Genomic DNA, 136290 nt, shown 5'->3' with positions numbered 1-136290 from the left:
TTTCGGTTTACAGACTTCCTTCCACTTAACCCAGGAAATCTTCCGATCCTCTTCAAAGCCTCCCCACAGAAAGTTGCGCATTATTTTATTGCACTCTTTCACCACACTGCAAGGTGCCCTGAAAAAAGAAAAGAGAAAGAGTGGTAATGCAGTTAAGACACTCTTAGTTAAACAGATTCTCCCACCGAATGATACTGATTTATGTTTCCAGGATGACAACTTGTTGCGAAACTTAGTCACAATTGGATCCCACAATGCCACCTTGCTTCCTCTACCTCCCACAGGAATCCCGAGATACACAAACGGACAAGTCATTGTTTACAGTGAAGTAGCTGCTAACTGGCTAAGCAATCCACCATCCACTGAAATTCCAGCCAACCTACTTTTAAAGAAATTTACTTTAAGGCCTGATATTAATTCAAAGCAGCAGAGAATACACTGTAGGACAACTACATTCTGAACCGACGCCTCTCCCATAAATAAAGTATCATCCGCAAATTGGAGAATACTCAAGTCCATCTCCAAATTACCCCCAATACGAAAACCAGAAAATTTCTCGGAATTTACCGCTTGCCTAAAAAAACCATTCAACCCCTCCGCCACAATAAGAAATAAGAAAGGCGCAAGAGGGTCTCCTTGTCGGAGACCTTTCTCCATTTTAAATTCTCCCCCCGGACTACCATTAATCAGAACTGAAATGGAGGATGACTCCAAACAGCCACGGATCCACTGTATCCATTTGTTATGAAACTTCATCATCTGCATCATATAGAATAAGAAATCCCACTGAACCGAGTTGTATGCTTTCTCATAGTCGACTTTGAAGAATAGTGTTGGCTTCTTTGCAATTTTGCCGCATGAATTAATTCATTAACAATAGCAACGTTGTCCAACATATTACGTCCGCCCAAAAAAGCAAATTGACAATCATTAATCACCTTCCCCAACACTTGTTTTAATCTATTTGCTAAAATCTTAGCTACCAATTTGTACATACATCCGATCAATGATATAGGATCATTCTCCAACCCAATATACGATTAGTTACTTTATAATAACATAAAGTACAAAGAAGAAATGACAATTACGAAAGGAAACTAAACAATATAATATATAAATGAGATTCACACTATTAATAACATTGCAACCTCGAGAGAATTGTTTAACCAATTATAATAAACATGAAAAATATATAAATCTGACTTATGACTAACATCATACATAATGCCTTCAATCTGCCTTCAAAGTGTTATTCCTCATTCCCTTGCCTCCACGGCACTCCAAGGTCTTCAGAGCAAGTCTAAGAACTGAGGTATTGAATTCTCTCGAACTCTACCTGACCTATGTCCTCCCCTCTCCCCCCTATATTTATAACTGCTCTAAGATTGTTTTGAACATTGTTTCACGTTTTTAACGCCATGGGAAGAGAACTAAGATGAATGTCATTGAGATAGACTCATACGGGTAACACTATAAGTGGATATTGGATGCATTTAAGTGGTTGTTATTTTGTGTTGCATAATTTTTATTGTTTATTTATTTTTTCAATGTGAAGATGGAGTGTGCTCTTTTTGAAAACTATGTAGATGATCTTAAACTATTTCTTAATGTTGGTGCAATGATAAATGTTGTTATTCTTCTGCAATTTGTGAAGGTCAAGATGTGGCAGGGTGGGTTGCATTTCTAATCTTTTATAATAGGCAAATCATGATGTGGAAAATTTATTATTCTAAATAGCTTTCCTGCTTGTTAGGTAATTTGTCACTCCAAAATGTGCATAGGGCACTAGGATGGTCTTCAATCCTCCTGTTAACCTTGCAGAGACAGTGATGCAAAGGTGATATACACTTGAGGACTTTCAATTGTATATTGTTTAACAATTTACTAAATATTTGTGAACCTGTGTTGATAACAATGTAGGTACAACAAAGCAATGATATCGGTTCACAATCACTAAGCCAACTACAAGATTCAAGCAAGGTGGAGGACGAACAAGACATTTTAATGCTAACCCGTCGGAAGACTGTTGCACAAGTCATTGAGTTGAAGGAAGTATGTTATTCTTTTTTTTGTTCCCTTTATTACATGGAGTGGTTAAGCGTATATCTAATGATTTGTTACGGCAGAACACTGTCTGTGTGGTATACGCCATTGTTAGTTATGTCGAGGAGGGGATTGATTGGTGGTACAACGCATGTAAGTGCAACAAAAAGGTCTATCCTGATGAAAAGATGTATTTCTGTGAGGTTTGCAACCGACATGTTGTTAGTGTTATCCCTAGGTAAGCAACAAATCTTGCTCCCATGCATAGTTTTTAAATATTATTTTGTTTCTAATCGTCGCCTTATAATCTGCAGATTTCGTCTACAGATTATGGTCCATGATGAAATAGCCAGTGCATCTTTAATACTATTTGACAAAGAAGTCAATGTTCTAATTGGAAATTCTGCTGCTGAGTTAGTTGAAATGGTGGACAAGGTGTTTTCAAGACATTTTTTTATAAGATTTCCTACGCACTTTGGTGTTTATACACAAGTATGTTGATTCTTGAAGTTTTTTTATTTTCAGATTGAGTCATTGAACGGCCTTCCACAAGAGATTGCAAGTCTGGTTGACAAGAAATTTCTTTTCAACTATTTCCTTCCCGGTTAAGAACTCTGCTACATCTCAACCATTTCCTTCCCGGTTAGGACCATCTTTTAGGGTGAAACGAATTTGCAAAGATTCATCTATAATTGTAAAGTTCAAGGCTGCGGTTGGTGAAGACTCTATACGTGTTAACTTACCTTATTGTTGTTATTGTTTTTTCCAATATTCAGCCAATGACTTTTATCTTTATGGAGTTAAGGTTAGACCCTCCTCAATTGTCGTGACATCAACACCTTTCACCGGTGCTAATTTTCCTATATAATTTCCAATATTTATTAAATGGATAAAACTTATGTGACGCTGGGTTTGTTTGAGGACTTTGTTGTAGTTTCCAGCGAGAAATCCCCAACAACCCATGGGTTTACTCTTATAGATCTCAATGATAACACACATGATATACTCCATTATAAGAGGTCTTCTTCCCCAAAAACTGAAGGGGTTGCATCATGCAACTTGAAAAAGAAGAGGGCTCCTGCTAAGGTCACTATCAGAAAGCAGTGATTTAGCGACGGACCAAATCGGTCGCTACATGGGCTAAATCGGTCGCTAAAACTATTAGCGACCGATTTCGTTGGTTGGTATTACCTAAGTCTCTAAAATCAGCGACCGATTTAGCGACTGACTTTGCGACTAATGTAGCGACCGATTTGTACAACCGTTTTAGCTACTGATTTAGCGACGGAAATTAGCGACTGATTTAGCAACGAAATTTAACGACGGAATTTAGCGACGGAATGTAGCGGCTGATTTTGCGACAGTTTCAACCATAATATAGCGACGGATTTGGCGACAGATTTAGAAAGTAAGTGATGAGTTCAGTGACGGAAATATATATAAAATTAACAATAATAATCTGTTTTGCGACGAATTTCTTTTACTGTTAAAAATATGAATATAACCATAATCATCAAAATGATAGGAAACAACAAAACACACAATTTTAACATATCCACAAATTCATCACTGAACCATCACAAAAAGTATACCATGAACTACTTAAACTAGTCTAGTAGTTACAAAATAGTCTATTACATTAAACTTAGTCTATTACATTAATATAGAAATAAAGCTTGACAAAGTTTTCATCAAGAACCACCAAGATCCTCCGCATTCTCTGACTCCTCAGTTTCTGACTCCTCTTGATTTGTGGTTGGCATTGGTGGTTGTTGCATCCTTTCTTCCATCATTTGTATTACCATTCTTTGAGTCTCCTCCAATAATGTGTTTCTCAATTGATCAAATTTTGATCTTCTTACCCATTCAGATGATGAAGAACATGAGCCATGATACTGTTTATTGATAATAGTAGACTCCAATCCCAACCCAAATATTCTACCTTTTTTATCCCCAGCCACTTCACGCCACACATTTAGCTCATTCGGGGGAGGAAGATTTTGCTCAGATGTTCTTTGTGTCTTATCTTCCATTTCACGCACAAATGTACCCTGTTAGCAAGAATTAGTTACAATAAAATCAAGGTTTAATACATCATAAGGCCCCTGTAATTGTAAAGGGAATCAAATCCAGGGCCTAGAAAAATTTTGCATCAAATTGGGTCCTTAGAATTTTTTTTTTTTAATTCAATTAAGGCCAAAGTGTGCCAGCCTTCAATTTTATCCCAGTCATCAATTCCACGTGGCTTTTAGAATTTTTTTAATTAAAAAATAAAAAAATTATTTTTAATTCCAACTCAATTATTTAATCAGGAAAAAAAATTAAAAACTTAATAAAAAACCTAATCTAATAATCCTTAACTAAACAATCTAATAATCTAACTAATAAGCTAATCTAATAATCTAATCTAATAATCCTTATAACCAATCCCTAATTAAAACATTTTCACCCCCAAATTGTGGTTGTTTCTGGGTTTATTTCTGGATTTTTTTAGTTGTTTTTTGTGGGGTTGATTTCTTGGTAAAGGGAATAGGTTTTTGGTGGTTTGAACTTTGAGGATGAAGATGAAGATGGTGGTTGATGTTAGATTTATTGTTGATTATGAGGATTTTTTCTTTCTGAATTTGTTGTTGTTGATTCCATGGAGTTGGAGGGAGATAAGGATTAAGGATATAATTAGGATCAAAGTTAAATAAATTGTAATTTTTTAATATTTTTATTTTTATTTTTCTCCTTAAATAAATGAGATGAGTTGGAATTAATAATTAATTTTTTATAATTTTTTAATTAAAAAAAATTAAAAAAGTCACGTGGAATTGATGACTAGGACAAAATTGAAGTCTGGCACACTTTGGCCTTAATTGAATTAAAAAAAATTTCTTAGGGACCCAATTTGATGCAAAAATTTTACAGGTCCTGGAGCTGATTCCCTTTACAATTCCAGGGGCCTTCTGATGTATTAAGCCTAAAATCAACCATGAATTCTCTTTTACAATACCTAACCTACATTTACCATAATTTCAGGCACAGCCTTGTATGAGCAACAAAGACAAATACACTAAAAGATGTCACAAGAGTCCAACCAATCCATAAATATTTGTCTCAAAGACTAGTCCAATACAATTCATGTATACTAAATTAAAGAAGAGTTTAAAATATCATATATTTACATGCTCTGATTTCTTATCCACAAATGTACCATCCTTGCGTTGATGTGTATGGCGAAACAACTCTAGTGGAGAAGGGTTGAATCCATTTTTCTTCATCTAAAACAAGTACCAAAAATTTAGGATAATATCATTTATATATAAATTAAGAGAATACACTACAAGAGAAAAATCTTAGCCAAATTTTTCTCTATGTTGAGACGTTGTGATAGAGCCACCAATGTGAAGGGTCCCTCCAAATCTTTCACGATCAGATGCCCGATTTGCCTTTGCTTTGACACTTTTCTCCTTGAACTTCTCAGTTTGCCAATGCTCACATAGTCCATCCCATACATGATTTCCAAGCCACCTTGGCTTCTTCTCAATTCTATGAGCCTTACTCAACTATCTTTCATCAGTGTTTGACCTCGAGATTCAAAGTTATTTCTAGCCCATATAACATCAGGTGGACAAACAGAGTATTTTTTCTACAATAAATACAAGTAAAGTTAGATAAAATTGCATACATAGAGATAGTAGATCAAACTTGATAATTTACATTGAAATATACCATGAACTCTCCAAACATCATAATTTTCCTATCTTCTGGTATCTTGCTCCATGTTGGCCATGGTTCATTATAATAACTTCGAAAGATATCAGTGATGGTATTAGCAGCAAGATGCGAAGGTAAGAACCTAAAAACACGACATGTAAACAATTAAAGGTATACTAAATGTACTCCAAGTAACTTATACGAAATAATGCATACCCTTGGCCATCAAGGGTGAATGTAGGTTTGCAATCATTTGATGCATTTTCATATTGTGAGACATTGGTGGAATCTTGTACATTGGTGGAAGGAGTTGATTGAGTTGGTGAGACATTGGTGAAATCTTGTACCACATTAGGAGTTGGTGGGACATTGATGGAAGGAGTTGATTGAGTTGGTGGGACATATGTAGAACGAGTTGATTGAGTTGGTGGGACATGAGTTGTCATATGTGATGACATTGCAACATTTGTTGAAGCTGAAGTTGGAATACCATTGTGAGTTAACCGCTTTGAAGGTTTTTTAGATGAACTTCCTCTTAGAGTTTTGGATTTGCCTCGATCTTTGTCAGACATCTGCATCATTTGTAAAGGTTAGAGTATTTGTATATTTAAGAAAAAATTATACGAGCTATAATATTACAATTAATATAAGTACAATTTGTTACCTCACATAAGAAAAACATAATGTCACATTCTAATTATCATCATCTAAAGATGTATAATCATTCTCATTATCATTCTCATTCTCAGAATCATCCTCATCCTCATCATCATCCACTTCCTCATATAAAGCTTCATCATCTCTCAAGTGACCATCTAGCTCTTCATTTGACACCGGATCCACATGAGTTGTTGTATCTTGAAATGCAACTTCCAATGCACGATCATCAACTATACCCATTGGTTTGGTTTTAGTAACAACCCACCAATCAACCTTTTCTTTTACGTTTTTTGGGTAAGGCATGTAGTACACTTGAATCGCATTTGTTGCAAATATGAAATGGTCATATTTTGAATACCTTCTAGAACGATGAACCTCCACAATTTCATTTATTTATTAACCTTCATCCCACGATTGATGACAGAATCAAACCATTCACAGTTAAATAACACTAACTGTTTGATTGGTTCACCTGGGTACTCTAGCCGCAAAATCTCTTTAAGAATACCATAATAATAGTGTTCATCCTCTTCATCATTACCCTCAACATAAACTCCAGAATTGATGGTTTTCTTATTGACAGTCCCCTCTTCTGAATGAAACTTAAAACCATTGACAAAGTAAATAGGCCAAGTATCCACCTTTTTCTTAGGACCCCATGCTAAGTGGTGTAATAACTGATCTGCTACCATGTTATTTCTATCATGAACCTATCATTAAGCATAAACCTATTAGAGTTTATATTACACAAACATAGGGTTAACTTGTGCAATATTAACTTAAAAAAAACACGATACTTACATACGATCGAAACAAAGTTGGAAACTCAGATGCAATAAGACCATCAATAACAGCTTGAGAGATATTTGGAAAGGTTGCCACCAAGTGTTACTAAAGAATCTAACAATGATCACTATATTATTTAATGTTTCAATCATTGTAACTAAAAGAATGATCAAAATACAAACAAACTTACGTACTTTATATATGGTTTAACTTCGTCACAATTAAGTAGGATATGCAAATGGGCAACATGTAATTCCATATCATTTAAATACCGACTTTTACAAGTTCCATGCGATCGGCCGGGATGATTGAAGATAGATAAATTTCGTTGAACTGCATCGACCTGGCCTCCATCATCATTTCGACCAACTCTATTTCTCGTTGATTGAACATGAGACTCAAAGTAGTATGAACAAAAATGAGAAGTCTCTTAGCATAGATATGCCTCACAAATAGACCCTTCTACCCGTGATTTGTTTTTAACCATTCGTTTCAACCTCCTCAAGTACCTAAAGTGACAAAATATCATTAACCGGTAATTACAAATAAATTAATGTGTACAATAAACGATGCAAGGAATTACCTCTCGAATGGACACATCCATCGATATTGAATGGGACCTTCTGCTATTGCTTCATAAGGAAGATGGATATGCAAATTCTTCATTGAATTAAAGAAACCAGGTGGAAAGATTCTTTCTAACTTACATGTTGTAATGATAATATTTGTAAGACCAAGATTTGGTCAGGTGGTACAACTCTATGTTTTGATGATAACAAGTTTATTATTATGTATGAACAATTGTGGTACTCTAACGCTTGTCTTTTTAAGTTGTGGCAAACAGGCTCTGACTCTGATTCAAAGATGATATACTAATCAGAAGTTGAAGACCAAGAGTAACCAACACAACACTTCTGCACTTAACTACGTTCTTCTGAACAGTAGCAAACGCTTCAGACGCTCTGAAGATTATAAGCTCTGATGTGGACTCCGAACGATCCAAGCTCTGAAGTTCTGAAGACCAGATGTTCTGAGGAACGGTCCTGAAGTTGAAGACTTGGAAGCTCTGAAGTCCAAGTGTAAGCTGGCTCTCAAGACCATAAGCACTTCATGCTCTGAAGGCCAGATGCTCTGATGAACGGTCCAGAAGCAGAAGTTCTGATGATCTGAAGATCCAAGCTTCGCTCTGACTCTGATCACACAAGCTTCACAAGTTCCAACATGAAGTAACGTCCAAGATCAAGAGTCAACTAGGCTGAGGCATTGTCACTGTCATTCGTACAAAAGCTAATGTACTATTTTGACTGCCTCACCTACGACGATCAGTCACAACAAGCTCTGGAAATTCCAGAACTGCCCTCCAACGGACAGATTCATCCAACGGATACACATTCTAAACCTTGGAGTATTTAAAGGCTGAAGACTGAAGAAATCAACTAAGAAAACTTTGCACATACACGTGAAATACTCTCAGCGAATACCTTAGCAATATTTTCTTCATTGTTCTTATTGTGTTTACTTCTGCTTGTTAAGAAGCATCTCTTTGTAAACCGAACTCTTTCACAAACTTTATTTGTAGTTCCTTGAGAGACCAGTGAGGTCAGAATTCTTGAGAAGACTAAGGCAAGGTTGTCTTAGTGCTGCTAGTTCATTGTATTGTTAGTCACTGAGCAGGTTGCTAGTGCAGTTGTAACAATCATTGAATAGTGAATTGCCTTCATTCTAAGAAGGAAGAAATCACCTTAACGGGCGGACTGGATTAGCTTGAGGGATTTATCAAGTGAACCAAGATAAAATCATTGTGTGCTTTTCTCCTTCCCTTAACTCTTACATCTTGTGATCTTTAGTCCGAAAAGATTATCCTTAATCTTAGAGGGAAATTTCTAAAAGCTAAAAACCCTATTCAAACCCCCCCCCCTTTTCTAGTGTTTTTCATACCTTCAATATTTTCTCTCATCCGCCTCAAATCATTCAATTGCAATGTACTTGAGCACAAATCCTTGAAGAACTTGCTCAACTCAGCTATAGGCTTCCAAACTTGAAGTGGTAATGCACTAAAAGCAATTGGTAACAAACGCTCCATAAAGATATGACAATCATGACTTTTCATTCCAAGAAACTTCCCATCCTTCATGGTTACACATCTACTCAAATTTGAAGCATATCCATCGGACATTTTCAACTCACTAACCCATTTACACACTGCCATGTTTTGCTCCTTCGAATGAACAAATTTTGCTTTAGGCTTTAAAGGTTTTCCACCGAGGTTCTCTATTAATTCCAATTCCCTCCGTTTACAATACTCTTTCAAATCCCTTCTTGCCTTAACATTATCTTTGGTCTTGCCTTTGATGTCCATCACTGCATTAAAGACATTATCAAAAATATTTTTCTCAATAAGCATCACATCAAGATTATGCCTTATTAAGTTGTCCTTCCAATATGGTAACTCCCAAAAGATGTTTTGTTTTGTCCAATTATGAAAGACACCATATCCAGGACAAATACAAGGTTGAGTCTCAGTTATTTTTGGCATTTCAGAAACTTCTTCCCACACTTCATCCTCCGATAGCCTTCGTGGAGCTTTGGACGTAACAACTCGATTCTTGTAAAACGCATCCTTATTTTTTCTATAGTCATGATTTGTTGGCAAAAATTGACGATAAAAATCAAAACATGAACATTTACCGCTATGTTTCAGATAGAAAGCCTTTGATTGATTCATGCAATATGGACAAGCAAATTTTCCTGCGGTACTCCAACCCGACAACATACCATTTGTAGGAAAATCATTAACAGTCCACATTAATGCAACTTTCATGATAAAATTTTGCTTTTTTGAAATGTCATATGTCACCACACCTTCATTCCATAACAATTTTAACTCATCTATCAATGGCTGCAAATACACATCAATCTTCTCTTCTGGATTATCAGGCACAAGAATAATCAATGTCAAAAACATATAAGGAGTAGTCATGCAAAGTTCAGGAGGAAGATTGTATGGGGTAACAGTGACTAGCCAACAAGAATAAGGTTTAGCTCCATTACCAAATGACATAAAACCATCAGAACATAATCCTAATCTCACATTTCTAGGTTCTTTTGCAAAATCAAGATGGACATTATCAAAGTGTTTCCATGCTTTTCCATCTGATGGATGACACATCACTCCTGCTTGTCGTTTATTTTCATAATGCCACCTCATGTGTGGAGCAGAACTCTATGAGGCATACAATCTCTTAAGCTTGGGAATGAGGGGTAAATAGTGCATTCTCTTCACAGGAACCTCTTTGTAATTATCCATACCTGTAAGATCAAGTTTTGATCTAGTAGTACAACTCTATGTTTTGATGATTACAAGTTAACCTTTTGATATGAACAATTGTGGTACTCTAACGTGTTTTTCTGAGTGTGCTATTTGCAGGTTCTGACCTCAACTCAATCTCACACAGATCAGAAGCACTGTGTATAAAGAGTGACCCAAGCAACGCTTTCGCATTCACCATGTTCAGTATGAACAGTGGAAAAGCTTCAGAAGTTCTGAAGTTATACAAACTCTGATGTGGACTCAGTCACTAGAAGCTCTGAAGATCCAGAAGTTCTGATAACCAAGAAACACTGAAGGTTCAGATGTTCTGATGGTGTAGAAGACTCTGAAGATCCAGAAGCTGAATAGTGGAAACTCTGAAGTCCAGAAGCAAGAAACTCTGAAGGTCATGTTCTTCCCTCTGAGTTCAGAATCAGAAGATACAATGGTCAGAGGATCTGTGCTTTCCCTCTGACTCTGATCAACCGGCTTCACAAGTTCCAATACGAAGCATTCCCCTGATCAGAAATCTCCTAGGTTTAGAGGTCGCGTCGCTATCCAAGTACAAAAGCTATTGTACCTTCCTGACGACCTACCTAACGTTCTCAGCCACAACAGAAGCTGGATTTTCCAGAACTGCCCTCCAACGGTAGCATTTCCCATGCATCGCTCAACCCTAATCCTTGGAGTATATAAAGAGGCTGAAGACTGAAAGAAACGGCTAGAAGCATTCACATACGCAAGACAATCTTAAATTCTTCTAAGTTTTCTTTCATCTGAAATTCATTGAGTTTACTATTAGCTTTTTAGAAGCAAATCTCTTGTAAACAATTCTTTGATAAACAGTTTGTTTAGTTCCTTTAGGAGATCAAGGTTGATCGGATCCTAGAGAAGACTAAGAGAGTGAATCTTAGTGTGAGCTAAGTCAGTGTAATTGTTAGTCACTTGTAGGTTTCAAGTGCAGTTGTAACTCTTACCTGATTAGTGGATTGCCTTCATTCTAAGAAGGAAGAAATCACCTTAACGGGTGGACTGGAGTAGCTTGAGTGATTTATCAAGTGAACCAGGATAAAATCCTTGTGTGCTTTTCTATCTCTTATCTTTAGCACTTAAGTTCTCGAAAGATTTGTCAAAATCTTTAAGGTGGAAGTTTTATACTGAAAACGTTATTCAAACCCCCCTTTCTACCGTTTTTCATACCTTCAATACCAACCTTTGTTATATGATAACGAGGTCCGCCACAAAATTTCATTGCTTTAATTTCATATCTTCATCCATGTAGAACAACATACAACCTTTGTCGCAACAATCTATTTATTTTCGATGTAAGACCAAGCTTGGACACTATCTTCTTTGCCCTATAATAATCTTCAGGTATAACATTACCTTCAGGATGTGTCTCTTTCATGAGTGTCATATACTCATTGAAAGATCGTTGGGAAATGTTTCCATCTGATTTGATTGTCAATAATCTAACGGCAGTAGACAATTCTATATGATTAGTGCATCCCGGCCACAATGGCTTTTGGGCTGCATGTAGTAAATCATAAAACTCTTGAGCATCTTTATTTGGAGCCTCCTCTGTTTGTTGATTAGGATACATTCTAAATTGTGGATCAAAAGCATCGTAAACTATGTTTTCAAATCCATGACCCTCTTGTGCAGTGCCACTAGTACTAGGAGAAGTATTAAATGCTACGCATGAAGGTGGATCACTTTCTCCATAACATGTCCAATACCAATAATCCGATATAAATCCCCACCTACAAAGATGAATTTCAACCTCTTCGGATTGTAAGTACTTGAGATTTCTACATCTAGTGCAAGGACATCTAATCTCTCCACTAGTAGAGTCTGCTGATTTTTGGCATGCAAGAGAGATAAATTCCTTTAATCCATCCAAAAATGCACTAGTATGCCCCCTTCGGTCAATTACAAGTCTATAATACATCCAACCGCGAATTTGACAGATATCCATATTCTGTCATATAATCAAGCACTGAATATATCATACAACACATTTACACTTTAACTAACAACCAACGATGACATTAGTTCATACAACATCCAATCCATGAAAACACAAACAAACTAGCATTACCCATCCAATGTTAAGAAATTAAACAACATACCTTAGGTAAGAAATCACCTTAGGTAAGAAATCAAGGTATTTAACTTAAGAGCTTCAACAAGAGCAATCTAGCTAGTGACAATCTGAAACAAGTTTTTAAGTAAATTAGTGTGCATATTTGACATTTGTAGTAAACATATATAGTTCGACAACTGAAGAAGGTAAAATAAGTTTTCAAAGATACCTCTGTTTGCTTAAGTAATATGACGCGCTTTGACCAGATTCTATCCCAGGAGAATCAGAGTGGAAAAAGTCAATTGAGTTTCCATCGAATGTGGGATAAACCTGCACAAAGATACCAACACCAAAACATACCACTCAAAATATGAAAATTGAAATAAAAAAAACTAGAATACTAACACCAAAACATACAGATTGCAGCTCAAAATTGTAGCATGTCAAAATCTTTCCAATTTACATGTAGCATTACTCTAAAAGTTAAGTAAAACAAGAGTACTGTAGTTGAATATGATTGATGTCGCAATTGTAATTTTACATGATGGGGACATATAGTTTATGAGGACCAGCCAATTATGAATTACAAGCAATTAAAGAAACCTTTATTTATTGCTTTGTTATGACAGTTTTTTTTCTTGGATAAGCCAATTTATTTTAATATGCACAAAAGTGCTAAGAGAAATATATATAAGAATGAGAGCCAAAAGAAAAGAAGAGAAAGAAAAAAGAACAAAAGTCCAAAGACAAGGCCAAAAACGTCACCAGATGGGGAGAAACAAAACTGAATTTACAATACCAACATAAAACACCCTACTCCTTTTCTACAAGAAACAAAAGAAGCTACAGGTCCCAACAAAGAGGTCTTTTGATCCCAAACCAGCGAGGCTAGCACACTATTGCAGTAAACTCACGAAAACAGAAACATGAGGACAGAATTAGCAGGCCATTCCACGCCTCTGCATTACCATCTAGGTAGAGAACCTTCAAATTATCTCTAGACAAGTGAGAGGCTGAGACTTCCACTCAATCAAAGAATAAGTAAACACCTTTACCTTTGCTTTAAGCCAAGACCAGGACCTGAATTGAATTAGCATGTCAAAATCTTTCCAATTTACATGTAGCATTACTCTTGAAGTTAAGTAAAACAAGAGTACTGTAGCAAATACATTCCAGTCTTTGCACAATCAACCAAAGCAACAAGCCCGTAAATATATATTCCCAGTAAATCACACTCTTTTTGACCTTATTTTTGTTCTATCATGCCAAAAGGAACAAAATTTATGAACTTTTGCAAAAGAAGCTTTTAATAATGGAGGTATTTTTTAGTAATGGAGGCATTCTTTTTAAAAATTCAGCAGAAAGAAGTAGAAAACATCATCATACTAATTGCTAAACTATGTAGTTAAAAGGGGCAGAAAGAGTGACAAACCTCATTTTTGGAAAACTAAAGAGAAACCTTGATGATTCGCGTTGGAGAGGCTGAGAAACATTCTGCAATTCGTTGATCTAGAACCGGAGCAACTTCATCTTGAACAAGACCAGTACCCAACAGCAAGATGATGGTGAACGGCGCAGATTGGGTTTGTGAACAAGACCAGTACCAATGAGAGTTCCTATCGAGAACGAGAACGGTGCAGATAGGATTTGGGAATAAAACATAAACATATGTTGGGCTTATGTTTCGCTTTACCAATGTATATAAATAAAAAATAAACGAACATATTACTAAAAAATTAGTTTGCTCATATGGTAACTTCTAGTGAGAAGAGGCCGTAGAACCTGTGTTCAACCCAAAGGCATGACGTTTTTTAATTTGTTATATTTATAATTAACGTTGCGACTGAATTAGCGACGGTGAACTTAGCGACCGAAATTTCGTCGCTAAAAGGTAAACTAATAAATCATTTAACGACAGAATTAGCGACGGAAACATTAGCGACTGAAACTTTCGTCGCTAAATATAGAAATTTTTGAACAAATAACAAGGAACAACTTAAAGACCGAGTTAGCGACTGACACATTAGCAACTTAACTAATGACCGATCACTCGGCGACCGATATGCCCTTCGCTAAATATAGAAAATATTTTAGAAGGGTAACAACGTTCAACTTAGCGACTGTCATAGCGACGAAAACATTAGCGACCGAATATTCCGTCGCTAATAAATAGAATTGTAAATAATTTAGCCACTGAATACTTAGCTAACTTAAAAAATACAAAAGTGTAAAAGTAATTAGCGACAGATATATCGGTCGCTAAAATATCTGTCACTAAAACAGTCGCTACCTTACTTTTTTATTTTTTATTATATAGTTTAGCGACGGAATATTCGGTCGTTATTATTGTCGTCGCTGAATCAGTCGCTAATAAGTCAAACTTGGGACATGACCAAAATATCATGGATTCTGTTGCAAAATCAGTCGCTAATTGTGACTGAAATAATTCGTCGCTAAATCCCCCGTTAAACAGCGAATTTCTGGTAGTGGGTGAAGAAGAAGATATAAGTCATATGTCATGGATAGTGATTAAACTTCTTGGGAATCTGTATATAACTAATTTAAATTCCAATAATTGTATTATGATACAATGTAATGTGTTTTATGTTATGATACACTCAGTTCATAGCCGGTACTTCCATGACTGGTTATCTACTGAGTGAGTTTAGCAATGACCAACATGAATAAGTTGTCTTCATGTTTGTAATGCTTATGTCTGAAACTGTTTGATTGTTATTGGCTTAACGTAATGGATATTGGTATGGAGATTGTATTACTATAAGCTAAATGCACATAAAAATTATTTATCACTAAATCAATCGTGTTAGAGATTTACTAATTTTAACTTCCTTTCAACTGGATTATAAGACATAAAGTTTACAGTGCGAAAATAATAATGCTTCATTCTGAATAACTATGGCATAATGCCAACATTAATTCCCCCTCATGAAAACATGCACAATCACAATGGCATAATGTCAACATTGACGCTCCATACGAACTAACGAAGCCATAGAAACATATTATTAAGTTGAAATGTATAATTAGTTTGAAACCATTTTTTTGAATATGTAAGTATTCATTCGTTTAATCTTATAAGTCACATTTTGTAATGTGTTTCACAACAAAATATATATCACTCTCTATGGTCTTATAAAAATCAATTACAGTTGTCCATGTTAGTCAAATATTTGTATGTCAATCATTAGAGAAAGCAGCAACAACCCTGAGTAATGTTTGGTACAAAACCAATTTTGGGTAGACTTATTCGAATTTGGTTATCACGTAAGAATTATAAATACAATGATTATTATAGTAATTTTATGTGGATTTGTCAGAAAACAGGGCCTTGATAACGCTTTGATCTCTCTAACTCCGCAAAAATAATGAGGTTTTTGACTCTTTGTTTTTTATCATTACGTTGAAGATGCTGTCAATTCATTAATTTTGTCCAACGTCCTCTTTCATTCACATTCATACGTATTAAGAGCAATTTTAGAATGTGAAACAGAAAAAATGAATAGTAGTGTGGGAGCATGAAAACAAAATGAGCATGCATCGTAACCTTTCCTGAAAGTAAAATGGAAGGTGAAGCAGTCAAAATGAATTTAATACATTGTTCAAAAAATTACTTGCATTCAAATGTATTTGAAATAGGTGTTAAAAACAATAGATTGAAAATTATTGCTATACCACATGATATTTTGCTCTTAATAAGATATGCAATTTGATTAAGGTCTACATTATTGTTCCTGCTTCACCGCATTTTTTATATCTTACTTGTCGGGTTTTCCCTAATGTGCACTACATAAAATGTGTTTACCTTATATGACCGGTCAAATGATACGGTGTAGATTTAAACCTCTTAAAAAGTGGTTCACATTAGAAAGCACCTACTTGCAAGTCTCTTTTTATTGTAAAGTTGATTATTTATGTCAGGCCACCATCCCACTCGTCAATAACTATCACACAAGCCTAAACTAACTTTGTTAGATAAAATTGCTAATACTATTTCTTAGGACTACTATTTAAATAAAAACATCACATTTAAACATATATATGTCAAATTCTACCACTTACTTGTTTTAAGATTTTATAGCAAATTGTGCATGAATGATAGTGAATGGTAAGAACCGACTGACATGTGTTTGAAAGAGGAAGTCAATGGATCAAATTTGGATGAGTTCAGTTTATCTTTCAATGAGTAAAATTAAAATTATTATCAACAACTATTTATGGGACATAATTTGTTTCAGTAACTCTGTTCAATATAATTAACACAAAATAATTTAAACATAAAAAGGTCTTCATGAATCACGAACCCAACACTTTGTTATTCTCTGAACCGATGGGGATATTAATTTTTACATCTCAGGTGATTTTAGCTCATCAAAAAATTCTGCATTTATGTAGAAGTCCAATCAATATGGTTGGCGGTTGGCACTACTTATGGCATATACCCATATATGTATAACACTGCAGCATAGGGGGATATAATTTGGGGCTACCTTTGTAATAAGATCTCACAGTAAGAATGTACTTTGTCAACCCTTTGCTATCAATATATTATATTGGTTATTTTTTAAGGGATATCAATGCCTACGTGTGAAATGCAGCGCATGAAATCCCCTTAAAATGTTGTTCAATGTATTCTCTTCTGTTGGTAACCATTAACACAAAATTGTCTTGTGTATTGAGATTGGCTTTAAACATGTGGATATCAATTAAAAAAGACCCAAAACGTGAAAAAAAAAAAATCATCGTAAATGTAGAATGAGACCCTAACAAAGATTGCACTTGAACCTTATATCAAAGAAAATATCTTTGATATTTAGCTCTTACTACTTTAGCTTTGGATATGGTAATTTTATTTAGACCTTATATTACAATATATAATGCTTCCTACATATTAGATAGTGATTTATATTTAGTAACAAAATTTGTTCACAAAAAAGTGACTTATATTTCGCTTGTCGTTTTTCCTTCATTTTGTGTAGGGTAGATGTTCTTTCGCTGCCGGATTTCTAAAGATATATCTTTGGAGAGGATTATGCAAAGTGACCTATACTTCACAAAAAGTGACCTATATTTCACTTGGATGAGTTCTGTTTGTGCCATCAACCATTCCATCTAACAAAGCATTGAATTCTTACCCCTTCATCCTTCATTTTCTCTCCGCTTTGGAAGGCACATTATAACATTTGTATGAATTCAATTGACAACAAGTAATACTCATCCAAGTAGAGTTAGTGCCTGTTTGGCATCCCGTTAGAAACGTGGTGTTTGAATTAATGTGATTTTGTTAAAATGATTTTGAGTAAAACTATGATTGAATGAACGTGATTTATGTTTGGATGATTTGGAACAAACGTGATTTTAAAAAAATGAACATTGTTTGGATGTATTAACCAAAAACTCATGTATAGAATATAATTAAAACAAAACATTATCCTTTGACTTAAACAAGAGCTGAGTTAACAATTCAAAAACATTACCGAAATTCAAAAGATGAAGGAAATCTATTTAAATTAACAATTCAGCATTATGTACCAAAACCAATATAATTCAGCATATGCATTGAGCCCCACATCGAAAAATTGGAGATGCATGTTCGTCAAGCTAAAAAACATGTTCTCTCCCTCGGGTTCTTGAACTGGGTCCGAAACCCTTCTTCCAACAGTCTCGACACCCACTACATACCCTCAGCAACCTCAGCAAGAATCGCAAGTTCAATCAATCGTGAACATTTTTAGCGTTTTAGCGTTTCTGCGTTTCAATCAAACGGATCTCCATTCAATCTCATCCCTGCTGTTTGAACTTTCCAGATCTACAAGAATTGCAAGTAAATAACAGAGCAAGAACAGATCTGGAAAGGCAAATTCGAAAAATGCATGTCTTGCCAATGGCAGAGGATCTCCCCAACGGTCAAACACCAACGCTCAAATGCCAACGCTCCAAATTATCGGTTCCAGCAAAACGCCATTCTGGTACCTTTTTAGCGTTTCTGCGTTTTTAAAAACGCGTATCCAAACGTTAAGGGAAACTTCAGAACAACATTTTTCTTAACGCAACGTGCGTTTGAGTCCTAAAATGCTAAACCAAACAGGCCCTTAACAACAATGGATAACATTCTCTCTGGACATTTTGACATATGTCACTCTGTGATTGTTGTTGTGAGTCGCCCTTATGAGGCTTGTGTATTCATCTTCATTTTATGGATCATGGTTATATATCCGGTTGGGAAACGTTTTAGCATATTTAAACTTGCAGGCAACCTCTTCTATGGCAACATTATTTGCGATGAGGTTTGATACAGAGCTAAGCAACGAGTGGTTGTTAGTTGACACCAATGACATTATGCATACTGTCTAGTATCAGCGTTGTATGCAATCTCCAAAACTGACAAATGGGTGGTTTGAACTTCGTCAATTGTATGAATTAGAGGGGTGAGATAGTGTATGTTGAAGTATAAGGGGGGTTCAACTTTTTATTTGTTTATCTACAATCGGGACTCAACAGAGATTGACTATGTCAGACATCGTCTGACTGCTGGTAGTGTAGACCAACCTCCTAATTTGGTTTCAATTGTAACAAATGCTCCTTCATGGAGGTTTTACCCATGTTTTTTTTACTGTCAAGCTTACTTTTAACCAAGTTATGGGAAGTCAGTTGGTATGTACTTTTTCATTTTTTATTTCTTTTGTTGTAATATTTGTATTGTTTTACTAAGGATATGTTATTGATCTGGTTGCAGAATGTTCCTAAACACATTGCATACTATCTTCGTAACAATGACGTGTCTTAATGGATTCTTAAAGGCCCTGCTGGTATTCAAGTGTTATGCTGCATTCTTACTCCACAATGATTCAAATATGCCAAGATTGGTAGGGGTGGAAACTATTATGTTAGAGCCATGGTATCTGTGCTGGGCAAGTGGTATCCCTTCTATTTACCACTAAATATATGACACTTGTGGATGTGATTCACTCCACTGATATGTAATGACATATGTGTTATGTTCATTACCCCTCATGTAATTGATAACCTTTAATGTATTACAACCCACAAGGATTGTATCCAGATTGCACTAAGATTTTTCAATTTGTGGTTGACAATGTGTCTATTGACATATTCTACTATAATGCAAAACAATTAATCTTATGAACGAATCCAGTAACAAACTTTACGCGAGTAATGTGTTTTTTTAAAAGAATTATAGTGTTGACATCAATGTAGAGCTATCCAGTTTTATTTAACAGTTCTTATCTCACCGTGCATAGCACAGGCTCTGATACTAGTATTGCATATTCATCATAAAAAACATGAGTTTAGTAGAGATAATGCAATATTTGGGTATAAAATCATACTGAGATATTAGGAGAAATCGTACAATTTGGACAAACATTGTGGAAATTTGGTAAATGAAAGCCACATCAGCCTCGCGGGTAGACATGGGCATGCGACATCATGTTCATTGGTCACATCATTTGAGTCAAATGAGGACATAAACATGTCATTTTGATAGACATGGGAATACAAACTAAAATTTATGAGGGGATTGACTAACACCAAACACACATGTATTTAAAGGGCAAAATAACATATTTAAACACAATTTTATTTACTTGAATAGGACGACTTGTTAGGGTTATACACAGTGGCGTATCTAGGGAGGGGATAGCAGGGGCAACGACCCCCGCAAGAATTTTAATTCTTTCACCGACTATATATATTTTTATTTAGTTTTGTCTCTGGTCCTATTCTAGCCTCTGCAAAGTTTTGTTGTTGTAGAATTTTAGTCTTATCACTCAATTATCACATATTGATACTTTACAATGTCCTAGTGAAACTAGTTGAAGTTCTCATTTTAAATTAATAACAAGTTTGACAAACTTATTGGGTGAAATTGCAAAGGTTCTTGAAAATATAAATGAGAATGTATTTAATTCTTCTCAACGAAGAGATACGAGAGCAACTTCTCAAAAATTGTTTAGTTTTGAATTTTCCTTTATGTTAAACTAGGATTAAGACCCGTGCTATGCACGGACCCTTAATACATTATTTCATCTAATTTTATTAATAACATTTTATATGAGCAATTGGCTAAACATACGTTATTGAATGGTTAAAATTACAACGTTGCACGAATGTTTAATCTCTATTAGCATTTACTTAACAACAAAAAAATTATGAGGAGATGCACTTTCTGTCACAAACATTAACTGAATTTGATTTAACAATTCAAGCATTAACCATACAATTTTTTTTTCAAATCCATCATACTACATGATTAAAATAATTTATAAAAGATTAAGATTATATGTGCAATTTAGTTGTGACTAATGTAGGTAAAACCTAAAGGAGCTTTGATGCTAATTATCGCCACATTTATAATAATTGGAAAAAATTTCACAGCCGTAAAAATTGGGCGAAATATGTTCAAGCATTTGGGAATTAAGCTGAAAATATAGTCACAACTTGGATTTAAAGAACTCCATAACACGTTTTTTCCCCCCTTATGTATTGGTGTGTAATCTTTTGGTCTACCTCATCTTTAATGGTTCCACTATTTCTGCACAGACAAAGAATAGAACTCATGTAGAGCTATATTCAGTTTCGAAGTGTTTCATTCAATCAAAGAAAAAACAAAAAAAGGTAGACAACATGGTTGAAAACTCTAAGATAACGAATCAAACAAAAAATCTAAATCAAACTTCCACATGAGAGCAAGATGGCTGCAAGAAATTCTTCTCTTTTCCTGCTTTACTCCCAGGTCCTACCTAGACCTGAAAATTAGGAAGTTAAATTTACAAACGTGACTGATGTACAGAACTAACTAAATCAATAAAAGAGAAGAGAGATGTTCATAAATCAAGTATCCTAGATATTAAACCACTAAAGCATGATAAACAAAAAATTATAACTCGTGGCCCTTGAAGCAAGTCCCAAAAAATTTCAAGTCATGCTTGACATCTTATATAAAATATTATTTTTCCCAACCTCTAAATTTTTGGCTAATCATGTACCTCTACAGTAAAATCTGTTTGATTCAAAACTTTTCTCCCTCAAATTGTATAAGAAACTGAAGAGACCAATAAACCACATAAACCCATAAGAGAATATTAAGCGCAAAGATAGGAATATCTGAAGAGTTCACCTCCTTGTTAGATCTTCCATTTCAAGACAAAATGATAGCACAATAAAAAAATCTAAGGTAAGGGGTTTAATCTCCTATTTCATAAGAATGAAAAAGACATCACAAAAAACATGATTGCTTGGGCATATAGAGAAGTTAGCGGGTGATAGATGCAGAGACTAATAAGTGAAAAAAAAAAGTAGTACTATTCATTACACAAGTCTTGGAGAATCAGTACCCTTAACAAACCAAGAATATTATGCATGAAAATAATATTATACCTTTGTAATTTGTATATTTGTATATGAGTCTATAATGCAAGAACTTCATGGCAAGGTTAAACCTTTCAATAAAAAACCCAAATAAGAAATTGGGGTGATAATACAGAGGGAGAAGTAAGAATAATGAAATGAAACAAAAAATGAGATTAGGTACACTCAATAAATATCACAAGAGATTGAAGTAAGTACCACTTCTGAATTTGATAAAGACAGGGATATTTCATTATCACCTTAGGAGTGTATCATATTGAGAAAGAAAAGCACATATCACAAGGACCAACCTCACATAGCATCTTAGATTAAGTAAAAATTAAGTTCATCAACCATATTCAGTTCACTTCAGCTATTAGTCATGGCAGTCCTTGGCTGCCCTGCCCTTATATTGGAAATTTATAAAAAAAAAAGAAAAATTATCTCCTTTGAATACAGAGATCATGCTAGAAAGCTCTGAAGTACATTAGTTCAATTTATCTAAAGTCTAAAGCAAGTACAGTAGCTGAATTCAAAAGACTCAGTTGAATTTCTCTTTTGGTCTACCTCATCTTTAATGGTTCCACTTTAGAAATAAAGGATAGAAGATGACACTCTTTACTTTCATCTGGTTGAAGGCCTTCACTTCAAGTTCTAGATACCCGCATTTGTTGTACATGTCTATCAGAGAGTTTCCAACAGAAGCATTTGATCCTACACCACTTTTGATGGTATAACCATGGATTTCCTTTCCCAATCTAATAGCTCCCAACTGGGTGCATATAGGAAGAACACTTACTAAAGTTATGGAAATAGCTCAAGTCAACCTTTACTTACTCATTTCAACCTCAATACAAAGAGTAAGGTGCAACAAATGCTCAGATTAACCATAACTAACACCAACATCTCTGGCATAAATGGCCTTCAAATGCAACTGCAAAATATTCACAAAGTCTTAGCAAATTAAGGGTACACATAAAGCCGGCAAACTAAAATCAACAAAAAATTATAAAGGAGTTCTTCATTCTTGTAATTTTTTAGACTCTACACAAATTCTTCTAAACTATTTGTCTTTTATTTTCAAGTACAGATAGTGAACAGAAGCTTTAGAACTATTGCAATGGATCGATCACCCTGATGCATCATGCACCATAGGACCATTGACTATCTCATGGGATCCAAATGTAGATCAACTTTTGAACTTTAATTTTATCATACTTCAGGCTCACATACCTAAGCTATCACTTCAAGGATTACAAAAGGTCACAAATCATTATAATAAAAAAATTTATGCTACAAGCATTGTGTAGGGGATTCAAGCACCTCGATTGCACAGAGTAGTAGAGCGAGAAATCACAGATAAAGCACACAACATCTTTGGTCACGCAGTTCGGCCAAATTGCCTACCTCTGCGGCTATAGAGTAGCTATAACTCCTTAGTATTACTTGTGGCATGAAGTATGTGGTACCAAGTACAACTTTTAGGGTTACCGAGTTTACATATTTATAGGATACTACTAACCCTAGTAAAACATCATAAAATCTTCTTAAACCCATATACAATTCCCTTAAATCAAATCCTAATAAACTGAATAGATTTAACCCAAAATAAAACAGAAACAAATCTGAAACAAATCTTTCTGATTTTTTCTCTTTCTAATGAGCCAAAATCCCAACAATCTCCACCTTGGCGAATTCTCGAACCCTGTGAAGATATCTGCCTCAGTCTTCAGAACTTCGATTTCTTGGGATTGTACTCCTCCTCATGCTTAACACCGAGAACTTTGTAACAAGTCCAAGCCCGGCTCGAATCTGTCACTGGTGACTGGCATGGTCAATAGTCGCACTACCTTGCAACCGAACTCCACCATGCTCAACACCCTGTTGCTTCACTCCTCCACCTTGGCATCCATTCACTCCTCCTTCCCGGCGTGGCCATCGCCTCTTGAAAGTAGACAGATCTCCACCTTGTTCCGTGTCTTTCAGATCCGTCGGTTTCTTCTCTCACAACGTCTTCTGCAATCCTTGTTGACCTCCCTTCGCAGCGGAAGATATCAGCCGTCACTATGGTTACTAACCATCGGCCCCTCTACGGAAGTTGTCCAGCCGTTACCATGGTCCCACGAACCATCGGCTCTGAAACCGCTTGTTAGGAATTCAAGCACATTGATTGCACAGAGTAGTAGAGCGAGAAATCACAGATAAAGCACACAACATCTTTGGTCACGCAGTTCGGCCAAATTGCCTACCTCTGCGGCTATAGAGTAGCTATAGCTCCTTAGTATTACTTGTGGCATGAAGCATGTGGTACCAAGTACAACTTTTAGGGTTACAGAGTTTACATATTTATAGGATACTACTAACCCTAGTAAAACATCATAAAATCTTCTTAAACCCATATACAATCCCCTTAAATCAAATCCTAATAAACTGAATAGATTTAACCCAAAATAAAACAGAAACAAATCTGAAACAAATCTTTCTGATTTTTTTCTCTTTCTAATGAGCCAAAATCCCAACACATTGATTTGTATGACTGATATCCTGGTAAGATTATTGATCATATGAAGGTAATGTGGAACTTAAGAGTATATCCATAAGAAAAGGAATCCAAATTTATACATATGTACCGAGAGTACCTGGTGTTGACCAAGATTTAGCAGATTCACCAGGTAATGGAGCCAGCCAGATAATGTTTCTCAAGTTCATTGAATCATCATGTGTCACACTCACAGTGGCCCCTGAAAGAAAAGTGGAAGATTAATAAACAAACCAGTTGAGTATCAAATAATATTCCAGAATTTAATATTACAAAATTCCAAACATAAGGTAAGACCTACAAAAAATTGGAAGATTCAATTTATATTTATTAACACAGTACTTCTGATTGTGTTGTGATATGGGGTGTTATTTATTTAATTTATTTATTTTGAGGAGATGTTAACCATAATATCATTAGTGCCATAGTAATGATTGATAGTTATTGAGAAATTTGTATCTTGAATTGCAGAAACATTGTACTATGTACTGTAGCATGGTTTTTGTTATTTACTATTGAAGATTTCAGAATATCATTTGATCCAGTTATTCAATCCCAGCAAGTGAAAAAAGACAGTCGTGGTTATTGTTGTATAGCTAAATTGTTTTTATAATAAACTATAAAGGTTAGGCAAATAACTAAAAAAAACAGCTTAATTGTCTATATTCAATTCAAACCTTACATGCTAATTGTGTATAGCTACAGGTTCGTAGTGTAGAAAGTACTACTATGGGTGACCCTCTAACTCCTATCTCTTATTCAAATTATCGAGTAATTTTTTTCCTCACAGTCCACATTGATAAGGCTGCTTGATACTTATATGGCTCAGTACATAGTTTGCCTCACTAACCAATGATCCGGTTCAAATTTCCAACCAGTACCTCTAACGAAATTGCTGAAAGGAAAAAAGAGATAAAAAAGAAATTAAAGGAGTGTTGGAAACTTGTTAAATCATTACTTGAAATTATGATTTAGTAAACTATATTTTTGAAGTGATTGAGTTTACTTTTCCGACAAAACTAAATTAATTCTGCCCCTGATAATGTCTGGGTTCTTCTTCTATGGTCTCCACGAGTAGCTAAAGAGTTTTATTGCAAAATTGTTTTAGTTAAAGAGTTCTATTGCCTACAAAATACAAAATTGGAAGATCAAACACCAATCTTATGTCAATCACAATCACAATTAGGAAAAGAAGGGAGTATAATGAACCAACAACCGGAGGTAAATGAGTTGAGAAACCTAAAACTATGTAAAATACACACCACATATTCGTTGAGCAGAAGCTAAAGAGAACCAATTTTCAGCTTGTTCTGTGTCGTCTGCAACTTCTTCATGGCTTCCCTGAAATACATAACAGCACACAATAGCATACTCATCATCATGATTTAAGTCAAAACAGAGCAGCAGAAATAGGGGTAACTGGTAATTGGGGGAATTGGGGGAATTGGGAAAACTGGATGAAAAACCAACAGATGAACATACTCACAGCAAAGGGTTCAATTTATAAGCATAAACTTGGGTGTGCATCACATCAGCCAAGCTGTAAAGAAGGTTGAGGGCGGAGGTAGGGTGTAGGCACACAACCTGTAAAGCAAAATTACCAGCTTGAAGGTGACGACAGCAAAAGCAGATACAGGAGGGACGATAGAGGAGAACGGGTGCTGAGATGATGACCACCGAGTAGAGTAGCATCCCACAAAATTGCAGCTTGAAGGGACAGGGTGCCCTTTCTTCGAGAAACCTACAGAAGATGCCAAGAAAAAAACGTCATCATCTGAAACTGAATACGTTTGAAACTGAGCAAAGCTATGGGAGTAGGAGGAGGAAAGGGAAAACCTGCCGGCGAAAGCAAAAGACAAGGGGATGATGTCAAACTGTGCAGCTGATGATGATGATGTGTGAAAATATGGGCCACATACTGATTCAGACAAAAGCCCAAGCTGTGGAAAAGTAAAGATAGTTGCTCCAAAAAAAAAAATGGTCCCATGAACAGTAGTTGGGGTTTTGAAATTAAGGATAGAAGATGTGATGAAAGAAATATTGGGAATCAATGATACCATTTGTCAGTCCTTACAATATAATTATGAAAGGAATTTGTCATTTCAGCTAAAATATTATCATTCAGATGTTTCCCGAGATTTTAATTTAAGAAAAATGTCTACATTATAACGATCTTTTTGTCTTTCAAGTAAATAGAATTGTGTTTAAATATGTTATTTTGCAGAAAAGGTCGTTAAGAAATGGAACTTCCTATTTCAATAGTATCTATATAACGATCTTTTTCTGCAGCAAAAGTTGTTAAGACTCGAGTTCGCAACAAGATTGAAGATGATCTTCTCATAAATGTATTAGTTGCATATATTAAGCGAAAGTACTGAAAAATCAAAGTTGATGCCATAATAAATAAATATAGTATTATTAAAGGACGAAGAATTGTATTCAAATAATATTTTGTGTTAGTTGATGCAATGACAATTTTTTAGTCTTTCATTTCGGCCCCACAACGAAAAATTCCCGTATACACCCATGGTTATAAGAATTTAATTTTTAAAAAGGTTTGTAAGACTTTCTTTTTTTGTTTTTGATGTATGTAGTTATCCGTTTGGGAAACAATTGCATGTCCATTTCAACAAATGTTTTTCTCATGATTTAAACTTGTACTTTCATCCTTACGGGGTCTAATTTGCTTACTACCAGACCGACACCTTGTTGATTAATAATACTTTCTGAATGATATGTAAGTCTATTTTTTTAATTGAATAGACATTTTTTAAAAGCGTTAGGGGTTGTGTTGATTTATGATTTAGCTTTATGTATTTAGGAACAATTTTGAAAATTAGTTTTAAAATAAAAACGATGTATGAGATATTTTACAATATTAAAGAAATTGTAATTTGAAAACTAAAACAAAAATAGAAAAAATCTCTGATTAGAAAATACGAATTGTTTTTTTAAAACAGTTTCTGACAACAAGTTTTTTTAAAAAAAACTAGTGTTTTTTACCCGCGCGTTGCACGGGGAATATGTCTATTGTATTTGATACATCAATTAATACTTTGATTATTAAAAATATATTAAATAACGAATGAAATATAAGAGTCAGAATTGATGAGTAAAGTGGACATAAGGACTTCTCTTCTAAGCCCGATTGAGACCAACGAGAACTCGTTTCACATTCTCCGTAAATATGAAGACGATAACACAAATCATAGATATAAGAAATTACCAACATATTAATCTTTAAAAAAAATGAATGTGATAGTAGCACAAATCAGGATTGTGTAAGATAAATCATAAAGTATAACATTATTGTGTTTATTCCAACTAAGTAGGGATGAAAATGGGTAGGTACTATAGTACCATCCCCATACCCGCGTTTTTAAAAATTACATATACTCGTCCCTATACTCACGTGGGTAGCAACTCGAAGCTCTCCACCTTTAGACAATTCAATGTCATTACAGGAAGCTATCAATCTTTGCCAAAATCTAAATCTTGGGATGACAATGGGTCTCGAAATCAAAGGGTACCCGCAAAAATTACTCACTATGGATAGGGTAAAAACCGCTAAAAGAGTATGAGGTTGGGTATAGGTAATTACCAGCAAAAAATAGTGGGTATGGGCACTATAGTACTCAACCGGCTCATACCCGCACACATATGTTATTATCATTATTATTATTATTTGGGAATATATTAACAAATTAACTTAAGCTATAGCTTTCAAACTCACTCTTTTTAAAAAAAGTTAGGGATATATTAATTAATACTCAAAAAATAAATAAAAAAATTTATTAAGATAAAATCAAGAAATAAATCACCTAAATCCTAATCAAATCTAAAATTTAAAAATGTATTTTTTTTTTACTTTAAAAATAAATTAAGATAAAATCAAGAAATAAACAACCTAAATCCTAATCAAATCTTTAATTTTAAAATGTATTTTTTTATGAGAATTAACCTGAGAATGACACGTGTAATATTTTTCCAATAAATGAATAATCTGCACCCCAAAAGATTTTCTTTTCCTCAATCCTTTTGCTTTTGATTAAGAAGAGAAAAGCATGAATCCTTGAAGCATATGACATCTTACAATTAGCTGAAGAACAAAATCAATTCATGAAGAAGATTGAAACAGAAACCCAAAATGAAGTCTTGAAGAACAAAAAACCCTCATTCACCAATTTAAAAGGATTGTGGTGAAAGAATTGTATCTAGTGTATTTGTGAATCTTGGGGTGGAACCCTTGTGAAACAAAAAATCAAAGACGCATATCAGTCAAAAGAAACAAAAAATGGTGTGATGCCCCAATTGTGCACACCCCAACAAATTATCTATATATGTGAGAAAAAAAAAATTCTCTCACCCAAAATAATTGTGGTTACTTCACCAATGAACTTATACTAACAATCAATTTAAATTGAACTTAAGGAAATATATAGAGCAAAGTAAGATAAGTCACCCAATTGGCATACTAAAACATGATTATATGCAAAACTAATGAGTTTGAGGAAAACATGAACCAGCCTTAACAATGGGCTAAACATACTCATGAAGATTAAATATGAGCTCTTCAATTTCATCAATTTGACTGACCTGTGCATCATAAAAAAAAATTAGTAAGTTGTGCATCATTCACATACAGTGCAAAAAGTATGCTTATACACACACAGCTCAAACATGATGAATAAAAAGGAGCAAAATTTGAGAAATGAATATAAATTCAGGCTATCCTAAGTTTTGTGAATTTCTATAAATTATACCAAAATCTCGTTTAGAATGGCTTCACGCGCATGGATTTCTACAAACTATACTAAAATCTGGTTTAAAAAAATACAAAAGCGGAAGGAGAACAATAGAAAAACATTACATAAGAATCAAAACATTACTTCTTCAATAATAATTCGTTAAAGGGTCTATGCAAAAATTTGTAAACTTGAGGATCAAAACACACAAAATATGTGAAATTTAAGAATTCATGATTAAATTACGAACAAAGGATAAACTGAAATGACACAAATCATCAATCACAACATGATAAACTCTACTTCACGTAACATCATCTTACGACATACCTCTGTCCTGATCGCGACATGTGGCAGAGGTAGAAATAGCAGCTATCAAATCTCTGCGTGTCCATGGTAGCTTTGTGGACCCTCAGCACCAAATCAACTCCCTTTTTTTAGAATTAGCATTAAATAAATAATAAGATAAATTAAGATAAAATCAAGAAATAAACAACATAAATCATAATCAAATCTAAACTTTAAAAATGTACTAAATAAAGATAGATAAAAACTACCAAAATCTAGCAAATCACAATAAAAAATCATAAAATCCTGAATTAAATAAAAATATGAAAGTTCAATAAAAATTAATTATTATACTCTATCAATAAATGTAAAATAAAATAAAATATTTCCCGGGCGTAAAATTAAATAAATAATAAGATAAAATTAAGAAATAAACAACCTAAATCCTAATCAAATCTAATATTTAAAATGGTACTAAATAAAGATAGATAAAAACTACAAAATCTAGCAAATCATAATAAAAACTCATAAAATCCTGAATTAATTAAAAATCCGAAAATTCAAGAAAAATTAATTAATATACTCTAAAAATAAATCTAAAATAAAAGAAAATATTTCCTGGAATTAAAAGTAAATAAATAATAAGATAAATTAAAATAAAATTAAGAAATAAACAACCTAAATCCCAATCAAATATAATATTAAAAATGTACTAAATAAAATAGATAAAAACTAACAAAATCTAGCAAAATACAATAAAACTCATAAAATCCCGAATTAATAAAAAAAATCGAAAATTTAATAAAAATTAATTAATATATTCTAAAAATAAATTAAAAGACCAAATCTTATCTTTTAAAATGATATGAATCAATTATTTTAGAATATATAAAATTAAAACATATATCAATTGAAAATTATATCTTCTAAAATAATATCAATTAATTAGTTTAGAATATATAAAATTAAAACATATATTAATTGAAAATTATACCCTCTAACAAATTGACATGTGGAATAATTTTTATGAGAATTAATCTGGTGCTGACACGTCACTAAGAATTAATCTGGTGCTGACACGTCACTATGAAAATTCTTCTTTTCTAATATATATTGATTGATTGATTGATTTCAGTCTTTAAAAACTGCAACAAACAAAACCTTAGCTTTTTTATTTATTAAGGAAAATGCTATAATACACGAAAATTTGTTCGTGCTAGGGCCACGAATTGATTTTGATTGGTTAAAATCGAATTTTTATAGCAAATCCTGTTTATTAATTTGGTTTGATTGAGGTCGATTTACATCAGACTACAAGTGATGTAACTAATGCTCACCCCTATCTAAAACTACAACTATCCATATGTTTCTTTTAAACATTATTTTGAAGATTTAGTTTATTTATATTTTTAAAAGTTTAAAGTAACATTAACTATTGTTTGAAGAAATTTTGTTGGGCAATGAGGCTTCGAGTTTGAATTTTGTCCAGCGTAACATTTTGAAGGATATATCAGCTCATGCTTCCATTAGGGGTCATATTTCACAAGTTCAAGTTTGTAGAGGTTGGAGCCCGCCCATGGCTGGTTGGTTAAAGTTGAATACTTATAAAATCTATAACAGAAGCAGCTTGGAGATGGGTGCGAGGGTCTCATTCGTGACCATAACAGAGCTTGTTTTTTGTTTTTCTAGTTTTGAAGGTATGAGATGTGTAGTTGGCTGTTATCTTGGGCCTCTCATTGGCTTGACGTCTAGTTGTTCATAAGCTTGTGTGTGAATTGAGATGTCTCGCAATGACTCTCTCCATCTTCACTCGTGTACAACGTACCTTGCCGAAACTGTAATTATTGTATAGCAAAATTGGGAGGTTATTTCTAGTATGTCGCTAGAGACTTCAACAAATCGGTTGATGCGTTAGATAGAATAGGGCTCAAGAAGAGGGAAGAGTTATGAACTTGGAGCAATCCCTTAGGGAGGGTTCTCCCGTTGTTAGAGAACGACTAGTTTCTTTTTTCCTTTTTCGTTGTTTTTTCTTTTTCAATCTAAAAAAAAACTATTATTTGAAAAATTATTTATTTCCAATGTAATTGATTGCTGTAAAAAAACAATTAAATTATAATATTCTACATAATTAAAGAGTAAATACTCCCAATTTCTTAATAAAAATTACGAATGATTATTCATGAAAATAATTTTCAACATTTTATTTTTGCATAATTTGAATTCTCCATCTCAGATGAGACTGTAACCAACGCGCTGGCAAGCACGTGAAACAGTCACCGTCTGGTCTCCATTTGCTCGCACTGCCCAAAGCACCGTATACACACATATATATAATCCTCCACCTTGATCATTCAACACTTTTTCCTCCGAATTCCACTACAATCTAACCCTCGCGAAAACCCACCCCTTCCTTCTCCGTAAACCCTAACCCTAGCATCTTCTTCAAATTCAATTGCAGTTTGCTGCAAATCAATCGATCGAGGAACGGCGAAGACAGACAGATTCATTGATTGATTGATTGAACGAACGAACGAACCATGTCTGCTGCTGTGTGCGGAGGCAAGAGATCTTTCTTCGAAGAGCTTCCTCCTTCTCCGCCACTCGCTAAGAGGATTCGTTGCTCTTCCTCTACCTCCCCCATTCGATTACCTCCTCATTCTCTCATCGACCAGCTCCGCCATCTCTTTCCTCACATGGATCACCAGGTAGCCATTCAATTTTTGTTTTTGTTAAATTTCAAGTATATCAATATATGTATTTTATTTTCATTTCGTAGTTCGTTTTGATTTGAGAATTATATATTCTCAGTAATTTATTTTTTCCTTTTTTGATTTGGGGTTTCAGCTGATGATAATGATTGATGTGTTGAACTGTTGATTTGAAATGTGACTGATTAATTCCTTTTTACTAATCTTTCAAGATGGGCAATTGCTGGCTTAGAAATCATGTTCCTTTTTTAATTTGTGTGTTTGCTAGTGACTGAATTTTTTATGTTTCCCTTTGATTGGTCTTTATTTGTGATGTTTCCATGTTCTTCGAAAGTTGCAAATGATTGTTAGGTGACTGTTTTGTGTTTTGTTTTACCGGATTTCGCTTACGTGTTGTTGATATTTTACCTTTTAGGTTCTTGAGAGAGCTCTCCAAGAATGTGGCAATGATCTAGATGCTACCATCAAGAGACTGAATGAGCTGTACCTGGGAACTGCTGGTGGGAACTCGGGAACTGCTGAAGAATCGGAAGTTAATGTTAATGTAGATGCAGGTATGGTTGATATCAGCAGTTAAATGTTTAGTAAACTAAGGTTGCAAATTGCTATTGGTTTGGCCTTTTCTGTTTCCATTTTTCATTGAGAATGGTTTCAAACTTTCAATGGAAATTGGAAGAGAAAATATGCTTGGATAATCATTGTCTTTTCACATGTTAGAAAAACAAAGCCGAAAGCTCTCGTTTTCGGATATGATGGAAACAATGGAAGCCGTTCTTTATCCGGCGGCATGTTTTAAATTCTAGTGTCATTTTTTTCCCTCTTTTTTCCATTTCTGTCATCTTCTCTCCAAACTCTCTCTTCGCTCTTTCGGTTTGTGGTGCGATTGCCTCTTCCTCTCTCTTTACCATCAAAAGCTACATCTGCACTCTGCTGTCAATCCACTCTTTTATACTCCCTCTCACCCACCCACCACCCACTCACATATACACTCTTTTTTGCTTTTGCAATTTTTCTGTGTCAGCTTTTCAATTTAGAAGCTAGCAGCAATATTGCAAATTGGATTCATAGATGGGATAAGGGTATGTAGATGTAGGATGATAAGAAGGTAAATAATTGGTGGCCTGATATGGCACTCTATCCTTGGCAGTTGGCACTACATAAGTTTTGATCATGAAACCAACTGAGAATTTGACATGTTTTGAAGAAACTGTGCTAGGTAAATTGGAAGATGATCAGAATGTTTCTGCTTCTGAGAACCCGCCTGCTTCGGACAACCTTCCTGGAAATGGAGCAGAATGGATTGATTTTTTTGTTAGAGAAATGATGATTGCTACTAGCATTGATGATGCAAGAGCCCGCGCAGCTAGAATGCTGGAGGTTCTAGAGAAATCAATCAGTGCACGGGCAAGGGCTGAGGCAGCTGATGTTCTTCAGAAGGTATTTCTCCTTGAAAGTTTTAAGATTCGTGCTGTCAACCAAACTCTGATGTTTTGCATGTCATGAAGTGAAGGCCCTCTGTTAGGAGAAACACATGGCCGATGACTATTGGACTAGTAGCAGTTGGAATGTTAGATGATTTGGGTGTTTTCAGACTGTATTGTTGAGTGAAATGTACTGTTAATTTGAGCTGAGGATTGTTCATCCTACATTTCTGATTTTACCAGTTTTATGTTACTTCTTTGGTTTCACTTGCTTATATGTCGAGAATAAAATAATAGTGGGGGGAGAGGGCAGAACACCCTTTTTCTTAGACAATCTAATCTCTGGATCTTCTTTGAATGATATGTCTGATATTCTATTTCTACTTTTTACTCAAGTAAAAAAGGTAGTGTTATTTTCCAAAATGAATAGTAGTCAGAATTCAGAAGTGTAATGCCTAGGCTGCATTTTTGCTGATATCTTTACTAGGATGGTTTCTTATTATCTATATGAGTTTCAGGTTTTAGGGGTTCCTGGACTACGGTCCTTGATTTTCGTGATGCATAGTTGACACACCCATGCTCATATATGCTGATATTCTGTCTTAGAGCGTAATTATTTTGGCATAAATACCTTGTTTCCCAGAGTTGAGATTGTAACTTAATTTTCGTGTGATCTCATTTTTCAGGAAAATTTGATGCTAAAGGAACAAATTGAAGTGTTGATCAAGGATAAAAATTCCTTTAAAAATGCTTTTAAATACCAGCGCGAACGGTATTCTGATTATGAGGAAAAGGTCCAAGAGCTGCAGCATTTGAAGCCGTTAGTGTCTCAATACCAGGAGCAGATAAGAACTCTTGAGGTTTGAGTCAATTTTATCCCTTTCATGTTCACTATAAAGTAGTTCACAGTTGGGGTAAAAAATTTATAATTTTCGTAATTTGATGTTCAATTTTTTAAGAAATTGGAAACTCAACTATAATCTACTTAAAACTTAAAATCCTCTCCCTTCGTAAATTGAAATAGAAGTGAAGGAAGTGACGTGACTACATAAATTGTCGAAATGACTTAACGATGATAACCGTGAAGATTTATGATCCATGCCCGAACCTGAAGCACATTTTTGTTAGGATACTGATTGCTGGAAATGCATCATTTACCTTGCACTTCCGGGCATTTTCTCTCTTCAGGGTTGAGAGTTTACCTTATAATCTGCTTCATATAGGTTTACAAGTGAGTGTTGGAAGGTTCCCTTCTCTGGTCTTCTCTCGACCTCCTTCCTTTTGCAGTACCCCAACCCTAACTTGGGTGAAAAGGGAGTGAGGTCAATGGTCAATTATTGCATCTAAAAATAAGAAATCAAGTTATTGCATCTTAAAAAAATTTAATTCACCTATGGTAATTTGTCCATCGTTAGGTTCAGACATCCAGATTAGTTGGCAAGTGGTGGCTGGAAAAATCTGAACTCATGAATTCCAAGTTAAAGCTTTTGCACATTATAAATTGTTTTTATACATGCTAATGGAATCTGTATGTGGGTTTTTTGACAGGTGAATAACTATGCTTTGACAATGTATTTGAAGCAGGCGCAACAGAGCAGCCCTTTTCCTGGGCATTTCCCACCTGATGTCTTCTAATGGAATAATATGTTGAATATCATAATAATGGCGGCATATATCAGCATTTGGTTGTTTAATTATGTTGTGTTTTTACTCCCAAAAATGTCAAGCGATGTTATAGTTTTCGTATCTTTTCATGGTCAAGGCATGGTTTGTTTCTCTAGTTCACGGGGTGATTTTATCCCATCAACCCAGTATAGAATACGATAATTCATAATCATCTCCCCAATTTGCGTTTCCTTTCTGCATTTATCAGTTCTTGTTATCACTTGTGTACTGAGAATGTTAACGATCAGTATGGAACCACTCATAGTTGGATGGTTTTGATTAGTTCGCATATTAAAATTTACCATGATATAAAAAAGTGGCGAGGGGTGGGATTTTTAAAGGTATTATCTTGTTTAGTTTAGATTTTTGAAGGGGAGAGGGGGTAATTAAATCCCCCAAGTTCAGTTTAGTACTTTATTTTCAACATTCTCACGTTGATGGCCGTAGCCCGTAGGCCTTTTCAAACGGTCTGACTTATTTTACACCCTCATCCCTCTCGTGTTTGATCTTTTGGCCACACAAAGTGGGTTTCTAGTCAGATAGTCTCCACTTCAGCTTCATAAAGGCAATCTTTGATAACGAAAATGTTTTAACTTTATAAATGTTATTGATTTTTAAACACATTTATCTCTTTTATTTACAGATATTTACATTTGAAATAGATATACTTTTTTTTTGTTACAACAGAAAATTAAAGACAACGAAACTAAACTAAAGCTAACAGATCCCTCAGAAGAAGGTTCTCTAACTCCAAAGGAGGCTCCTCTATCAAGCTAAAGGGCGTAGAAGGTGTAGTGGCACCTTTCATGGCTAACCAGTCCGCTGATGCATTTCTCTGCTTATGTGCACAAGCGAAATATTCCAGTCTTTGTAAATGAGCTCTTTGATATCAGCAAGGATTGGGAGAAATCAACGACTCTCCTCATCCTTCAAAGAGCGCAGCAAGTCTCGATCGTCCACATTGCATATTGCATCACGGAAGTCGCGATCTCACACCATGATCAAACCCTGTTTCAATGCGCTAGCTTCCGACAACAACACATTGCCCCCTTCGTAAAAAGCATGAAAGCCAAATACCCACTTCCCGCGAGCATCACGAACAAGCCTGCCAGCACCCATACAATAGTCCTGAAATAGATATACTAACATTAGAGGGTATTAATATTTGAGCATAATGAACATTTAAAAAAGATGATGGAAAAAAAATTAATGAGAAGATTACTTGAATAACACAATATCTCTACAATGCATGTTTATTTTGATGAAAATGTATACAAAAGTTGAAACTTGAAATTAATTTCATTTTTATTTTGGTTATCAAAAAGGTATTCCACGATCAGTCGTCATGATTCAAATCCTACGGTCTGAAGATCACATTAAGTTAGTAGATGTTCCTTAACAACTCATTCTCAATATCCGCCTAAGAATCAAACTTTACACTAGATATTTAAGGAGTTCAGTTAGCAATCAACTGTGCAGACCTGTTGGTGAAAGTAATGTCATTCATAAAAATTATTATGAAGTAATAAAAATCATGTAAATGGAAGATTTAATTTTTCATTGGAAACTTTATGTAATAAAATTAAAAATCATTTTTTTAAAAAAACATTAAAAGTCGTTTTATTTAGCTGAATAGTTAATATTTTGTATTAATATATATTTAATTTTATTTAATAAAAAAATTAATTTTTAATTTTATTACATGTTTTTATTTTTTGTATCAACAATTTTAAATTTAATTACTGAAGATTAAACGGTGATGTTGCATTATCTGAATTAAGATTAGGAAACAACTTTTGTATTATTTAACAATAAATACTCAAAATTGAGACTGAGCACCCAACACAGAAAACCAAAATCCCAAATCCACATACGAAGCGTGTTCGAACGAGCGATTCTTCAACCTGCAAACCCTAATTCGACAAATTCGATCGCCGGAAAAGGTAATCGGAGAAGATGGTTCTTCAACAGTTAGGCGGGAGCATTTCCCGTGCTCTTCAGCAGATGAGCAATGCCACAATCATCGATGAGAAGGTTCTCAACGAATGCCTCAACGAGATCACTCGCGCTCTTCTTCAATCCGATGTGCAATTCAAGCTCGTCCGCGATATGCAGACCAATATCAAGAAGATTGTCAATCTGGAGGATCTCGCTGCGGGACACAACAAGCGCAGGATCATCCAGCAAGTAAACCCCCTGTCCGCTTTCTGTTTCCCTAATTCTAGTTTTTGATAATGTGTCTTAGAATTGATGTGGGGTGTTGTGTTGTGTTTGTATGCGTTAGAGGGTTATTGGGTTCGAATCAAAATTTTGCCTTGTTTAGATGGAAATGGTATCATCGATCCATGCTCTGTGGTGGGTTGAATTGTTGATTTAATCGAAAGTTAGAGTTATAATTATACTAGTGTCCCATTTACCTCAATTTTGCTCATGAATGCTAAAAAGCTTGCTTTACTGAAGAGAATTCAATTCAACCTTAGAATTTGGAATAATGGCATTCTAGGTCTAAATGTTCTTAGAAGTTTTTTAGTGTCTAATTAGGTTTAATGCGCAACTGGGCCGAGGTCATTTGTTTCTGACAGCCAAGGTTGTCAAACTCTCGACTTGACTCTTAGAATCTTACGATTCTACGTTTCTAGGTCCCAGAACGAGTCAACTCTTAAGTAAACTCTAAAATTCCAAGAATCGAGCAAACTCTTGCTGACTCGGTAAACTCGCATAGACTCGCGATTCTACACCGAGTCTACGAGTCACGGAGAAAACAAGTTTTTCCCTAAATCCCCAAATTAAATGGGGTAATTTTGGGTTTTAACGAAAAACTTTCAACTAAGATTGAGAAAAAGTTAGGGTTTCTCATTTCTATCCAACATTATCATTCACCTTCGAAGAGTTTATTATGAATTATGCATTCTTGGTACTTTGATTGTTTATGTATTTTATTGAACTTTGCTTTGTTATGAAGTTGAATGTTGAATTTATTTGGTTAATGTCTCCTTGGTGGTTTTGGTATGTATTCTTTATACACTATGATAGGTTTTATTAAGGTTTTTATTTTGGTATACGAGTTAACTCGACAAAACGAGTTTACCTCCCCAAAACGAGTCTGCGTAAACTCTCGAGTCTGACAGCTGTTGTGATTTTTGATTATCTTCTCTGTAATGTTTTATGGACTCCTTTGATTCTAGGCTGTGTTCAATGAACTCTGCAAAATCCTGGATCCTGGAAAGCCGGCTTTTACTCTCAAAAAAGGAAAACCAAGTGTTGTCATGTTTGTTGGTTTACAAGGTTCGTTGCCTATTAAATATGTTTTCTTTCGTTTGTTCATATAATGCATTTACGTTCAATTTGACACAATTTTATGCACAATTTATTTACTGTTCTACGCGATTTGCGGCTTTTGTTAACTTTTACTGGCTGTCCATGTCTTTTCAAAGATAAAGTGCATTTATACTTATTAATGGATGCTTATATATTTTTTAATGAATTCAGGATCTGGAAAAACCACAACTTGTACGAAATATGCATATTATCATCAAAAGAAAGGCTGGAAGCCAGCTCTAGTATGTGCAGATACATTTAGAGCTGGTGCATTTGATCAGTTGAAGCAAAATGCCACCAAAGCTAAGATCCCTTTCTATGGAAGGTACTGTTTGACATTTGTTTAGGCTAATATTCTATGTAAACTCAGAATCTGTGTCCAGTACTTTTACCTAATTCATGACTCATTAGAAGTGTAATGATGGAGGTAATTGAATTAAACTGTAGATTTATGTTCTATAGCTAGACATGTTACATGCATAGCTTTTGAGAATAAAGTCGCGGTTGTAGATGTTGAAGAAGCACAATCACAGTTATATTTCTATTTGGCTTGTATCTTGGCTGGTCATATTTTTTATGTAGATTTTGAAACCAAGCGATAATTAATGCACTAGTAGAACTGGCCGATTCTTTTTGGGGACTCAATCTGAACATTTGCTTAAAGAAGAAAGGTGTCTACTTTTTAGATATTGGATTTGCTTCATAGTCTGAAGTTTATTGTCTTAGATTTTAGTAACTCCATTTTTAGGTAAAACTTGGGGCCTTCTAGTAAGTAATACCCCCTGCCCCTCCCCAAGTTTTTTCGGGAGTATCTGGCTTCAAGTAAGCATGGAGTTAGGGCAAGGGGGAGATTGGCTATGTTTAATCACCTTTATCAATTGCTGAATCTGAGGCCCATATCTCATACACTCTTTTATCTCACTATCACATTCCATTGTTCAGGTTCCAATGTCCACAAAGGGCTTACCCTTTTTCTTAAGTTTTCATTTATGTTCTTTTTTACAAGAGAGTGATCAGAAGTCTAAGGAAAAGGACATAAGAAAAATGGAAATCGGAAGCCACTCGAAACATTGTCGACTGGAGACTTACAATCTTTCTCATAGACACGCTATGTTATTTTTCCATTGGAAGATATTGCATTGTCGAAAAACAAAATAAACCAATAATTAAAGACCTTTATTCTTTCTTTCTTCCTCCCTAGGATCGATTTGGAATTTATGCTTTATGTTACAATTTAATTTTTTAATTCATTTATTGTTTGTTTTATGGGTTGGAGGCATCCCTACTCTATCATTTATGTTGTCCATACCAGTGAACTACTCCTCTTCTATTATACAAATTGTTTTTCATTGCCTACAACCTTAATGCTTAAGTAATATTTTTGGTTGCTTTGCCCCATTACTTTGCAGCTATATGGAATCAGATCCTGTGAAAATTGCTGAGGAAGGTGTTGAAAGATTCAAGAAAGAAAACTGTGATCTTATAATTGTTGACACCAGTGGGAGGCACAAACAAGAAGCTGCTCTTTTTGAAGAAATGCGCCAAGTTTCAGAAGCAACGGTATTTTCTCTGGATACTGTATGCATCAATGCCTGTTTTCAAAAGCCAAATCTCTGATGTCATTTTTTTGCCTTGTTCAGAAACCAGATCTTGTTATATTTGTTATGGACAGCAGTATCGGTCAGGCTGCTTTTGATCAGGCTCAAGCATTTAAACAGAGTGTTGCAGTGGGAGCTGTCATCATCACTAAAATGGATGGCCATGCAAAGGGTGGTGGTGCTCTTAGCGCGTAAGTTTGAGTTGATATGATTTAATATCAACTTGTGAAAATATGATGTGTGTGTGTTATGATTTGAATATGTAGGCTTATTATTATTTGAGAATCTATTCTTAACTATATTGTGTGTTCAGTGTTGCAGCAACTAAGAGTCCTGTCATATTCATTGGAACTGGAGAACATATGGATGAATTTGAAGTTTTTGATGTTAAACCGTTTGTTAGTCGTCTATTAGGTTTGTACTTTTCGTTTTTGTCTTCGACTTGAATTTTATGTTATGCCTCACTTTTTCAAGTATATATGATATTGAAGTTCCCTCAAATACTAATCTTTAGTCATGTCAAATGACTTTTGAACTAGGCATGGGAGATTTGTCTGGGTTCATGGACAAAATTCAGGAAGTTGTTCCTATGGATCAACAGCCTGAACTGCTTCAAAAGCTGTCAGAAGGAAACTTTACCTTAAGGATTATGTATGAGCAGTTTCAAAACATACTTAAAATGGGTCCTATCGGTCAGGTTGTGCCCCTATTTATGTTCAATTGAATTGATTGTACTCATTAATTTGCATTTGATGCACTTAACAGGCAGTAATATTTGCATGGTCGTGTAACGATGGGCTCTTTTTTTTTCCCCTGATTAATTTTTTGTTGATTTATATAGGTATTTTCTATGCTACCAGGATTTAGTTCTGAATTAATGCCAAAAGGCCGTGAGAAGGAAAGTCAAGCCAAAATTAAGCGTTACATGACAATGATGGACTCAATGACAAACGAAGGCAAGCATTAGATTTTTCTTTTTTTAATTTGATCTTTATGTACTCTAAATTCATTGTTCTCATTGTAATAGCACACCTTCACATGCTCAACTAATTGCTAATATTTTCAGAGTTGGATAGCTCAAACCCAAAAATGATGAATGAGTCAAGAATGATGCGAGTAGCTCGAGGTTCTGGTCGTCAGGTTAGGGAAGTAATGGAAATGATGGAAGAGTACAAACGTCTTGCAAAGATATGGAGCAAAATGAAAGGACTTAAAATACCAAAGAAGGGCGATATGAGTGCCTTATCCCGAAATATGAATGCCCAGCACATGAGCAAAGTCCTTCCTCCACAAATGCTAAAGCAAATAGGAGGCATGGGTGGATTGCAAAGCTTGATGAAACAGATGGGATCTGGTAAGGACATGATGGGAGGCATGGGTGGAATGTTTGGCGGTGGTGGTGATAAGTAGACTTATTTTAGCATATGAGCTGATGGTTGTTTTCTGCCACTGCTATATATACTCTGGTTTTCCATGAGCTAGCTTTGGCATTGCACAAACTATTCAGTTCGCATTGATTCGGATGTGCTGTCAACCAATTTATGAAATCTCAAGAGCTGTAATGGAATAGTTCATTTCAATTTTAACTTGGCAGTCTTTTTTTCTGTAAAACTAAAATCCTTTTTCCCCCTTTGCCTGTATATTTACTAGTCTTCGGATTTTAGTCAAAGTGCTAAATCAGAATTTTTCTTATCAGTGTAACGTTAAAGATAATAAAATTCTATATGGCTCCTCTCCCCATTATATTGAAAAATGAGGACTGAGGAGGTTCATTCTGATAGTAGGTTCTCTCAATATTATATCCGTGTGACCGTGTGTATCTTCAATTTGTTTCGTTTTTCATTATGGCCCCTTTGGGCTTTTGTTAGGGACCAAATCCTTGGTCCATATTGCGTGGCTCACTTTGAGTAATCACATTTAAAGTGATAAGGGACATGGTAGTCACATTGCGTGGCTCACTTTGATATTCGATTGTTGACCAAAAAAAAAAAAAAAGGACATGGTAGTCCTATGGCAGATTTACATGGTAGAAATCCTCCAGGTTGCCTACAAGACCTAAAGTGTGGCGGAAATGGCATAGCCAATTGGCAGGCCATGCATAGGCATTCATTAAAACAAGTGCAGTACTTTTTTAATAATTCATGTACATGTTTATATTAATTTTTTTCGGTACATCGGAAACATAAATGACATCCGTTAGGAATCGATCCCTGGACCTCATCTACCCAACCCATATGTCACCTGCTCTTACCACTTGAGCTATCCTACGAAGAAACATGTTTATATTATAATATAAAAGTTATAATATATTAAAGACTTAAATACTCTGGAGGTCCTGGAATTGTATGGCGTACGAAAATAAGTCCCTGAATTTTTTTTTTCCCGATTCCGGATCTCTGGAATTTTTTTTAATCGAAATCTGTCCCTGCGCGTGTTTCATGCTTATGTGGCTCAATTTTTACATAGTCATTAATTCCACGTGTATTTTTTCTTTTTCTTTTATTCCATAGTCATCAAATTCATCCCCTATGTGGCTCAATTTTATATTTTAATTGAAAATTTTTATTTTTATTAAAGAACAAACCAAAAAATAATAGAAAAAATAGGGTGAAGTTTAAACCGAGAAAATCAAAACATCTTCATCTGCTCCATCCCATTGTCTTCAAAAAAAAATCCCAGAAAATAGTGAGATCAAGGTCAAGGCAATGAAAAACAAAGCCCAAAACAAAACTCTATTCAGAAATCAAATCTCAATCTCACTAAATTTAATCACCTAATTAAACCCAATCTGAATATACTTACAATGAGAATCTTGACGTTATAACTTTCAACACCTTTCCGCTTTCTCTTCAATCTTCCCTAGATTTGGGTTTATGCTCATCGCTCCCCTTTTCAACACCACCCTCAGGAAACAACAATAGAAATGGCGGAAGAAAACAAGATAGAGAAAACGCGAGGAAGAGGAAGAGATCGATGAAGGGAACGTGTAGCACTGTCGTTCTCAGCCATCGAGCTTCCATCTCTGCTCCGATCTGCTTCCATCTGCTCCGATATGCACGATGGTGGTGTGAGAAGGGAGTGGCGGTGGTGTGAGTGGTAGAAGTTTTTTCGCATGATTCTGGAAGCCAAATCCTATATAGATAGGCCAAATATGATTTCATACCTGGACTGGGCGATGAACAATAAACCATTGAAGATAGTCATGGCGGGAAGTGCGACACAACGAGCTTCATTGCCCTCCCTTAGATGATGGGTCCACCAGCCAGCTGGAAGATTCTTTTGGATTTGTCTTATATGTACAGGGATTTGGGCCCTGATTGTCAGGCCCAAATATAGGAAAAATCCATATCATGACCACCCCCTCTATAAAAGGAGAGGTCATCCACTTGTACGAAACTAACTTTTCAGCATTAATGAGAATATTCAGTTTTGCTATTTTAGTGCTCTGCTAGGGTTTACTTTTTGTCTTTCTCTTACGTAAGCTTGCCCTAGTACAGAACAATACCCTTTGTCAGCAATTTGGCTAAATCCTGTACAGATAAGGGAATCGATCGATGGTACTGTTTGGGGGATTTGAGGAAGACGATGGTGAAGGTTGGTGCGGTTTTGGTCAGGGAGGAGGAGAGTGATGAATTCAATGGTGAAGGAGAAGGATTTGGTGGTGGAGAGAGAGAGAGAGAGAGAAGTGGTGGGTGCTGGAGAAGGTTCGGTGGAGTAAGGGTGAAGACGATAGTTGAGATTTGATTCCCTTATCAGTACATGTTTAGGTTTAGGTTTGTTCTGATTTGATTTATTAGGGATTAGGTATTAGGGATTATTAGATTTAGGGATTAATTTTAAACTTAAAAATGTTTAATTTTCTTTTATTAATCCATGTGTAATGAAAGAAAATTATAAAAGTCACGTGGAATCAATGACTGTGCAAAAATTCCAGGGATCCGGAATCGGAAAAAAAAAATTCAGGGACTTTTTTTCGTACACCATACAATTTCAAGGACCTCCAGAGCATTTAAGCCTATATTAAAACCTTTTTTTATAATAGGAATTGTTACTCACTTATAAATCGAAAGCACTACTACATGTTGCTATTATGGGCAAAATAAAACAACAAATTGATTCATTGAGTTCGTTGTCGTAACAAGAAGTATTTCCCAAAAATTAAATGATGATAGTTAAATGTGAAATTGTAATTACTTAATTTTTTTTATGTAAAAAACTTAAAGACGAATGTGAGATTTTATGAATAAGAAATTGTTTACTTCTGAACATACACAATTTTACACTTTATTTGTTATAGGCTTAATTGCACATTTGCTCCCCTATCTTTCACCATTGTGCAATTTTCCTCCCTCATGTTTAAAACGAGCGAATTTACTCCCTCATGTATGAATTTGTGAAAATTGGCCCCTTCCGTTAAGTTGTCATCCAAAATTAAACGAAATTGCTTATGTGGCACTGCTATTTACACCACCTTAACCTTTCTTCTGCACCACTTTACTATTTATACCGCCTAGACACATAAGTAAATAAAAAAGAAAATAAATAAAACAATTTAATTCAACAACCAACTTAAAATTAAAGCACAGTGCTGCTGCTACTCAAGCTCCACGTTTTTTTGCACAACAGTTTCATAACATCAAAACTTCCCGTAAGTAACTTGAAAAGAAGTGATTTTTCAAGCCAAGTGCAAAAATCAGTACTTAATTACCCATTTTATCAACTCCACCGGTTTGTGTGACTTCCGGATTTGAAATGACTCTTCCATTTTCCGAATCTGAATATATACCACAACTGAATTCACATAAAAACCCAAATAAAGAAACATTGAAAGATTGAATTTTTTTAATATGCACCCAGGAACAAGATCACCGTCTTCATAATCAACATCGTCCTTGCCGTCTTCCTCTGCTAGTCCTCGCCGTCCTCCTCCGCCAGTCTCATCAACCTCGTTCGAATGTTAGTGGGTCTGACCCAGAACCCCAGATTTTCCTCCTTCATCCATCGCGAATAGCCATTGGATCTAAGCTCAGAGATCGCTTCCAACCCAGATCGATACCCAAAACTCAAAGGAAGGTTGATTTTGGGTTGTGACTGATGATTTTGAGGTGCGGAGGAGGAGAAGAATTCTGGATTTAAGAAAGCTTTGATTTTTTTCTTTCTGTTTGGCCAAGTCTTGTGGCTCTGATGAAGAGGGGAGAGGACGGTGATGGTGGGTCTGATGACTTTGATCAAGATTTTGTGTTTATGTTTTCATTTTTCTGGAATTTGAAGAAGGGGATGAAGATGATGGAGATGAACATAGTTTCAGATTCGGATTTGGATCTGTGAATTTGGGACTTGTTGAGACGTCAGGTACAGAAGATGAAGGGATTTTGTATAAGGAACAAAGGGCTTTGGATTCAATCTGAGATTATTTATTTAGGTTTGGAAATTTTTCTGGGTTTGAACATAGAAGAAGATGAAGATTTTTTTTGATAGGCAGAAGAAGATGAAGATGATGGTGATTAGGATTTATTAGAGAGTTAATAATAATGATGATTAGGATTTGTTTAAATTTAAATGAAATTTTTTATTTATTGAATTTTTGTTTTTTTTTACTTACATGGAGTCTTAGTGGCAAAAATGTCAGAGCCACGTCATTTAATGACGTCCACATCAGCAACCTCCGTTAATCTTCAAACGGCTCACTAATGGAAGGGGCTAATTTTCACAGATTCATACATGAGGGAGTAAATTCGCTCGTTTTAAACATGAGGGAGGAAAATTGCACAATGATGAAAGATGAGGGAGCAAATGTGCAATTAAGCCTTTGTTATATTACAATCTCGAGGGAGAGACAGAAGAAAAAGATATGTCCAAAAGAGAAGACTCAACTTGGTTTGGTTGTTAAGAGAGATATGAGTGATTAGACCAGATGGTTGTGCTCACTAATATTGCTCCTCAATAAAGAGATGAGACAATATTCACCAATATTTTAATTTTCCTATATCTATAAAATAATATATATCTACAACAATTATATTCATATAAATGTATAATAAGTAAATTTATATAAAGAATATTTATAATTTATGAGTAAAATATTGATGGGTTAAATATGTTCGGGGTCCCTAAACTATAGCGAAAAGTTGTTATTCGTCCCTCAACTAAATTTTCGTTGTTTTCCATCCTTTAACTCATGGAACCGTTTGGCTTTCATCCCTTTATCGGTCACCCTACATTTTCTATTTCATCTTTCTATCCAACGAAAGAAGATGAGAGTCTTCTCACTGCTTTCTATATCTTATATTTTATATTTTATTTCTATCGTATCAAACAATTTAAATATTCACTCTTTTTATCTTCTCTCTTCTACTTTTAGACATATCTTGATTCGGGAGTAAAACACATTTAGGGCTCGTTTAGTAGGTAAGATAAGGAGACATGACTGTAAACCGACATTTGTAGAGTGCACTTGATAAGATAATGAAATCTCGTCCCTTATCTTATTTATCATGTATAAAACTTATCTTGAGGAGAAGTTGTGTTAGAACTCGGCAAGATAGAATAATCAATTCCTATTTCATTTTCACCTCATCCCAAATTAAAATCGTTTCAGTATTTTTTATGATTTTTTTTCAATATTTACATTTTTTTAGCTTATAGAATATATCATTTTATAAATGAAAAATATTAATTTGAATAATATACTAATTTTATTATTTATCAATTTATAGTAATTTAGTTACTCATATAAATTTAAATAAAAGTAGGTTCATTTATAAAGGGTAAAAATATATTTTTTACTCATATAGAAATAGATCAAATTTTCTTTATGACTTTGCTACTACTCAGCTAATATTATTTCATTGCTTATAGAAATAAATAAAAAACTAATTATTCACTAGTGGTTTTTGATTAAAAAACAAAAACCGTTAAATATTGGATGGAAGTTGACGGAAAACTAAAACTGCAACAATTAGTAAACGTGAGTGACGTTGTAGGCTAATAAATTCCATGAGGGACCAGAACTACTAGATCGTGATAAGTGGGGGACCAAAAGTGTTATTAAGCCTAAACATTTAAAAGCGAAAGGCAAATTGTTTTAAAAACACCTCATTATTATTATTATTATTATTATTATTATTATTATTATTATTATTATTATTATTATTATTATTATTATTATTACAATTTTGACACTTAAAATATGACTTCATTAATCAGGAATAAAATTCGGTACACCCATGGAAAGAAAAGAAGCTAAATATGTTGGATATTTCTCAATCCCTACATACTGTTTCAGGGAAAAAGCTTTCCGAGCAAGATAATCAGCTACTGCGTTACATTTACGCCTCACATGAACAAACCTACATAAAGTAAATCCCATTGAAAGAGATATACTATCCTGAACCATGGAGGCCAGGTAAGAAGGATTATTAAGCCCAGAACTCCACCCACAATGAAATACCTGGCAATCATTCTAAAAGATCACACTTCTAAACCCAATTTTCCATGATAGTCTGATAGCCTAGCGGAGACAACACGCTTGAGCAAGTATTGGTGTTGAAGCCTCCATCCAGACCTCTGTTGTCGTTGGTAGGACCTGACCACCATTATTTCGAGCTACAAAATCAATCCCGCCCCATGTCCCATCTTGATCGAAGCATCGAAATTAAACACCTCATTATTATCATTATACAACAAACAAATAAAACAAAACAAAATATTATTTAGTAAAAATATCATATACAAGTTGATAATAATCAAAAGAAGCTACATCAGCGCGCTTAGGAGAAACAATAAACGAGAAAAAAAAATTCCCAAACCCTAGCCTTACGCCAAAGAAACCTAGCCTTTCGTACAAGAGTGTCAGCCACAACATTATACTAACGTTTCACATGAATTGAAGAGAAACTATCAAATAATAAATACAAACAAATTGAACTCTCGTAATGATGATAACACAAGTCTGAATCTAAAAAAAAAAACAATTACTGAGACAGATATAAACCGTTTTCTGAACGCGCGTGAACCCGCCAAAGACAATTTTTTTTTTTTATACTTTTAGTAAATTTTACAATATGTTTTACTAAATTTTAATGCACAGTAATTATGTATATATTATGTACTATCATTAGAGATTGCCGCTCTTATGTTTCTGCTTTTGGTTCTTTCCGTTTTTCTTTTGTAAGACGTTTTAACTCGGTAGCAGACTTTCTTGTCATGAACGCTTCCACTTATGCTGACACAATATGGGTGGAAGAAGTTTCTGAATCCTGAGGCTGCTTTTAGTTTAGTTAATTGCTTATAGACCGGCTACCTCTTTTAATAAATTTCATGTTTAATTAATTTTTTTTTATGTATATATAAACCCGATTGGTACATTTGATTTGGTTTGAAACTTGAAAGTACAATGGGTTAAGTAGTTTGAAGTTTGAACCCTTGATTGTCTCCTTTCTCTTCTTCGGCCACTTCCAACGCCGATCACCGCCGCGCTCTCTCTCTATCTCAGTCCCAGCAATCACTTGTGTTGGCTCTCCACTCACTTCACACCGCTCTTCTCTCTTCCGCCACCGTGCACGTGCTGTTACAACTCAAGGTGCTCTCTCCCTCTCTTTCTCCTCCTTCTGTTTGTAAATGCAGTGCTACTCGTGAACTTCATTCTTGGTGTTTTTCATTTTCTGTAATTGCACCTGTTGTTGTGTGTTTGATCCTTTAACACAAGTAGAGAAAATGAAACAGAATAACCAAACCCTACTGATAATTTGAGATGACATCTTTGTTTTGCTTTTATTTAAACGAATTTTACAGTTTCTGATGTTTGAGATTGTCTGTCATTGCCATGCATCGTGTTAAATTAGTGACCTAGAATTTAGAAAATCATATTGAAGCATTGTGAAATATTGGTCTCTGTATTCTTGCATTCTTCTCATGTTAAACTAGTGACTCAAACATTGCTCACTTGAAACATTTTTCCTCTATTTCATAGACATGAATTTGTGGATTGATTGAACCTAGGATTGCTTGCTTCCTGTGGTCCCACATGTTTGGTACATTGGCCTCTGCATGAGGGTTTTCTATAGCGGTTGTGCCTGCATTGCGGTTTTTTAAATGTGAACCTGATATGGTATGTTGGACCAATGTTTTAAATTGTGGTTTGCAACCGTATAGTGGTTCTTGATATGTTGGACCAAGGTTTTAAATTGTGGTTTGCGGCCGTATAGTGGTTCTTGATATAATTGAAAATTGTGATCAAATACGGCTGGTGCAAACCACAATTGCATGCGCGATGTGGTCATTGAGACCTCAAAAACTATGATATTTGAGCCGCAATTGTGGTTGCGGACCTTGATTTAAAACCATGGGTGAGGCGATGAATTTGGTAGGCGGTCTTCAGGGTTATTAAGAGAACCAAAGTAATTGTAAACAAGTCTCAAAATAAATCATAGATTTCCCCCCTTTAAATTGGTGTTTTGTTTACTCTGTATATGATGCCGGCATATGTACAAGGAATTTTAAAATGCTAATATGAAGTCCTTGTTGATCTAGACCCACTAGAGGTTTTAAATAACTATCTAACTATATTAGATTATTTGTAGATATTTTAAAGAAAGAAAAGGTGAATGCCAACTTTATTTTCATGGATATAAGTATGAGTGGAGAGGTGATGGAGAAAAATGGGGACATGTTATTTGGTGATTAATAGGTTTGGCTTTAAGTGGTTATCACAGGTTTCTTCTGTCGGAAAACATGCTGAAGCCAAAATAATTGATCAAAGTACGGATGAATGGATTAGTTTTAACATCTTTTGAATTATATGCCATTTATTTTTTGACATACGAAATGGAAAATTGGTCCACGTATCTGATCCAATTGGAAAAGGCTTTAGTTGGACAATTATATGTTGATTTATTTGGATTAAAAAACTAGCTTAGGGTTACAATCAGTGTTATCAAATAGCGGCGACGCCGTTATAGCGTAGCGGATTTTTGGCTAATCGCAACGCCGCTATTGCCTACTATAGCACGCTATTCCCGCTATTCGCCGCTGAATAGCGGCTGAAATAGCGGATTTTTGGCTCACTGCGATGGTCCGCGATCGCGATTTGACAACACTGGTTACAATGCTAAAAACTGTTTCTCATTTGTAATTTAGTCACATAAACAAGCATAACATGATTTGAAGAAGGGACTCTAAGTTAGAAAGAGTTGCCCATTTTTCAAATTGATAATTTGCCTCTACTGGAAGTACTAAAATGAACAAGGTAGCTGTTTCTTAAGATGTGATGAACTATGTTATCTTTGACTGTATTAGTGGATTTTTCACTTGTTGTTTTCATTTTATATGATTTGGTTGAACCTTCTGAAAGTCAAGACTGTATTAAGGGTCTGAGTTCTTCGTTTTGCAACTCACGTATTGTTTGTTAGAGTTTGTCCTTAGTAGCTGAAGCTCTATGGATTTTATATTATGACTCTTGCTTTATCAAATTGTTATTTATGTTTGTTGTGAAATATAATTAATAGCCTGCCTTGCTAATATGATGCAGCGGAAGAGAACTAATTCTATTGTTTGGGAATACTTCACAGAGGAAGCTGTTGGAGCTGGATGTACTAGGGCTTACTGCAAAAGACACATTTCTTTTGGAATTTGTAAATGGCTCAGCAGAAAAATCAAGAGAGCTCATATACGAAAACCGGTGGTTCTCGAGATACCGTCAATCGTCTCAAGAAACGACCAAGAACAACACCTGTTGGTAATGGTATCTCATTTGATCAGGAGCGATGCAACCAAGACATTGCTAAAATGATTATTTTACATGATTATCCTCTTCATATCGTGGAACAACAGGGTTTCATTGATTTTGCGCGCATTCTTCAACCCCAGTTCAATCCACTATGTTTAAAATCTATTGAAGCAGATTGTGTTGCTATATACCTCAAGGAGAAGCAAAATCTTTTGAATTTTATCAATGGGATTTCTGCACGAGTCAACCTGACATTGGACTTATGGACATCAAACCAGACAACGGTATATGTTTTTATTCGAGGACACTTCATTGATGGTGATTGGAACTTACATCATCCTATTCTCAATGTCTTTATGGTACCATTTCCTGATTCTGATGATTCCTTAAGTCAAATTATACAGACCTGCCTATCTGATTGGCTCTTGAAGGGTCGTCTATTTACCCTTGCACTTGATAAATCCTTCTCAAGTGAGACTGTGGTGGGAAATCTGAGAGGACTTCTGTCTGTTAAGAACTCTGTGATTCTCAATGGCCAGTTATTAAACCAGAATTGTTATGCCCATGTTCTTAGTCATCTTGCGGTAGATGCATTACAGACAATGGGAGAAACTATTAGCAAAGTTCGTGAGAGTGTGAAATATGTGAAATCTTCTGAATCTCGTGAAAAGAAGTTTCTTGAGGTGAAGCAACAACTACAAGTACCTAGTATGATGAAGCTCTTAATTGATGACCAGTGTAAATGGGACACAACATACCATATGCTTGTAGCTGCTTGTGAATTAAAGGAGGTCTTTGCATGCTTTGATGCCACTGATCCTAATTATACAATGACTTTCACTATGGATGACTGGAAGCAAGTTGAAACTCTCTGCACATATTTGAAGTATTTGTATGATGCGGCTAATATTGTAGCTTCTCAACTATACCCAACTGCAAACATTTTTTTTCTTGAAGTGTCAAAACTTCAGGTGGAGTTAGCTGATGCAGCCTTCTGCCAGGATCCTTTCCTTAGTAATTTGATTTTGCCTTTACATAAGTACTTCGATCAATATTGGAGAGAAAGTTGTCTCATCTTAGCAATTGCTGTAGCCATGGACCCAAGATATAAAATGAATTTTGTGGAATTAACCTTTTCCAAGATATTTGGTGAGGATGCCAAGTCATGGTCAAGAGTAGTGGATGATGGTCTTCGTGAGTTATTCTTTGAATACAACACTTTCATGCTTCCTTTTACAGCTTCAAATGACTATGAAGAAGATGGGATTACGTTGAAGACAGAGGCATACCAAGAAGGGTCAATTGATGGTTCTATCTTTGTTGATGAGGATAAACTTTCTGACTATGAATGTTATATATCTGATTTTACTGGTATCCAGCAATATAAGTCAGAATTGGATGAGTATCTAGAAGAGCCTCTTCTTCCCGGGGTAGAAGAATTTGATATTTTGAGCTGGTGGAGAGAAAATGGATTGAGGTATCCAACATTGTCCAGAATTGCATCTGATGTTTTGTCAATTCCAATATCAACTGTGTCTGCAGAGTTTGTTTTTGATACTGAAATTAGAAAAATGGATAGCTACCGCAGTTCGTTAGGCTCACTCACCCTTGAGTCCCTTATTTGTGCTAAGGATTGGTTCCAGAGTAAAAGTTTACCCATTGATGTTTCAAATGCACTTCCTAAGATGAGATTTTAGATACAGGTTTGTTGGTGTAGGGATAGAATTCTCAAATAGCTCTTTCAGCCATTGAAATTTTGAAACCATGATGAGGTTAATTCATTTGTGTGATTAATCAACACATGCTTTACCTTTGGTAAAAAATATCCTTTATGTACAAAAGTGATTGTATTCATACCTCCAAACGGTTCATAGTTTTTTTTTGTCAATAAAGATTCATAGTGTCAAACTTCGGGTAAAAGCTTGGATTTTGTCGCCCTTCAGTTTTATTACTTCAGATAGGCTTGGACCTAATTATTCTGAGCTGATTTGATGGATGCATTTTGTAGAATAGAATGCAGTAGATGTATCTTATGAGAAATGCGTTATATATGAGAATGATAGGAATAACTCATGGGATTTGAATCATCTGATGTGAGACGTATCTTGACAATGTCAAGTGGAATATTGTGTCTACTTCATACAGTCATAATTTATTTCTACCATTTTCTTTTAACAAAATACTTCTTTAAAAGTTTTTTTTGTTACTTCCCTATATATCAACAACAACAAAAGTTTGTTTTATCCCATTAAGTAATGTTGACTATATGAATCACATTATGCTATTGAATTAGATATAAAAAAATATTAGATTATGAGAGATACTATTGATAATGAGCCTATGTTTGCATGGTTGGTCATAAGCTCGAGTAAAGCATAAGGGTTGTGTTAGGCCTCACAACCAACGTAAACTAATCAATATATTCAATATAGATCAAATACCACTACATATTTGTTTTGTTTTGTTTTTTTTATAGACCAATGTTAATTGTTAATTGTTAGTAAATTAATTCCTTCGCCAGGATTCAAACCCTGACCCTTAACCTTGTAAATCCCTTCATTCCCTTAGCTACCCTTCCCCCACTACTACATATTTGTACTTATGTGTGTATCAATATTTTGAAATTGATTTGGAAAATGGATTTTTTTTTTGAACATATTTGTACTTATGTGTGTATCAATATTTTGAAATTGATTTGTAAAATGGATTTTTTTTTGAACAGTTGGAAAATGGAAATCAAACTAACGAAATTGTTGAATCAAATCTTAGTTTTTTTTACAAGAGGAATAATATATTTTGGTTGTTTAAATTGGTGTATTTATAATTTATCTGAAAAACAATATGGAGGGTATTGCGAGAGTAATCTTTAAAATCTCTTCTAAGCGTCAAACATAGACTCTTACTCGAACAGAACAAAGTTGATTATAAGCCCTTCTAGCAAATAAGTAGCACTATAAGTGCAGTGTATAAGCGCTCGTTGATAAACTAATTTCTTAACTTATTAAAATAAGTTGAAAATAAGTTATAGATAAACATAAACTCTTATTCATGAGCTAATATGAACAACTTATGAAAATAAACTCAAAACAACTTATTTCAAATAAGACAAACTTTTCAACTTGCTTGACTTGCAAAAGGGGAAATACTTTGTGTGAGAAATTTCTTGCGACACTCTTCCAAAATCCAAATTAACAATGCATTCATCGAGATGAAAGTCAACTTCAACTCAAAGTTTGTTGTATTTACTTTATGACAACGAATGCTATCGGTCACCCCAATGGTGGGAGTGAAGTATATTTACAATGGTGATGGTAGTGGTCAACCATTCTCCATAGCTATCCTTTCTCTCCAATCCTTTGCTAGCATGTGAGCTGTTTTCTCAATTTTATTGTCAAACTCCAACACAAGGTGTCAAAGAATGGGTTAACATACACTTACACCACACCAAATAGAAAATAAAAATAAAATAAAAGTCTAAATCATCAAAAATATAATTCAATTAATATCTTTTCAACATGCTTATAGACCAAGCATATTTTATCGCAAAAGTAATATATGGATAAAGTCTCAGTTATTAAATCTAATGGAGAATACTAATTTCAAGAGGTGTGTACATTGTCTAGGCGAATCAAAAGTTTCATTGAAAAGTGGTAAGTAAGCATACAAAAATATTAAAGAAAATACGGAAACAATTTTAAGAAGAAAAAAATATAAATCAGAGGCCACAAGGTTAAGGTTATGACACCTGCTCTTCTCGTGTTCTCCAATGTTGTTGGATTTAATGTTTGAAACTATGTTGTTAATATTGTCTTGTCGGATTGGAGCAGACACATGAAGGAGCATAACTCATACATAGTTCATTGCTATGGTAGTTTGTGAGGTGACATGTTCTCCCTGTTTTGTTCCACATCTCACTTGTCTTTTCCTCTTCCAAGCTCGACACTTTCACTTTCGTGGTTCCTCAAGAGACTGATTACTAATGCTCCTGCTATTACTGCTAAGTGTTATTCTTCACACTGTGACCCTCATTGCTTTGGTGAAACTCCAATCTCTTTGCTTGAAAGATGCAAGTCCACGTACCAGCTAAAGCAAATTCACTCAAAGACAATCAAAATGGGTCTCTCTTCAGACCCTGTGTTTGGAAATAAAGTTATAGCCTTCTGTTGTACCCAGGAATCAGGGGATGTTGACTATGCTCGCCAGGTGTTTGACACAATCCCTCACCCAAGTGTCTTCATTTGGAATACCATGATCAAGGGCTATTCTAGGATAAGCTGTCCTAAGAGTGGAATTTCTATGTATCTACTGATGTTGGCCCATAACATCAAGCCTGATAGTTTTACATTTCCATTCTTGTTGAAGGGCTTCACCAATGATATGGCTTTGAAGTTTGGGAAAGTGTTACTTGATCATGCAGTGAAACTTGGGCTTGATTCTAATTTGTTTGTTCAAAAGGCTTTCATACACTTGTTTTCCTTGTGCGGGCTAGTGGATCTGGCTCACAAAATTTTCAATATGGGTGATGCATGGGAAGTGGTAACCTGGAATGTAATGCTATCTGGATATAACAGAGTTAAGCTATTTGAGAAATCAAAGAAGCTTTTTTTTGAGATGGAGAAGAAAGGTGTATCACCCAATTCAGTTACTTTAGTTTTGATCCTTTCAGCATGCTCCAAATTGAAGGATTTAGATGGAGGCAATTACGTTTATAAGTATATCAAAGAAGGTATTGTTGAGCCTAATCTTGTAATGGAAAATGTCTTACTTGATATGTTTGGAGCTTGTGGAGAAATGGATGCTGCAAAAGGTGTTTTTGACAATATGAAGACTCGAGATGTAATTTCTTGGACTTCCATTGTTAGCGGATTTGCCAATACCGGCCAAATTGATTTAGCACGGAAGTATTTTGATCAAATGCCTGAAAGAGATTATGTTTCTTGGACTGCTATGATTGATGGCTACCTTAGAATGAACCATTTCAGAGAGGCTTTGGCACTTTTCCGTGAGATGCAGATGTCACATGTGAAACCAGATGAATTCACCATGGTTAGCATTCTAACAGCCTGTGCGCACCTGGGAGCACTTGAGCTAGGGGAATGGGTAAAGACTTACATTGACAAAAACAAGATTAATAATGACACTTTCATTGGGAGTGCTCTAATAGACATGTACTTCAAATGTGGGAATGTTGAGAAAGCAAGAAAAACATTCAAGGAAATGCATCAGAAAGACAAATTTATCTGGACGGCGATGATTGTTGGTCTCGCCATTAATGGTCATGGTGAAGAAGCTCTTACTATGTTTTCAAATATGATAGAATCTTCAATCACACCAGATGATATAACTTATATTGGTGTCCTGAGTGCTTGCACACACGCCGGCATGGTAGAAAAAGGAAGAAAGTTTTTTGCTAGCATGACCATCCAACATGGAATTAAGCCTAATGTGACTCATTATGGATGCATGGTTGACCTACTTAGTAGAGCTGGGCATTTAAAAGAAGCCCTTGATGTCATTTTGAATATGCCTGTGAAGCCAAATTCAATTGTTTGGGGATCTCTTCTTGGTGCTTGCAGAGTTCACAAAAATGTTGAACTCGCAGAAATGGCAGCTAAACAAATAATTGAGTTAGAGCCTGAAAATGGGTCTGTTTATGTCCTGTTATGTAACATATATGCTGCATGCAAGAGATGGGAAAACTTGCGTGAAGTCAGGACAATTATGATGGAGAGGGGAATTAAGAAAACACCAGGTTGCAGTTTGATGGAAATGAATGGCATTGTCTATGAGTTTGTTGCTGGGGACCAGTCACATCCTCAGTCTAAAGAAATATATGCGAAGTTGGAAAACATGATGCAAGATTTGACAAATGCAGGGTACTCGCCTGATACATCAGAGGTTTTCCTTGATATAGGAGAAGAGGATAAGGAGACTGCACTTTTCCGGCATAGCGAGAAGTTGGCTATTGCCTATGCCCTTATTAGTTCAGGACCTGGGGTTACCATAAGAATAGTGAAGAACCTTAGAATGTGTGTAGATTGTCACCAGATGGCAAAGCTGGTGTCAAAGGCTTACAATAGGGAACTAGTAGTTAGGGATAAAACCAGATTCCATCATTTCAGGCATGGTGTATGTTCATGTAATAATTTCTGGTAAACTTTTTAACGAGATTCCCCCCATGAATTGTAGAAGTTTCGAGCCTTGTGTATGGAGAAAAAAAACACCGCCGGGAGAGCTAGTCCATGAGAATGTGAATATGCCTCTGTTGGATAAAAAATGATCCAGAACTAGAAGAGGAGTACCTACAAGTAGCAAGTTCTGATTACATTGAAGTATAAATTTTTCATTTTCTTGCTTTGGTAAGTCATTCGCCTATTTAGATCTTAATTTCATCATTTGTACATTATAGATAACAAAAATTATTCCATTTTATCATAATTCACAGATTTTCTCTGTAAAACAGAACCATAAATGTTTGATGAGTGTGCATGAGAGCTTATCCTAGCAATTGTGATGCACATTATCTTCTTCGATCTGAATTTTTTCTAACTAAACTTAGGCTATTAGCTCTGGAAAAACAAATGAATTTCCAGAGATAATCTGGAAACTGTGAACTGTTTGCTATTTAAATAGAATATTAGAATGCAGGTCAATTATAGGAAGTCAGCAATGCAAAGCTTATTATATTTTTTGGGTATAAGGTGCAAAGAGAACAAAATAAAAGAAAGAAAAAAAAAAAAACAAGCCCTAAGGCCTTGGAAAACTAGACCCTACGGCATCCGCAAAGAGGAGAGGGCGTAGCCCTGGCGGAGGATCATGCACCAGCTCAAACAAGGCTTGCTGGTCAGCGCCTGCTTTCGCCATAAAGTCCGCACAAGAATTCCCCTCTCTCAGCGTATGCATGAGCCGAACCTCCCACCTTCTCTCAAGCATGTCCCTAATATTAGCAATGCAAAGCTTATTGATTGAAATTCAATCTTCACATAGATACATAATAAAATTCCTTAATTTGTCAAAATTCATTTCTATTTTTTATGTATAAAAAACTTAAGTTAAAAAAATATTGCTGGAAAGACAATTTATTTATTTTAAATGAATCAAAAGCAAGCAATGTTAAAAAATTTTGGGATATGTTAGTCAACTATTCAAAAACATATAAAAAAGCAAATAATATTAGTCACTTAAAATTCTTCTTATTTTTCTTTTCAGCTAATTAAAAGAAAGAAAATATTTGTTCTTATTTATCTCTTCACCGTGTCATACAATAGCAGAGAAAATGCATCATATTATTTTCCTTTTCATAGATCAGGGAGCAATGTTTTTCAATTAAATTTTAGAAAATACAATGGATATTATATGAGGACCACGTTGAAGTAAACACATGAACCGCAATTTATGAAGCATCAAAAGGAGGAAACAAAAAAGAACAAGAAAAACAGTGGCCAGTTTTGTTGAGTATGTTCTGTTCAACTTGAACCGTTGAAGCTCTCTGTCTTGCAGCAATTCCATCCCAAAAATGGTGTTTTCTGCAGTGTTCTCTCCCACTCTGAACCTCTCAGTGTCTTCCACCACCAACTGTTGTAGAAGAAGACCATTATCCACCACCACCACCAGAGTGACTATCAGAGCTAGCTCCACAGAGAAGGGTGAATCCAAGGACAATGATTCCCCAGCATTCAACCCTTTTGGCTTTGTCACTGACAACCCGTCAAGCAGAAGTGCTATTCAACTTCCTGAAAACCCTGCTGAGGATGGCAACGTTGGACAAATGCTAAATGTAACATTATTTTCCTCCTTATAATCCACTGGTTTCAATAACTTATTCCTTTTTTTATGTTTTCTTCTACTGGAGTTTGTTCTTTCTTTTGAGTGGTGAAATTAGAATTTCAGTTGTTTGTGCGTGATAATTATGCATGCAATTATATAATTTTGTCTGTGCTTACTTGTGATTCTAAATAGTGTTGATGCTATTCATTAAGTGGTGGGAGTGTTGTAATAGTGTATTGATTTGTGTGTTCCTAGAGGACTGAAGGCAAGGGAAAGGATTTCGGGTCATATGTTAAATCTGGGAAGTTGAGATGGTTTGTGAGAGAAACTGGTATTATTTCTTTGCTGGAAAAGTACTTACTTTCCTCTCTATTTTTCATCCTCAAGTTTAGTATATGGTATCTCCTTGTTTTTTCCTTTTTTTTTCCAGGATCAGCAGAAAGCAGAAGAGGAACAATCGTCTTCCTTCATGGGGCCCCAATGCAATCTTTTGGTTACCGTGTTGTTATGTCTCAGGTTATCCTGCTACATGGATCTATTTTGTTTATGTTTCATTCAATTTCATTTTATTTTTAACAATCGGAATAATGAAACTTAATGTGATTCAATTCCATTACTTCTTTTAATCCGGACATGGCCTCATATTCATAACATAGTAGCTAAAAATGGTATGTTGTTAAAGCTAAAGCATTCTTAGAAGACATATAGCATGTTTGGATCGACTTATTCTTCCTCATAATCAATCCTGACAACAAAAAGCTAATCACATAGCTTCTCCCCGGAATTGATTTTGGCTTTAGAATCAATTTTAGAAAGAGTTCCAAACATGCACTTATTCTTTATTCCTTTCTTTCTTCAGATCATCAACAGGTCTGAATATGTTTCTCTAATAAAAAATTTAATAGTCTTTGTTGTCATGATATTATCCATCTAATACTTGATGCTACATCTTTTCTATAGTTAATTATCAATTTGATTGTACATCTGTTCATTAAATGTTAGTAATTGATTTTCCTCCCCATAAACAGTTGGCAGATGCAGGGTTCCACTGCTTTGCACCTGACTGGATTGGATTTGGTTTCAGTGACAAACCACAGCCAGGATATGGTTTTAATTACACAGGTTTTATTTATGAATGAGCTCATACCATGATCAGTTTTTCCTGCAGAAACATCATACTTACAAACGTTGTTCTTCCAATTCTTATAGAAAAGGAGTTCCATGACGCCTTGGATAATCTGCTTGAGGTGTTGGAGGTCAAATCTCCACTTTTCCTAGTTGTTCAGGTATCTAAAGAATGAAGAATAAAATCTGTGGTAGAATTTCTCGTATTGAAATTTCAATGAATTGAGTGAAGTACTGCAATATACTCACATCGCTGCGGTGAACCTCAGAATGTAGTGAATACTCTAGTTACATTTTTGTGAACTCCTTATTAATTTCAGTGTCTAACATGTAGTCACACTTCTTCTTAAGGGATTTCTTGTAGGCTCATATGGACTGACTTGGGCCCTGAAGAACTCAAGCAGGATATCAAAGCTAGCAATACTAAACAGTCCATTAACAGTTTCATCTGTCATTCCTGGACTATTTCAGCAGCTAAGGTTTAGTGCTTATAGTACCAATTGATGCATCACTAACTTCATAGATAAAGATGTTAGTTTTGATCTTGGTTCTTGTATTGTACTAACTCCCTTGATTTTCTTTTTCTTTCTAGATTTCCTCTACTTGGTGAATTTACATCCCAGAATGCTATTATTGCTGAGCGGTTTATTGAAGCAGGTAGCCCGTATGTATCCAAAAGTTCATTTGACTATTGGCTGCTAAATTTATAAATTGAAGTTGTAGTCCGCAACTTATAATGTCATTTTAACCATGCTAAACAAATTCTTGCATAGCTTTTCCATCTCTAGTTCTCTACAGAGACCTTCCTATGTCTTCCTTTATAAATATACTGTAAACCTAGTTCATACTAGATTTTAGAACTACTTTCAGAGATAAGGGATAGACTTCGCATAAGTGATAAGGAATCAACACCCTGGTCCTTTATTTAATGCATCTCTGAAAGACATGGAAGTGATATCACAAATTTAGTGCATAGAGCATACAGTACACATAGTCACTCATTGTTGTTTTGTCTTCACAAAACCACTGGAGTAAAAAAAATTCCCAAAATTTCATGTTAAAGCATTAAAATGTGAACTGATATGATATAAAAACCTAAAAATAATAATATTATAAGGTGCTTGATCTAATATATGTCTCATTTTGCAGTTATGTTCTAAAAAATGAAAAAGCTGATGTGTACCGACTACCTTATTTGTCAAGCAGTGGACCTGGATTTGGTAAGTGACATCCTTTTGACGAGAATGAATCCCCTCATGTCACATTACATCATCCTCATGCTACGTAGGGTTTCACCTATTTAATATATATGGAGAGAGAGAAAGAATTTTAACATGGGAATTGTGAAACTCCACATAAGACGATCCTAATCCCCTTTTGATGCTTCAATTTTCTGCATGTATTTGTTTTTCTTAGTGGGGGAAAAATTGTTCATAGAACACCTATGTATATGTTTATTGGAGGAATATCAGAGAAGTTACTTGGTGCTAAGTTACAGTTTATGTCAATGAAAATTTATTGTTCCATAATTTTACATTCTGCTCTCCTCGTATCTATTGAAAGATATTTGATGTATTCAGTTTGGTCCCAAGACATTCTGTAATTTACTCATGACACAGATTTCTGGAATGAACTTGAGTGAAACTAATTTTGCTTAGTCTTAGCAGTAATCAAGTTTCTGGTGTTGGATTTCAGCTCTTCTTGAAGCTGCAAGAAAAACTAACTTCAAAGGTACTTTCAGTGAAATATCAGAAGGATTTGCAACTGGAAGGTACGTATATATACTGAATTTGAACCCTAAGAATTAATGACTTTTTTTTGGGGAATTGATAAGCTGTGCTTGATAGAGAAGGTTGGGGAAAACACCTAAATTGCAATTGTAGCCCTTACAGGAAAATGACGTTTATTAGTTAAATGACAGATTGACAGTTATATGTAGGGAAATTGGAGCATTTTTAATGCAAATGAAATATTCAGTATATACTCATTTCAAATATTTTATTTAACTCAAGGATCATAAATAACTAAATCCTCTTACTAGATAATTGGTGCAGAAACTTAAACAGCTTTTTTTAGTCTATGTGACTCTTTCCCTGTATTGGTTTTTTTCAAATCTAATTCAACATCAAGTCTTGTTTGATATTTATTAGTTATGATGCCAAATAATGTATATGTTCCTTGGTTCAATCCTGCATATGTTCCTGCTTTTACTAACAATTACAAACATAGACTTGCTTGCAAAAGCTTTTGTGACATGAATTTTGATTAGTAGAGAAAGCATATCCATAACTTTTTATGTGAAGAACTCAGTGTTCAATCTCCAAATCCAGTTTGTGGGAAGGGGATGGAAAATCAAAAACATATCTTGAACCTGCAGTGGTAAACTGGTTTTGTAATTTGTACTTCAGATGGGATAAACCAGTAGTGCTTGTTTGGGGAATATCAGACAAGTACTTGCCCCAGTCTGTGGCAGAAGAGTTCCAAAAAGGAAACACAGAACACATCAAGCTTAAATTGATAGAAGGAGCTGGGCATATGCCACAAGAGGACTGGTGAGTGACATTAACATATGATTCAAATGCAGAGAAGTGTGTTTTATTGAATCTGTTAAGGATTGTCCTTTATATTTTTGACAGGCCTGAGAAAGTTGTTGAGGCTTTGAGGTTCTTCTTCTGATTCAGCAACTTTCTGATTGAAAGGGCATTCCTGAGTTCTTTCTGAAATTGTAAATTTAGTGTCTCAATTTTTTTACACTGGGCAACTAATAAAATTCTGGTCTTGTTGAAATGAATCTGTTCTCCATGCCCTAATAGAAAATGAAATGACCAGGTAGCTTTAGCAGAAATGACATAATATTATCCTTCATTCCTTTTTTTTTTATTCAAATTAAGGATGAGTAAATGTAGATCGAAAGGGGAAGTCTGGATGCCAATCTTTTATATAGTTCATTGGAAAAGTGATGGAAGAGAAGTAATGCTCTTGCCAGTGAAACCGAAATTCCATCTTCTATTTCCAAACAATCAATTGTGTAAGAAACACATGGATGAACTTACCATTTCCATCAAAGAATCAAAGGACATTGATGGTTGGATGGGGTGGTCAGGTGACTAACCATGCACAAATAACTATATCTGGTCAGGCATACTCCTCAACCGTCATGGGGTGGTCGGATGACCAGTGACTGACCATGCGGCGGAGGCAGGAATTTTATTGGGGGGGTGACGAAGATTTAAAGGAAGGTAATTTATAAAAAAAAATTTACTTTAGGTAATTTATAAGAAAATTTTACTTTTTCTCATAAAGCATGTGCAAAAAAATCATATATAACTAACAGTTTTTTTATAAGCATAAGAAATATATAATTAGTTTTAGTATAATAGATACTAACCAGCTCATAAGCATTCTGAGAAGAAAAAAAAATCAGACTTCACAAAAAAAGAACAATTTGAGCTTTTGAGCCCGCTCATAAGCATTCTTCATTGTCTATCTCTTTTTTCTTAAAGAATGAGTCAATAGTTCTCTTCTTAGTCATCTTTCAAGAAAGGAAGAATTTGAACCACACACTACTTCAAAGTTCAAACATGTAAATTCACTAAAAATACAAACAATTTTTTTAGCTAGGTAATGGTTAGTGTCAAATTTATAGTAATATAATGACTACAAATCAATAATTTCATAAAGCCCAAATTCATAAATTTTATGATGATTAAATAAGGCTATACAGTCTCTCAAAATTTATTTCCTTGCAGAGAACAAAACAACAATGGATGAATGTTTCAGCATCTGATTAGTCCTAACGACACTTTTTTTATTTGCTACTCCATTCACTTTAGTCCCCCTGTATTCTTATGTTTTTCAGTTTCTCATTTGCAGCCACAAGTTCACACTAGCTACCAGTACCACACGCCCACACTTATAGTGAATGCAAATCTATGAAATTATACTTGATAAAAAATATTAAAAAATTATGCAACTCATCAAAACTAAAAAAGAAATGAATACAAAGAAACAGAGGGAAACAGAAGCAAGAAAAGGAACGGATAAAAGTGGGGGTGCTAAAAAATATTTTTTTATATGTATTGGTTAGAAATTTCCAAACTTGGGGGTGACTGGAGCATGAGTCCGTCACCCCACTCCCTCCGTCCCTTTATTGTAATATTATATAAGATTTTTCTAAAGTTTGTGTGACTCATGCGCCCCTATCGCCCCTTAGTTCTACCCCTGGCAGACCATCAACTTTTGAAACATAGATTCAAGACAAGAAGATAAAATAGAAAGAAATAAGAATAAGACAAATGGTGAAAACGAAATTGGAGTATATAATTCAGAGTTGTATGGATCACATTACTAGAAAAAGGACTTTTCACATCAGGGTTTTCACAACGGTGGAAGAAATACCTGATGTGAAAGATAACGCGGTGGCAATATTGAAATTATAGTGAACTTTTATGATAGTTTTCACATCAGTTGGGAATATGTCTGATGTGGAAAATAATTAGTAAAGACTTTTTTACAATGGTGAATATAATAACCGATGTGAAAGCTAAACACGGTGGCATTTTTGAAATTTTGATGAAATATATTTAACATCAGTGGTAGTATAACCGTTGGGAAAAGTCTTTCAAGATATCACAAATTCACAAACAAACACTGAATCCCTAATTTGCTTTCACGACCTAAACACCAATTCTCTGAAGCTCTCCTTCCTTCCTTCCACGGCCTCACTTTCAGACCACCGATTCTCTGAAGCTCTCCATCGCCATCACCCTCGCCTTCCCATGATTCCTCCTCTAATCCTCGCCTAATCCGCCCGAGTGGCCCGCGATCGTTGGCCACACCGGCATCGATGACGCGAACGAGTTCTGATTCAGAGGGTTGCTGCCCTAATCCAAACCCCTCTTCTCCCTCCTCTCTGCTGTGTACCCGATGTGAAAAGGTGGGGACATACCACATCACCTTTGCTTACATCGGTTGTATACCCGATGTGAAAAGTACTTTTCACCCGATGTGAAAAGTACTTTTTGTAGTAGTGTCATGTCGCCTGAACGCCCATAAACATTATTATAATATAAGGTACAATAATTTAGCAGACAAGGATTGTAAATGTGAAATTATTACTCAAAAGATGGGTAAAGTTACACTAATGATTAGTGTACACTGAATAATAGTAAATACCCAAACATCTTTGGTTTGTGAGGTTTGTGAATTGCCACAAATTGATTTTTAACCCCATAAATTAAATCATGAGTGTTTGACACCATGTGATGTTCACGGATCATTTTCACTAAAGTTATTTACGCACACCTAATTATACGGTGATGGCTATGGTGCCTCTCAAATTTAGAGGGCACAAGTGCATACCCTAGCTACTTTTTAAGGTGAGATTATAAAATTATTCTTATTGTATATTTTTTTTTTGAAGTTCTTCTTATTGTATATTTCAATCTTTAGAGATAAAAAAAATAAGATTAAAAAATGGATAATTAATCTTTTCAATGATTCAATCTCAACCATTTAATATTTTAATATTATATATCTATAATTAAAACTAGCTCAAACACTCGATGTCCTGGCGATATCCCTCTTATTTTGAGAGGGAGGCCTTTTGCCCAATTATACTTGTAACATTTTAGTTGAAAACAAAAAAATATTTAAATGTACTATTATATAAGATTTTTCTAAAGTTTGTGTGACGCATGCCCCCCTATCACCCCTGAGTTAGGTAGACCATCAACTTTTGTGATGGCCATCTCAAAAGTTGCCTATTTCCAATCACCTTATGAATTTTGTCCTCTAATTAGAATTATTGGGGCTTTAATATGCCATTACTATCTATATCAGTATGAGCAGTTTGAGATGGATGTAGCTCATAGTGACTTAATTGGAAGCTTATATAGGTGGCCTTGTTTATTGTTTTGTTAGCAATAATAATTATTGGGTTGTCTAAATGACCCATGTTGATCACTAACTCACAACTTAATGGATTAACATGAGTTTTTTTGAATAAATTAATAAATAAAATATATAAATTTTAACTCACTTATTTTTAATGTGATTGAATGATGAGTTATTTAACCCAAATTCACATAAATAATTTAGACAATCCCTAATAATTATCAAAGTTACGTTGGGTAGGATAAGGAAATAGTTTCAAGAGACTCTTTCAAAAGGAAAGAACCTTTAATGCATTAACTATATATTAATTTGTGTGTATTATGCGCATAGAATTTAGTCTACTGTTGCAGGAACCATGGAATTGAATTCAGGGAGTGAAAACGAGCAACTGAAATGATGTTGTAACTGAATGTCCTTATTGCTGTAATATTATGCTTTTATTGAATTCAATTGAGTTTCAATTAAAATGTGTTGTTTCAATTGGGTAAATTGAATTTTCGGTCCAACAAAATTTCTTTTCATATTTGAAGTTACAATCATAAGTTTTTATTTTCAATTTTGAAATCAAATTATTGCCAATGAAAGAAATACATAATAAATTTTCGTCGTGCAGCGCACGAGTAAAAAACTCCAGGGTTTCAAAATTATTACTTTATAACAAACCCTATAAATACATAATCAATTTTCGCCGTGCAGCGCACGGGTAAAATGACCCAACTCATATGCTATCCCTGATTTTTGTAAAGAAACTTTGAAATCTCTTCTTCTGTACAATCATATATAGTCAAAATATATGATTTTGGTAGAGTAGCAGTAGTATAATATATGAATGTGGAGTGTACAATAACCTTCTGAGTTTTTGCTGGAGTTGCAGTAGTATAATATCAACAAATAATGTAGACATGACTCAAGCAACGCACAATGCAGGGGAATTGTTCAATCTTAAATAATGCAAAAACATATGTACTGAATCTCATAGCCATACATGAAGGAACTTAATTCTCATTAGATTACAATTCATCATCCCAAAATTTATATTATATTAGAATAAATTGATATGTTTATTACAATAGCAAACTTCGCCGTGCAGCGCATGAGTGAAAAGTACTGGTCAATACTTAAAGTAAACTGAGAACGTAATATGGACCCCATTGAAAGATTCTAAATTTGAAACTTCTTCACGTAAAAGAGATTAAGCTTGAATATTTCAGATAGCACCAATACTATGTTTTTATCAAAGTACCAAAAAAAATACTATATATTTATCCTAAAAAACTTATTTTAAATGTAATTAGTCCATTTCAAACTATGGGTAGCTAAACTCATTTACATGTAAACCTTTTGACAACATTGATCTATAAATACACACAAATTAATCAAAGGTTGAAGAGAAAATTAATATCGATTATGTGTTGCCACAACTACAGTAGCTATGGATGTTGAAAGTGAACAAAGGCCACTGAAACTTTACTTCATACCATACCTTGCAGCCGGGCACATGATCCCTCTGTGTGACATAGCCATACTCTTTGCTTCCCGCGACCAACATGTTACCATCATCACCACTCCCTCCAATACCACCACCATCAGGGGCGGAGGCAGGAATTTTATTGGGGGGTGACGAAGATTTAAAGGAAGGTAATTTATATAAAAAAATCACTTTAGGTAATTTATAAGAAAATTTTACTTTTTCTCATAAAGCATGTGCAAAAAAATCATATATAACTAACAGTTTTTTATAAGCATAAGAAATATATAATTAGTTTTAGTATAATAGATACTAACCAGCTCATAAGCATTCTGAGAAGAAAAAAAAAATCAGACTTCACAAAAAAAGAACAATTTGAGCTTTTGAGCCAACTCATAAGCATTCTTCATTGTCTATCTCTTTTTTCTTAAAGAATGAGTCAATAGTTCTCTTCTTAGTCATCTTTCAAGAAAGGAAGAATTTGAGCCACACACTACTTCAAAGTTCAAACATGTAAATTCACTAAAAATACAAACAATTTTTTTAGCTAGGTAATGGTTAGTGTCAAATTTATAGTAATATAATGACTACAAATCAATAATTTCATAAAGCCCAAATTCATAAATTTTATGATGATTAAATAAGGCTATACAGTCTCTCAAAATTTATTTCCTTGCAGAGAACAAAACAACAATGGATGAATGTTTCAGCATCTGATTAGTCCTAACGGCACTTTTTTTATTTGCTACTCCATTCACTTTAGTCCCCATGTATTCTTGATTATGTTTTTCAGTTTCTCATTTGCAGCCACAAGTTCACACTAGCTACCAGTGCCACACGCCCACACTTATAGTGAATGCAAATCTATGAAATTATACTTGATAAAAAATATTAAAAAATTATGCAACTCATCAAAACTAAAAAAGAAATGAATACAAAGAAACAGAGGGAAACGGAAGCAAGAAAAGGAACGGATAAAAGTGGGGGTGCTAAAAAATATTTTTTTATATGTATTGGTTAGAAAATTTCCAAACTTGGGGGTGACTGGAGCATGAGTCTGTCACCCCACTCCCTCCGTCCCTGCATGCACTCGAATAACTATATCTGGCCAAGCATACTCGCCTAGTCGTCATGGGGTGGTCGGATGACTTGCGACTGAGCATGCACCGGAATGACTATGTCTGATCGACAAACTCTTCAGTAGTCATGAGGTGGTCAGATGACCAGTGACCGACCATGCACCTAACAACACACTGAGTCTTTTGAGCTAACTACGAGTTGTGGCATGGTGATTGCTCGCCCGCACCTTAACTATGAGGTAAGGAGATCAATCTTTATCCATAGAAATAAACACATTTCACAACCAACCATTTATAAAAAATCATAATGTTAACTATGACTTCATTAAGAGATCATACATCATGATAGTCACACTTTGGCCAAAATTTATATAATAGAGCATTGATATTATTATTTTTTTGATGTTAGAGCGTTGATATTTTAAAGAACTTAAAAAAATAAATAAAAAAAGATAAAGTATGTACTGATGAGAGAAATTTAGAGGATATACTGGTATTTAGGAAAAGAATTATTAGTTACTCTTAAAAATGTTATAAATAAAATTTAACGTGATAATCCAAAAGGCCAACAAAAAGGATAAGACTAAATTGAAAACTAGAAATGCTAGCAAAACACATTTTTAAAGAAATTTATAACACATTTCAATGTAATTGATTTTAACATTTTTTGGCATGTATAAGAAAAGTAAGAGAAAAGAAAGAAAAGGTGTAACGAGTAAAGAACAAAGAGGGACAGATGTGGTGCACACAAATTCTATTACACAAGTGGGACACGTGGACGGTGATGAGGCCATCAAGGTGAATCGTAAAAGTGGGAGAAAAAGAATTACCAGCACTGCACTCAAGGGTTACGTTTGGGAAATTAAGTAAATATATAAGCGAAATTGTGAGAAATAGAAAGGGGGAATGAACAAGTGTGACCTCTCCATCTTCCTCTGGCCCTCTATGGGAATTTCTCTCTATTCTATCCTCACTGGTCTATTTTCCTTTACCTCTGTTAGTTAATTTCTGTATTTGTTTTCACCATATCAGTGTTAGCTTTCTACATTGTAAGAAACCCATACTGATTACATAATACAAAACAGGATCTCTTTGTTCTTAGTTGCTTGAATCTGTTTTCCCTTTTACTGTGGTTCCCTTACAAAAGGGAGTAGAAAATAAGAAGATTTTTAGGTTGTTTGGTTGAAAAGAAAAGTGAGAGAAATATGTTGACTTATTGACTATTTGAAATGGCCCAATGATTAGAAAGAGTGTATGTGTGTTGAACTGTTGCTAACCAAAAACCACAACCTGCAGCGGCGGCGATAACGCAGCGGCGACATTTCCGGCGGCGGCGATGAGCACCGTTCTCGATCTCCCATCACCGCATGAAACCGAGCCAAAGCACGATGCCAACATTGAAGCTGTGGAGGAGGAAAATTGGGATATTCTTGAAAACGGTTCTGATTCAGAAGATGAAACCCTCGATGATGATGAAGAGAGTGGTGTTTCCTTTGAGGATCCTCTTTGCCCAGCGATTCACATTTCTCGTGCGGAGATGAAAGAGGCTTGCGAACCGTGGCGAAAAAGCGATTATTGTTAAGCTTTTGGGAATGCAGGTTGGGCTGAGGTTCATGAAAACCAGATTATCCCGCCTCTGGCGACCGAAGCAAGCTATGGAAGTCATTGATTTGGATGATTACTATTTTATGGTGAGGTTCTCTGATATGGAGGATCGGAAAAGGGTTTTCGAAGAAGGGCCATGGATGATTGCTGATCATTACTTGGTTGTTCAAGAAGGAGTGAAAAATGAGAGCGAGAGAGAGAGAGCGGGAGAGAGGAGGCGGAGCACGAGGGGTGCGAGCGGGAGGATGGGAGAATGGGAGAGAGGGAAGGAGCTATGGAGCGGCTGAGAAAGGTTATGGTGGCAGACTGCATGATAAGGGGAACATCACTACTTATTTCTTTACGAACTTCCTTGAGAATTTTGTCGAGAAGAGTATGTGGGGGGTGTTCCAGAAGTATGGGAGAGTCTGGGCGGTCTACATATCTCCGAGGCGAGATAGGAGAGGTAAGCGGTTTGGTTTTGTCCGGTTCTTGAACGTGCACGATCCAAAGCGTTTTGAGTGGGAATTGGATGGCATCATCATTGGCTCAACTAAGTTGCATGTGAATGTCCCAAGGTTCGTTAAGGGGGCGACGACTGCGTCGCCACCGGTGGGAACTAACCATAGACACGATAGCTGGAGGAAGGAGAGCAAGGCTAGGGTGCAACAACAGCATCTTCCCAGGCCGGAGCGTTCGTATGCTCAAGTGGTCTCGGAGACGATTGCCTCGGCGAGTCAGGGTAGCTCTTTGGGGGATGCCTTGCGTGGTACCCCCGTTGAACCTTGGACAGGCCCAGTTATCCCGGATGCGGAGGAATGGTTATGCAGAAGCCTGGTGGGTGTTCTTCGGAACCCGGAGTGGATCTCCTCCGTCCAGGAAGCTTTTATTCTGGAAGGGTTCCATACTATTCAGGTGCGTTACCTTGGGAATGATCAGGTGCTTTTGTCCGGACCGGAGGGTGTTGTCCTTGAGGAGGTTCTAGCTGGTGCAAAGGATTGGATTGAGGAGGTGTTTCAGGTGGTGTACACTTGGTCGCCGACGGTGGTAGCAGATCACCGTTTAGCTTGGGTGCGTTGTTCGGGCATACCGATCAATATGTGGACTCGGGACTGCTTGGCGCACCTAGTTACACCTGTGGGTAAGTTGGTGGCAGTAGATGAAGCAACTACATCCCTTTCTAAGTTGGAGTATGCACGTGTGCAGGTCCAAACTACAACCTTAGGGATGATCACAAACTTCAAGAAAATCAATGCCAATGGTATTGTCTACACAGTGCGCATCATGGAGGAAATTGGCGGGGTTGGTCCGGTGGCCGGTGCAAGTCTGGCTCCTTCATCTAGTGGGGAGACCAGTGTTCTAGGGTGGTATGCTCGGGACGGGGAAGATGATATTGGAACGGAGTTCTCCGACGATCAGGTGGAGCCGGAGGATGGTGGGGGACGAGCGGTTGGGCGGTCAACGGGAATTATGGAAGAGCTGGGATTAAGGAAAACTGTTCCAGGATCTCAGGAGGAAGGCGTGATTCCCGAGAAGCCAATAATTGTTGAACGACTTTTTGGGGATTTGAATGATGAGGTGGGACCCAAGAAGGTTAAACTTTTGAAAAGGAATAACGGCGCTGATAATTTAATGGCAGTTGGCGAGGAGGAGATTTTGGGTATTTCAGGGGGGGTAGTGGGTGAGACTGGTACTAATGATGTGGCCCAAGAAGGAAGTCCTGAGCCTGGTACGCAGGCCCATTATGTGGTGGGCCAAGATGTTGGACTACCTATTCTGGATTCTGCCTCAACCTGTAAGGATAACCATTTTGCTAAAGGTGGGTCCCCCTCACGTGGTGCTGAGGCTGCGAATATCGTAGTTGTTCAGAACAACGAATCTGGAGATCACTCTTCCAAGGCTTCGTCAGACGGAGTCGTGGGTGCTGGGAACGGTGGTGTGGTGATGGGCTCACGCATTGTTTCCGGATCTCGTGGTCTTATTGACGCGGTGGTAGCGCCTTCGCTTCTGCCAAGGAGTCAATCCCACTCCAATTCCAGTGGGCCTTCGTGGCTGCTGAGGAGTACCGCGGCGAGGAAGAAGGTTAGACAACAAGCCTTTACCTCTATTAGTAATTCTGGGTCAGATGTCGACTTAAATGTGGGGGTCAAGGCGGTGTGGTTGAAGGATGTGGAGTTGGAGGCTAGGAGTATTTGGCAGGAGGGGAAGGAGTTGGGGGTTACGACTTTGGGGAGTGAGGAGGATGTTATTCAGCGGTTGGTTCAATTGGAGCAGCGGGATGCTCAGGTAGCCCATGGTTCAGGTGCTGTTCCCCGTAGGAGTCAGGAAGGCCTCCAATGAAGCTCCTATCTTTTAATGTTCGTGGCCTGGGTAACCTGGCAAAAAGAAGGGTGATTCGTGAAAGGGTAAGTAAGGAACAGGTCGAGCTCTTGTGTATTCAGGAGACCAAGTTGGAATCTGTTGATAGAAGTCTTTGTACCCAGCTGTGGGGTGACACTGACTGTGAGTGGCGGTTTGTGCCAGCTATCAATCATGCTGGTGGTCTGCTGTGCATATGGAAGCTTGGTGTTTTCACATTGCAGGGCAGCGTGGATGGCCCTGGTTACTTGGGGTTGATTGGTGCCTGGGGTGCTGAGGGGATTGAGTGTGTAATAGTTAATATTTATTCACCATGTAGTCTTCAAGAGAAGAGGGTGTTGTGGGAAACTCTTTTGTCTTGGAAGAGGAACTGCTCAGTGGCTGTTTGGTGTGTGGCAGGGGATTTTAACGCAGTGAGGTGTGAGGAGGAGAGGAGGGGAGTTTCTTTGGGTGGGTCGTCTCAACGGAGGGAAATTGCAGACTTCAATAACTTCATAGCTGGTATGGAGTTGTTAGATATTCCCTTATCTGGCAGAAAGTATACTTGGTATAGGCCCAATGGGAGTGCACACAGTAGGCTGGACAGATTCCTGGTGTCGTAGAGTTGGTTACAATTATGGCCAGCTAGTTCACAACTTGTTCTTGATAGGGACATCTCCGATCATTGTCCTGTGTTGCTGCGTTGCTTGATCCAGAATTGGGGACCTAAGCCATTCAGGGTTATGAATTGCTGGCTGAATGATTTTCGGTTTGAACCTTTTGTGAGGCGCTCTTGGGATGAGTTGTGTGTGGAAGGTTGGGGAGCTTTCGTGCTCAAAGAGAAGCTTAAACTTCTTAAATCCAAGTTGAAGGCTTGGAATTTTGAGGTGTTTGGGGACCTCCGGGAGAAGAGGAACTTGGCTGTGCAGCGTATAAATGACCTTGATAGGAAGGAGGAGGAATCAGGGTTGTCTGAGGAGGAGAGGCAGGAGAGGAAAAATCAACTGCATGAATTTTGGTCAATTCTGAAGCTTCATGAGTCTCTTTTATGTCAGAAGGCCAGGTCTAGGTGGTTAAAGGAAGGTGACCAAAATACACAGTATTTTCACTCCTTGATTAATTGGAGACGTAAGACGAATTCTATGCTGGGTCTTATGATTGATGGGGTTTGGGAGGAGGATCCCTTGAAGGTGAAGGAGGAAGTTACTAGGTTCTTCAAGAATAAGTTTTCTGTTGAACCTTCTTCTGGGTTGTGTTTGAGTGGTGTACCTTTTGCCTCAGTTTCGGCTGAGGATAATGCTCTCTTAGTTGGTACGTTTGATGCAGCTGAGATTAAGGAGGCTGTGTGGGAGTGCGGGGGTGACAAAAGTCCTGGTCCTGATGGGTATAATTTCAGATTTGTGCAACGCTTTTGGGAGCTTCTGGAAACTGATTTTAGGACGGTTGTTGATGACTTCTGGCGTAGGGGAGTGTGGCCACGAGGTAGCAATGCGTCTTTTATTGCCTTGATTCCTAAAGTAGATTCTCCGCATAGTTTGAATGACTTCCGTCCCATATCTTTGATTGGTTGTATGTATAAGGTGGTCTCTAAATTGCTGGCAAATAGATTCAAGGCTGTGTTGCCTAAGTTAATTAGTGCAAATCAGTTTGCATTCTTGGGGGGGAGGAATATGCTTGATAGTGTGGTGATTGTGAATGAAGCGTTGGGGATTGCTAAAAGGGACAAGAAATCGACTGTTGTCTTCAAAGTTGATTATGAGAAGGCTTATGATTCAGTGCGATGAGATTTTCTTTGATATATGCTTCGCCGTATGGGGCTGTGCAGAAGGTGGGTTAATTGGATTTGAACTTGTCTGGAATCTGCTTCTGTTTCTGTTTTGGTGAATGGGAGCCCTGGTGAGGAATTCAGTATGGAAAAGGGATTGAGACAGGGTGATCCGTTGGCCCCTTTCTTGTTTTTGGTGGTGGCAGAAGGCCTTCACGGGTTATTTCAGCAAGCAGTTAGTTGTGGTTTGTTTAAGGGGTTCAAGTTTGATAGGGAGAGGGAGTTGGTGGCATCTGTATTACAATTTGCAGATGATACAATTTTCATTGGGGAAGCTTCTGTGAGGAATATAACTGCTATCAAGTGTGTGTTGAGATGCTTTGAATTGGTTTCTGGTCTCAAGGTTAATTTTCATAAGAGCAAGCTGGCTGGGGTGGCTGTGGAGCAGAGAACTTTGTCTGTATTTGCTACAATTTTAAATTGTAAGCAGATGTCGATTCCTTTTGTCTACCTAGGGATCCCAGTGGGGGGCGGGCCAAGTAGAGTGCAATTTTGGGATCCTGTGGTCCAGAAAATTAGAAGCAGATTGTCAAAGTGGAAGCGGACAATGGTTTCATTTGCAGGGCGGATCTGCTTGATTCAAAGTGTGTTGTCTTCTCTTCCACTTTTTTATCTCTCTTTTTTCAAAATGCCAGCAGCGGTGGTTAGCCTATGCACGAGATTAATGAGGAATTTCTTATGGGGTGGCGCTGAGGATGTGTATAAAATTGCTTGGGTTAAATGGGCTGATGTCTGTAGGCCAAAGGAGTCTGGTGGTCTAGGGTTAAAAGACTTGGCAGCCTTCAATAAAGCTCTCGTGGGGAAGTGGAAGAGGCGATTTTTGAATGAATCTGACAGCTTTTGGTGTAAGGTAATTAAAGCGCAATATGATAGATCTCCTTGGTGGAAGGACGTGAATACTTTGTGATGTGGTGAGCCTGCGTTTTGGTTTGATGCGGGCCTCAAGAAGTCGCTTGGAATGGGAGATAAGACTAGCTTCTGGTTAGAGGACTGGACTGGTTTAGGCCGTCTTGAGGGTCGCTTTCACAGGATGTATAATTTGTCTAGGAATAAGTATGCTGCTATACATGAGATTGGTGAGTGGCGGGGTGGGGAGTGGACATGGAGGCTGAAGTGGCGGCGGGAGTTGAAAGGGAGGGAGGAATTGTGGTGGCAGGAATTGCTTCAGGTAGCTAATAATGGTTACCTGCGGGAGGGAAGGCCGGATAAGTGGTTGTGGGAACCAGGGGACGAGGGTGTTTACTCTGTTAAATCCGCATATTCTTTTTTTGCAGGCAGAGGAGGTGGAGTTGGATCCTGGGGTTGATTTCAGGTTAATTTGGGCTAGCCTAGCTCCGTCTAATGTGAAAGCGTTTGTCTGGCGTCTGATGCTCAACCGTGTTCAAACAAAGACCAATCTGCGGCGGCGCCATGCCATTCGCGATGATCAGAGTTTGGCTTGTGCATTCTGTCAGCATCAGGATGAAACGAGCGACCATTTATTTTGTTCTTGTGCGGTTTCTATGGAGACTTGGCGCGCGGTGCTTCGCTGGTTTGGAGTGTCCACCGCTTTACCAGCGCGGGTGAAGGCCTTGTTCGTCCAATTCCCAGTGTTTGGTCGGGGCAATTCCCAGAAAGTTGCGTTGGTGACAGTTTGGATGGCAACTTGTTGGTCTCTCTGGTTGTTCCGTAACTGTATAATCTTTGATCATGGAGCACTGGATGCGGGTCAGGTTTTGGACTTGATTCAGGTTCGTACTTGGCACTGGATAAAGGCGAAACAGGTGAATTTCCGGAATTCGTTATATGAATGGAAGATGTGCCCGATGGCTTGTTTGGAGTCTTTGTGATTTTAGCTTGCTTGTTTGTTGCTGGTTCTTGTTGTCTGGTGCTTTTATAAGCAAGGTTGTTTGTTTGTTGGGCAGCTTGGGGTATTTCTAGTTTAGCAGCTGGGTTTTCTGTTTTTCTTCTTCTTAAGTCTTTTTCCTGTTCTTGTATTTGGGTTTAGCACCCCTTGTGCTATATTTAAATACAATTCATTTGATTATCAAAAAAAAATTACTTGGTTGTTCAGAGATGGAGCCATGGAGGCCTATGTTCTTTCCTATGGAGGATAAACTCGAGAAGGTGGTTGTGTGGATCAGGATATCTGGGCTGCCTGTGGAATGTTATGATGATAATCGTGTCGTATGGGGTTTGGGCAACGCGGTCGGTAAATCGCTGAAGATTGATAAGAATAGTACTCATAGGGAGATGGAGGAGGGTGCTGGAAAATGCTTCTCCGGTTCGAGAGGGAAATCTGCTAGACTGTGTGTTGAAATTGATATTGGGAAGGTGCTGGTTTCGAGTGTCGCGTTGCAGGATAGGAAGTTTCCTGTTGAGTATGAGGGGCTGCATTTGGTTTGCTTTGCTTGTGGGAGATATGGTCATCAACAGGAAGCTTGTGCATTGACGAAGAACATTGGGAAACTTTCACTGAGCTCGGGTTCAAAGGACTAGAATTTTAGGCCTTGGATGTTGGCGCAGAAGAATCGAAAGGTAAAAAATCAACAAGCTAAGAGTGGTCTAATGAAGAACTTGATTAGAGATGAGAACACAACAATGAAAGCTAGAAGATTTGGTGTTAAGGAGGTAGTAAGGAGGTGAGGTCAGTTTTGGAAAAAGGCTAATGCTGCTGCCATGATTCACTTTCATAATATGACTATTGGCTGCTAAGTTTATAAATTGAAGTTGTAACCTGTGACTTATAAATTATAATGTCATTTTATCCACGCTAAACAAATTCTTGTATAGCTTTGCAATTCAGATGCAAGTTAAATATCAAATTAGTGCAGGAAAATTTGTTAACAATTTTCCGTCTCTAATCCTCTATATAGTCCTTCCTATGTCTTCCTAATCCTTTGTAAACATTTTCTCTTATACTGTAAACCTAGTTCTTACTATGTTTTAGCAGTATGTTAAGTGATAAGGGCTAGACTTAGGATAACTGATGAGGAATCAACACCCTGATCCTTCATTGAATGCATTGCTCTAACACATGGATTCATGGAAGTGATATTGCAAAGTTAGTGCATGGAGCATACAGCACACGTAGTCATTCATTGTTGTTTTCTCTAACCAATGGAGTAAAGATTCTCCCAATTTTCCATGTTAAAGCATTAAAATATGAACTGACAGGATATAATAACCTTCTTAAATAATAATATTATAAGGTACTTGGTCGAATGTGTCTTATTTTGCAGTTACATTCTAAAAAATGAAAAAAGCTGATATGTAGAGGCTACCTTATTTGTCAAGCAGTGGACCTGGATTTGATTAGTGACATCCTCTCTATGGGAATGAATCCCTCATGTCACATGACATAGTCCACATGGGATGACCTTAACCCCCTTTTGATGCTTCAACTTTCTGCTTGTATTGTTTTTCACTGTGGGGGGAAAATTTGTTCTTTGAACCTACATACGTTTAATGGAGGAATAGCAGAAAAGTTACTTCGTGCTAAGTTCATTTTATGCCAATGAAAAGTTATAATTGCATTTTCTTACATCCTGCTATCCTAGTATCCATTGAAGGATATTTGATGTGTTCAGTTTAGTCCCTAGAAATTCTGTAGTTTACTCATGATAAATTTATGGAGTGAACATGAGTAAAACTAATTTTGCTTAGTGTGCAGTAATCAGGTTTCTGATGTTGGATTTCAGCTCTGCTTGAAGCTGCAAGACAAGCTAATTTGAAAGGTACTTTCAGTGAAATAGCAGAAGGATTTGCAACTCTGTAGAGATACTGAATTTGAGCCCTAAGATATTCATGATTTTGTTTTTAGGGAATTGATAAGCTGTGCTTGATAGAGAAGGTTGGGGAACACAACAACTGAATTGCAATAGTATCTTACAGGAAAATGAAGTTTAATGGCAGTTATATGTTAGAAAATTGGAATATTTTTCATGCAAATGACATATTCAGTATCTATAGTATAAAACTCATTTTAAGATTTAATTTGATATATCATTTGGATTTTGAGTCATTCCGAGGCAACTATTTCAACATAGCAACATAGCAACATTGGGTCCATTGGTGGATTGAGCATCATATTCAAACACACGGGGAGTCCAGCATATATATAACAAATTTGTTAATATGCCAAGCTCTTTTAATAAAATCAAGCTAAAAAGAAAAGTATTCATTTCTTGAATAATATCAAAAGTAATAACTCTTTTAATTTTTCTCAATAAATTTCTTTCTGTCATAAGATACCAAACAAAGCGAAAATGATTGAAGGTAGGAAGCATAAAAGAGGAGCATGAGTGGACTTGACTGAAATGTAAATAGTACAAACAACAAAGGCTAACAACCGTTAAGAAGATGACAAGCTTGGTTGATTAGGCTTCAATGAATCTGGATCCTCTCATAAATTCTCTCATGTTCCTTCATGTTGAACTTTTGTGTATATATCTCTTTAGAAATATTTAAAGGTTCATGCTTATACCTATTTAACGCATACAGGTAAAAAGAGATAAATACAAAATTTCAACATGCGGAAATTTTCACACGGGTTGTTCAATAGTGGACCTGGCCCATTGATTCTGTGTACTGCCAAACAAGCCGAATCAACGGACCACAATTGCTCCTTGCTGGAGGCTGGAGGAAGAAAAACTGAAGGCCCAAACAAGTGATAAAACAAAATATCCCATCTGCCACACAAGTTCCTGCCACGTGGCGTTTAATCAACGGTATTTCTCCCTACCACCGTCCTGCTTTGTCTTTAGCCCCAGCCTAAGTGCATGGGCACACTCAACACTATGTTCACATGACTTGGTTCCACAATCCACATATATAGAGAGAGAGAAACAAAGAGTGAGAGAGAGAGAGAGAGAGAGAGAAGGGATATCAGCTTATTAGCAACAAGGAGAGGCCAGAATTGCTCTCAAATCCTGAAAAAGGTTAAAAACTTGATGACCCTTATCCTATCTTCTTCAGGACAATTCACAATATAACATGCTCTTCTCAGCAACATAATTTTTCTTTGTTCTCATTTCTCAACCCATATAAAGTCTTCCTCTCATTCATCATCATTCACTCAGTCACTGTTTTCTTCTTTTTCAGCACCTCACTCAGCAATTCATATTGGTATTGTCAATCATTTCATGAAGTAAGCTTTGTGAGCTAGCTTTCTGTCCAAACTTAACCCCCCCCCCCTTTTTTTTTCTCCCTGTGATAGTGTCCAAAGGGGGTGAAAATGGCCCCAAAATCAGGGAAAGGGAAATCAAATAAAGCTAAGGCAGAGAAGAAGAAAAAAGATGAGAAAGGTCATGCTCTTTTTCACTTAGAATGATAAAGATATTGATTTCTTCTTCTTTTGCTCTAAATATTTATAACTAAACCTTTTTTTTCTTGTGTGTTTTCAGCAGTTGCACCTTCTCTTGTTGACATCACTGTGGTCACTCCTAATGATACCCAGCTTGTATTGAAGGTACACATTTCAATTCACATTCCTCAAATTTCTTGCATTTTCTCACAAACCACATTCAAATTTGGTTCAATATTACTGACTTTCTGACTCTGCTGTGAAATTTTTCCAAAGGGTATCTCTACTGATAAGATACTTGATGTAAGGAGGTTGTTGGCTGTAAAGACAGAGACATGCCATTTCACAAATTATTCTTTATCTCACGAGGTTGGTTGGCATTTTTTAAAATTTCAATTGAATGATTTTTAATCATTTACTCAGTAATTTATTCCGTATAAGCCAAACTCTGTAGCTTTTTAGTTTTTGTTTTTAATTGATTCAATGTTGTTCCTGGTTTAGGTTAAAGGGCAGAGATTAAATGACAGAGTGGAAGTTGTTACCCTAAAGCCATGTCTTGTAACAATGGTTGAAGGTAGGTGTAGCTAGCATACCTATTACTCACCAATTGTGCATCATTTGCATGTGCATTTTAGTTGAATATTGAATATACTGATTTTGGGTATATTTAAATGTTCTTTATTGTACTTTAGCAAAGAGGGCAATAAGCTTATTAGCGTTGCAGCTCAATCATGCATTGAAGAAAAAATAAGCCCATAATTTCTAATTCAAGGTTAATTGAATACATGTGTAGATACACCGTGAAAAATTACAGTGATTAAAGTCTCCATGAAAATATTCAACTTTCCTTAACTTTTACAAGTGTTCACATAATTTTGACTTCACTGTGATTTTTCACTATTTACTCAATCATACACTGAGAATGGGTGGGGGTGTAACTGTGTAAATAAAGAGGTGGTTGAGTTCTGCATTTTACCATTTTGGTTGATGTCAGTGCTGCTGCCATATCTTTTTAGCTGATATCTTTGGAAAGCTTTAAGTAGAATGCAAAGAGAAAAGTTTATTCTTTAAAAGAAGTAGCAAAATTGATGCAAGAGATTTTAGATGGGAAAGTGAACAACTTTATGTGGATTCTCATGCTAAAAAAACTCTGCTTTGGTCACTAAAGTCATAATGCTTCAAGTATGTGCTTGGAAAAAAGTTTTATTTTTGTAAGGTAATGCTTGGAAATGGTTAGGAATTTAATTTGGTGTATTAAATTGTTAAACTTGACTTTTGAAGAGAAAAAGAAGTTGAATGAGGGATGGACGGCATTCAAGTTTAAAGAAATTTTTATGAATGCAGACACACTTGTTAATGGTGCATAAATCACGTGATAGTATTAAGTATTAGTAATATCTTCTTATGAATATTTATTTTTTCCTTTTAGATATTTATTCATATGCATTGACTATTTGGTAAAAATACATGTGAGTAATCTGACATGAAATTTTTTACTCTAGTTTTTTTATTTTTGGTAAAAAGTACTTATGGTTTTGACCTACTCTTTAATGCCTTCTCTATTGGAGGAGACCCATTGATATTTTTTATGGTCCACAATCAGGTGCTCTTTATAGTTAAAACGCATTTTATGGAACATAAAGTTACTACCATGTTTCAAGGGCCCTAGTAATTTTGAAGGCAATAATGGATGGTCATAGTTCCCTTGATTAAAAATGTTTTATAAATACAAACATTTTAAATATAGTTTTGTAATCTGTTTTTCCAATATCTAAAATCGCAATTCATGAGAGCATTTATTATATTTATATGCTTGTCACTTTCACACAATATTTACATTACCTATCGATATTTTATTTCTGAAAATAGAATTATTGTCATTTTCATGGACGGTGATATTTCATTTTTAATGTTATGCGCTGATCGGATTTGCCGAGAATTGTTGTTGTCATTTATTCAAGTTGTACTCTTTGGTGGGAATACCAGGGTCCACTTTTCTCCTTTGCCATCTCCATCGCATATTTACCTTTATTTATTCATTAATGCAAGTTTTCTCATCTCTTCAAAATCTAGTCGTTGAATAATTATAAATTTTTGGTACATAGTCGTTGAATAATTATTAGCCCAATAATACTTTACGGTCAACAAAAAATCTAAACAATGCTACATGTGATTAACTATTTTTCTTTAAAATACCCAATTAGTAATCGTCGGTCGTAGACCGTTTGAGTCCTTAATATTGAGAGTTTGATTCTTAGAAGTCATATTTTTTTTGTGTGGAGATTTTTAACTTGCATCACATGCTTCAAATATGATACTTTTATTTTAAAACTAAAAGAAATATTTTTCTCCAAATCATGGTCATACAATACCATGATTAAAAAGATTGTCTATCTAAAAAATTTAAATAAAATGTATGTTAAATCAATGTAGGATTAAAGTAATTTAACACAAATTTTGTTTAGAACTATTTAGACAATCTGATTTAATCTATGAACGTTTTTGTCCTAAATTTATATGTCTCTCAACTTTTATAATTTAAGCTATTATGATTTAGCCTGCAGGATTTAGCTTGCATGTTTCCTTGTTGGTCTCATATATTGGTGTTACTCATTCATGCAATTTGTATTGTATCATCTATCGTACTTTCAAAAAAAATATATATATATATATATATCTATCGTTGGATACTTTCAAAAAAAAATCTATCGTTGGATGTTTACTTTATTTATTTATTTACATTTTTTAATCAATTATGTTTTTAATTTTATTTATTTATTTATTTGTTTATGCCACTGTGTTTTTTTTTTTTGATAGAGGATTACACAGAGGAAACCGATGCAATTGCACACGTGCGAAGGCTCTTGGACATTGTGGCCTGCACAACCAGGTCCGCAAAGCCCAAACGAAGCCCGTCAAACGCAGACTCAAAGCCTAAGAAAAACGGAAAAGCCCACAAGACCATTACGAGCCCACCCGCAACACCCAATGGAGAATCCCGGGTCGGGTCACCGTCGTCGGAACCGCCGGCATCGCCGATCTCGGACAACGTCGGCATGGTGGCCATTCACCCAACGCCGAAGCTCTCAGATTTCTACGAATTCTTCTCGTTCTCTCATGTCTCTCCCCCGATTTTACGTGAGTTTCTCTTCCTCTTCAATCTTCATGGTTTTTTGTTGAGCTTGTTGATGATGGGTAATGGAGATTATGGTTCTATGGAAGTAGAGTTTTGATTTTGGTCATGTGGGTATTTGTGTCTCTTGCAGATTTGAAGAGATGTGAACTGAAGGAGGAAGATGATAGACGCAAAGGAGATTATTTTCAGCTTCAGGTTCTGGTTTTTTCTATTTTGCATTTTTTTTCTTGTTACGTTTGTTTTAACTTTGAATGATAGTTAAAGCTGAAAATGTTGGTGTTGGTGCATCATGAAGGTGAAAATCTGCAATGGGAAGGTAGTGGAAGTGGTTGCTTCAGAGAAAGGGTTTTACAGTGTGGGAAAGTTGTCTCTGCAGAGCCGCACTTTGGTTGATCTTCTGCAACAGCTCAGCAGAGGTTTTGCTAATGTAAGTATATGGTTATGTTTATTCATAGTTGTTTGTCTTTTTGATTTCTGAACTTAGTTGGGGTGTGTGTTATTATGTATCAGCATCTGTATTGTGCAGGGTGATAGTGTCTCATATGTTGGTTACATTAGGACCGGGCACCGAGGAATATTTGGTTTTTTCATGACTTGGTTTTGAAAAATTAATGAGCATATATTCACTTCTTTCTTGATTAAAGAAAGAATCTGTAGGGGTTAGATTTTGGTATCTCATGTAGTACTAGCTTTTTTTGGTGTCTTTGTATTTTTGAGTTAGAGTGTTTGAATGTGCTTTTAGTTAATCCGTATCTTGTGTTAGAGTGTTTTTTTGCTAAGTTGAAATTAAATACATACACACACTTTGGAGTAATGTTAAATCGTCATACAAACTAAATGGAGTAAGTATTAAATGATAAGTGTGTTTATCATGTCACAATGCCTATCGTATTAAATTTTTCATTGTGATTTGTTTAATCTAGGTACCATTTATAGACTCTCAATCTTGCTGTTATGCTGTATGATATGTTAAATCTAACCAAACTTCATATAATATGATGTGTTGCAGTAAATTTTAGAAGAATTTGGATTTGTAAAAAAAACCTGGACAAGTATTATTTCCTCATGAAATATGTTGAGGAATGCTATGTATTTTTCACTTTTGAATAAATTTTACTTGGGACTTGGTGAATAAAAAGTGAACTCAAGTAATTTTCTTGTCCCTTCCCGAAATTCACTTGATAGTAAATGTTTAGGAGAATGCATGAATAAGAATATGTTAATATAGTTATAGTCATGACCTTAAATTGTGGGGATGTGTTAAATTAGTGTCAAGACATATCACCAGAGTGAAACGTGACTTGGATGCAAATCGTGAAACCTAACATGCTATTAGTCATGTACTGAAATATGTTGAAGTTCAAACATTCCAAACTGCATTATTATTTGTGATGGTTGGTGGGTGGTATTTTAGTCAAACACTACCTTTTAAACATGATTTGTTAATCGAATTTTTTTATACGGTTTCCTTGTTAAATTGAAGGTAGCTTTTCATAAGGTTTTTTCTTCAGCAAATTGTTTCCATATTTTGTGTTTTGTTCAGCTCTCACTGCACAAACTTTACATACCAGGTTATCAGAAAACACTAACATGTGTGTATATATCTTACATGTCTGCTTATTCTTTATCCCATCGTAGGAGCTTTATCGCAAGTAGTTCAATGTTTTACCTTTGACTCTAACAGAAAACTGGTCAATGCAGGCATATGGATTGTTGATGAAAGCTTTCTTGGAACGTAATAAGGTTCACTTTCCATCAAATGAAGTTGATTATTTTCTTTTCTTTCCAAAATAAATGTGTTTATTAACAAGTAAAAGCTTCTGCAGTTTGGCAATCTTCCATATGGATTCCGATCAAACACATGGCTTGTCCCTCCATCTGTTGCTGAGTCTCCTTCAACCTTTCCAGCTCTACCTGCTGAAGATGAAAACTGGGGTGGTAATGGTGGTGGCCAAGGAAGAAATGGTGAATACAATCTGAGACCATGGGCAACAGATTTTGCAATATTGGCTTCTCTTCCTTGCAAAACTGAGGAGGAGAGGGTGGTCAGAGATAGAAAAGCTTTTTTGCTTCACAGTCAGTTTGTTGATACCTCTATTTTTAAGGCGGTTGCGGCCATACAGCATGTCTTGGACTCCAGGCCAAATATGAAGGATGAAATGAATTCTTCTCCGGGTTCAATTCTGCATGAAGATCAAGTTGGGGACTTATTGGTCTTGGTCAAGCGCGATATCCGAGGTGGAACTAAAAAGTTTGAATCTTCACAGAAGGAATCCAGTACACATAAGGAGAATGCTAAGAAAAATTTAATTAAAGGGTTGACTGCAGATGAAAGTGTCGTCGTTAATGTAAGTCATAACTCCTTCATGCAAGGTTATAGATGTATATGCATATGTAGAGCTAGATATTGATTGCATCTACTCCTATCCCATTGAAATTCTAAAAGTGGGTGTTAAAATGGTTTTGTGTTTGTACGGCTAGAACTCTTCCACGTGTAAGGTATTAAAATGAGACCTTTTTTTGGCCTTCTTGATTACAGGATACTTCTTCTTTGGCTGTGGTTGTTGTACACCATTGTGGATACACAGCAACAATAAAGGTTGTGGGCAATGCGAACGTGAGGATGCTTCAAGATATTGAAATAGATGACCAGCCAGATGGAGGAGCAAATGCTCTTAACATCAACAGGTTTGAACAATAAGCTTTTCCAAGTATGTTTGTTATCTGCGGATGGTTTGGAGATGCTTGCATTTCTAGTATCATATAAACCAAAAATAATTATGTACCCATTCTCTCTTGGTTTGTGGAATCATGGCTATGGAAATGCTGGCAATGTCACCCATATAAATCAAACATTATATTTATGATGATGCCTCCCACATTTTTATGACTTTTGCAGTTTGAGGCTACTGCTTCACAAGTCTGGAACTGAGTCATCAGAAGGGACTTCATCGTCGCTATCAAATTTGGATGACTTAGATTCTTCCAACTATCTTGTTCATAAGGTTGTTCAAGAATGCATGGAGAAGATAAAGGAGGAGCCTAGTGTTTCAAAAAGCTCTATTCGATGGGAACTTGGTTCTTGTTGGGTGCAGCATCTTCAAAAACAGGAAAACTCTACAGATAACAATTCTGAAAACAAAGAAGATAGCAAAGAAGTTGAAGCTGTTAAAGGTCTTGGAAAGCAATTTAAACTTTTGAAAAGGAGAGAAAAGAAACCAAGTAGTTTGGATGGTCCAGATTCTATGGAGGAAAATGATTCTACACCTGGAAATGTGAATGTAGGTGCTGATAAAGTTGAGCCAAACAAAGATGAGTCAAGTAGCTCTAATGAATTGGAGAAGCTACTTTCTAAAGATGCATTTTCACGTCTCAAGGAATCTGGAACTGGTCTTCATATGAAGGTGTGTAGAATATTTTGAAGATTGTGACACCCTCTTTTGGTGTATTATTCAATTGCCATTTGTTTTACTTGTAAATTAACTAGTGTTTATGTTACATCTCGTGATTATTGTATTTTCAATTTAGATTTTTTAGTTTTTACCTTTTCTATTGAGTTTATTTATGGGTAATGTTTTAGATTTTGTTACAGCGTAATGTTTACGATTATGTGTCTTTCATATTTCATTTCAATTTGTTTCTTCCTGCAACAGTCAGTAGATGAGCTTATCAACATGGCACACAAGTTTTATGATGAAATTGCCTTGCCGAAGCTGGTAACGTTAAATTTCTCAATGTATTCTTGATTTCTTTACATAACATGAAGGTTGTAGACCTGAATTAAGAACTGAATGTATTGCTCTTTTAGGCTACGGACTTTGGATCACTTGAACTTTCTCCTGTGGACGGTCGCACACTTACTGACTTTATGCATTTAAGAGGTTTACAGATGCGATCTTTGGGTGAAGTGGTGAGAATAATTTTCTTTATTTCCTTGCTTCTTCCAGAAACATCTTTGAAAACTGAGGATGACACTTTTTGGGTCTCCTAATGATCTTACTATCTCTAAAATCTATATCATCTCTTTGAATGGATGTTAAAATGTTCTGAGTATTGAACTGTTTGACAGCTCCTGCTCCAAACTAAATACTGCAACCGGTTAAACCAGTTCTGTGGTTGGTTCTAATTTCTTGTACAAAACAGGTTAAACTTGCAGAGAATCTTCCACACATACAATCCCTTTGTATTCATGAGATGATTACTCGTGCTTTCAAGCATCTTCTTAAAGCAATTATCGCATCTGTTGACAATAAAGCAAACTTACCTTCAGTCATTGCATCGGCTCTGAATTTTGCACTTGGAGGGTGTCCAGTGGAAGATACCGACCAAACTTTGGGTGGTGATCATCATCTTAAAATTCAGTGGTTACGTATATTTTTGTCCAAAAGATTTGGATGGACATTGAATGATGAATTTAAACACTTGAGAAAGTTATCAATTCTCAGAGGGCTCTGTCACAAGGTATCTCTACCATTTGACTTCTTTTTATGTTCTTTTCACTTGAAGATTTTATTCATCGCAGATTTTTTTTTCTCAGGTTGGATTGGAATTGGTCCCAAGAGATTATGACATGGAATCCCCCAAGCCTTTTGGAAAATATGATATTATCAGTCTGGTTCCCGTTTGCAAGGTTGGACCTGTTTATATTAAAGTCCCCATGTGCATTCTTTGCATAATTCAATAAATATCATCTCATTGAACAATTTACCAAGAAGATAAAATTTATTGTACAGCATGTAGGGTGCTCCTCTGTAGATGGACGCAATTTATTGGAATCTTCCAAAATTGCTCTAGATAAAGGAAAGCTTGAGGATGCTGTAAACTATGGAACAAAAGTACCAAACACTTTCTTTTGTCTCTGCATTATGTGTCATTCAATGTGTGTTCATAAATGTGGTGCATTTTTTGACATTAACATCTTGTTGTAGGCATTAGCAAAGATGATGGCTGTTTGTGGTCCTTATCATCGAAATACTGCAAGTGCATATAGTCTTCTAGCTGTGGTTCTCTACCACACAGGAGATTTCAACCAGGTGAAGAATATTTCAGATTTTCGTCTCAGCTATTATAGAAATTTGGGTTATTTAAGAACAATTATTTCTTATGTTAGCTTAAGCCAAGTGATGATAGAACATAGAAGTACTGTTTTGGAACCTATATACGATAATGAATCAATGGTTTTATCCACAGTCTGGAGGAAGTGTGACATGGTTGAGTGGCAGTTTTAAGTAGTGAAAAGTTGAATGTCCAATTTTTATATTAAAATTTTTTAGTGCTTTCTTTATTTAGGCCACCATTTATCAACAAAAGGCCTTGGATATAAATGAGAGGGAGCTTGGGCTTGACCATCCTGATACAATGAAAAGCTACGGGGATCTTTCTGTTTTCTACTATCGCCTGCAACACATTGAGCTGGCTCTGAAGTAAGTAAAACTATGTTGAATCGGTTTAGTTGCTTGTGTCATGAGTCATGATTACTTACTAGAACTTAATGTATCTTTTTACAGGTACGTTAATCGTGCTCTATTCCTCCTTCATTTTACGTGTGGGCTGTCACATCCAAATACAGCTGCAACATATATAAATGTGGCTATGATGGAAGAGGGCATAGGAAATGTCAATGTGGCCCTTAGGTACTTGCATGAAGCTCTTAAATGCAACAAAAGATTGTTAGGAGCTGATCATATACAGGTCTCTCTCTTCCTCCTGACCCCTTTACCCCCGTGGATGGAACATTTTTTCATACAGTATTTTTCATTGTATAGACTGCTGCAAGCTATCATGCTATAGCTATAGCTCTTTCCTTGATGGAAGCATATTCTCTGAGTGTGCAACATGAGCAAACTACATTAAAGATACTTCAATCAAAGCTTGGGTCAGAAGATCTTCGTACACAGGTCATTCCCTTTCTTATAGTTTTGATGTCAAGGAATCTGCAGTTTGATACCTTTCTTGGATTTTTCAGAACATCTAAGACATATGGTATTGGCTATTTTTTTAAATGTCTTTTTCTCGAATGCAGGATGCTGCTGCATGGCTTGAATATTTTGAATCAAAAGCCTTGGAGCAGCAAGAAGCAGCTAAAAATGGAACTCCAAAGGCAGATACATCTATCGCAAGTAAAGGTCACCTTAGGTACTGACATGGTATCGCCATAATACTGTGTTTCAACTTGGCTATATTCCAGGGTACAAAAATAGCTGACTTTTTTGCATGCAGTGTGTCAGATCTCCTGGATTTTATAAGTCCTGACAGCGTGTCAAAAGCCAATGATTCTCAGAAGAAAAGGCGTGCAAAGGTGGGTAATATTTTTCTAGATGTTATTTATTCTGAAAGAAAAAACTTCCTTTAGTTTTGCGACTTCCGACTGGCCCCGTGATTTTGGGCTCAATGTGATTTTCCGTTTTCCACTGTGTATCCATACATGCCCTAAATAGATTTTCCTTTTATGGGTTTGCTTGTAACCAATGGATCTATTGCGGATTTAATCAAATTTATTCTATGTTCTTATGGTATATACTAAGGTAATATATATTTTTCTCCTAAATAAAATACCTCTTGTTCCAGTTTCATTGCGCCTGTGCCTTCCATTAACTACTGTCCATCCTTAAGGGAAACAAGGGAGAATATGTTCAAAAGATTGGAAGTTTTTACATTTATTGGCAAGTTTGAAGGGCATTCAACCTATTACTTCTTTTGGAGTTAGCTTATAGTTCTAGGTGAAGTTCTATGAGAGTATTGGAAGCAATTCTGAGAACTTATTTATCTTGTTTTATCCTATTTTTAATTTGACCTATCTGTTTTTATATGTGATTTTTCAGATAGTTCCAGTAAGTGATAACAACTGTGAAGAACATGTTGATACAGTAGCTGATGAGGACATTCTTTTTGATAATTCAAATGATGCTAAAACTACGGGAGAAGGGAATATAGAAGAAAAAAATGGCACACGTGATTCAGAAGAACTTAAAGAAAATGGTGATCTCACAAGGTACACACCGGTGACAAGTGAAGTTGTTTATGAGACATCATCAGATGAAGGTTGGAAAGAAGCCAGTTCAAAAGGACGTTCAGCAAATGCTGCGAACCGCAAGTTTGCACGCAGACAACGACCTCATCTATCAAAGCTCAGCATCAACGGTTCTGATAGGGGAATCAGTTATAGGAATGACATTGCTTCACCGCTGGAAAAAGGAGCTCCAAAAGTTATTGCAGGCATGTCATCTCCGTCTAGACAATCAAAAGCTCGAAACCTATCTTTGAAGGAGGACTCTGTTAATAAACAGACAAAAGCTCTTCTGTCCAAAAATTCCTCGGCTCCAGCTTCTGTAAGTCCTTTGGCTTCAAAGTCTGTATCTTACAAAGAAGTGGCTGTGGCACCGCCAGGAACAGTCTTAAAGCCATTGTTGGAAAAAGGTGAGATAGAGAGGGTAAGTGCTGAAAATGAGATATGCAGCAGTTCATCTGTGATGCCATTAAATGAAGGCTCCAGCCAAAGTTCCATCATTAATCCAGTTTCCCAGGAAGACAAATCAGAGGGAACTTGTGAAATTGAATCTCAACAAGAAAATTCTGAACCGGAGCTTGAGACAGTTTCCCTTGCATCTGATAAGGCAAAACTGGCTGAAGCAAATTGTAGTAAGCTTTCAGCTGCTGCCAAACCGTTCAATCCCGGAACACTGTCCTTGTCGCACCAGTTAAATTCAGCATCCTTCACAACCATTTATGACGCAAATGTTAGCCAAGCCGTGCTTGTGGAGCCTGTGCTCCCCCCTGCAGCTGCCAGGGTTCCTTGTGGGCCTAGATCACCTCTATATTACAGAACCAACTACGCTTTCCGCATGAAACATGGTTCTACAAAATTCCATACTGTCAGGGAAAGAAGTGGATTTGGGGCTCCAAGAATTATGAATCCTCATGCACCTGAATTTGTTCCTAGAGGTGCGTCTCAAACAGAGACTGGTGATTCTGAAAAAAATAAGCTAGATGATAGTTCTCCAAAAAAGAGCATATCTGAATCTGAGAAGTCAGAGATAGCAAGGCAAATATTGCTCAGTTTTCTAGTAAAATCTGTTCACCAAAATATTGATTCAACGGACGAATCTAAAGTTGGTGATAGAAAAATTGAGAATTTGGGAAATTCTTCTGATGACATAGCAAAAGACAGCGCTGTCATAAAAATTAAGTATGGTAATGAGGAAAAAAACAAGACAGTTACTCATTCACGTGAAAGTGAGGAGCAAGAAAAATTAGATGTAACTGGGAAAAAGGATGGAGATAGTGAAGGGTTTGTAGTTGTCACAAACAAGAAAAAAAACAGGCAGAAGATCACAAATGGAGTCTCAGAATTGTACAACCAGCAGTCCATCTGTGCTTCGGTTCGATGAACACAATCACATTGCTCCAATGTTGTTTGTCCATATGAGACTGTCTGGCCAAGACTCTTGACATCATATTGTTAATAGTATATAATGCCATGCCATAGAATTTTGGTCGTTGAGTTCATTTTGTTTATTCTTCATAAAGTAAGTTTTGTCCTGATATTTAGAAATTTTGTTTTATCAATAAAAATCTGATTAGCAAGTTTACTTAGTATGTTTTTTATAATATGGCAGTGTGATTTCACAAGTCTGATGCAGGGTTGAACAGTTTCTTCTTGAACTTCATTCCTGGTAGCTGAATATTTGACTTTCCACTTGCTAGTTTGTGCCTTGCTGGGCTTTAACAATCCAATAGCTATCCTATGCTGCATGTTAATATGCAATGAGAGTGAACTGAATCCTGAATAATTCAATTATTAGAGTATATAGAGATGGAGTGCTCAGCCATGCTTTGAAATTTAGAAACTTCTTTCTCCATTGAGATGGAGGAATATTATCAATAGAGAATAAAGGAGTTCCTGAAGGGATTGGAGTATTAACTTGTCGAGGATGTAGTCTTGTTAGTTCATGTATTTAATTTTAAAATATTTATTTAGTTTTGTTGATAAACATTTACATGTATCTGAATGCTCAAAAGAACTTTGCTTTTAACTTGAAAATACCCTTGTTGATTGACATTTGTTTTTATCAGGATGGTAAAAAATATCGTGCCTTTTTTGTTATTTATCAGCTAGCTAATAAATTTAAAGATGAATTTTGTTATGGCTTAGGGACTCGAGAAGCTGTGACAAGCCATAATAATAAGCCCCTAATTTCTCATTCAAGGTTGCTTGAATAGTTAATGGAATGGTAGGGTGTATATAAATAAAGAAGGTTGTGTTGAGTCCTAAGGAGTAATGGGGTTTTACCATTTTGGTTGCATTCAATGCTGCTGCTGCCATATTTTTTCAGCATAAAAGTTGGGACTATCTTTGGAAAGTAATAGTAGAATGCGATGAATAAGGTTTATTCTTTACAAGAGGTTTTTGATTGGAATTGAAGCCAACAATTTTATGTGGATCCTCATTCTTCTGCTGGCTCTGCTTTGGCTTCGGCCTATTGGATCGAAAGCTTTAAACCACGGTCAGGTTGATTGATCTCTATGCACTGATGGCAGGAACATCGAGAGTTCACCTCCAAAAGTGATTCTTAAATTAGTATGAGAGTAGAGAGCTTGTACTCCATAGAATGAGTGCGCAACTTTTTGGTGTGGGATGACCATTTATATATAGATGGTGATTACCACGTTTGTTATGCTTGTTAGGAGTAGGGGTAGGAATATGACACGATGTGTCTCGCTGACCGCGTTTGCTGCAAAGCATGGTTCGATTAGCGTGATACGCGGATGACAAGATGTACCTCACACAACGTATGTGATGCAAAGTAGGCTTCGATTAGCGTAAAACTGATTTGTTGACATAATGGTGAATTTTTGAGTGTTTCGTCACGCAAACTGTCTTAAAGTTGATTTGGTGACATAAAGGAGATCAGGTGCGCAGTGACGTAAAATTGATTTGTTGACATAAAGGTGAATTTTTAAGTGTCAAATAAGGTTTTGCATATATAGACCTAACCTATTTGAAAATTTTAAGACATAAGTCTAACTTGGTACCTCCCATAAGTCATTTTTTTTCGGGTATGTCCCGACCTTCTTGAAAGTCTAATCATATATTGTAGCTTGTTTAAAGACGCAATTCATAATAACCCTTTTATGTATGTCAGCAAAACTATGTGTAAAGAGGTTAGCTTACTTTTAGGTTAGGTCATGAGCTTCTACAAACTGTCTGACCTATTATCGCCCCTAGTTATGGAGATATCCTTGTTTATTTGGTGGTAACTAAGATTTTTTTTTGTTACATCGGAAAGATAAATCACAACACTCCATGATTGATACCTAGACCTCCCAACTTCTCAACTCATATGTCCACTAGCTCTTACCACTTGAGCTACTACTCAGGAACCTAAATCAGATATCTTTTGGGGAATGAGGATTTGTTCCTATATCTTATCTTATTGAAGCTTGAGTATTCTAACTAGACCCAACTGGCCAGCCGGTAACCGCAACTATTGCAGTTAGTTTTCTTTTACTATCTGTCTAAATACAGATGATGCTTGTTCTGCAAATAAAGCAAAACCAGGAGCGCAATCAACAACACAAGAATATAACGTGGAAACTCCAAAACCGGAGAAAAAACCACGGCCGTTGTCAAAACCGACAACCAGAGAATAAACATTATGTGAAAATTGTTACAACACATAGACTTCACTCTCAACCACCCCATGACCTCAGTACACCCACACTCTCTAAAGTAAATATTTGAACTACATCTCACAATGCTCTAAAACAAGAGCATAAGAGAAAAAGAAAACACAAATATAAACTTAAAGTATTTTCAAGTGCTACATCTTTGGTGTTTTGGTGTGTTGAAACAAGGAGCTTGAGATCCCTATATATAGTCTTGGACCCTCCCACCCCTCACTAATCTAAGTGATGTGGGACTTTTCCAAGATGCATAACTTGATCTTTTTTCTCCTTCATTAGCAATGTGGGACTTACATTGCAATCAACCCCAACAATCTCCACCTTGATTGTAATGGTCTTCAGTCTTCATTGTCTATACCGACAATCATTGTCTTCACCGACAAACATAATTCTCATTGTCTATATACCGACAAATTAAATTATCATACTCCACCATAAAAGAGTACACTACACTTGGAACTAAACCATCCCAAAAATTTTCTTCACTTGGAACTAAACCATTCCAAGAATTTCCACATGCCGAAACCTTGCTGAAAATTTATGGTGCAACTTCCATGTTGGCTTTCTCCGGAAGTTCATCAGCCATCGACATAACCACGTACCTTGCATCAATGCCAACCAATGCCCGCACGCTATCACCACACACCTTGCATCTATATCAATCAATGCCCGTGTGTCACCTAGACAAATATTATGCCCAGAACACCTTGTGTAATCGTGATTGCATCAACTCCTCCATCACAGCATCATCGCAGCTGCAAACCGACAGTAAACCGTGCACCAGGTTGGTTCCCAGCCAGAACCTTCCAAAACAACACTTCACAATGTCACACTTCTTCAGCACCTTCGCAATACCACACAAAATGATATCCATCGAACCGGAAGCTCTGATACCAATGTTAGGAAATAACACAACTGAAGAAGTAAAATAAACAAGGAGCGCAATCAACAACACAAGAATATAACGTGGAAACTCCAAAACCGGAGAAAAAACCACGGCCGTTGTCAAAACCGACAACCAGAGAATAAGCATTATGTGAAAATTGTTACAACACATAGATTTCACTCTCAACCACCCCATGACCTCAGTACACCTACACTCTCTAAAGTAAATATTTGAACTACATCTCACAATGCTCTAAAACAAGAGCATAAGAGAAAAAGAAAACACAAATATAAACTTAAAGTATTTTCAGGTGCTACATCTTTGGTGTTTTGGTGTGTTGAAACAAGGAGCTTGAGATCCCTATATATAGTCTTGGACCCTCCCACCCCTCACTAATCTAAGTGATGTGGGACTTTTCCAAGATGCATAACTTGATCTTTTTTCTCCTTCATTAGCAATGTGGGACTTACATTGCAATCAACCCCAACAGCTAGCTCAAGGGTATAAGGTGCTTTAATTGTATTAGATTGCCGGGGATGCTTGTGGGTAGTGAACAAATTTACTATCAAATTGCCATAGAAAATCAATTATCTATTTTGAAGATGATGATCCATGTCATGGATATAGTTATTTGCTACCGAAAGTGGAAGGAAGAAGTAGAGAAAATAATGAATTGCAATTGACTCCAGTTGCTATATCTGGAGAAAACAGGAGTAAGGCGTTGAATACTATAATAGGGAAAAGTTCCACTTTAATTATGAACTTATATATTTCAACAATTTTTCAAATAAAGTTGAGGCACATCACATCTGAGTGGGTTATAACCACTGCTTAGATGAATAGCTTGAAGGTGAAAACACTGAGCAATCATTATGATTATCATAGTGCATCATATCAGTTTGTGTGACTTTTGGATTGTGGTTTGCCTAAATATCATTTGTCAAAAATCAAAATATAGAGGAACAGAAAAGGCCAGAGTTATTGGAGGGATAATTAGGTTCTGAATATTTAATGTTAGATGTTGAGCACTTTTCTTTGGGAATTGGGTTTGACATCCCACTTTATTTAATACGGGATTTAAAGTTTCATATCAATACGGGATTTAAAATTACATATTTATTTTAGTATGCAATGAATGGTTGAAAATGTGTCACACATGCATAAATACAGTACGGTTTTTTAAGTTCCGTATTGAATACAGAACTTTATATCCCGTATTAAATAAAGTGGGGTTTCAAACCCAACAGGTGGGGTGGCAAACTCAATTCCCCTTTTCTTTGTTGGATTCTGGGAGGTATGCTTATTTAATTGTTCAATCACTAACAATGCCACAAAATTCACTAAGAATTATTTTGAATCAATGTGTACACAACAAAATCTAGCTAAAAGTGAGTCATAGCATTCAATTATAAGTAAAGATCGATGCTTTGATTCTTGTGCAAATCGTGAAACCAGACATTCATTACCCCGACCGATTTTAATTAGAACACGTAAAATTACGTTCTCCATTGTATAATTACTAGGAGGGAAAGGAAATGCAGGAATGCAGGATTAATATAACTAACATTCATGCTTGTAATTATTACGATGAAACAATATCGTTATTCAAGCACCTGAGAAGAGCAACTTGTGACATAAGGTAAATAAAAAATAGCTAGCATTAGGGTCGTATGCATGCATCTATGAACCTTTTTTTTACTGATTTGATCACTAGTAGGACCCTAAACTATGAAATGTTACCCAAACAATCAGAGAAAGAATACAGCTCAAGGATTGTTTTCTCTGTTAGAGTTTGATACTATATCACAATCTAAGTGAAGAGAAAAGTTGATTTGCCTAATTTTGATCTAATCATGTCTCCAAATCGTGTTAGGATAACAATAGATCAGTCATCAGAACTACTTATGCATTACTTTTCCAGCCCAATGGACAAAAGCAGGTGACCTGAAAATATATGCGCGTGATACTGAGAAATTTTGGGAAAGTATGTCACTTTCAAACAAAACTCTGCAATTATCTTTAGGTAGGATTTTGCAATTTTTCTGTCCACCTTCCTGGTATGTAATTATATTTTTGCTTCTTTGTCAACGGATAGCATCATAATTTTTACTACCATTATATTGTTAGAAATAAGTTAATTATTACTACTAATTAGCACATAAAAGGTTGCACATACTACAAAAGAAGATGAAAATGTGCAGTAACTAGTATTAAGGTTTTTATTGGCTATTATACTATTTTGTTATGTAATCACTAAAAATTTAATACTCCTATTACTATTATGCTTATTTAGTATTTTTTAATTGAGTAGTTATGCAATTAAGTTGTTATAGACACTTCTATTATAATGGATGATCAACCAATATAGCATGTGTGGCAAATAATGAAAAAATTCATTTTCTTTTTTAAGATTACGGAAATGATAAAACAAGACTAGAAACAACAAGAAAAAGACTATACAAACCTCTTTCAAATAAAGAACATCATTTGAAGGAGAATCCAAGTAGTCAAGCTTCACTTCTCTCTTAAGTCAAGTTTTGCCAACAAGTCTGTAACTTTATTGTTACTCTCACATGTTTGGACGACACATTCCCACTCATTCATTATTAGACACCTGACTTCGATAATTAAGAAGAGCAGCACAAGAGTGTCACAAATTTGTTCATCGATAAGCTCCAAAGCAGTCACCGCCAAGCAAGACGAAGCCCTAGCAATGCCCAATAGTTCAACCATGTGTAGACATCCCCATTGTCTTCAAAACTAGAGAAACCCCTTAGTCACTTCCCATTGTGGTCTCAAAATACACCCCCACATGCAATGCTCGAAGAGGTTTTATTATAGCTTTCATCCACATTCAATTTAATCCACCCAACCTTTGGAACAAGCTTGGAGGAAGTGTGGGAAAGAAAAACTTAGCAAATGCCGATTGACTATATATTTTCTATTTTTGTGTAAAAGTACATAGGTCAAATGAGTAAACAAATCTTATAAAAATAAGGAAATGATAATTTTATGGGTAATAATCAAATTCATACTTAATGAGTATCTATAAAATGTAGTCACAATTATCAGCGATAGATACCCTTAACTAGCTAATAGATAGAGTATTTGTTTTATGTCTACCAAGTACCAAATGAGTTTTAGTTTGAGTGACATAATTCCCCACAAATTTTTAATGTACAAGTTTGCTGCATTTCATAATTCATACATTTTGTACAAAAATAATTTGTAAGAACATTCTTTATGCTAAGCTTCTAATTTCATCTTCATTGACCTTGGAAGTAAGAGACTTGTTTTGATTTAAAGAATATAATTCTTCACAAAAACTCATTTGTTCTTAGCATGAAAAAATAATGTTATGAAAATTTCATAAAAATTCGCATGCGCGGCTAAATTTGTAAATATTAGCTACAGATTTATATTCGTCACAAAGCGTATTTTTAGTAGTGTTACTTAATGTAAATGAGGTAAAGTATAATATTTGAGAAAGTTTGGAGATGAGCGTGTAAGAAAATTTAAAAATAGTAAAGTATAATTTAATCTAATAAAAAAGTTATAGTAGACTACTGCATTTCATCTACAAGCATGTGTAAACTTTATCCATCATTTATATTTATATATCCTGAATTAAATAATTTATTATTTGAATGTATAAGAGTTTAATGGATAAACTTATTCAATACAATAGATAAACTTATCAATTACATAAGTTTATGTTATCAAGTCTAAGAGCATCTCCAATAGAGTCCTTATTTTGAGATCTTAAAATAAGATTTAGATCTTATTAGATCTCACCATTGGAGCTGTCCTACATGGCATGACCAGCTACACATACCCAAACTAAAAAATGTGATATGTACATTATAAACCGCAAAACTGCCAACTATCAATTGCTTCTTTCGTTAAACAAAAAAAAACAATTGCTTCTTAAAACTGCCCAGTCTCCAAAGCAATAACACTCTGGATAACCAAGCTTCTTAACGTAGAAACAACAGCTACACATACCCAAAGTCTCCACAACATGGAGTACAACACAACACTATCAAAGAAAATGAAACCCATCAAAGCTAGCAATTAATTAATTAATTAATTAATTAACCGTAGTAGTAAATAAAACCAACAAACAATTAGTTGGTTTAGTGGTAAGCAAGCAAGCAAGCTGATTTCTTGTTAGAATCGAAAAACACATTTGGTGACAGAACATGCAACCATATCCAAACTCGACATCTGTTAACATACAACTGTATTCCGAACGGCGGTGACATACGTCAAAAACAAAAAAAGTAGTAATTAATAAAAAAAAAAAATCAAATCTCACCAAATAATATTAATGATAATAATAACACATGAGTTGAGTTGGTTAATTTAAGAGCAAGAATTAGGAGAATTAATTTTGGTGGAAGAAGGAGAATGCAGAGGAAAAAGGGGCAATAGCTCAGGAGGGTTAGAAGCTCTAGGAGTGGACAGAGGACTTGGGTGCAAGTAGAACCCTTTCCCGGCAATAGCCCGCTCCTCCTCCTCCTCATGCGGCGTTCGTGGACTCCCACGAGCCATCCACTCCAGCTGCGACACCGGCGAAGCCATCATCATGCTCCGGACGTACGAACCGGAAGACGGCGACACGCTCGTCATGCTCGCGGCGGTGAGCATCACGGGCCTCTCCATGACGCCGATGGTCAGCTCCTGCAGCTTCTTCGAGGCCGCGGCATTACGGCGCTCGTGGAGCTTGAAGTTGGGCTTCTTCGGGCCCATTGTGTCCACGGCGGTGGTGGCGGAGGATGGGCGGTGGGTTTGGGCTGCCAGACGGGCTGGGAGAGTGAGGGGGAGTTTCTCGTGGTCCTCTGATGCTCCGGTTAGCTTCTGGACCACCGCACGGAAGTTTGATGGGTCGGCTTGGACGAAGGTGGTGTTCGGGGTTGTTGGGTCGGATCCGTAGGTTGGTGAGTGAAGGGTTGAGTTAGAAGCCATGAATGAGAAAACTAGCAACAGAGAGAGACAGAGAGATTGTGTTGTGTTTTTTGAGAATTGAGAGGAAGCGGGAAGAAAAGGAATGAAATGGTGGATTTATACTCGAGAAAGAGAGAGAAAGTTTAGAGGTTTGGATGGGGTTACTTTGCTTTAATTTATTAAGTGGCGTGTGATGAAGTGTTACATATACCCGGCGAGAAAGTATGAAACAACATGTACCCTCCGGTCACATATATAAGTAAAAAATACGTTTTAGGTTCATTCGTTTAGTGAAACGTCTTTTTTGCTTATATATATAATCGGAGGGTGTACATTAGATCCGTGTATTGATTCAGCACTTCGTTGTCTGAGATTTGATCACCAATCTTACTATCAGAAGAAATTTATTGGTGAGTATCTTATTACTTTGTACAATGACAATAGTGGGATGATAGATTAATCTCATATTTATCAATTGTTGAAATACATTAATTAACGGTGAAGAAAAATATAAATTATAGCGGAATAGTTGCTCACTTCATTTCTTAATGATGATATTAATGTTTAATCCTCTCATGAAGATGAAACACATTTCTTAATCTATCATTTACTCCTTAATACACGAGTAGACATGGTTATGAGATTAATCACCGCGCGTGGAAAACTTTGATCTTAAAAAAGTTGAAAAAAGGAGTCTCTCAAGTCAGAATGAGGAAGTACTAATGAGTAATAATGAACACTTGATTGTGTTGTAGACGTGTAATTATCACTTACGCACCCTTTTTTTTGACTTTGTGTAATGGTGTGTAAACGCTACTGAGAAAGGTGAGAAAAAGCTTTGCTTTGGGTACTTCAGTATAACAGGGCTATTTTTCTGATTTGTCATGCATCCAGCTTTTTCGATAAAACGGGGGAACTTTCTCGTGAGTGGAACTCCGTATCTTTCTTTTATCCTTGTAAGTTAAAATTCATTATCATGAGGTTAAGCTTTTTAATGTGAGTATTACTCAAGTTTTTATTATTTACCACAAAAGTCACGCTATATTAAAGTTTTTTTTTTGACAGGGTATATTAAAGTTTTATTTGTATCTTGTTAATAATTATGGTTTAATTATCTCACATGGTGCGGGGCAACTCTTTGTAATTTTGTTCATGATTACCATAGATACACAAATTAAGACTCGATCATGGCATGGTAATGCAATAATAAGATTTTAACATAGAAATTTACTTTTTTTGTTTTGTTTTTTTAGTAGTACTTTGATGATGGGTAATGAATGAATGGGAGTGAAAATCAAAATAGGGAGGGTGGTCCAGTTTTGAATTTGAAAAAGGAGCAATAGTAATAAATGAGGGTAAGCTGGCTGGCATTGAGTAATGAGTGATGTGGGCGGGGTCAGCGGGGCATTGAAACAAGAGATGAGAGAAAGGAAAACTATATCTCTATCTATCTGCAGCAGAAGCAGAGCCTGAGTTTGCTCAGAGTCTCAGAAAAAAACACCTTGCCAGATATGAACAATTCTCTTCTTATATTTAATTTTTATGTCAGCTCCTCACATGAAAATTGTGTTTATTATTTTCAAATTTAAAACATTTGAAAAAAATATCAGAAATATATTTAAATTTTTTAACATATGAAAGAAAAATTCAAAATAAAAATACACATTTAATTAGCTTAATATCTTTTTCTTTACAATTATTTATTTGTGTGCATATATATGTATCTAGTGGGGTTTGTGTCAGAGGGGGTAAATATTGAGTGAGCAGGTTTTTCTCTTTCTTTCTTTCTCCGTAGTTTGCGTGAGGAATTGCACTTTGACATTGAGGACAAAAGTTGTCTCAGGTCTTTCTTCAATTTGGCTTGGTTCGTTAGTTTCTTTGCTCTATTATTCCCTTAGCTTCATCTTGTTGGATTGCTTTGCTGGCTGGATATTGGATGGTTTGATTTCTATGGGCACCCTTTTTGACATGTCTAGTTTCTTGCCTATTTAGGACTCTTTCAAACTAGTTTACATTAATTAGGAGGAGAACTTCTTCCTTTTTCCTGATTTTATTTGACTACGTACTTACACACATATAGCAACGCATTAGCATTACACGTGTATTTTGGATTCCAATTTAATAAGTTGAGTGGACTTTAATACGAGGTTAATATCCGTTTGCACTTTCAGTGGATATCTGAACTTAATAGTAGACTTTACCATGCTATGCTATATAAACATAGTTGACCATTTTGAATTTGTCGAAGTTGTATCTTTATTCAAACCACTCAAAATCCCCTGTAGCTATAATTTTTTTTTGTTGGTAAATGGCGCTAAAAGAAAACAAAACTAAGGCCTCAAGTGGGCAACGCTAAGCCTATCAGCCAGTAACAAAGGATCCAACTCCGGAGGAGGAGCTTGAAAGAGCACGACCTTCACCGACGTGAAATCCGCGCCCAGCTTGGCCATGTAATCAGCCAGGGCATTCCCTTCCCGGAGCGTGTGTTGAAGCTCAACATGCCACGGACGCTGAAGACAAGACTTGATTGAGTCCACCAATGCTGCATAAATATGGTACCTGGAGACAGGGCCTTGCACGAGCTCAATGGCGAGCACAGAATCAGAGCTCAATGCTATAAATTGAATACAATAATAGTTGATGTAAACAATGAAAGCGGTGAATAAATCCTATAAATATGGTAAAATTGCTAAAGTTAATTATAATGCATGGTGGAATAAGTTTTACATCGTCTAGCCAGTCTTATAAATGAAGATGGAGGTTAGAGAAATCCTTGGCAAAATTCTATATGAGCTATGATGGTGAATGATGAGGTACGTTGATGCTATATGTATATTGACTGAAGTTTTTTATTTGTGTTTCTTCTTTTTCTTATACTGTTATTTACTTATTTTAGAAGATGGTGATATTTAGTTCAAATACATGTTTCTCTTTGTTTTGGTGTGTGCTGTATATATTAGGGCCATGAGATGATTGAGAGATAAGTCTTTGAGTTGAAACTATTTTCACATAGTATTATTTTCTAATTCTCTGTGACGATTGTGATTTTTCTCTAATTCTAAAATTTTTCACGTAATATTCTTGTGTTATGTATTTGTAATTGCTTCTGTTTTATTTCTTTGTCACGACGTGGGTCTTATCTACTATTACAAATTTATAATCAACCTCAACAATCTCCGTCATGATTGTTATGAATGCATCTCCAAACTTCATTATCCACATTGCACAAGATGTTAAAAAAGAATAACTAAACATGAATGAAAATTATTCCAAATGACATACGAGCTTTGGTCAACATTAATATAAAATGTGTGGCCATAACACACCAACATTGGTCTGATCATAGATGCATGGATATATTAAGAACATGTATTATGCAATAAGTACTCCTTGATTGGGTAATTTCTTGTAGATAACCGACCACAACCCCTAGACATACATTCTCCGTAATAATATTGCACCATCACAGGATTGAGCAGAACTTCTTATCCACACTTACCCAAAAAAGTTTCATACACATATAGACGGCCAGTTTACTTAGACTTTAGAGTCTACTTCACTATTGAACTTCAGTACTAGATCTTCAGGAAAGGAAAAGATGCCATAAATATATGCTTCATTGAATTTAACAACGTAATTGAGGAGACAAAACAAAGAATAAGTTAGAATAAGCTGTCCTGTATTTTTTTATCTGAAAACTGCATGTGAATAAAACCTACCTTTCCTTAGCTATATGCATATATATGATATTTAATTAAACACCGACCACGTGTACATTTCACAGCCTTCCGATCATTTCTCAAATTCTCTAATCAATGGCCCACCTCGAGAAACTTCTGCCATTGGCATTTCTAAAATTAAGTGATCAATGCGCGTATTTAATTATTATCCATAGGCCTAAAATAACGTCCCAAGTATCTATTAAAATTGACAAAATCAATCAATAGCACCCTTGTTTGTGTAGTCAAAAGAGGCACTTATAGAAAACCATCGTTTTCAATGCCATTTCCGTGTGTGAATGATGCCAAGGGAACATTCAATCATAAGAGGACACTATGGAGGACACTATGATTTCTAACGAAGACTAAGAAACTAGGCAAATTGTGGAGTGGTGTATTAGCTAACTATGAGGCCCTAATTTAATTTAATTAATACTTTGATGCATTCTCGCCAAACAAACTGCTAGACGGAACTATAATTTGATAAATAATTGTAGCCAATTTGATGGACCAATTTTATATACTTGCTTTACTATGATATGATTTTATTTAATGCTTTTGCTTTGGGGACAAGTGTTGTGTGTTTAGGACAAAGCATAAAATCGTGGGTGTTTGGATTTTTAGACTTATAAAATGAAAGCTGACTAATACTAACATGTTAGAATTAGTTCCAAAAAAAAGTTTATTTTTCACCACCGCCACTATATTAATGGATGAGATTGTTCACTGGATACCGGTTGAGGGTGAAATGGTGCAAATACTCCTTGATGTTATTTACCCTTCTATTGCAGGATGAATCCCTTCGCTTGCAGGGGAAGAGTCATTCTTGTTGTCAATGTTACCTCAAAGGGTACTATAATCACCCCTCTTGTTTTGAAGTTCATTGTCTAGTACTATTTTTTTTTTCAGCATATCCTTACAATAAGTAGTCAGTCGAGAGATTAATCTTTCACCTCACAGTCAACATATTAAGCAGTAGGGATTGACCAATAATTTTTTTCTATTCACAAGAGTTTGAAATTGAAACTCCAACCACTTGCTTAAATGACGAAATACGGAACCACTATGTTGACTCACTTGGTTAAATACTTGATAAGAATTTAATGAAGTATTAGATGCTAAAATGATACTAATAGCTACGTCTTCACACATTTATGGGTTGATACTTGACACTATCATATTTATCGTTGTTTGAAAATAGCACAATCCAATTCCCCAATTAAAATCTATTTTGAGGAATGCAATTCATTATTCACATGCCCACAAAAATGTGCGAATGACACAAAAAAATCACTTCTTAGATATACCCCTCTGCTTGTCCTCGGGTTTTAATAGAAAACCTATGTAAACTCTCTTCTAGCTTATAGAGAACAATGTTTTGGACCTCACAAAGTATAATAATCATATTGTGCAATTATAGGTGGTATCAATGATTGATTAGCTACATTAAATTGTGCGAGAACATTACTTTGGTCATGATTATTATGTATACTGGTTTGTCATTCTTGAACATGAGATAAGATAGGGAGAAAAGTCAGATAAACTCTATTTTCATCAATTTAACTATGTAGATGATGAGTACCTTAACCAGGAAAAGACAATTACCTAAAACCTCTTTAAAGGGCTTGAGCACAGAATTCAATTCTCAAGCATGATCTAAAAATAGCAGAGAAAAAATAATAATAAAATGGTTGGGGTTGTCCTTGTTCTTGTGTGATTTCTTGTTTTCGCTTGCCTTCAACTATATGCTTATACTATGGAGATTAATTCATCATTAAACTCTATTAGTCATATCCTTGAAGATGTGGCTTATAAGAAAAACAATGTTAAGCATAACTATCAGCACAGAAAAAATGTATCAGTGCAGATTAGGCCAGTCTTTTTCATTACCAAACCCAAAATTCATAAAATACTCATCCTCAGTATCATATTCTGTTTTCGCAAAACCACTGGAATATGAAAAGGAGGGGCTCTCTAGTCTGCAGCAAAATTTTGTTGTTTCTAGAAAGTTAATTGGTGAATCTTTTGGTCACTGGTAGAGCTTTATGGAGTTCAATTCCACAGCTCCAGTAAATTGAGAATTGTCTACTGCCTAATGTGAGAAAAGTACTAAGATTTAGTATTAACAATCTTCTGTTTTTTGAAAAACAAGAGAATTTCATTTCCTGATATCAAAATTTGGTGCTACCTTGTTAGTTGCCCTGTTCCTAGTTTTTGCCTAACCAAATGCAGGCCAATTTTTATTTTTATTTTGTTTTAAATGGTTGAAAAAAGCAACAAGGACTGAGATTCTGAGAATTGGTTTCTCTAGCCAAAAGTGATTATCATCGGAATGCAGGATAAGGACTGAGATTCTGAGAATTGGTTTGGGAGATTTCCAAGCAAGCAAATAAGATTAAAAAATTTATTTTAATCTTTGCACTTCTAAAGCCAAATATCCATTGTTCGGGTATAGAAATACCGCTCTGGATTGGGATTCCAAGTAAAGCGTAAAGGACTTTCTTTCTATTACATCTTTTTTTATCTCTACATTAATGCTATTATATCTGAATGTTTGCTTCTTTAAGCTTCATCAGTAGACGTTGAATTTTGTCATCATTATGTCCATGTAGATTTATTTTGTTATTATATAATTTTATGATATGAACATTTAATATCTCCGCCTAGAATAACACTTGAATCAATGAAGCTACCACTTACATTACCTTTTTGATAGATAAACTTCATTTTTTCTGTCTCCATTGATAGACAAACTTGCATAAACAAGTTTCATGTTACCAATTACAAGAATCACTATTGCGTGCCAAGAGTGACATCACTTTCACTTGATGGATCCCAACCCGGGGGTTCGATGTTTGGCCAATCGCCACGACATCCCAATCTTATGTAGAGGCTTTTTTTACCTGCAAGGTGACAGATGAAGTCAATCATATGGGCTAATAAAATGTTTATGCTTCCTACCTTAATTCTAAAACTCCCCCCTCCTTCTTCAACCATTTATAAAATGCTCAATCCATTCTTACTCCTTCTCAATGACTTGCTACACTCCTCATTTTAAACCTTCCTATTTCATTTTCATCCCATAAAATTAAACCTTAATCTCAATGAAAAGCAGCTATCCAAGTTATCTCATCTAAAAATCACATGTGTTAAGATGGCTTTTTAGTTAAACAGTTTTGACTAGTCAAATGAAATGGCACATGGCAGTTCTTGGACCTATCTGAGAGCATGGAATTCACTAATAAATCAGTGGAAGTACCTGGAAGTTTCTTGTCTGACAGGATTAACTGTTTTAGGGCTCTCAAACATGCTTGTGCTACACTCTTGACATACGCAGGATCCCAGCCCTGAAACTTGACAACCACATCCGCATTTGTGTATGCAATTGTGCTATCTTTGACGCTTTTGTGGGCCTCCTCCCTTGCAGAATCTTCATCTGTATTTCATGCAATGAAGATAATATTTTTATGGAAACAATAAGCCGATGTAATCATATTAGTGATATGTCTAGTTAGACAAGGGTGGGTATATATGGGAGCCGGGAGGGGAAGGAATCAAAAGAAAATGAATAGGGAGGGAGGGAAGTCTATGAAAGGTGAATTAATAAGTGTCCTTCCCCTTGTTTGGATGTTTAAAATCCTCCAAAGTTCTCCAGATGGGTGGAATAACATGTTTATAAAAATTAATAAGGGAAGGTACTTAGGAGTTACACGTAATTTCATATCCCCCTCATTTTAAAACATTCTCAAACAAAGATGACGTTTATTTGAAAATGTTATCTAGAAGAGGTTCATTCAGTCTTGGCTTCAACACTCTTCCGCTCATATAGCCCCTCCAAAATCCCCCATCCAAATATACTCTTATTAGCGGTAAAAGTTTCTTCAAGATTTAAGTCGGGGCTCAGGTGGCTCATCTCTTTTCAGTTCCAAGTCATGAAGGCTCAAAACAAAGTTGGACCAGACACATCTTGCAAAAAGTAACCAAGAATTGATCAACAAAAAATCACCTGTTGCTTCAGTCTGTGACAACCAGACCGTAAATCCTGCATGAAGATGTTGCCATTTATCAGATCTTCGACTGGCACCCTGTTTCCCTCCTAACGTTGCAACCACTGCCCTTGCATAACTGGCAGACCAAGCAGAAATGGAAATAAATGTGTTAGTTCCCAGTAACAAAACTATTAATGAAGCGACTCCATTGACTTACCTACTTATGCTTTCAAGTACGGAGCTTTCAGCTTCTGCTACTGAGTCAGGGCCTTCAGCAAGCAGCCCTGGAATTGATTAGACTTGTTAATGCACTGCAAGATATACTATTAAAGTCCTTTCAGTTACTGAAATGCATACACGTGTTGCAGCCATATCCTCTTGTATTAAAATAAGATGCATCACCACAGAAATATCTTTAATGGATTGGAGGGGTTTTGTTTTGGTTTTTGACCAAGATTCCTCACAAGTAGACTTGTAAAATTACCCCTAGAACTAAGGTTGAACTCTTTGAAGAGTAGTGATTCCAGGATTTAAACCCTTGACAAACTAGGTAAAGTTCACCCGTGGTCACAACAACTTCTACCATGACCAACCACTTTGGAGTTTTGGGAGGGGGTTTGAGTAAAGAAAATTGATTGTTGAAAATACAACACATAAATTGCAGCAAGGACAACAGAGAACAAATAGTGCTCAAGGATATATGACTTTATATATATATATGTACAATATGTGCTTGATGGACAGCAGTTCAAGCAAACAGCATTGTCAGTGATTGTAACAAACAAACTCTTTTGTCCACTTTTAACATATTGTTGTCCATAGAGGAAACATACAGAACGCTACAAACTGGTAGCACCAGAAATCAGCAGTTACCATAAGATGCTGATTATGCATATGCTAAAAAACAAGTCAGAATTGGCACATTGCTTCAGTTTTTTCACTGTTACGATAGCAGCTAAAAAACTGTAATGAACTATACTATTGTCAGACACCATTGTAGGTACTCTTATGATTGATCCTAGAGATTTATTAGTAGTATCAAAGATGCTAAAGTTGATGAATGGTCTTAGTATAGAGTAACTTGATGTCTTTCTTGTATGTTCAGAAGGAATACCCTAATACAATGAGGATCAATCACAGGAGTGCATCGAGTGAAGTTACAGCATGGGAGGGAAAAGAGAAAGCTATGACAAAGAAAAACAAGACATCTACATAATACTCACATGAATCCACGGTTTGCTTGGTATATGCTTCCAGCAGCTCCTTTGTATTAAGCGGTGTGTACCTGAAAAGAATATAAAGCACTAAGATTTATGAGCCATTGACAGGAGTTACACATCAATCATAACCATCTAACACAAAAAAAAGTGCATCGATTGATATAATCATGTATCCATAAAAGCTTATAGGAGTTACTAGCATTGTGAATATAGCTATAGCTTGATATGTGAAATTCACAATATGGTTCACAATTTCACATGTTATTGGGCAGTAGGAACATTGATAATTAGAATCACAAATGAACTTAAAGTACCCGAGACCAATAGCGAGCTCTTGAGCCACTTTCTGGTTGATTTCGGTGGAATCGCCAACGAGATATATCGATGTTCCTTGCAAAAGCTGTGTAGATCCTGCAGCAAGTGATTCCCATGACTCCATAATGTCAGGCCATTTCAAATCAGGGTCCTGCTTCTTGAAATTCACCACCAGCTGATCTTCATCTATATACCTATCCAAAATCAGACCATTCATTCAGCAAAGAAAGAAAGTGCTAAAAAAAAATCTAATTCTGAAAACCAAAATCAAAATTAAGCACTTCCAATTGCACAAACAAACCATATTGTCTCAGAGGGTTTAATCCTGTCAAAAAGAGGATTAGTTTCAATCAATGTGAGGGGAGACCCTGAACGCAAAACTTTGATAGCTAAAGAGGAATCGTTTGCATCAACCGATATGTCTCTGGTGCTTTGTATATCCAAGCCTCCTATGTTTAATCTTAGCTCCATCTCTGAAGACCCATCAGAAAACTGCATTTTATTGTTAACCCAGTTGGAGAAAGATAAGAACTTTGCAAAGAGAAAGAGGAGATTGGTTGAAAAGGGAAGAGGGGTACCTCGTAGGTTGTGGTCGGAACAGGGGCAGTGTAGGAACACTTGCAGGGACGCAGAACAGGATTGAATTTGTGAGATAGAAAAGAAGAGGAAGAAGAAGAGAATGAAGGTAGTGACTGTGAAACCACATTAGGTTTTGAAACTGAGAAGTGGAAGCTTGTGGTGGTGGGGTGTCGGAAGAGGAAGCTTGAACCTGTAAGAGTAGCTGACATTTCAGTAGATAGAGAGATAACTGATATGCTGTTGCAGCTAGTCACCATTTTCTTTGTTTTTTTTGTCCATGACTTTTATTTTTGTTCTATATTTGTTTTTTTTTTCTTTTACAACGGATTTCATCGCCAGTTTCATAAATGGTTGTATGTTTATCGGTACAAAAAAATCTGGGATTTGAATTTTTACTTTTATCCCTATGAAGATATAATTTCTTTACCGACAACTTGTTTTATTTGACTTGGATCTAGAGTAACCCGATGACACTAATATCTTCAGTGAAATGGGTGGTGGCACCCATTTTGGTAAATCTACCGAGCGCGGAGGGCACGTAGGGGTGTTGGAGGGTCAAAACGACAGCCATGGATGAAGGTTGTTGATCGGGTGGAGTGGGAGATTGAACTCAACAAAATATGAGATTTATTAGGTTATGGGGAATTGAAGAAAGATAAAGAATTGATGGAAGAAGAAGAAGAAGGGAGGAAAAGTGGAGCACCGATGAGTTATATGGTGAGTCGATGGTTCCCGTCATCCCCTTGGTCAATGTGATGTTCCTTCTGCAGTTCCTTTGGACTTTGTATTCTCTCGTTTGAGTGTGCTGTCACGAGAGGAGCAACTAGCGAGACGAAGGTTAGTGATGATGATATGGTTTTGGTGGAGTATGAACATTCTGGATCTTCGGGTCAGAGAGGAAAAAGTTGGCCTAAGAAAACACACGGAGGGAAAGGTCGACCCAAGAAGAAAAAGGTTATTCGAGTCTTGTTAGCATAGGATAGTGACATGTCGGTTGTGGTATAATCTCATGTAGATGTTGAGGATCATGAGCTTCTACATATCAAAATCCTGATTACATTTTTGAGAAGGTGTGGGGCATGCTGGAGACAGAGAAATTGTGCGAGTTGTGTTTTTCAGTACTGACGAAGAGGCTCTTCAGACTTGTGTGGAGCATCTCATAGTTACTCATCCAAAGAAGTATGGCAAGTCTATGCGTTAAATGTTTTGCGTGGTTTCAGTTTGTGTTTTTGTGTTTTTGTGTGTTTTAGGTTTGCGTTTGTTGTTTTCGTAGTGTTGTTTTCATTTGCTTTGCGTTGTATAAAAGGCCTGTTTGGAAGAGATTTATCTGACAACATAAGCTCTTATGTCAGTGTTTGGGAGAGCTTATGCAAACAGCTTATGACCTACCATAAGCTGTTTTGAGCTTATTTTCATAAGCTACTCGAGATAGTTTATGAAAAGAGCTTATGCTTATATATAGCTTATTTTCGATTTATTTCAATAAAAATTTTAAAATAGCTTATGAATAAGCGCTTATGTCATAAGCGCTTATAACCATAAGCGCTAAATTAAGCTGTGTTTCCAAACAGGGCCAAAATTCATTGTCGAGCTCATCTATATCTCAACTCTTTTCATGTTTAAATTAAATTTTAATAAATTGTATATGCAATCCACAACTTCCTTTCAAATCGTAGTTGATAGCTACAACTTAGTGGAGAACTTTTTAAAAATCTAAACTTACTAACTTAGACAGAAATTGCACTATTTTTACATACACAAAAAGAAAACCCTCAAATATCTCTAAGACTACCAATAAAGCAAGGTAAACGTGAAAAGGAAATACAATTTGTCCTGAACATGAAAACATGGATTAAAGGTTTGTGCCCTGTCTGTAAATTTTATATACACAAATATTCAGTTCATTTCTGCCAAATTTCATTTTAATTTAAACTAAAATGAATGTAATTATTTCTTCTACTAGCATAGTATGATTGGATTACACTAGTCGTACTTCATAATTGAACCCAAAACATATTGGTCAGGCTTATCTACACACACATGCTCAGGAGAATAATGGAGAAGGTAAAAATACTTTACATTATTACTGCATATACTTTTTTCTCGGCAGCTTACAAAATTTTATCCATGTACAATATTGAATATACCGCTCTATCAAAATTGGTATTAGAAGCTAGTACGCATACAATCTACAAAAGAATTCATCTACGCTATTGTGCTTCATGTATCCACCACTAGACTTCAATTTTATGTATGTATATGAATGTAGTCCTCTTGTATTTTCACTCTTTAGTATATGAGTGGGCATAGTCTTTGATCCTTTGCTTAATATTCTGCACCAAGTTGGAAAAGATGCAATGAACAGTTATGAAGAAAGAAAGGTTAATCATATAATAAAGATAAAATTCCAAATCAAGGTTCAAGAATATATAAATATTACCTCCAGTTCCTGGTGAAGCACAACAAATATTTTCTTCAGTCTCTTGTGTCTCTGCAACTCACATCATGCAACGTTTAGAAAATAGATATTGAACACATGGAGAACTTTATAATTTAGATGCCACATGCAGCATTTGAGAAAATTATTTTTTAAGGGGAAATATCCAAAACATAAATTTCAAACAGAAATTAGTATTTTCAAATTTGTTTAAACTCAACCTAACTTGCTTTAAGTTAAACTAGACAACTATCAGTCAATTACCATTACTGACAATGATATATCAAGCTGCTATTTAAGATAAAAAGATGAAACTGCTTAAGACATCCACATGACTAAAAAGCAGAGGATTAATCTTGTGTCAGGGACAGGCACTATCAACATACATAAATTCCTAACTGCTAGCTAATAGGAGGGGAACAAGAATGTTAGAATCTTAAGTGAACAATGTTTAAAAGATTTTACTAGCATTTGGGAGACAGATTAGAACAGGACAGAATAGACTATATATGTGTTCAATTTTGAGTTTGGTATATTTACAGTAAAACAGAACAGGACAAAGGTAAAGAAAAAGTGATACATTATAGTTCTACTGAAAAGGATATTAAAGACAGCAAAAACAGAACGTGTTGCTCCATTCTGTTTTATCCATGCGCCAAACACTGCCTTTATGTACAACTAATACCCAGAACAAGTATTTTAAAACTTCATCACAAATACAGAAAGGTAAGTGGATGAGATAAAATAAAACCGGCTTAAAATTTTGAAAAACTGTTAACTGTAAAACAATAATAAATGAAAACAAGATTGTGAACATTTGAGCCCTATACAATTGTAGTATTACTGCTATTATACAAATACCGAATGCATGGGGGAAGCTGAATAAAACATACTGGTCCACAACGACGATAGGATTCCTTCAGCTGTTCTACGATGTCATAATATCTATCCATGCCTTTAGCATATTCTAATTTGTCTCCTAGTTTTTGAAACTCGTTCCTACAAATGATAGGGTAATGTTAGACAAAATACCAGACAAGTAATCAAAATAAACATATAACCAAAAAGCAAAGGAACTTTGAATTGCAAGACAGTTTACCTGTAACTCTCCAAAATCTTGTGCAGGGAGCAGTAACTATCATATTTATCACGAAATTCCTGTACATATTCTCTATATCTAGCATTGAGTAGAAAACACATGTCAGATGGCAAAAGAATTAAGTGATTAACTTAAAAGAAGAAGCCTACCACCGCATCAACTACTACGTGTTTTGGTTTTCCTTTGTGAAACTCCAAACAGACATTGGGCCAAAAGCAACAAATTGCTGCTTCTTGCATAATGCGGTTTTCGGACTTCATGCAACCGAAGTTTAACATGTATCCAAACACTCACACTATGACAATAATAAAAATACAACAAACCAGGTCCTTTCCTATTGGGTGGGGTTTGTACTGCAAAAGTGATAATAAAAAATAAAATAAAGAATGACAGCTTACTGGGAAAAAGTCATTATAGGCTCCTTCAATTCAGGTTCATCCTTTTCGTACTTTGAATAAGAACAGCTACTTTCATCTGATGAAGATTCTCTCTTCTTTCGATCGCTACTATTTCTATCGGCAAATACGGAATCCTTTCCTCCATCAGCCACCTCTTCCAATGAATAAGGTGTTTGTCTTTTACTTTCTTTCGCAGGATAGGAATTGATTCCACGTCTTGTGTCTTGTTTAGATCCGTTTGCAGGTGCTCTTCTATTGCTTTCAGTACGACCATTTAAATCAATATCCTGGCTCACCCCAGGTTCATTATTTCTAAATTTATTAATTTCTGTCAAGTTATTTTGAGATCCAGCTTCTGCATTATCTGATTTCAAATGTTGTGAATGAGCCTGCATAACTCTAGAACGAGACTTTGTTGAATCTTCAAAATGATTATCTGTGCTTTCCAAATTGTCGGGAAAACCAGAACTTACCAAGACTGAGGATTGCTTTCTTGAATCTAAAGTGGCTTTCAATAAAGGTTTTACTTTAGTAATATCTGAATTCCTGTCCTCTGAAGTGTTTTTGTTTCGAAATGTTTAAATGAACCTTTTCGTTCAAATGGCTTTGCGACATGGGTTTCCTCAGGTGTGGGCTCGCGAAATTCACCTAACTCCAAGTCTGACGCCTCTCTTTGACGAGAGACACCAAGGCCATTAACTACAGGGGACTTATCAAGACTTAATCTGTTGTCCTTAGGCGATGTTCCCAAGAGTGACTGGGTACCTTGTCGCCCTTCCTTTGACTTACTAACCATTTCACCTTGTTTTTGGTAATTAGAATCCATAAATAGTGACTGCTTACTTCCATTGCTACCGTCCCTGGAGTTCCTAAGGGCTTTTTTCTCAACGGCATTGATATTTTCATTTTGGGCATCTCTACGAGATTTATCTTTTTGCATAGAAGAAACTTCACACACATGAAAGTCTTTTCCTGAGTGTTTTTTTCCGTTCCCCATGCTTTCATCATGTTTATCTGATTTTTCCAATGGGTTTGGGTTTTCAAGAGGGGCTTGGTCAAAGGACCTTCGAACAGTTTGTGGAAAATCTGAACTAGATTTTCCAGGAAATGCTCGATTGGATACTTCCTGTAAACCAACATTGGACTTTCCTTGTCTATCAGCTCTACTCACCAGTTGTGTAGTGGGGGCCTGAGAAGTGTCTTTAGTAAATTCGACAGGAAAACCTTTTTGAGAATTCTCAAACAACTGTACATCTGTACCAGGAGAAAATGATCCATGAGTCAAGTTTCCTGCTTTCAACCTCTTTATACGTTCATATTTCTCATCAATGTTCTTCGCATCAGAACCCCTCTTATGCTTACCTTTACATGACTTATCAGAGCTGACAAACTGTTCATGCCTTGAGCTATCTCTAACCTCATTTTCCCTTTCATCAAACAAACTCCCTATAAACTTTTGGCGCTCCTGGACCTGCTGATAATCAGGTGAAAAAGATTTTGTCTCTTCTGCATATTTTTCACCTTTCTCAGAAATGGTAGCTGTAGTTGGAGGCATTTCAGGTTCCAGTTCCTCAGGTGAGTCTTTTTCAATATCAACAGCATCAGATTCATTAGCATCCTGCTTCTCATCAACCTCAATCGGCATAGATCTTCTGTCAGGAGATTTTACTGGCACAGGTAAGGACATCCTTTGATCAGAGGCTTCTGTTTTGTGCTTTGACTCTTTTTCATCATCACTAGTCATAATATCTACATCCTCATCAGAACCCTCCAGCCCCTCCTTGATGTTGGAAGATGCATCACTTTCACTGTCACTACTACTCCCACTCCCTGATCCAGCAGGACTTCTGCTTCGGCTCCTACTATGGCTTCCACTGTCACTTCCACTATCACTGCTGTCACTTTCACTATCACTGTCACTTCCACTGTTACTGGAGCTTCCTGCCAGTCCTTCACTTTGATCAGAACCTTTTTTCTCACCAACGATATCAGGTGAAGTATGTTGGGCATCGATTATTTTCAATGGGTTTAATTTTTCTTCCCCTTTGGATTTTACTTGCACTATTACTTCGCCCACATTGTCATTCGAGACTCTCTCTTCAAAGCCGCCTCCCTGTGGAGCTGATCTCTGATCATGCAACTCTTCACGAGCAGGTATCTGGTTATGGCTGTCTTCAGGAGACCTGTACAAACAAATACGATAATACCCCTTAAATGCATTGAAGAGTCCATCAAAGTGACAATTGCAGCAGTGGTACCCAAGGATAATGTAATGCGGAAATAACAGGTACCTTCCACTTTCAGTCTGAGGTTTCTTGAAGTTTGCCAAATCCACTTCTGGCCTTAAGATATACCTTCCCGGGGCTTGGAATTTTGCAATCTGATGCTCAAGATGAAATGAGAAGTTAGATGACATAAGTTAATCAGTATCATATAACAATAGCCTCAAAAGATTCCTGCGACTTACTTTTTTTATAATGGCCTCAATTTGCTTCGTGGAATTTGGATGTGTGTCTCCAACAACTTTCACCATGGACTATAACCAAAAGGTCAAATCAGTTAAGAAGATGAAATTAGATAAATCAAAAAGATAGAGATATTCTAAAATACTAAGAACCATATATTTGATTTTATACAACACCTTTAAAGTCATTCCAATTGGCTTGTCCTTTAGAAGAGATATTAACATGCCCTGCAAATCTATTGGTTTCAATCCAATATTTCCTTTGCCTCCTGGTGTGTTCCTCAAAGCATTTTTTGTTTTGGCAGGGATTTCTTTCTCAGAAACAGCATTAGAATCCTGTTTGTGAATCATTTGTGATGACACAGCATCATCAAGGCTCTTAGAAACATTTACAGCTCCCAGTGGAGAGGATGAAGCAGCAAAATGAACCGGTGGAGATGGAAGAGGAGAAGAATGTCTACCCTTGGTAGTCGTACTTGTTGACGTCAATCCAGGTTTATGGGAAGATTTTTGGGGGTCTCGAACTATAAAAAAATTCCAGACATTCCAGATAAACTACATGAGCTAACAAAGATTTATAGGAAGACTTTCAATACTGCTATGTGATGTCATCTTTAGAATGATAGAAATAGTGTTAGAACTTCGAAAGATGTAAATTTTAATCACCTGGAAGAGTCTCCACTTTCCTTTTCTTAAGTGCAGCCTCTTTCTTTTTAGTGTAACTTTTCCATGTTGTAGCTGGACAAGAAGAGTATGAAGCTCTTTAGTTATAAAGTTCAACAGAAACACCATTAAACTAAATGCAGTAAATCTAGGAGGCTTTAGCAGAAGAAAATACAGCAGTGATAAGAAGATAACCCTGCCCAACATCATCAAGAAAGTTTTTTTCAAGTTTCTTAGCTCAATGACGTAATAAAATAGCAATTTGAAATTTACACATTTAAAAGATTAGGAAAAATGTATTCATCAAGTACAAGAAGCAAAAGAAAAATTACCCTCCACTGCTGCTAATGCCTTTATCTGGCTCTTCATATGTGGGTTCCCAGGCTCTAAGACAATGGCTCTGTTGGAGAGAATACAAATAAATTGTCAATTGGTCGAGAGAGAGAGATCCATATATCATATACTACCACAATAAGGAAATATACAGATAGATAATCAAGATTTTAACACTAGAAATATAATATATTCTAAACCAATAAACTTCTAGGCCAAATAGCTGAGTAGAACATCACCATTAGTTCATTTACCATTTAAGAAAATTTAGTGTTAACCGCATGTTGTTGATGTATGTTGCATTACATAGTAGAAAACTAACAGAACTATACCAGAAGGGCCGAAAAACAGGTAAGGACAATGGAAATTAATATTGAGCGCTACTCCTATCCTTGGGCCTGAACTCTGAATAAAAAAATTTGCAATTATTAGAAACTCAGACGTGTGTAATTAGCATTAGAACGAGTTTATTTTGTATACAGTTATTCAGTTAAGATTGTTAGTGATAAGCTGGCAGCAGTTATAACTGCCAGTAGCTTCTAGCTGAAGCTAGTATAAACTATAAAAATAGCTTCCCTCTTGCTATTAAGTAACACACAGAATATACAGTTTCTATTCAGTTTTTCTGTTTTACTCTTTAGTTAGGATTCTAATAGCATCCAAGAGGAAGGGTTACATCAGAGCTTAGAGTGAGGAAGAAATGAGAGATAAACTGTTACAGAGAGTGGTAGATTCTGAAATAGTTCTCTGATTTCATTCAACGTTATGAAATTAATGTCCAAAACATCTATGTATAGATTTTGTTCTTAGATCTAGAGCCTTCTGAGCTGAGCTAGCCGAAACTAACAACTGATTCAGTTACACAGTTTTAACAATCCTAACAAACTCTTAACTGAATATAACAGTTATCACAAGTCACAACAATCTGACAACTGAGCAGCTGAATCTTCTCTCAATTCCAAGGATTCAAGAATCCTAGCCCTTCTACCCTCCACTCCCTCAATCAGAGTACCCCCTAGAATTGCTGTTCCTATTATTTATACACTCTGCCATTCCATCCTTCAGCATAAATCTGATAGAGCTCCCACCACTAACCAATTCAGTTAGATGCTACAACTAACTGCAAGGAGTTTAGGACAGCTGTCAACTGCTAGGTTATTGAATATTAATAACAGGACACAGGCCCTATTCCTCTGTGCAGACTGTGCTCACCCTTATTTTTCCTAGCATAAACTTTGTGAAGGGGTCTGCAAACAAAATCCATAACTCTTCTCGGTCAATAGGAATCTACAAACCTAAATACAAGTAATCCACTACATATGCTCCTTTTATTAAATAATCACATGCATGTCACAGAATTCTAAAAGAAATAGAAATCAGCTAAATGTATGAAAACTTTATTTAAAGCGAAGCTTTACTATTATTACTCTAATGATTCCTTGAAAGTTAAAATAGTTGGGGTTTATGGCATACTTCTCAAATTTGAATATGCGTGTGAAAAGCTTTGAGACAGTTCCACAGTTACCAACTAACACATATATTAAGATAAGTTTTAACATATATATCATGTGGATTTTCTCATTGATGCACGCCATATGCAAGCAGTAACAAAATAGCAAGGAGAAGAGACAAAGAGACTGTAAGATAATAGCAAGCTGAAGACAAGATTTTCATAGTGCATAATGCATAATAAAGACTATGAGATAATAAGGAGAGACTCCTATAACAGCTTTCTTACTTGCGTGACTTGTGCTTGAGTTCAGCTTCCTTTGACCGCATCTTGACTTGCTTCTTAGCTGACTCATCCAAGATACGCTGTACATTCAGCTTGCGCCAGGCACACCCTGATTCAAGAAGCAAACCATTTCCCTCTTCACCACTTTGGGGCTCTTCATAAATATCACAGAGGTCACCAGGTTCCCTCGACCATGTAAATCTGAATTCCTTCCCACCAACATCAATGATCTAGCACCAGATAAAATAACAGGCCTTTCAAACTACACATAAAAAACTGGTGATCGAAAAGACAAAAATAAAGAAACAAATAGACCATATATATGAACTGAGCCGCACGGGGAACTACCCCACAATAGCATCTTGAATAAAAAGAACATTGATAATTTCACAAATTAGTATATGATGTAAACATACTGTAATTTAGTACAAAATAATTTCATATGAAAAAAACCGCCAAAGAATGGGTAACCAATCAGGATGCTGACAACCATACATGGGATAATGGGTAAAAAGTAGTAAATCACATTCATACCAATTTGCATTATTGTTATGGAAAATTGTATCAAATTAGGCAACACTATTAAACAGATAGTTCCTACTACTTACTAGACCTACTATCATCAATGCAATGCCATTCAAGATTCAGCATAATGTTAATCAAGATTATGAACCCTATACCTGACAGCATATCCACCACTGAATGGTGAAAAAAATACTGGTCCTACATCAGTATAAACTCCTTTCATTCAAATACAAACAACTGACATGTCTGGTCATTTTTAGCAACTTAGTTATTTCAGACAAAAAATAAACACCATCAAATCAAAACAATACTACTATACCATATATCCCTGAAGGTTAGCTCAAGTGGTAAGAGCTAGGGGACATAAGGGATTGGCAGGGTGAAGGGCCCAGGGTTCAAACCCTGAGGAGGACTAATTTACTAACATTACTAACAACTAACATTTGCCCATCAAAATAAAAAACTATAGCACTAATAAATTGTTCCATAATGTGCACATATGGTCAAATGCTGAATATTAACATTACTCTACAAAAATACTATTTTTTTCAAAATGGGTAAGAACCTAACTCTAAGCATGGCAAAAATGAGCAAATAAACAAATTGGAAGAGCAGTTCAAGTAAACATCCAAGCCTTGAATTTCACAAACAATGCTTCAAACTGCAGGGTCAAATGAAAAGATCAAAACTATGAAAAAAGAGATAGCTAACATTTCCATTGGGGTTGTTGGGGTTGGGGTCGAATTTCATACGCGCATTGAGACCCTGAGCCTCCAAACGCTTGATCTCATCGACGAGGTCGGGGGCCAGCCTTATGATCATGGAGAAGGCGAGGGGGTCGGTGCCTGAGACGAGGCTGAACGTCTCCTCCACGGCCAGCGGTGGTTTGCTGTTGGAGCCGCCTAGGGATAGGCGGTTGGCGGCGGAGGGACGCTGAGGGCGCTGAGATGGAGGGAAAGAAGAATGCGGCCGCTTAGCGCCACGGCCGAGCTTGGAGACTCCGCCGCCGCCGTACATGGTGGCGGTGAGAATTGAATTGTTGTTCCTACAATTCCGACAAGTGATGATGGTGAATTGGTGAAGAACCTACAGTTTCAATCATGTGCGACAATGAAACACGCAGGAAACGTGTTTGCTGACAATTTTCGTAATGAACAGCAGGACTAAATAAAAATAATAAATTTTTTATCCTCCTATATTTGTTTTTAAAATAACAACCCTCTACTTTTCCTTTGTTTTTATAAGGGTCCATGGAGTTTCTTTGTTTCTTAACCAAGTTTGGCAAAAGAGTTTTTTTGTTTTTGTTTATAAGAGTTGAGATTTGAATCTCCAACTATTTGTTTAAGGGACAAAATGCTTAACTACTACGAGAAATTTACTTGATTAGTATTCTATTTATGAAAAGTGGGTTTAAATATATTCAATATGAAGCATGATATGTAACATCATCTCATTTTTTTTTAGATAAACAAAACTTGTATTAAAAGAAGGTACAAGGGGTACCCCAACCCTTAATACAACAAGAACTAGATAAAGCAGTAAACATCATCTCATGTTTATTTCTCATGCCACACCATCCATATAGTTTAGTTGTCCCTTTGCATAGCTAGAGGTATTTCATCTTCCACTATTACAAATATGAGAATAATTTATGCACAAAAATATAATCAATTTAAAAATATGAAAAAAATAATTTTTTTATTTTTTTTTATTGATTGGTGTGACGCATTCTTAGAATCTAATTGATTGACCGTGTAAAAAAACTGAAATTTTACATTATTATGACGGGCTTTCCAACTGTCGCGAATATGAAGGTTTAATGTGTTTTCATACTTTGTGACGGTTTCAAACCGCAATAAAGATAGAATAATTTTTAACAAAAGTAAACCAGTTTTTAACCCTGCTAATTGATTTTAAAATTGCCTCTTTTAACTGAAATTAAGCCAACAAATTTATTAGTAAGTAACTTATAAATTTATACAATATAAATAAACTAAATCAAACTAAAAATACTTTCAATTTTTTAGAGCTGAAATTTCATTACGATAAAGCATGAGTACAAAATCATGGATCGCGCCACCCTCTTCTTCCATTCTCTCTTTCTTTTACTTGGATCATGATCATCTCATTTGAAAAACTCTCATGTACCAGAGTTTGTAGAGTTTTTGTGTTTATGTTTCTTTTGATTTGTATTTGTTCCAGAGTTTGTGCGCGACCTTCGGATCTCATAGTAGCGCCAATACGTCAGCATAGGTTAGCTCGGCTATCACTTGTCGGTGACAGCCAGAGCTCAGGGACTACTGTTTCGAAGGTTGCACACGACCTCCAAATCTCATAGTAGCATCAATATATCAGCACGAGTTAGCTCAATTGTCACCTATTAGTAATAGCCAGAGCTAGGAGACTATTGTTTTAGAGGTCACACAACCTCCAGATCTCAAGGTATCACCGATACGTCGGATCAACACTATACATGAGCTTCTTATCTATCCTGCCTAAGCACACATTGAAAGTATAAATAAACCCAAAATTTATAGGCATTATATGTCAAGTCTGCCTAATAAACTTAAATATCTCATGTATTAGTGCAGCATTTTGAAACTTCACTAGTGATACTGATATATGAGTTTTACAGTTTTCTGTTTCTAAAACTATCCTTTTATTCTCATGTGTAAATCAATTGAAAGCTATTATCAAGAATCTGGGAGGGCAAGAAGAGATAATATTTCTGCAGTTTGCATTGCTGTCTAACAGAAGAAGGATTTTAGTATAGTTGTATGAATGTTGAGTTTTTTATGCCCTAACCATTTCAGGGGACCTTTTGGTCTTACACATTCAAAAAACAGTCTTGATCATATTATTTTTCAGCTCAGTATATAATGTTGATCCAAGATGTTGTACCAAAACTTTGAAGGGAAAACCTTGAAAAAAAAAAGATAGGAAAAGAAGAATAAAATTCTAACAACATTCTAATACTGGGAAACTGGATATTGAAGTACAAGAACTAATCATAGCTCCACCTAGAAAAGTTGTTCCTCCTCTATTAAAGCTTCGTAATGTCAAAATCAAATATTTAAATAATTCTTTTATTTGGGAGAGGGGGCGTTCCGTTTGTTTTACCATGTCTTGTTGGATCAGTAATGATAGCATGTATGAAAGTCCTTCGACAATTGATTTTAAAGACAAAATCAATTTTGGGGAGAAGCTTAAGTGAATAGAACTCATAACTGATTGAGGAAAAATAAGTTTGATCCAAAGATGCTATGAAAAGATCATTACAGAGCTCACACATGTATTCTCATTTTCTTTCTAGACAATGCATATTTTCCTACCCAAACACAAGGAAAATAAGGAACAAATTAGAAAACAAAAGGTCAAATTTATTTGACAATTGACATACTTATTCACTTTATTTTAGTGACCAAGACTAAAAGATAAAAAAGTGTAGTCATAAATAGAGGATGTGGAAAAAAATTAATTGCGAAGACACAATCAAAGAGTAAGATCTGCTAAGTCAAATGTTCTGCTAACAGCTTTGCACCAAGAATCCACTTTCTTCTTCCTCACTTCCTCCACCATTGTTGGACGGAAAACATTAGCATTCTTCATTTTCTCCTTAGAATCGAAAAGAAAATCTTCACTCCAAATCCCAGCACCTAACCCAGCTGCATAGGCTGCTCCAAGAGCAGTTGTCTCTATATCAGCAGGTCTAATTACTGAGCTTCCCATCAAATCTGCCTGTGAAACATTATTGACAAAAATTTATCACTCATGTCAAAAGTAACAAAGCTTTTGCATCAAACATCAATATTTTCATTAAGAATTGATTCTGGAGTTCCAGAATAGAAAACCAAACACGCACTAACATTTCAATGGCCAATCACCCAATACAAACATCTTTTCATATAAAAATGAGTTATGCAGAACTTGAAAGAAAAAAACACTAACATAAAAGAAGCATTATGAACCATATAATCATAGTGATGACAAAATGAACATGATATTTAACAAAATTAAAAAATTTGAAACATACAGAATTAGATTAAAGAAAAAGTTCAGTTAGTCCAAACCTGAATCTGCATCAACAGATTGTTAGCAGTTGCCCCACCATCCACTCTTAGCAAAAACTCATCTGTCTTGGACTCTTCTGAGGAATCTTTCTGCATTGAATCCAAAACATCTCTCACTTGAAAACACATACTCTCAAGCACAGCTCGAGCTATGTGAGCCTTGCTCGTAAACCTTGTGATCCCAATAAGAACCCCTCGAGCATCATCACGCCACCACGGAGCAAACAATCCATTGAAAGCAGGAACAAAGTAAACCCCACCTGTTGATTCAACCTGTAATGCCAGAGCCTCTATCTCTGGAGCACTAGCAATGATGCCAAGACTGTCTCTAAGCCACTGCACTGCTGCTCCAGCAATAGCAACTGATCCTTCCAGTGCATAATTGGCTGGAGCTTTCGGACCGAGCTTGAAGGCAATGGTGGATAGAAGACCATGCTTTGACTGAACTATCCCTTCACCAGTGTTTAGTAATATGAAAGCACCAGTGCCATAAGTGCTTTTTGCCTCTCCTTTGCGGCATGCTTGTCCTAGCATTGCAGCATGTTGATCCCCTAAACAACCAGATATAGGGACACCAGCAATTGGCCAGCCAGTAGCAACATTTCCAATAATTTCAGAGTTGCTGACAATCTTAGGCAAAATTTCAGAAGGGATTCCAAGGGTTTTCAAGGTATCTGCATCCCACTCAAGCGTTTTCAGATTCATCAGCATTGTCCGGGATGCGTTAGAAACATCAGTAACATGCAACCCTCCCTTCACTCCACCAGTTAAGTTCCATATCAACCAAGTATCTATAGTTCCAAACAGGGCATCCTTTTTCTTTATAGCCTCCTTGACAGCATCCACATTTTCCATCAACCACAGCAGTTTCACAGCACTGAAATATGTGCTGAGAGGCAAACCACAACTCTCCACAAAGTGGGTTCTACCACCGGATAACTCCTTTTCTAGCCTCCTGTTTCAAAAGGATCCAATGACATCTATGACATTTCTGACAATGGAAAAGGGACAACAAAGGAATGACACAGTAACAAACTTCAAACATGGAACTAACATAAACTGGATACGCTTACAAAGTACAGGATATATAGATATAGACTCTATATCTATATTATAGACCTAATCAGAACATTTTACAAACAGATCCCTATCAATCAGAGGCAGAATTAACACCATTCAAACATAAAAATCTAAATACTTATCATGCACAAAATAATTCAGACACCTCATTTTTTTCGAATTTGAATCCTCTCAATCAAAGATCTGAATCGTTGATTTGAAATCTAATGGTTTACAAATTTTGGCACTTAAACAATTGGCTTGGATCACGAGGTTGAGTTTAAACCATTAACTTTTAGACCATTGGATTTAATTTAAAATCAATAGTTCACATCTTGGATCGAGAGCGATTTGGATTGAGAGGATCCAAATTCTATTTTTTTCCTCTATCTCTCATTTCTTATCACGCCGAATCATATATCACATTCATTACTTATCTCTTCCATTCCTTTCTCACTTTGGGTGTCTACTCCTATTGGGGTCTACCCAACATTTTCCAAGTTAGAAATACAGCACTTAAAATGAAATTATCTACAATAAAATCTGGTGAAGAGTGACAGTTAACATAAACAAAAGATGAATTTTTCACACAATTTGTAAATGAACTGAATTCTTAAACATACAAATTGAACAATACAATTAGCCAGAGCAATCAAAATCACAAAAAAGGCAAAGGGCAAAAAGAAAGACCTGCAAACAGAAGCAGTGCGAACATCCATCCAAACAATGGCATTATGAAGAGGAGCACCAGTGGATTTGCTCCAAACCAGAGTAGTCTCCCTCTGATTGGTGAGACCAATAGCCTTCAACCCCTTATCCACATTGAACCCATCAGCAGTAGCCTTGTCCAAAGCCTTAGCAATACACACCTTCACGCTCTCCAAGATCTCCATAGGATCATGCTCCACCCACCTAAAAAAACACAACAAACCCATAATTTTTTTGGTAAAAAGAACGAAAATTGAGTGAGAAAACAAACATGGGGTGTTGTGATCATGGCTTCTTACCCTGCTTGTGGGTAGAACTGAGTGAACTCAGCCTGGTGAGATCCGATTGGGCGAGCTGATTTGTCGTAGATTATGAACCTGGTGCTGCTGGTTCCTTGGTCAATTGAGCCAATGAAAACATCATCCTTCGACATGGTTTTTTTGTCTCTATGTTGTTGTTGTTGCTCTGAGTTTTGAGATTGAGATCAAGATGATGATGATGTTGTAGTATATTGTCCGTGATCAACGAAGATAGAAGACTTTTGTTTTTGTGTTTCACTAGCAATATGGATGGTGTATTTATATTAATCACGTTTGACTATAAATGCGGTTTCTTTGGGAATGTCGAATGTCAATCCATGTTTCTAGCCAAATGGACGATTCAAAGTTTATCCATTTAACCAACTTTTAAATAGTTTTGTATAAATATAGTTCAAAAAAAATAGTCTTGTATTAATAGAACAAGAACAAGTATTGGGCCGTTGGCCCTCCCAATTATCAAAAAAAAAATAGAACAAGTATTGGTTTAGAATCACTCATTTTATTTTCCAAGAGTGGTAAAAAAGTTAACTATTTTACATAATTGCATTATAATGTGGAACTTATTTAAAGTATGATTGGTTGAGGGTCTAAAATTTTTTACATTGTAAATTATACTCTCTGACATGGGTGAAGGGTGTGGTGTAAGTTAAAGGTCTCATCAAGAGTTCGGTTTCTAGCAATTAAAGTTTCGATTTAGGAATTCAAATAATCACCTTTTAATATTGCGACCGATAGTACATCATAAATCATAATTTAAAAATGTGTGATAATTTTTTTTTCTCCATCGAAAAACTAACAAAACTACAGAAACTACAAGACACTAAACGAGTCCCTCAAGAGTAACACATCATGCTCCACTTGAGATTTCTCTAAAAGATGCATCCCTTGATCCATCATCAAGCTCCCCGGTCGCGCCAAACTGTCTGCAACTTGGTTACACTCCCTTGGCACCCAAGAGATCTTCACATCCCATTCCCTAGCACATCAACTCTTGATATCTCGTAGAACACAGCAGAACCTGCAACTGTCCCCGTCCCTTAACGCTTGTAGGAGGTCTAGGCAATCGACTTCACAAATCAAATTAAATTAAATTATTTTATAAATTCAGATAATGATGTGTTAAATATTTAACATTGTGAATATATATCGGATGTCCCGAAGGGAGACATATATTGTGAATATATATACTAGACGTGAGTGCTTACCCTTTTTTGCAAATAAATCCAAGTTACTATGGATTTTTAATATTTTAAATATGAGCCCTTATAAATTTTAAAATAAATTGCAAGGATTTGCTAGAGTATATTATTGTTTTTTTTTTGTTCATTGGTCATTTCTTTTATGAGGGATACTAAGAATGATTCCTTTTTTGGAACCATTGGTGGTGACCACTGGTTATCTCAAAGCTTATTTAATGTAGTTTCTTTCTTCACTTCCATGGTCTAACGGGTCACCACTGATCATTTCTCCTAATAATTCTACAAAACTATATATAATATATGTAGTTTTAATCTTTGTTTGTTCATAAGATCCTCCATTTGGGAAAAAATGGATATGAAGTAACTCAATGGCCTTTACATACAGTTTAGAATAAATTATTAAGCTTGGTTTGTAGGTCCTATAAAGATTGATAATTTGAATATCTTTACTCATTGCAAATAAATTGGATATCAAGCTCGGATTTCAGATCCTAGAAGGATCAACCTAGATCGTGAATTAACACCTCCTTATGTTGCGAGCTCAAAACGCAAAGCACCTCCTCCATCTTCTTCTCTCATTCTTCATCTTTCTTCCTTAGCAAGGGTCAAAGAGCGTGAGAAGCATAAAATTTTCAACCTTTGTTGTTTTTGGTTTGAAGGTTTGTGGATTCCATCGGTCGGAAAGGTGGCACGATTCTCTCGCTAACAACTCATTTCTCTCTCCTACATGAATGAAACTACCTCATGTTGGACTGAACATAAAAGTTAAAAACACTCAAAGAAACAAAAAGCAAACCAACCAAAAGGTTCTATAGTACAAGGTCGAGGCACTAGAGCTAACATAAATAGAACTGAACATAAGCTAGAGAGAGCCTTAAAAACAGAAAGAGACCCCAACATTTCTACGCCATGCTAAGCTACAACATATTAAGGAAACAAAATTAAGCATTCGCAACAACATTTACCTCTCTAAAAATATGACCCGTCTTCTAATAACTAGTACATATAGATAAAAAAAATTGTGAAAATTTATGAGAAGAAATACAATGTACTTTCATAAAAATAAGAAATATATTAAGGATTATATTATTCTAGATAATAATTATTAAATTAAGTATCTTAGGATAAATAATAATGATAAAATTTAATTAATGATTTATATTTTATCAGTAATATCAGAATGGCCTTGCAACTTTCAAGCTCAGTTTGAAAATAAAACTGAAGTAGTAGATGCCATTTTTTTGTCAACAACGGGAGGATTTTGTTATGGTTTAGACTTTAGAGGATTGGTTTTTCTGTAATATCAATAGCAAAATAGAAGGTAGGCATCGCATAACTAGACATTCAAAATAAGAAAGAATATATTCAAAAAAGCCATTGGTGAACTATGTGCGAATTACAACTAATATACACCAATCAACCCATTAGGATTGGACTTTAAATGGGGGGAAATGTGAAAGTAGATTTTATTGGATGGATTACATGAAAAAGTGTAGGTCCGTGAGATCCACGAGAACGGTGCGCGGTGTGATGAGTGTAATTGATTAGATAAGGCACAAAGGTCAACTACCTTAACGATCCATGACTTTTTTTCTTTGCAAAAGGACAATCATCAGTAAATAATTCCTATGGCAGATAAATATCGTCCAGCAACTAAGGAACAATTGAAAAAATATTACTATAAGGAGAATTTGAAATTTGGTGCTTGTTGTGGTACCTTACTTCAGGTGAAGGTATGGTACCCTAAATGAGTTAGCATAGTAATAAAGACTCGTGTATCACATGAGTTATCAATTGTATTTTCTCACTAATGTACTTTAAGATTAATGACGTCGATTAAATAGGTGTTAAGTCTCTCACTCTCTCCCTTGTTGAAATCATGTCGCTCAGACTCAATGTTAAGGTCGAGATTCACTGCAACCTTTGCAAGGTTGTGGTGGACGTCAACAAAGGTCGTCGGGGGACAGTTGAGTTGCCCAATGAATGAGAGTTATATTGGGACTAGAATTATAACATTGAGAATTATAAATTCAATTACAAGATGTCATTAGTCTACTGAATCACCTAATGTGAGTATCACACCCAAAAAAAATTACGGGTACCATAGAATTCACCTTGATATTTTTGTACTTTCCTAGTTTCCTTATATAAAAGCAATTTAAATTTATTTTTAAAATTTTAAAAGTTAGAATAATTGTTAAATACAAATTTGTGTCATTATTTTAATATATAAAATAATTGAATAAGAGCATCTCCAATGCAAGGTTCTTAGTTCTTATTTCTGAGTTAAGAACTAAGAACTAAGTTCTTAACCATTGGAGGGGGCGGACATGAAGTTCTTAGTTCTTAAAAATAAGAACTAGTTCTTATATAAGAAGTTTTACTTTTTGAATTCTTATAATAAATTTTTTTTTTCTTTCTCATTCATCAAATTATTTAATATAAGTATTGAATTAACACTTAAGTTTAAATCAAAATTATATGAAAATAAAAAATATTACTAGTATAATGATATTGTGGGACCAGATGAATAATGCTAAGAACTAAGAACTATGGTTGGAGCAAAATTGCTTGAGAGTTGCTTAAGCACATGTGGTAGTACGTGTCCACATGAATAGAGCTAAGAACTAAGAACCGTTGGTCCGTACTGTCACATGTGCTTAAGTAACTCTTTGCATATTTTGCTCCAATCATGAGTTCTTAGTTCTTAGTGCTTATAAATAATGTGATTTGTGAGACCAAATGAGTAGTACTAAAAACTAAGAACTATGGTTGTAGCAAAATTGCTTGAGAGTTGCTTAAGCACATGTGGTAGTACGGGCCCACGGTTCTTAGTTCTTAACACTATTCATGTGGGTCCGTACTACCACATGTGCTTAAGCAACTCTCAAACAATTTTGCTCAAATCATAGTTCTTAGTTCTTAGTACTACTCATTTGGTCCCACAAATCACATTATTTATATTATTTATTTTCATAAAGCAATAAAATAAAACTTATAAAGTAATAAAAAAATTGAATGAGAGAGAAAAAAATATTATTTTATGCTAAGAACTCAAAGGTAAAACTCCTTATATAAGAACTGAATTCTTATTTTTAAGAACTAAGAACTCCACGTCAGCTCCTCCAATGGTTAAGAACTCTCAAAAATAAGAACTAAGAACCTTACATTGGAGATGCTCTAAGAGATATTATAAGTTTGTCAAATATAATCTCACTGCTAAACCACTTTTAAAATGATACAGAGCATACTAACCTGGTCTTTAAATATCTCGAACAATATATAGCTAGTCTTAGCGCAAGTGAATCTCCACCCTAGTCTTTAATTTTGTAATGGTTATAAAACTACTAGCCGTACATATATCATTCGAACACGTCATTTTAATTTTCTTTTATATTTTTTTATCTAATTTACTAGTATTTTTACCCCACGGGGACATTCTTTTTTATTTTGTATTGTGTTTTTTATGTTTTTTTAAAATTATTTATTCATATGAAAAAGAGAAAAAACAATATGTGATAGTTAGGTTTCTTTTCGAAGTGTTAATATATGTTTTTAAAATTTTGTTTTTTTATCGTAGGTTTTTTTATGAGTGTACTTGTCTTTTTTATTTTTGTTGTTTGTCCTTGTTTATCTAATTGATGTTTTAGATTTATTCTTTTAATATAACAATTTTATTGTACTTTACAGATAGAAGTAGTATTTTTTTTAAGATCTTATTTAATATTAAGTTTATCTTTTCGAGGTTTATAACCCTTGAAATAAATAATAATAAATTTATTTATAATAATTTGAAGTTAGTAGTTTTTTTTTGTGAGCAATTTGAAGTTAATAGTATAAGTTCATAGAGTGACATTGATAAAGGAAGATCAAGAGGAAGGGTTAGGGGAGTTTTTTATTGAATGGCCTTAACTTTTAAGATTTTTTATTTATATTAATTATTAGTTGATTAATATTTCAACAAATCTAAACTTGTCTTATGAAATTCCCTATATATATTTTTAGTAGTATCATATTTAATATTAATTTTGTCCTATGACCTTCCATAACTCAAATGAATTAAATAATAATAAAACCATTTAAAACAATTTTGAGGTTAATAGTAGAAAGTTATAAGACTAACATCGATGAAGGAAGTAAAGAGATAGAGATGGTTTTCCTTTTCTTTATGCATCACATGTTTGTGAATTGTGATATTTATTTTGGTAGTTTTGTATATTTTTTTAGTGATATCATATTTAATATTAAGTTTACGCTATGGTATTCCATAAATCATATACACAAAATAATAATAAATTAGTTGAAAGTTAAAAACTAACATTGAGGGAGGACATTCAAGGGGAAAGAGATAGAAATTGGGTTTTTATTGACATTAGTCGATTTTTTCTTTTGCATCACATGTTTGTGATATTGTGATATTATTTTGGAATTTATGTATAATATTTTTGGGTTATATCATATTTAATATTAAGTGTACTCTATGACATTCCATAAATCATACAAAATAAATAATAATAAATTCATTTAAAATAATTTTGAGGTTAGTAGTAGAAAGCTAGTATAAAATAACATTAATGGAGGAAGTTCAAGGGGAGGATTTTTTTGGCATCACATGTTTGTTATTTTTTTTGTTATTTATTATGTATATTTTTTTAGTGATATCATATTTAATATTAAGTTCACCCGTATGACATTCCATAACTCATATGAATTAAATAACAATAAAATAATTTAAAATAATTTTGAGATTAATAGTAGAAAACTATAGACTAATTAACATTAATGAATGAAGTCCAAAATGAAATGAATATGGTTTTTTTATTGAATGTTTTTTTAACTTTTAAAGTTTATTGTTAACATTAATTATTACTTGATTAATGACTCAACAAATTTAAACTATTAATGTGTGTCTTATGAAATTCCCTAAGTTTTAATGTAAGTTTTTTCCTATGAAATTTCATAACTCATACGAATTCAACAATATATGTGCTTAAATAAAAAGTTGTAATTTGTTAATATTAGGTTTTTCTATTCGTTATTTTAAAATTAAGTATCAGTAAAAATTATAATCATATTAACGTTGATATATAAACTAGAAAGTAATAAATATGTAAAAAATAAATAATTCATTGACTTTTATCTGGTTACAAATAATTCATAGTTTGTTCATATTAAACCAAATATAAAGTAGGATGAAATCAAATTAAATCCGTCTATATAAAATTTCAACAATCTAAGTAAATTTGGACCTCTTCATTTTTCAAGAAAAAAATAAGAGAAGTAGTAAGCAACGAATACTTATTTGTGAACATGGACATTTGAAAGTTATATCCTAAGAAGTTTTGTATATATGCAATATGCATTTTGGGGAAATTGAGTATTAATTAGTGGCTATTGAGGAGAGCGATGCAATGCAGAGTAAAGTAATGAAGAATGAAAAAAGAAAGATAAGAAACAACATAGTATTAGGGTCATTCATTTAAGGAAGAAATGTTAGAGATTACACCAGAAAAGGGCTTTTACAGCGCCTCTTTTACAGCGATTTAGGTGGCAGCCGCTGTAAAAACACAAACACGGAGCGGATGATGGGCTATTACAGCGGTTTATTAAACTAACCGCTGTAAAAGCATTACCTTTTAACAGCGGTTCTCTTAGAAAGCGCTGTAAACACAAAAACACGGAGCGGTAATATGCTTTAATAGCGGTTTATATACAAAACCGCTGTAAAAAATAGGTTCCACTATTTACAGCGTTTATTAAACTAACCGCTGTAAAATTAACGTAAATAATAAAAATCCAGAATTCAGGTTTCGTATGGGAATCGAACCAGGTTCCCTTAAAAAAACATAAAGAGTCTTTCCACTAGGCTAGATTCACTTTATGATAGATTTGTACAATTTATAGTATTATATCTGAACAAGTGTGGTAATTAATTCAATAAAAAAACAAATTACAGCGGTTCCGTGGTGGAACCGCTGTAATATATACTATCAATTACAGCGGTTACCGGCTGAATCCGCTGTAAAAGAAGACTCAAGTACAGTGGTTATTCTAGAGAACAGCTGTTGTAGGTCTGTATTTACAGCGGTTTTATTAAATCAACCGCTGTAAATAATGCGTCTTTTACAGCGGTTAGAACCGCTGTTAAGGCTTTTACAACGGCGAGATCTACAACGGTTCTGGACCGCTGAAAACCGCTGTAAAAGGCTATTTTCAACCGCTGTTAAATGCCATTTATGGATTATTGTAGTTTAGAAGATGCAATTATTTTCCATGTGGTATTATATGTCCTTTCTTTTATAAAACAAATTAGCTCTATAAACCTTGGCTTCTTCAGAGATGACCGATTACATGAAAATGATGTTAACTATATTAAATTGTACAAAATTATATTTTGCTTCAGAAGTAGTGTCACTTGTAGCCTCTTCAGTTCTTGAGATGCTCATTCAAGTAATCATGCATGTATTTGCGCTTTGTGACTCTATATTTTCTAGCAGGTGCTTGAACCATAAAATTCTGAATCGCATAAACTTGTCCTGCTCATAGTGTGTCAATAAACTGTGACATTTGAAAAACTACAATTTTAAAAATTCACTTTGCTATGGTAACAATAAATAGTTTGAATTAGGTACCATGAAAGTGAGGATAACAAAGAAATTGTATACATTTTCAACGATTAAGAGCACTTCAATACTATTAACAATTTGAGGTGTTTTGAAATCTCTTGTTTCACACACATGGAACATACAAACTGTTTGAGTCATCCTACATAACAAAAGTTGAGCAAATTAATGAGAAAATAATTCTTTAGGTGTTTCAATTTTAAATGATCAAATCAAGTTGAAGATCATAATGAAATAAAAAGAATGTTAGAATACGTGTTAACATTCTAGGCTAGTACATCAATAGTTAACTGTTGGGTATATGTACCTGGAAAAATGTCTTGAAGCTTGAGCCTTTCAAAAAACAAAAGCAAATGCTTCAACAAAACTTATGTAAAGTGCACATGTTGAATGAGTATTAACACTTATTAATTTATATAGTTGTAGGGAAAAGGGTTGGTGATAGTCTTTTTTTTTCTTTTTGGTAAGATCTTATTTAGTATTAAGCATACTTTTTTGAATTTCATAACTCATACGAAATAAATAATAATAAATTGTTTTAAAGTAATTTTCAATTAATAGTAGATGTCTAGAATGACATTGATGAAGGAAGTTCAAGAGGAAGGGATAGTGGAGTTTTTTTATTAAGTGACCTTTAACTTTTAAGGTTTATTATTAATATTAATTATTAGTTGATTAATACTTCAACAAACCTAAACTAATAATATGTGTCTTATAGAATTTATAACTAATATAATATTTAATATTAATTTTGACCTATGACATTTTATAACTCATAAATTAAATAATAATAAATTTATTTAAAATAATTTTGAGCTTAATAGTAGAAAGTTATAAACTAACATTGATGGAGGAAATTGAAGGGGAATATCGAACGGCTGAAATTAAAAGTCTGTTGTATATCGAACGGTTCTAAAAAATCACATATGAAATAATACGTATAATTACTTAAAAGCTCATAGATAAAAATAAATATATGAAACATTGTTTATTGATAGACTACTTTACCCTCGAGGTTACTAAACTTCTCAATTTATAAATAAATATAAATTTGTTTTTAAATTTCATAAATCATATGAAATAAATAATAATAAATGTATTTATTTCAATTAATAGTAGAAGTTTATAGAATGACATTGATGAAGGAAGTTCAAGAGGAAGAGGTAGGGTTTATTTATTTATTTAGTGACCTTTAACTTTTAAGATTTATTATTAATATTAAATATTAATTGATTAATACTTCAACAAACCTAAACTAATGATATGCATCTTATGAAATTCATTACTAATATTATATTTAATATTAATGTTGACCTAAGACATTCCATAACTCATATAAATTAAATAATAATAATTTAATTTAAAATAGTTTTGACCTTAATAGTTGAAAGTTATATACTAACATTGATGGAGGAAATTCAAGGGGAATATCAAACGACTGAAATTTAAAGTCTGCTGAATATCGAACGGGTTCTGAAAAATCACATATGAAATAATATGTATGATTAATTACTTAAAATCTCATAGGTAAAAACAAATATATGAAACTTTTTTTTAAATCAAGGATTTACTTTCAATAGAAAAATAAACAAAAATGAAACAAAACTCACCAAATAGAGTTGATAGAAAAAATAAATAAGAAGGAAAAACAAAACCGAAAACTGAAAAATAATGTAAAATTAGTGACCACATTCATAGTGTAAATATCACATAAAAATGACATAAATTGAATAAAGCTTAAGGTAGACGATGAAGATGACAACACCAAGTTATGAAATAAAATAAAGGTGACTCTCATTTAGTTGACTAAGTTCATAATGAAACAATAAAAATTACGGAAAATGCAAGAAACATACATGTTTTCAAGATGTAACATTGGAAGAATGGAAAACAACAATGAGAAAATCTAAAAAAAGAAACAAATTGAAACTAAATCAATGAAATGTAAAAGATAAAAAGAGGCTCAACTGTACCGGATTAGAGAAACTATTATCATTTGGTCAACTAAGTTGATAATAAATTAATCAAAATTAAAAGAAAGCAAAAAACTTACATTGGTTGAAGATTAAACTATCAAAGAAATGGAAGTAAACATCATAAATTTGTGTAAGAAAAATAATGAAACACAATTAGAGAAATAATCAAGGAGATGACTTTCATAGTTTATGAAGATAAAATATTTCTGAAATGAAATAGAAGCTACAAATAGATCATAATAATATTGATAATCAACAACAAAGAACAAAACATGCATAAATTACAAAAGTAAAATAAAATTTGTAACTTTCATCTATTTAATAAGCGATAATAACGTGCATATTGCGAATAAAGACTGAATCTTACAGGAGTGGAAGATGAAGAATGAGAAGAACGAATGAGAAAAAATAAGACCGTTTGGGAAGAGCGTAACATGAGAAGAAATGAAGAAAAAGAAATGGCAAAATCATAATAGATAAATCAAAAAGGATAAATAAGGCGAAAAAAGAAGAGCTTTTACCGGATGGACGATGATGATGGAGAAAAACTTCAATGCCTGAGAATGAAAATTGATGAAGAAGAAGTGACTGATGGAGAAGAAAAGACGCAAAAGAAAATTTTCTAACCTGATGGAAGATCTTCTTGTGCTGGAATGATGCTGTCGGAGAATCCAAATCGAAGAGATATGACATGCACATTAATGGAGATGCCGAAGGTTAAAATGAGAGAGATGAAAATAAGTTGAAAGGGGAATGGAAAAATGTTTTATATATGGGAGATGAAGGAAGAAACTCTTGGTGATTTTGTAACCATAATCCATAATCAGGAGTTACAAAAGCAACAAATAAAACGGCCAAGAATATGAAAAGATTGTACAAAGAGTTTCATAAGAAAATGATCAACGGTTAGGATTAGAAGCAATGAATTGCCAGGATTGATTTCATATTGAATTACTCATAAATTTACGTATATGACCATGGAAAAATTTCAACCCATGTGTATTAAAGTATTAAATTACAGTTTTACCCCAAGGCTGTAGAAACTATGTTTTTATATATATTATAGATAGATTAAAGATATATAGGTAGATTATAGATTATAGATAGATAGATTATAGATATAGATAAATAGATAGACAAATAGATAGATATATTACATCTATCATTCATCTATATTTTTTTCTTATATTACTCTAGATATTTACATCAGTGTACACCAATCATATCATTTTGGCACTTAAACAATTGGCTTGGATCACGAGGTTGAGTTTAAACCATTAACTTTTAGACCATTGGATTTAATTTAAAATCAATAGTTCACATCTTGGATCGAGAGCGATTTGGATTGAGAGGATCCAAATTCTATTTTTTTCCTCTATCTCTCATTTCTTATCACGCCGAATCATATATCACATTCATTACTTATCTCTTTCAATCCTTTCTCACTTTGGGTGTCTACTCCTATTGGGGTCTACCCAACATTTTCCAAGTTAGAAATACGGCACTTAAAATGAAATTATCTACAATAAAATCTGGTGAAGAGTGACAGTTAACATAAACAAAAGATGAATCAATATATATATTAGAAAAGAAGAACTTCTATCAGACTGATTTAGTGACGTGTCATTCTCACGTAAATTCTTAGTGACGTGTCATTCTCACGTTAATTCTCATAAAAAAAATTCCACGTGTCATTCTTAGGTTAATTCTCATAAAAAAATATATTTTTAAATTTTAGATTTAATTAGGATTTAGGTTTTTTATTTCTTGATTTTATCTTAATTTATTTTTAGAGCATTAATTAATTTTTATGGTATTTTTATTGAATTTTCGGATTTTTAATTAATTCATATTTTATGAG

At 35.4% G+C, this 136290-nt stretch overlaps 10 protein-coding genes and 2 pseudogenes across 16 annotated transcripts; 7 read left to right on the top strand and 5 right to left on the bottom strand.

Moving 5' to 3' along the window:
• Nucleotides 1-5109: 5109 nt before the first annotated feature.
• On the bottom strand, nucleotides 5110-14241 carry LOC130745798 (uncharacterized; annotated as a pseudogene).
• A 17655-nt stretch (nucleotides 14242-31896) lies between these two features.
• LOC130745795 (uncharacterized) lies at nucleotides 31897-35540 on the top strand. 2 transcript variants are annotated; one of them, XM_057598181.1, is made up of 5 exons: nucleotides 31897-32251; nucleotides 32670-32808; nucleotides 33471-33691; nucleotides 34362-34535; nucleotides 35224-35540. In XM_057598181.1, exons 1-5 carry the CDS (start codon nucleotides 32084-32086, stop codon nucleotides 35308-35310), a joined length of 789 nt encoding a protein of 262 aa, XP_057454164.1. In that variant the 5' UTR covers nucleotides 31897-32083; the 3' UTR covers nucleotides 35311-35540. The 2 variants fall into 2 exon arrangements, with proteins under 2 accessions (XP_057454164.1, XP_057454163.1); XM_057598180.1 differs by having other exon boundaries at nucleotides 33459-33691.
• Nucleotides 35541-37165: 1625 nt separating this feature from the next.
• On the top strand, nucleotides 37166-42082 carry LOC130745794 (signal recognition particle subunit SRP54 2). Its single transcript, XM_057598179.1, has 9 exons — nucleotides 37166-37527; nucleotides 38526-38625; nucleotides 38830-38983; nucleotides 40068-40218; nucleotides 40299-40447; nucleotides 40570-40670; nucleotides 40796-40953; nucleotides 41098-41212; nucleotides 41323-42082. Exons 1-9 carry the CDS (start codon nucleotides 37297-37299, stop codon nucleotides 41664-41666), a joined length of 1503 nt encoding a protein of 500 aa, XP_057454162.1. The 5' UTR covers nucleotides 37166-37296; the 3' UTR covers nucleotides 41667-42082.
• A 6460-nt stretch (nucleotides 42083-48542) lies between these two features.
• LOC130745793 (zinc finger BED domain-containing protein DAYSLEEPER-like) lies at nucleotides 48543-52902 on the top strand. 2 transcript variants are annotated; one of them, XM_057598178.1, is made up of 2 exons: nucleotides 48543-48837; nucleotides 50825-52902. In XM_057598178.1, exon 2 carries the CDS (start codon nucleotides 50892-50894, stop codon nucleotides 52677-52679), a length of 1788 nt encoding a protein of 595 aa, XP_057454161.1. In that variant the 5' UTR covers nucleotides 48543-48837; nucleotides 50825-50891; the 3' UTR covers nucleotides 52680-52902. The 2 variants fall into 2 exon arrangements, with proteins under 2 accessions (XP_057454161.1, XP_057454160.1); XM_057598177.1 differs by having other exon boundaries at nucleotides 50785-52902.
• Nucleotides 52903-54680: 1778 nt separating this feature from the next.
• LOC130745792 (putative pentatricopeptide repeat-containing protein At3g15930) lies at nucleotides 54681-57867 on the top strand. Its single transcript, XM_057598176.1, has one exon. The coding sequence runs from the start codon at nucleotides 54868-54870 to the stop codon at nucleotides 57136-57138; it is 2271 nt and encodes a 756-aa protein (XP_057454159.1). The 5' UTR covers nucleotides 54681-54867; the 3' UTR covers nucleotides 57139-57867.
• Nucleotides 57868-58354: 487 nt separating this feature from the next.
• On the top strand, nucleotides 58355-62779 carry LOC130745791 (uncharacterized). Its single transcript, XM_057598174.1, has 11 exons — nucleotides 58355-58759; nucleotides 59005-59080; nucleotides 59180-59265; nucleotides 59778-59871; nucleotides 59959-60035; nucleotides 60226-60353; nucleotides 60467-60538; nucleotides 61024-61094; nucleotides 61570-61645; nucleotides 62283-62426; nucleotides 62511-62779. The coding sequence occupies exons 1-11, from the start codon at nucleotides 58499-58501 to the stop codon at nucleotides 62548-62550; spliced, it is 1125 nt and encodes a 374-aa protein (XP_057454157.1). The 5' UTR covers nucleotides 58355-58498; the 3' UTR covers nucleotides 62551-62779.
• A 12241-nt stretch (nucleotides 62780-75020) lies between these two features.
• Nucleotides 75021-75891, top strand: LOC130744700 (uncharacterized). Its single transcript, XM_057596861.1, has 2 exons — nucleotides 75021-75230; nucleotides 75337-75891. Exons 1-2 carry the CDS (start codon nucleotides 75021-75023, stop codon nucleotides 75889-75891), a joined length of 765 nt encoding a protein of 254 aa, XP_057452844.1.
• Nucleotides 75892-78836: 2945 nt separating this feature from the next.
• LOC130745786 (protein REDUCED CHLOROPLAST COVERAGE 3) lies at nucleotides 78837-91065 on the top strand. Of its 4 annotated transcripts, XM_057598166.1 has the most exons (25): nucleotides 78859-78981; nucleotides 79145-79168; nucleotides 79260-79347; nucleotides 79447-79511; nucleotides 79623-79715; nucleotides 79848-79920; nucleotides 82164-82484; nucleotides 82613-82677; nucleotides 82778-82909; nucleotides 84184-84225; nucleotides 84309-84830; nucleotides 85022-85170; nucleotides 85382-85886; nucleotides 86136-86198; nucleotides 86291-86392; nucleotides 86626-86943; nucleotides 87020-87112; nucleotides 87216-87317; nucleotides 87411-87515; nucleotides 87772-87905; nucleotides 87990-88173; nucleotides 88248-88379; nucleotides 88505-88617; nucleotides 88702-88780; nucleotides 89304-91065. In XM_057598166.1, exons 3-25 carry the CDS (start codon nucleotides 79278-79280, stop codon nucleotides 90867-90869), a joined length of 5028 nt encoding a protein of 1675 aa, XP_057454149.1. In that variant the 5' UTR covers nucleotides 78859-78981; nucleotides 79145-79168; nucleotides 79260-79277; the 3' UTR covers nucleotides 90870-91065. The 4 variants fall into 4 exon arrangements, with proteins under 4 accessions (XP_057454151.1, XP_057454148.1, XP_057454149.1 ...); XM_057598168.1 differs by lacking the exon at nucleotides 79145-79168 and having other exon boundaries at nucleotides 78837-78981; nucleotides 79450-79511; XM_057598165.1 differs by lacking the exon at nucleotides 79145-79168 and having other exon boundaries at nucleotides 78837-78981.
• A 7259-nt stretch (nucleotides 91066-98324) lies between these two features.
• LOC130745785 (VQ motif-containing protein 11) lies at nucleotides 98325-99119 on the bottom strand. The gene has a single exon (XM_057598164.1). It carries the CDS (start codon nucleotides 99017-99019, stop codon nucleotides 98417-98419), a length of 603 nt encoding a protein of 200 aa, XP_057454147.1. The 5' UTR covers nucleotides 99020-99119; the 3' UTR covers nucleotides 98325-98416.
• A 6273-nt stretch (nucleotides 99120-105392) lies between these two features.
• Nucleotides 105393-109092, bottom strand: LOC130745784 (probable inactive shikimate kinase like 2, chloroplastic). The gene is made up of 8 exons (XM_057598163.1): nucleotides 108820-109092; nucleotides 108543-108733; nucleotides 108241-108435; nucleotides 107930-107991; nucleotides 106924-106990; nucleotides 106724-106842; nucleotides 105977-106153; nucleotides 105393-105620 (listed from the first exon to the last, which is right to left on the bottom strand). The coding sequence occupies exons 1-8, from the start codon at nucleotides 109075-109077 to the stop codon at nucleotides 105511-105513; spliced, it is 1179 nt and encodes a 392-aa protein (XP_057454146.1). The 5' UTR covers nucleotides 109078-109092; the 3' UTR covers nucleotides 105393-105510.
• A 1651-nt stretch (nucleotides 109093-110743) lies between these two features.
• LOC130745783 (uncharacterized) lies at nucleotides 110744-119621 on the bottom strand (annotated as a pseudogene). Its single transcript, XR_009021882.1, has 12 exons — nucleotides 119186-119621; nucleotides 117953-118179; nucleotides 116214-116281; nucleotides 115885-115956; nucleotides 115396-115742; nucleotides 115222-115290; nucleotides 115046-115134; nucleotides 112755-114937; nucleotides 112357-112434; nucleotides 112151-112256; nucleotides 111261-111311; nucleotides 110744-111153 (listed from the first exon to the last, which is right to left on the bottom strand). The product of XR_009021882.1 is annotated as an uncharacterized LOC130745783 (transcript).
• Nucleotides 119622-121685: 2064 nt separating this feature from the next.
• Nucleotides 121686-124883, bottom strand: LOC130745782 (glycerol kinase). The gene is made up of 4 exons (XM_057598161.1): nucleotides 124611-124883; nucleotides 124294-124515; nucleotides 122545-123499; nucleotides 121686-122212 (listed from the first exon to the last, which is right to left on the bottom strand). Exons 1-4 carry the CDS (start codon nucleotides 124742-124744, stop codon nucleotides 121967-121969), a joined length of 1557 nt encoding a protein of 518 aa, XP_057454144.1. The 5' UTR covers nucleotides 124745-124883; the 3' UTR covers nucleotides 121686-121966.
• Nucleotides 124884-136290: the final 11407 nt, after the last annotated feature.

This window comes from Lotus japonicus, chromosome 3 (genome assembly GCF_012489685.1).
Source record: "Lotus japonicus ecotype B-129 chromosome 3, LjGifu_v1.2".
Taxonomy (NCBI): domain Eukaryota; kingdom Viridiplantae; phylum Streptophyta; class Magnoliopsida; order Fabales; family Fabaceae; genus Lotus; species Lotus japonicus.
This window is presented reverse-complemented; position numbering and strand designations above follow the sequence as displayed.

Coding starts and splice junctions, on each gene's coding strand:
- LOC130745795 (XM_057598180.1), top strand. CDS start 32,084: ATGTCTGCTGCTGTGTGCGGAGGCAAGAGATCTTTCTTCGAAGAGCTT. Junction 32,809..33,458: donor TAATGTTAATGTAGATGCAG/GTATGGTTGATA, acceptor CATGTTTTGAAG/AAACTGTGCTAGGTAAATTG. Junction 34,536..35,223: donor AGCAGATAAGAACTCTTGAG/GTTTGAGTCAAT, acceptor GTTTTTTGACAG/GTGAATAACTATGCTTTGAC.
- LOC130745794 (XM_057598179.1), top strand. CDS start 37,297: ATGGTTCTTCAACAGTTAGGCGGGAGCATTTCCCGTGCTCTTCAGCAG. Junction 38,626..38,829: donor CATGTTTGTTGGTTTACAAG/GTTCGTTGCCTA, acceptor TAATGAATTCAG/GATCTGGAAAAACCACAACT. Junction 40,954..41,097: donor AAATGGGTCCTATCGGTCAG/GTTGTGCCCCTA, acceptor TGATTTATATAG/GTATTTTCTATGCTACCAGG.
- LOC130745793 (XM_057598178.1), top strand. CDS start 50,892: ATGGCTCAGCAGAAAAATCAAGAGAGCTCATATACGAAAACCGGTGGT.
- LOC130745792 (XM_057598176.1), top strand. CDS start 54,868: ATGTTCTCCCTGTTTTGTTCCACATCTCACTTGTCTTTTCCTCTTCCA.
- LOC130745791 (XM_057598174.1), top strand. CDS start 58,499: ATGGTGTTTTCTGCAGTGTTCTCTCCCACTCTGAACCTCTCAGTGTCT. Junction 59,081..59,179: donor ATGGTTTGTGAGAGAAACTG/GTATTATTTCTT, acceptor TTTTTTTTCCAG/GATCAGCAGAAAGCAGAAGA. Junction 59,266..59,777: donor ACCGTGTTGTTATGTCTCAG/GTTATCCTGCTA, acceptor CCCCATAAACAG/TTGGCAGATGCAGGGTTCCA.
- LOC130744700 (XM_057596861.1), top strand. CDS start 75,021: ATGGGAGATAAGACTAGCTTCTGGTTAGAGGACTGGACTGGTTTAGGC. Junction 75,231..75,336: donor GGTGGCAGGAATTGCTTCAG/GTAGCTAATAAT, acceptor CTTTTTTTGCAG/GCAGAGGAGGTGGAGTTGGA.
- LOC130745786 (XM_057598165.1), top strand. CDS start 79,278: ATGGCCCCAAAATCAGGGAAAGGGAAATCAAATAAAGCTAAGGCAGAG. Junction 85,887..86,135: donor GAACTGGTCTTCATATGAAG/GTGTGTAGAATA, acceptor TTCCTGCAACAG/TCAGTAGATGAGCTTATCAA. Junction 88,781..89,303: donor AGAAGAAAAGGCGTGCAAAG/GTGGGTAATATT, acceptor GTGATTTTTCAG/ATAGTTCCAGTAAGTGATAA.
- LOC130745785 (XM_057598164.1), bottom strand. CDS start 99,019: ATGGCTTCTAACTCAACCCTTCACTCACCAACCTACGGATCCGACCCA.
- LOC130745784 (XM_057598163.1), bottom strand. CDS start 109,077: ATGGTGACTAGCTGCAACAGCATATCAGTTATCTCTCTATCTACTGAA. Junction 108,436..108,542: donor AAACCCTCTGAGACAATATG/GTTTGTTTGTGC, acceptor GATTTTGGATAG/GTATATAGATGAAGATCAGC. Junction 106,991..107,929: donor CAAGCAAACCGTGGATTCAT/GTGAGTATTATG, acceptor AATCAATTCCAG/GGCTGCTTGCTGAAGGCCCT.
- LOC130745782 (XM_057598161.1), bottom strand. CDS start 124,744: ATGTCGAAGGATGATGTTTTCATTGGCTCAATTGACCAAGGAACCAGC. Junction 123,500..124,293: donor CGCACTGCTTCTGTTTGCAG/GTCTTTCTTTTT, acceptor CTTTTGAAACAG/GAGGCTAGAAAAGGAGTTAT. Junction 122,213..122,544: donor ATCTGTTGATGCAGATTCAG/GTTTGGACTAAC, acceptor AATGTTTCACAG/GCAGATTTGATGGGAAGCTC.